This window comes from Ochotona princeps, chromosome 7 (genome assembly GCF_030435755.1).
Source record: "Ochotona princeps isolate mOchPri1 chromosome 7, mOchPri1.hap1, whole genome shotgun sequence".
In the NCBI taxonomy this organism is placed as follows: domain Eukaryota; kingdom Metazoa; phylum Chordata; class Mammalia; order Lagomorpha; family Ochotonidae; genus Ochotona; species Ochotona princeps.
Genome location: NC_080838.1, coordinates 22,117,487 through 22,261,665, shown reverse-complemented (window position 1 = coordinate 22,261,665; position 144,179 = coordinate 22,117,487).

The following is a 144,179-nucleotide window of genomic DNA, read 5'->3' as shown; positions in this document are numbered from 1 at the left end:
ATACAAATTGCCCAGTAGAATCAACAAAAAGTCACAGAATCAGAAAAGTGTCAAATTCTCAGCACCCAAAAAGTGAGAATGAGCAATGATTTTGAATTAAATTACACTGAAAAAGTCACTTTGAAAATAAGAAACCAATTGGGCTTCTCAAAGCCATCAATCCTGGCTTGTTTGTATCACTTCCTACTATTGGTCAACTTTTCCAAACTAATAGAAAAATAAATATGTGAACCCAAGGCCTATGGACAGTTATTTGGTTCAGCAGTTAATGTGCTCCTTTGAATGTCCAGATTCCATATCCGAGTGCTTGTCCTCAGTCCTGGCTCCTCTTCTCATCTGGCCTCCTGGCAATGTGCAACCAGGATGTAGCAGTTAAACACTTGGGACCCTAGCACACATTTGGTAGACCAAACTTGAACGCTGTGCTACATGATTTATCCTAGTTTACTATTCAGTAAAGTTCCAGTGGAAATACCGTCATATAGGTATTATAGAATAAAATGACCAGTTCTCAATTATCATTACAACTCAGTCATTTCATCTCTCTTTCCTTTCTTAATTCTGAGAAAACTGAAGAGTAATTGGAGATTTTGCATGAGACTGTGTGTATATAAAATTTTGCATTCCAGTAGAAAATAATTTGATAAATTATTGGACATTTATTTTGTTTAAAATGAAGCATTTAAGCATGCATTTTCAGCATTGGGTAACCATCTATCTGGTGTATTACTTATATTTATGGGGTATTTTATATTTTGTTCATACCACAGCCTTTAAAAGAAGCTGTAAGAGATATTTTTGAAAATAAGAGACATAATTTATGTTTATCTGACAGCGAAGGGAAATTTTGAATAATATATATTCAGTTACATGGATAAAGTGCACAATTTTTAATCTGACCACATTGAGCAGAGAATTTTACTGGGTTCATTGTATTATAGTTTTAATTTATTGGAATAATAGAAATAAAAATAAATCCATACATTTTTAGTTTAGGAGTTACTGAAATGAAACTTTTGGCCATTTAATTATATCTTTCAAAGAACTTTAATCTCTTAATCGCCATGAGCTTCTCTTTTATCCCAATAATTGGCATTCATGCACACGGCATTCATATTACACTTTTCATGTCAGAAAGTAAGCCTGACTAGTGAATTAGAGGCTTTTCAAAAGTAAAGCTTCTGCTCTTTTAGTTGATGATATTTAAGTCACATTGAATATCCCATCACATATCCTCCTTTGATGGGGTTAATCTATATGCTAATGGCTTCCCCATTTGGTGTGTGATTTCCTGGTCTTTTCATTTATTGAACACATTGTATTTGTGCAATTTATATTATTTAAAAAAAGAGAGAGAAGCTGCAAGTCAGTGAAGAGAGCAGCATGTACTTTAATGACAAGAAAATTACAACCTAAAACTTGTGTTTAAATGATATATTCAAATTGGGTCAAAAAATCTTTTAAAGAGAATTTATTTGTAATAGAAATACTTGCAGAGATTGTAAACATACCCTTATGAGGACAGAAGAGTATGTACAATTCTATGGAATTCTGCATAAGGACAGCTCCAAGTATTTTTTTTTTATTTTATTCTTACTATTTGGAGAAAGAAATAAACCTAGGTTTGTTTGTTTTAGAAATAAACAAGCTCAGACATTTTAGGACGAGTGTCCTGAGTATAGACTGACTGATCTGAAATACACTTCTATCTCCAGAATATTGAGGCAATTGTTCCAAATTGTGCCACAACTGGACTGATACAGAAAAAAATAATAAGAAATAAAGCAGGAGCGAGTGTGTAGTGTTTTGGATGCAATGTTACCTGGAAACATCAAACTGCCTGGATTAGAGTCTTAGCTCTTGACTGCAGCTTCTTTTTTTTGAAGTGCACCTTGGAAGGTTCAAGTCCTAGCGTCTCTGCCATTCACGTGGGAGAACCAATCTGAGCCACAGGTTCCTAGTTTCTGTTCCTGATAATTGCATGCATCTGGGCATCACCCCACCTATCTCTGGATCTACTTCTCTAATAAGATGAAAAATAATTTTTAAATGATGCAAAAATACAACTTTTGAGGAGTCTACTCTTTACAGAAGTTGGTGTCATAATACTGGCAAAGAATTAATAAGTGGTGGGGCATAAAATTTCACCTTGCTAGCACAGGAAGTTTTTTAGTAATTGCAGTTCAGATACTTTTTTATTGTAGATATCAAAAAATTGAAAGTATACAACAGGTTATCATATAAGGTATATTCATTTTTCTGAGGTTGTGTTCTCCTGGTTGAGCTACTTTCAGATTCTTTTTGCCTCAGTTTGATCGTCTCTAAAATGAGGTTAATGAATGCTTATCTAATAAATTTTTGATGTGTATGAAGATTGACATAATGCATACAGATTCTTGCACAATTTTTAGGACAATAAATGCCAGTCTATTAGATCACTATTAAGATCATTTTGCAGAGATCTATGAGCTTTACACCACTGCAAATGTATCAGGTATTAATACCTATGTTTAATTTTTACCTATCTGCTCTCAAATTTACAAACACAGATTGAGTAAACAGGGTTCCATCTGCCAATATCATATATACACAATTGCAGGTACTTGATTTTTACTTTGAATATAATCTATAGTGAATTAATACCGAATTAACTTTTTATATAATCATGGTCATCATGTAATTCCAAATAGATTGACTCTCAATTTTATGTACTGTATTTTTAAAAAAGAATTATACAGTAAACATGCTTTCTTCTTTTAAATTAAAACACAGGAATTGAGGATAATGCCATTCAGCTTTTTTCACTTCATCTCTCAGAGCATTAATCACTAACAATATTACTTCCTTTCTTCCAGTACTATGTATTTTATTTCATATATATGGTGGCATATTTCCCTACCTAAATAGTACAATATTGCTTAAGTCAGATTTTTCGTCACATATTAGTATGTCCCGGAATATTTATTTGTGCATATAGATCTGCATTATTTGACAATTGTTGCAAGCCTCTTAACTCTCAACATAACTGATTTGTGAGCAAATGCATTAGCTTTCCTTCTGGTCCATGCACTGCCTAATCCTGATTAGGGGTTGATCCTAAACTCATTATAAATTAAGAAGGCCTTTCAAACAGTGTAACCTTTGGTTTTATAAAGTTGATATCTTGGATCTTTTTCCAATTCTTGTGTAACCAAAAGGAGTGGATTAAAAAGGTGTGTGGTTGCGAACATACGTGATAGGAAAGAATGTCCATGAGAATAACTTTCTATGTTTGGCTTGGTCTCTGGTGCAATATTGTATGCTGACACAACTGCTGGGAAACACTCAAAATAAAATCCAATAAGATGTTGGCAAATGACCAGGCAATTTAGGCAGGTATTTTTCCCCTTGCGTTTTCACCCATAATCAACTCAGAAAAGCAAAAAAAAAAAAAAAAAAAAAAAAAAAAAAAAAAAAAAAAAAATTGAGAAATCCACTTATTTCTTAATGCATATTAATTTCTTAATGCATATTATCTCAGAGGTATATTGCCTGCTTTATTTAAAACAGTTCTGATTGCAGTTAGTAAATATTAACTCACTTAGTTTAACAGTAAGAATTGCATCACATGTGAAAGGATTTTCATACAGTGTGGCCCCACGCCTGGTATGACCAAAGCTGCTGCTGCAGTCCTCTGCATTTCACTCTGTTCCTCCTGGCTTGCTGTGCTTGCTCTGTCCTGAGGCAAGAACGTACCTGGTCATTTAATGACAGCACCAATTTGAATTCTCACATAGAAATATAGAAGTGTCCAGAGGCACAAAAGAGGCCATTTCTCCCTCATGTGCTTGTTAGAAGAAAAACAAATCAGAAAACTTTCCTGATCCTTCAAATTTCCCAGTAAACATTGGCAAAATAGTGTCACTCCTAAATCTGTCACTGGAAAGGAATCAGTTTGTGCTTCACCATTATAAGGTGGGTTTCCACCCAAGATAAACCAGTTCCTTTGGTTGAGGAAGCAAACCTTTCTTGAGGTTTATTGCTCTGAGAAAGAGTGAAAGTTGAATTCTTGAGGAGTTTCTGTTTTTTTCAAGATGCCAGGGTACAGGGATGGATGCTGTTTAGGCCAGCAATGGTTTCTATTATGTATTGGGAGAATAAAAGGGAAAATAAACTTCCCTTCTAAAGAGATCCCAGATAAGGAGTATAGAGGACTCCAATACAGAAATCTTCGGCATATGTAAGAAGAGCTAACCACTCATAAGGAAGAAATTAATGAAATATCCTAACCTAGAAATTTAATACATAAAGTGAGACTGTGTTTCTAAAAAGAAAAGTCATGTGATCACCAATATGTTCTAGAACACATGCATTATTAATCTGGAACGGTTGAAAACACGAAGACAAAATTTCACTTGTCCATTTTTCAGGTAATAAATGAAATATTTAGTTCATTACAAGGAAAATTTAAACACTAACATAGTCAGTGTCAATATTTTCCTACTGAGGAGAGAGCAGGTCGTTGCTTCAAGTTACTCTTTTTGTCACTAAGAGTGTATTGGAAAATAGCAAACATATATTGCACAGAACTTTAATTTTTAGTAGCAATAAAAGTGAACCCAAATCCAAATAAATGTATAATGAGCTGATGATATAACTATAATAAAGAGCAAAAATAAATCAAGGAGAACACAGAATGTTAGAGCAATGTCATTACTTAAGGCTTCCCTTAGAGACATTTGATCAGAGATTTGTCAAAAATGAGGGATGGAGTAATGAAGATATAAGGACAGTTCATGATTCTGGCAAGAAGATTGGAAAAAAAAGCAAAACAATATTAAGTGGCAATTTTAAGATAGGGTAGGAAAAAAAAGCTACGCACAGTGCAAAAATTTTTCCTTTTTCAAATTACTTCTTTTTTTAAGATTTTTTTTTTTTAAATTGGAAAGTCAAATTACAGAGAGAAGAGCCAAGAAAGGTCTTCCATCTCCTGATTCATGCCTCAAGTGACAGAAGCGACCAGAACTGAGCCCATCCGAAGCCAGGAGCCAGGAACTTCTTCCAGGTCTCTCATGCGAGTCCAGGGTCCCAAGGCCCTGGGCCATCCTGTCTGCTTTCCCAGGCCACAAGCAGAGACCTGGAAGGGAAGTGGAGCAGCCACGTTATAAACCGGAGTCCATATGGCATCCCAACTCAAGGAAAGCAAGTACTTTAGCCACTAGACTACTGTGCCAGGCCCTTCTCAAAAGTTTTGTACTGAATACTCAGTTATAGGAACATGAAATAATATAAATTTTTTACTACTGTGGAAACTTCCAGCTATAGTCCTACTTATTTCCCCATGGATACTGTAGCAAAGGAAAAGTAATGGATACATCTGGGTACAGGTTTTTATTAAACAAGATCTCTTTCTGTATTATGATCACCACCTCTGGTACTTTCTACAAATCTTCAGCCTTGTTACAAACTATATCATTTTTCAGTGACAGTTTATGAACATTCAGATAAAGAGATATGGATAAAAATGTGTCAGAACTTATAAAACATTGTCTGAGGAAAGACATAGCTTGTCTGATATAATTGAGTCATCAGAAACAGAGATTCTATAATGGGCAGAGATAATTGTCCAAGTTCCAGTGTAATATCTTTTGTGTAGCTCTTCATATGACAGCATTTGTCATTGAATTATTCATGAGGCCAGCTCAATAAGATAAAGTGCATAAAACTTTTGATATATGATATCTGCTCAATCAATGATTGTAAAAATTATAGTATCTCTTGTTTCACACTCAATGCATGTTTTTAGACTTTGACATTATTTCCTTTGCAAACTTGCAGTTTCAAATAGTTATATGAGCCTTCATCATATGAAATCTAGACTTTTTTTAAAGTATTAAAGGCAACATAGAGAAGGCTGAATTACTCACAATCTTAGATTCCTAGAACAGCAATTCATAGACTCAAAACAGTTTTTCAGTATGTAATTCCCAGTATTCTTCCCACTTGCCTAGATGTCACCTGCAGTGTACCTGACTATGTTTCCTGGGAAATACGTATCATGGTATGAATGTCTGTTTGCAGAGGTAGAAATTGCATTCAGCATTAGCTCATATAACAAAAAGCTGGAAATATTTTCCCCTATTGGATCATAGCGTTTTAAGTTTCAGCCTTCTCCTTCATTTATGCCCACAGACAGACAAACAAGAGTGTCTAATAAGGCTGGCTTTGTGCTGTAGTGAGTACAGTGAAGGTTGCATTGCCAACACCCTTCAGGGGTGTTGATTTAAATCCTGGCTGCTCCAGTTCTGATCCAACTCTCTGCTAATGACCTGGGAAGGCTGGAAGGATAGCACCACTGCCTGAGCTACTGCACCTGTGGGAGAGTTTTGGAGTCATCTCCAGGCTCCAGGTCCTGTTGCTTGTAACCACTTGGGAATTGGACTAGTGAGTAGAGGATCTGTCTGCCTCTGTCCCTGTGTGTCTCTCTGCAACTGCCTTTCAAATAAATAAATCAATCTTAAAAAGAAAAATAGAAAACAAAAGGAATACCTGAGGGCTCTCTGCTTTGCTGTTGATGAGAGCTGCAAAGCATCAAGGGCCATTCCTAAGTCAGGAAACACTCAATGCATTCCTACCAACTAAGTTCCATAAAATTCCAAATGTAACTCTTTTTCCTGGGTTTAAACATTTATTTATTTTTATTAGAAAGTCAGGTATATAGAGAGGAATCCCTTCCATCCACTGGTTCTGGCAACAGCCAGAACTGAGCCAATCAGAAGCCAGGAGCCTTGAGCCTCATCTTGGTCCCCCATGTGCATGCAAGGTTCCAAGGCTTTGGGCCGTCCTCGACTGGCTCCCAGGCCACAAGCAGGGAGCTGAATGGGAAGTGGAGCAAGTCGAGGACTTGAACCACTGAGATACCATGTCGGGCCCTATCAGCCGTTTTTGTTTGATTAGCTAGTTTGAGTTCATTTTGCTGTAGCCAGAAGGATACATTAAAATAGCATTTTAGTTTTGACATTAAAAAAATTCTGAGTGGGAAGTATCTTGATACTGTAATCAAAACACATCTCTCTCTGTTAAAACAATTTTCATGAGTGCTATATATCATATATAAACATAATGTATTTTAAATTATACACTTAATAAATATATCACTTATATAACATAATAACATGTGCCATATTCATAACATATGTAACATACATATAATTTTCATATTTTCATGTTGCACATTGCATATAACAAATTATCTTCAAATTTCATATCATGCATTATGTATTGATATTTTATGTTATGTATTTACATATAAATACATATATAAGTAAGCTTTTTATTGTAGCTGGTATCGTGTTGGTCAAATTTTATTTTTCTGTATCTGTATTAAAGGACACTGGGTTGTGCCTAGTTCTCTATCTTGGCATATCGTATTGGCATCAATATTAGTCTTGTTTTTCTCATAAATGTAATTAATGCTTTCTTAGATACATGTCCAGGACCTGTTCTGACTGTTTATAATGTTGGCACATTTTTAAGATGTTTTGCATTTTAAATAGAACAGCCTTCTTTGCTGTGTTCATATGTCTTCACATATGCAATTAGCTATCGGTTATTCTGATCCTGCTCATCTGTGTTGCAAAGGCCTGAATTTTAATTTAAACAAACACACAATATTGTAACCACTTGAACTAAATGGGACTTGTTTCAGAAGTACTTTTTCATGATTAATTAGATGTGACAGATTCAATAATTTCCCTCCATTTGGAATCCATAATTTTATTTAATGTAATCTAGGTATTTCAGATCACCAAGTGGTGATGTGTTTTCTACAGTTCTGTAGATCTTGTGTAACCCTTTTTATCTCCATGGCCTGCAAGCATGTGTTCATTTTAATGTTTCTATACCAACAAATACTTTGCATTTTGTGACTTCTTACAATATGGTGAGAAATACTTGGGTCAGATGATGATGTATTTAAAACACTACTCTTCTATTTAAGGATCTTTTTTTAAATAAAGGTTTGAGTTAACTAATATTTGGCTGGTAGGTTAAGTTGAAGACAGATGTAAATGATTAACATGTTGAATTGGTAATTTAAGTTTTCATTGTTATTTTATTAAAAAGGCACTTACAGACACAGAAGGACACACACATCTGGCTTCCATTGGTTCATCTCCCAAATGGTGGCCATGACCAGGGCTTAGCTGGTGGAAGCCAAGAGTCTGGTATCCTATCTGGGCTTCCCACACAGGTAGCATGAACCCATGCACCTGGATTATCTTTTCTTTTATTTCAGGAACATGATTACAGAGCTGAATCAAAAATGATAAGGCTGGGACTCAAACTGCTGCTTGATCCTGTGGGATTCTGGCATTATTATTGGTGGCTTAACCCACTGTATCACAATGCTCTCTCTATATAAATTGTTTTTTGTTCTACTGCATCATGTTATTTTTAGATAGAATTATTCTAATTGTCTCTGATGATCTCAACTATTTATTAAGACCTGAAAGCATTCATTACTCTTATGTCATGTATGTATATATTATATATTATTATATATGTATATATTATATTGTATTCTGTGTCAGAGATCTGAGATATTAGACACGTGAGTTTTATTCTATCAATCCACCTTCACACATGGGATTGGAGAAACATATTCGTATTTATTTTTGTTACAGGGGACAGAGAAAGAAAATGATGGAATGTCTTTAGAGAAATTTTAGGTATATCCATGGAGCTTCAAGTGCCTTTCCAATTTCCCTGAAATTTTTTCCTGAATTTGTATAAATGTGGATATTCCTTGAATTGTTGTTGTTCCTTTTAGAAGGTCTGCCTACTCTTTTACCAGAAATTATTCTTAACTAATCTGAAGGTAGAATACACACTTTCTACTGCTCACAGTTGATGTGAGTTATTTCACACAAGGCAGTGGAATCCCGCAATCCTGGTAGTCTGTCTGCCGAACTGTCAGCCATGCAGCATCACCTGATATGTGATTCCTTTTCACTTGTCACTTGCAGCACTTTGGCAGGTGTTTGCTATATTATACACTTGTTATTGACATTGCAAAAATAAAATTTTTCATGTATTTGGACAAATACTACCATGATTTCTCAATCATTTGAAGATCTTACCAGTTTTGTGAGTTTTCATTGTGATAATTAGATTTCTAAATAATGGGATCTTCATATACTCTTTATCTCTCTCTCTCTCTCTCTCTCTCTCTCTCTCTCTCTCTCTCTCTCTCTCTCTCGCCCAGTATTATAGCATTATCCATTATTGTGCCAAATAATCACAGTGGGATGAAAAAATCATGTTATCCTGATTTGATAATATGGTATTTTTTCCATTAAGTATGTTTGCTGAATTTTTTTCATATGCACTTACGTTTAAACTGTGAACAGACTTTGTAAGGTCTTTCTCTCTCATAGATAATGTTGGGTATTACGATATCCTTCTCTGTATTAATATCTTAACAATTCTTCCATAAATTTTCTTCTGAGATAGGTTCTTCATTTTCATACTCCTGAATTCAAGTATCAACAAGTCATATTTCTAAAATGTCTTAGTTTAAGAAACTTTAAATCATAATATTCAGAGATGAGCAATGCATACTGAAAATCAGTAGATTTATTCTTTTTTTAAAAGATTTATTTATTTTTATTGGAAAGGCAGATATGCAGAGAGGAGGAGAGACAGAGAGGAAGTTCTCCCCTCTGATGATTCACTCCCCAAGTGGCTGCAACGGCTGGAGCTGAGCCAATCCGAAGCCAGGAGCCAGGAACTCTTCCAGGTCTCCCATGTGGGTGCAGGGTTCCCAAGGCTTTAGGCCGTTCTGGACTGCTTTCCAAGACCACAAGCAGGGAGTTGGATGGGAAGTGGAGCTGCAGGGATTAGAACTGGAGCTCATATGGAATCCCAGCGAATTCAAGGTGAGTACTGAAACCACTATGCTATTGCGTTGGGCCCAGTAGATTTATTCTTAACCTAGCTATAACAGGTAAATTCAAATTGCTCCAGGATGTACAACTACATGTTTCATTTTGACTGTACCTCTAAGAATGTCTTCTGAAAAGACATACAGTAATTTTTTTCACTTTAAAGTCAAACTTTAATGTGAAATAAAACTAGTTTATATTGTTTTTCTATGCCTTGTGATTACACACATATCTGTGGTCAGTTACACACATAAAAGCGTAACAGAATTACTTGATAAAAAGAGAACATGTTTGTCCTTAAATTTGTATTTAATTGTAAATACTGCTAGAATATACTTTTAAGTTTAAGTAAAATTTTATATGGAAGCTAAGTATCAATGCAATTGTGACAGTCAATTTCTGAAGTTCATAAAAATAGATCTTGCAATGTTCTTACAAATATCCCTGTAATTCTTATGTGATTGGAATAGAAATGATTGAATTGTATCTCATTATTCTTTAGCAAACTGAGTTACTTAACTGAGAAAGAAATCAGTAACTCATGATATAGAAAAGTGTGTGTATGTGTGTGAGATGTGCTTAGAATGTCCCTGGGAAAAAGACATAATTAAATAATATATATATAATTCAGAATAATGTATTAGTTTGTATTCTTGTTTGATTTACTTAAGGAAGAGAAATTGTATATATATATTTGAGAAAAGATCTAGAGATTGGGCTGACATTCAAGAATGTACAAATTTAATGAAGCAGATGGTTCCCATGCCTTCTCATTGTATTGAACTAATAATATCTTATTAGATTATTAATATAATTAATTGTTTTTGCTATGGTAATATTGTAAATAGTACTACTGTAAACCTTTTTTTTTATCTATAACATGAACACATCCACACACAAATGTAGCAGTAAAATCATCCATTTCTAGCATTCTTAAATGCACCAAACATTTAATAAATATTGGGATTTATGTTATTTCCAAAGTGATTTCTAGGGCCCGGCAGCGTGGCCTAGCGGCTAAAGTCCTCACGTTGAACGCCCCGGGATCCCATATGGGCGCCGGTTCTAATCTCGGCAGCTCCACTTCCCATCCAGCTCCCTGCTTGTGGCCTGGGAAAGCAGACGAGGACGGCCCAGTGCTTTGCGTGCCTGCACCCGCATGGGAGACCTGGAGGAAGAGGTTCCTGGTTCCCGGCATCGGATCGGCGCGCACTGGCTGTTGCGGCTCACTTGGGGAGTGAATCATCGGACAGAAGATCATCCTCTCTGTCTTTCCTACTTTCTGTATATCTGACTTTGTAAATAAAATAAATAAATCTTTTAAAAAAATGTGATTTCTAAAAATAGTCAAATGCAACACAAACACAACTAAAATACTGCAAAAAACTTTATTTGTATAAAACCATATTAGTATTATGTCTTTATATTGATCATAAGTATAAATTTGTCTATGTGATTTATGTTGACCTCATATTTTTGATATTTTTAGTTAATTGTACCTTGGCGACTACAGCAATAATAACAAAAGAAATAACAAACAACATACCTAGCAACTAACTCCAAGTGTGTACCTACTAACTAGACTGTCAAACAATTATGAAAACTATGTTATCCCAATTCTCAAAATTCTACCACTCAATTTAAGTAATAATATTTTATTGTCACAGAAATGTTGTAGTCACTAAAAAACAAAAATGGAAAAGAAAAAAAGTGACATTGTTAATTCTCCCTAAAATTATTGGAAATATCTTTAACTGCTTGTATTTTAATGCAGTTACGTATAGTAACCTTAATACTGGGACATCCAGTCTTTAAGCAGGCATGTCATAGTAAGACATAGTTAGCAAGGCCAATCATCTTTCACATTTCAAGAATGTAAAGCATTAACTGTTTTGGTGGTATTCACTTTGCCTGTACCTGTATACAGCACAGTTATCAGTAGGTGTAGGCCCATTGTTCTTTAATCAAAATTTTCATACCATTTCTATTCTAAGAAGTCAGTAAAACAAAGTATTGAAATGCATATTGCATTGATTTGCTCCACATTTTTGCAAGGTAAGAGGAAACAGTTATGTTAGGGTAAATCAATATAATCTACATTAAAGTACATTGTCTTTCAGAGTGCCAGGAAATATTCAATGATCTCTATTATAAAACTGGTCTAATGACCACCTTATGTTGTTGTCCATTAAACTTATGTCCTTACCACCTCATGGTAGCATAATTTCAAACATTCTCAATGCCTAAATTTAATTTGCACTGAATTTTTCCCAGGGTGTTTAGGTTTTACTTAGGAAGAAAGTTTATACTTAGTTCCATCATAAAAATTCATAAAAATTTAAAAAAATGTCGTCTCAATAAATTTATGTCTTCATATCCAAAAACTTATAACTGCTTTTTTAATGTTGATATTTATGAAACTATGACTTTATTACATATTTAACATTCAAAAACAAACATTTGGAATGTCTTCTGATATTCCTTTCAAAAGGTTTTTGTGAGAGGAGTGTCTTCTTTGATTGTTTGCTTGTTTTCACATTCTCTTTTTTCCTTGCTGTATTTGGGGGGAGGGGGGAAGAGATAGGAGAGAATACACACCCAACCTCCGAACCTGGGTCCTGCTCAAGTATTTTGTTTTTGTTTTTTAAGATATATTTATTTTTATTACAAAGTCAGATATACAGAGAGAAGGACAGACAGAGAAGAAAATCTTTCGTCTGATGATTCACTCCTCAATTGGCCTAAATGGCCAGAGCTGTGACCATCTGAAAGCCAGGAGCCCAGAACCTATTCCAAGTCTCCCACATGGGTGCAGGGTGTTCGGCCTCCCAAGAGGGAGGTGCCCAATGTTTCCCTACTGGACTCACTCCCACTCCCGAATCTTGCACTCTCCAGGTAGCACTGCAGCTTAGCTCAACATAGTTTTCCTCCATGCTAGCATCTGCTAGCTGATGCTGTAGCAAAATCTAATCCACACTGGCTTATGCGTCTACCAGTAAGGGCAATACGCTCAGCCTGGCTTGTCTCTGATCCACTTTACATGCAGGTCAGCAAGTCTTGTAGCCCTGCCTGACCTGGTCTTCCCCCAATCCCAGCTCTCATACTCACTAGTAGGAATAGCAGCCCAGTAGGAGAGCTCCCTGTAACCCCCTACAGGATTCAACCATTCTCCCCTTGGTCTCACATATGCTGGCTGGGTGCTGTGGCCCAGTATAGCATGGTCCATCTCATCGTGGCATTTACCAGTGATTGCTTTATCCTGGCCTGGCCAGGCCCCAGTACCAACTCATACTGGTGCGAACAGCCTAGCCAGTCAAGCCAGCCCCTGGTCCAGATCCTAATGTGAATTGGCTGGTATTGTGTCCTGGTTTGGCATGATGCACAACATCATTCTGGCTCTGATTTGACAGCAGGTAATATGAACTGGCACTGCCTGGCTTGCCCCAGAACTGAATCAAAGTTAAGATTTGTGAGTACCATAACCCGGCCTGCTCCCTTTCTTGGTTCCTGTGTTCATTTGCAGGGACTGTATCCTGACAGAGGATTTCCCCAAGCTCCTCTATCAGAGCCTCTTCCAATGGCAGATTTAACACATACTGGTGGGTCCATGGGCCAACAACAGCCCAGCCAAGCCCAGTCCACACCGAGACAAAGCTAACACATGGCTCAGCATTCGGAAAACACATTGCATTCACTGACAGAGCAGGTGGGATTAGTCTCTGAGAGCATAGCATAAGTAACAAGGTAAAGAAGGAAGAATTTTGTCTTAGAGCAAAATGAATGAAGTGGGAGACCATTATGTTTCATGAACTAATCCAATGCCCAAACACAAATATATCGCATTTTCCTTGATCTGTGTAGTTAATACACAGAGCACAAGATTATAATGTCTATGAGTGAAATTAACTTTTAAAGATCTGATAATTGTCTACAGATCTTGTCCACACTTTTGAGGAACAGTGTTTTATTTACTTACTATTTGTTGGATTAGTGATTTTTGTGGAGGATTAAGTTTGTGATTATATAATAAACTGGACGTATGTCACTGTAAATATTACAAACGAGGAGTGAAGAGGAAAGGTAGAAACAAGGGTCAGAGAGGGAAGGGCTGGAAGTATCATTAAGCCATTGAATATGTGTATCCAGAACATACGAGATTTGCCCACCTTACATAAACTTACAACCTTGATAAACTTAATAAAAATGAATAAAACATACACTTTTTTACTCTGCAAGCAGGGGACCCTGACTATTCAAGCTGCCTTGCTCACCCCTTTTGAAATGCTATAAAAATACTTAACACAAAGAAACCTAAATATGGGATACTTCAATTCCATAGGAGATGCAATAGAAACAAAATAAAATAGATTTCTTGATCTATTGGCTCATCTCATTTACCCAAAATAAGAATAACTAAAAACACAAACAGAAACAAAAAAACTAGACGGACTTGGAATATAACCCAGCAATCCAACTACTGGGAATATATCACAAAAAATCAAACATAATATATCAAAACTATATCTGACCCACCATATTTATACCAGCACTGCGCACAAGAGTCAAAATTTGGAACCAGTCAAGTTGTAAATCTTCAGAAGAACAGATAAAAAAATATAATAGGGCTTTCTTCAAATAAAGTTTCTTCAAAACACAATAGAAGTAATTATGATGTAAGATTTGCTTCTGAGTTTAATATTTGGGATATTTCAATTCAGTCTATCTCAATTTGGAATCAAAGGCTGATTAAGTTCACCAGCAGGATACTGTGAACATCTCCAGTGATTTTAAAACATCTTCCTTTAAGTTGTATCCACCAGCCCAGCAACATTTGTTTATGCATCAAATATGCTAAATTGTGTTATCTCCCATAATGAAACAGAAAGAAACACAAAAACAAAACATAGCTAAATTGCATTCATCCTTTTAATTTTATCCTGTTTTTTTCTATTTTAATGAAGGAGAGCATTTATTTAAGTTTACATTATTTTTGATTGTTTGTAACCTTTATACTTCTCCCTGCTTTAATCCTGCCCAGCCTGTCTATAGTTCTAATAGTCTTTACATATGAAAGAGCAGTTTGTTCCATATCTTAAACTATAATATCTTTTACTGATCTCTTATTTGTTCCATCAACAATATTCCACGCATATGCAACTGCTCTTCATAGATAATTCCTTGCTGAGTTCATGGGAGCCATGTCAACCATGCCTATTTTTTCCTTGTTTAGGTCTGCCTGGTTTTCATATGTCTGCTCTTCAACTTGACTATTACTATATATACAAATATGTAATTTTTTTGCCTAGACTTTCTCCATATATTCTCTAAATGTTGTTCCATCAACTTTTTGTGTCATATTATGGTTTTTAAAAGTGAAGTTCTATTCTTATTCCAGACTGAACTCTCACATGATCTTAAATGTGCCTTGCTATCTTTGTAACATGACTTGTTTCTTGCATAGTTTTTTTTTATTTATTTAAACCAGGCACGAGTTCATCCAAGTAGTTAAGACATGTTCTGGACTCCAGATCCTGCTACTTCACACTCAGAGAAGCAGTTGTGGTACCTCAGCTGCTAGGGTGCGGCCACATGCAGGGTTCAGTTGTTAGGTCCTGGCTTTAGCCACAGCTTAACTTGGCATTGTGGACATTCAAGAAATGAACTAGTAGGTGAGACTGTTTCACTCCATCTCAAACTGAAATAATTATAAAAACAAAACCTTCAGCATACAACTACAACTTGCCTCACTAGAAACTTTAATTTTTCAGTTAGTAATTATTATTTTACTATCTTATTTTCTGATTGATATCTAGCAGTAGTATGATTCAGATCACACTTCTACTCAATACAATAATTTCCTCTTCTTGAATAATTCTAAAACTACAGATAGGTGGATTGTAACCCTTTGGAGCAACACATCCTTGATCTCAAGCAGGAATAGCAAGAATTCTGGCTGATATTTTTGGAGGGACATTATTTAAGTAGAGTTCATGCTATGTTTAAAAATGCTAGAAATACAAGTAGCATCATGGTGGAATCAGAGTTCAAGTTCAATAAAAAATGCTAGTGACTCTTACAGCTTGGTTCAAAAAAGTTGAATGAAGGGGCTGAATATCAATCCAGATATGAGGGGAAAAAATGTTTCTGTGCTGATAGGTAAATTAGAACAAATGAGTAAATTATGACTGAGTAGATATAATTCTGTTGGCAGTGATGCAATAAAGTAATTATGAAACACTAATAAAAATCATGGAATGTAAAGCAATCAGAATAAAAATGAATAGAAATGAAAGGGAGATTTTGTGATTATTGCAGTTTTTAGCCTTTTTGTGCTCCTGTGGAACAATGCTCTTCCAGCATTTTCCTTTTAAATATTATGCTTAAGGTTGAAATAAGACTATGAACAAAGACTAAGTTAAAACAATGTCTTAGCAAGAATGATGAAAATAAGAGGGAGAGAGGGAAGGAAAGGAAGGAAATATGGTTGTCTTGGAATTATACCTACGCAATGCAGGAAGTTTGCTTTCTTATAATAATTTTTAAAAAGCTGGACATTTCATTTTAGTGAAGATTTAGCCATGTGTTTCAAATATTCATGACTAAGTCAAATGTCTCTAAGAATAATATGATTGCACTATTCAAAACTTCAGGTTTAACCATTCTCAATGATCATGTTGACTACAGAAACCCAAAGCCTACCCTTTCATTCTGTTTTGAAGATAGAAAGAATGTAACACAAACACATGAAAGATATCAATGATTACTGCAAAGAACATGAGAAATCACATCCTGAACAAAGCACATTATTTAGTGGTAAATTTACAAAGTGGCTTAATTTCTAGATTCTTCTCAAAAGGGAAACACTTCTTCAGTTAGTGAAATTATATGTCTCTTGAAGCCTAACTAGGATTCAAAAGAGAAAATATATGATCCAATTTGGTAGTTTCTCAAAAATTCAAATATCTTTATATTTTGTATTTTCATTTTTCTCTGAGTTCCATGAATTTTATTGTTGTTCCAGGCTGGACCATATGGTAGATAAGTGCTTCACTTTTTGAAAGAAAACTGTGAAAAAAATTTTACAATTGATTGTTATCATCTTTCATTCTTCTAATAGCATAAGTAAGTTCCATTTCTATAATTTCTTCAGTAACCCTTGAGATGATCAATCTTTTTCATTATAGTCAACTGAATGATTATATGGGAATATTTTCTTATGATTTTAATTAGCATTTTACGATGAATAGTAACATGAGGTATCTTTTTATTTGCTTCTTGCTCATAATTTTCTTCAGTATATTGTTTGCTAAACTTGCTGTCTCCTTTTATAGTGTTATGTTTTATTATTGATTTTAAGATATATTTAGTACAAATCTTTTGTCAGATGTGCACGCAGTAAATGCATTCTCCCAATCTATAATTTAGGGTTCATTGTCATATTGGAAATACATGAACACTGGAAGTATTCTCTTTTTAAAAAGATGTATTTAATTTTGGGCTCAGCACAGCAGCCTAGTGGCTAAAGTCCTCACTTTGCATGCATCAGCACCCAGTTTGGGTCCCTGTTCATATCCCGGCTGCTCCACTTCTCTTCCAGCACTCTGCTTGTGACCCGGAAATGCAGTGGATGACGGCTCAAAGCCTTTGGATCCTGCACCGTGTGGTAGACTCAGAAGAAATTCTTAATCCCTGCATTAATCTGACTTTTTCCAGGCTGTTTTGGCCACTTGAGGAGTGAACAAGCAGGTGCATGACCGTTCTTACCAAAAAAAATATATATATATATTATTTTTATGGGAAAGGCAGATTTACAGAGAGAATGAGAGACACTAAATATTTTCTTCACTGATTCACTTTGCAAGCAGCTGCAACAGCTGGAGCTGAGCCTACTGCGAGCCAGACACCAGGAGTTTCCTTCAGGTCTCCCACACTGGTGCAGAGCCCCAAAACTTCAGGCCACTCTGCTGCTTTCCAAAGTCATAGGCAAGAACACAGGCCAGGACACTAACATGGGATGCCGGAACTCGCACATAAAGGATGGCAATTGAACCATGCTCGCTCTAGAAGTATTTTATTTTGAAATGAAATTCAACTTATCAAATTTTTTTTTGTATTTATGCTTTTTCATACCATTTAAGAAATTTACAGACTTGAACTTCACAAAGATTATTTGTATTTTCTCTTAGGATTTTTTATCTTTAAAATATTTTTATATTATAAGTGATTTTTGCTTTCATAATACAAATTCTTCCATGAAAAGCTGTATTTTCCTCAAAGTTTATCTTTCATTATTGTGGGGCTCAGGGGCAAAGAGGTCACTAAATCAATAAGATGGCGATTAATAGCCAAGGTCACTGGCAGGCAAGATGGCAGCCAAGGATAGAGTCCTGGGCATGAACCAGGGCAGGGGTCACATCGCTTCAAAGAAAACCTGATTAGCCAGGGCCATTTTACTCACCTACCCCTGGCCTATGGGTGTGGCTTCCGCAGTCATGCTCCTATTAATTGGCTCCTAGTTTCTCCCCTCCTGGAATTCCTGAAATTCCTGAGATTTCTGGTCTGAGACCTTACCCTATATAAGAATCTGAATTTCCCCAATAAATTGGAACTGCTTAGAGAGAACCCCTGTCTGTCTGTCTGTCTCTCACAGGCTGGGAGGCTGGGTGGCGGGCAGCAGGTTCATCCCCTCAGCCAACGGTGTACTAGAGAAATCTGTGGGGGAGACCCCGCAATTATTTTTTCAGAGGTGATAATAACGATGCAAAAAGCTAATTAGTGCAATCTTTTCCTAGTTAGAGAAGAAAAGAGAGATTACACTAAATTTCATATCTTTCCTAGAAGTCCAATTTTATCAGAAACTTTCGTTTTTCTACATCTATATTATCTTTCAAAACTCTTGTTTGCTTTGTGTAAACCTCCACTAACTTACAGGAAAAGCACTAACTTAGAAGATTTACAAGCCAGTATGCTTAGAGTTATGCAAATTCCGTGTTATGTGATTTCTCCACTAAGTTATTTATTCCAAAAATAGCTGTATTGTATATTTGTTTTATATATGTATTTGTTACACTGCAGTGTGTCAGGCTCTGGTTACTTCCATATTGAGTTATTTCCACACTGAGTTGCTCTTCTGCAATGGGTACTGAATAAGTGTTTAACTATCCAAGTAACTAACTTTATAAAAAGTTCGCAGAAATTCCCCAAAGACATATTTAATGTGTTTAAAACAGTTCACTTGTCTCTGTCTTTATTTGTGGGACAAATGTCACATGTGTATTTGTGAATGCTCACTATCAGCAGAATTATATATACTCAGTCATTATTCATTCAAGTCCATCTAATTCACTTGACAGTTGACATTGGTTAGGGGTTTTTTCACTCATTTAACTGAATGTACTTTTTTCTATTATTTGTGGACATATTTTTATACATCTAAGACAAAGATGGATGGAAGTACAGTAAATGGCTAGCTTATCTGTGAAATAAATCTGAAATAATTTCTGTAATGACATTTTCTCAGGAAAAGTCTTTAAAACTTCTCTACAGATTTAGACGGACTCTTGGAAGTATTAATAACCATTTACTAAACAAAAAACATGTAACAGTGGATATACCTTCATCAGCTTAACACTACTCAAAAAATAAGATAAAGTTACAAAAATACAATAGTATATCATATTGATCAACATTAAATTTTTTTGTATATGCAATTGCATCACTTTCTGATAATTTTTTTTAACACGTTACCTAGGTTCTCACGTTCAGTTGGTTCTTCCATACAATTGAGATGGTAATAATATTTAGTACATTCTATTTCTGTAGTTTTTAAAAGTTTTATTTATTTTTATTGGAAAGGCAGATTTAGTGAGAGAAGGAAAGAGAGAAAAATGTCTTCCATCCACTGGTTCACTCTCCAAGCGGCCGCAACGGCTGGAGCTGAGTGCATCCAAGGCCTAAAACCAGGAGCCAGGAGCTTCTTCTGGGTCTCCCGAATGGATGCAGCATCCCAAGGCTTTGAGCTGTCCTCGACTGCTTTACCAGGCCACAAGCAGGAAACTGGATGGGAAGTGGATCAGCAGGGACATAAACTGGTGTCCATTTGGAATTCCAGAACTTAGGAGGCAAGGATTCAGTCACTGAGTCATTGTGCCAAGCCCTGTCTCTATGATATTGAATAATACACTGGTGAAGAATTCTGAACAGTGTCTGACAGATATAAAGGCTAATTTGATGTAAGTTATTCTTGTTATTAGTGTAGCTTTCTATATCTTGAGAAAGCATTAGAAAGTTTGTTACCTTTTTTTTACTTAATGATTATCGTTATACCGAAAATTGCATGATTGTTACTATTAAACTTGAAATATATTGTCTTGCAAATCCATATAGTTGAATATTTAAAGACTCTCATACACATCTGCGTTTGAAATCAGTGACATTTATTTATCATTTATTTTTATTTTGTTTAATCATTTATCTATATAATATCTCTCATTATAGCTATATATTTTCACATTCTTCCAAGCTAGTTTCTCAAAATATAGTCTTTATATTATCTATATAAAAATATTGCATATTGCTTATTAAGAAAATTGTGTCAAGTTCTTATTCCCACAGACACTACTGAGTTTAACTTTGAGAAGTATGATTTATTAGCATCTTTAACACTTGTTTTATGTATCTAAAACTCATAAAGGTTTAATATCCAGTTTCCGAAAACTTTTTCAAATGCTCATTCTATATTAGATGATAAGCATCCTTGCTATGTCTAAATGCCTGTTTCAGGAATTTTATTCAATTTTTAGCAATACTATAACTACTCTTTTACATAGGAGGAAACTTCAAGAAAACACTAATTTACTTTTGAGGAAAAAGCACAAAACCAAAGTAAACTAAAAAAGAAACCAAGAAATATTGTGATTCAGGTGTGCCATTTGCCTTGCTAGCATCTTATATAAAAGCATTAATTTGAATCCTGGTTGCTCAGCCTTTCATTCAGCTCCCGACCATTGTGCCTGGGAAAGCAACAGAAGATGGCTCAAGATCTTGGTTTTCTGCCACCTACATTGGAATCTCAGAATTTGGTCTTCTGGCTACACATTGGCCCAACCCAGCTGTCCTATTCATTGTGGGAATACACTAGCAAATGGATGTCTGGTATTTTGTTTTGTTTTATTTTGGCCTCTTCTTCCCTCTCTGTTGTTCAAACACATAAATATTGTTTTTATATGAAGTACATTGTTAGACTTTTCATAATACACACTTATTGCAAACCTTTTGAATACTACCAGTATATTATATCAAATTATATTTATGTATCAAATTATACTCATTTATTAAATTATAGTTAGCACCCTATCCTTTTCCTACCAAACATATCATTTTTGGAAATTTATTTATTTATCTATTTATTTATTTGAAAGGCAGAGTGACACAGAGAAAGAGAAGATGAGAAAGTGAGAGACAGAGAGAGACATAACTACTACTGGATTATGCCAAAGCCAGGAGCCCAGAACTCCATTCCATTCTTTCACACTGATATCAGGGGCCCAAACATTTCAGCTGCTTTCCCAGTACCATTAGCAGGAAACTGGATTGGGAGAAAATTCTTCTAGAGTCAAACCTGCACTCATATAGGATACGGGCAGCAGAGGTGGCACCATATACCACCATAAATGTATTTTTCTGTAGTGGGTGTATAGACTAAATATGAGAAGCTAATGTCCCAAATTACAATTTGTAGGGTCACTCCCAGGATTTGGATGCTAGCTCCACGTTCCTGAAAACAAATCCAGGAAACTGTAGAGATGCACCAAGTAATCAAGTTCTCACAGACCAACAGGATTCCTAGCCTGTGTTCCCAGATCTCAGTTCTTACTTCACCTCGCTTTGAATGCCATGAATATTTGGTGAACAAACAAAAAGATGGGAGCTTCTTCACTTGTTCCTTTTCTCTTTTCCTTCTGCCTCACAAATAAATAAATGAGGATTTGTCTCTCTCTATATATAAATTATATGTAAAAATTAATATGTAAAATTATATATATAAATGTGTAGAAATATTTGTATATAGAAAATGTGATTAATAATATGGATCTGGGACCATGTGCAGTGGTCTAGCGCCTAAATTCTTCACCTTGAACACACGAGGATCGCATTTGGACACCTGTTCTAATCCCAGCAGCTCCACTTCCCATCCATCTCCCTTCTTGTGGCCTGGGAAAGCAGTTAAGGATGACCCAAAGCCTTGGGAACCTGCACCCACATGGGAGACCTGGAAGAAGGTCCAGGCTCCTGGCTTCGGATTAACTCAGCTTTGGACTTTGGGGCCACTTGGGGAGTGAATCATAGGACAGAAGATCTTCCTCTCTGTCTGTCCTCCTCTCTCTATACCTGACTTTGCAATAAAGACAAATAAATCTGCATGAAAGAAGAATCTAAGTAATATGAATTAACAATAATGAGTTCATTGAAATTTCTCTGAATTTTTATCAGCTTGCCAGAAATATGACATTGATAAAATGTTGCTTACTGCAATTCAGAACTCTTGAGTTCTGTTTTGTGTGATTATGCAGAAGATGTTCAATGCAAATACAAATAATAGTGATGACTGAATATAGTGATGGAATTTTCCATGTCCTTTTGGTCTACTCTGGGAATAATACTAGTGATGGAAAAAGTAAAGATCATAGTGACTATTGATGAATGAATTTCTATTGTTAGGCTACAATTCGTTAAATAGTTTTATTTCTTTAACATTTATTTTTATTGCTTTAACATTTATTTCTTTGTTTGAAAGGAAGAATCAAAAACAAAACGAGGGACACTCAGAGAGAGACCTTCCATTTGCTAGTTCACTCCCCAAACGGCTATAAGGGCTAGAGGTGAGACAATCCAAAGCTAGAAGTGAAGAGGTCATTCTTGGTCTCGCGCATGGATGCAGGGGCCAAGGACCTGAGTCACCCTCTGCTGCTTTCCCAGTTGATAAGCACGAAGCTGATTCAGAAGTGGAGCAAGCAGAACACTAACTGGTCCCCTAATGCCATATCAGCACCACGAGTGGAGGCTTGACATACTGCAATCCACTGCAAGAAAAAGTGGCATTGCATTTGTTTAACCAATGTGAATCCCAATACATTTTTAGAATCTTGGTGTGATATACACGTCTATCATATTAGGACTCATCTCTTGCAAGTGTGTTCTACATCTTGAAACTTCTCATCATGAAAGAACTTGAAGTGCTACTTTCTCAATATTAAACTATTACTAGCTCAGAATGAGCATTTTCTTATTATTTCTTTTCAAATAAAATATTTCATACTTGAGGACAAGGACAAGAATGCTATGTTCTTTGAAATCTGGATACTTTTAAAATAGTGTAGCAGGGCCTGGCACTGTACCCTTCGTCTAAAGTCCTCTTCTTGAATCTGTCAGGATCCCATATGGGACCGTTCTAATCCTGGCAGCCCCACTTTCCATCCAGCTTCCTGCTTGTGGTCTGGGAGAGCAGTGGAGGATGGCCCAAAGTCTTGGGACCCAGCACCCACGTGGAAGACCCGAAGGAAGTTCCTGGCTCCTGGCTCCTGGCTTCGGATTGACACAGCACCGGCTGTTGTGGTCACTTGGGGAGTGAATCCCTGGAAGGAATAATTTCCTCTCTGTCTCTCCTCCTCTTTATATATATCTGACTTTCCAATGAAAATAAAAATAAATCTTTAAAAAATAGGTGTAGCATAAATATCCTTTAAAAAATTATCTATTTACTATTTGAACAAGCTTTTACAGAAAGAGAGAGAGAGAGAGAGAGAGAAAGAGAAGGAGACTCACCATAAGAGAGAGACAGATATATTTCATCTGCTGATTTACTCCTTACATTGTCAAAATAGGCAGAGCTAACCTGACCTAAAACCAGGATCCAGGTGCTTACAGATTCTTACATGGGTGTAGGGTCCAAGGACTTGAATCACCCTCCACTGTTTTCTCAGGCCAAAAGCAGTGAGCTGTATTAGAAGTGGAGCAGCAGGGACAAAAATCAGAATCCATACAGGATGTTGGCACCTGAAGGTAAGGATTAGCTTGCTACACCATCACACTAGCCCAAGCACAAATATTCTGTAAATGTTGTACCTTTTCCCAGGTAATAACATTTACAACACTGCTAGTGAAGCAAAAATTTCCTAAACTACGTGCAAGCTAGTAAGAGGAATAATTTTTCTATGGCACTCGAGGACAATTTTATTTTTTACATTTGTATTTGAAACACTAAAACTTTTATGAATATATTTTTCCATATAAATTCTATGTTGTTCTGCTCTTTAATCTTTGAAAAAATTCACAAAGCTAATTATTTAAAGTTCTTAAATGTGTTAAAATGCAATATTTCTAAATATCCTTAGTTTTTACATAATGTTGAAGAGTGCAAGAGAGATCACACAGGATACAGGTTAAAATGTTAGGAGGAATTTTTTTTTTTTGACCCAGCTTTGTAACAGGAATTTCCACTGCACTCTAGGAGCCAGTGCATGCTAGGAGCCTTTGCACTGAGATACTGAAGTCAAGGGTTTTTTTTAAGCTCTCATCCTCCAATCAGTTTGAGAGTTGTACAGTACAAAGTTTCCGTGCATTTAATTAACTAAGTGGCAGGAGGTAGGAATGAAGCTGCTGGAGCCCAAAGTTGCCCTGTAGTTAATTAACCTAAAGTCGCACAGTAGAAGGCAGGAGGGGCTGCCTGCCCAGAGTCTCTGAAGGCATTTTCTCACTGCCAATTAGCTTGAATGGCTCCAGATGTAGGAAGGGTAGAGTGTGGAAACAGAGATATGTAGGCTTTCAATTAACCCTGCAAGCAGGTGCCAACTAATTGACCGGCTGCACACCATCACAATAAGGCAGATCTGAGAGAAGAGCTGATATTACAAATCTAATTTGTAGTTCTGTTTTCTTTCAATATTCAGTAAGAGGAATAAAATCCTTCCTCTAAGTATTTGGAACATCTACAAGACAGATAATTTCAGATTTTACACTTGTTTTTGAGGAGCTTAGAAGGAAATACCTTATTTGGTTATAAAATAATTAACAATCAAAAATTAAATAAATTACCACACACATATTCATTGAATATGTTAATTTCCTATTGTCTGCAAAGTATATTGATTAAAGCATCTGTAAAAAGAGAATCCTCTGAATAATGGAAGATCCCAACACTAATCTAGAAATAATTTTGTTTCTCAAAGTTCATACTTATGGACATGAAGGACCTGGCGCGGTAGCCTAACCTGGTGTGTTCCTCCTTGAATGCACCAGGATTCTATATGAGTGCTGATTATAACCCTGGCAGCCCCGCTTCCCATCCACCTCACTGCTTGTGATCTGGAAATCCGTCGAGGAAGGCCCAGAGTCTTGGGACCCTGCACCAGCTTGGAAAACCTGGAAGAAGTTCCTGGTTCCTGGCTTCAGATTGACTCAGCTCCGGCTGTTGCAGTACTTGGGGGATGAATCATTGGAGAGAAGACCTTTGCTGCCTCTCCTCCTCTCTGTATATCTGATTTTCTGATAATGATAATAATAATAATAATAATAAGCAGCCACTCCTCTGTAAGTTTGCACAAATGTCTCAAATGGAAACTCGTCCTGATGAATTCATGCTCAAGAACCCATCCACTGTGGAAACTTTCCTTAGCTCCAATAAAACTTTGCTTTCTCTTCTTGCTTATCATAAATTCCTTTCTGTTCACTGCCTGACCTTCCTACTTATTCTTCTTGGTCATGGCACATGAACCTGAATGGCTAGAACCAGATTCCTGCACCATTTAAACACATGTCTCTTCTGCTCTGTTTCATTGCTGAAATGAAAACAGAATTACGTGCAATGTTCTTTCGGTTGCTATACTAGCTATTTTTTTTGGGGGGGTGATGTTAAAGAGTGACTGCTATCATATTCAAAGTAAATCCAGAATTGTGCATTTTAAAATAAGCAGTAAAAATGACATGAATGTAGTTAGATGATGGTACAAAAATGTTTGCATTATTTAAAGTGACAAATGTGAATCCATTGGATAAGCAATCCACCTGCTTGGGACACACTTTCACAGATGTGGGAATCAAACAGAGGCATGACTTACTGAAAGTCATTTTCAAAGCACCTGTTCCAGGCAAAAGGATAAATTACTTTTATTCTCAGCTTCTGAGTTTATTATTTGAAATATGTGATCGTTTGCCACAGATTTAGCATTCTTAGGAAGGCTTATGCATTTTGCAAATGTCATGCTCATGAACTATCAGAAGGAATTAGGCTTGAGGAAGAGCACTTCAGCATTAAATAATGAAGGTAAAAGGCACTCCCCCCTTTTTTTAGACAATTTGCATTTTATAGTAACTGAAAAACTAAATTGCTAAAAAATCAATAACAAACATAAATGACAGTATTTATATACCACTCAGAAGAAGCATGACAAGACATATGCTGAACCATAAGTCGAAAGTACAATCTTTGGTGTCAGTGTGATGGTAGATTGACTAATCTTGCACCTGTGGCGTAAGCCTCCCATATGAGAATTTGATGATGTCACCACCTAAGATTTTTATTCTGAGTCCCTGTCATTCCAGATTGACATTATTCTGATTATCAATGTCTACTTTTTCATCTGAGTTACCAAATACAGTTGACCTTGCCCATCATCTTTATATTATCCAAGTTTTGGATTTTCCACAATTCCTTGGATGATTTCTTAAAATTGTCTCCCAGGGGTATTCCATACTTCTAATTATTTCCATCTTCAATGGAGCAGATCAAAATTATATTTGAAAAGTAAAAAGCTGCTAGGTGGCTATTTGCATGGGTGACATGCCAAGCATATGAGGGCTTCTGCCTTCTTAAATACTCATTTTTACCCTGACTTTTGACTCTAATATTTCTATGCAAAAATCTCTTGTCCGTTGTTTCTTTGAAGATGTTATTTTTCTCAGCCTGTATTGTTAATCACTTCATCTTTAGCTGAATACTTTTTTTTTATTTTTATCCCTGAGGTCTCAGTATAAATTTTGAACTAATTTTGGTGATTCCAAAATATGTAGGTCTGGCCAGGCATTGTGGCCTAGCTGCTTAAGTCCTCGCCTTGAAAATACCAGGATCCCATGTGGGCGCCAGTTCTAGTCCCGGCAACTCCACTTCCCATCCAGCTCCCTGCTTGTGGCCTGGGAGAGAAGTCGAAGATGGCCCAAAGCCTTGGGAACCTGCACCCGAGTGGGAAACCTGGAGGAAGTTCCTGGCTCCTGGCTCCAGATCGGCTCAGCACCGGCTGTTGTGCTCACTTGGGGAGTGAAACATCTGATGGAAGATCTTCCTTTCTGTTTCTCCTCCTCTCCGTATATCTGACATTGTAATGAAAGTAAAGAAATCTTAAAAAAAAATATGGATTGCTTACCTTTTTCATATGTTTTACTTTTAAGCCTGAATTATAAAAGCAGAAAAGTTTTACATATTAAATAATATCCTCTTTGTATTTTTGGAACCATTGACTGTTAGTTATCAAAAAAAAATGGCTGTCAGTAATTATTTATCAGAAATATTTATGAATTGGGCCCGGCGGCGTGGCCTAGCGGCTAAAGTCCTCGCCTTGAACGCCCCAGGATCCCATATGGGCGCCGGTTCTAATCCCAGCAGCTCCACTTCCATCCAGCTCCCTGCTTGTGGCCTGGGAAAGCAGTGGAGGACGGCCCAATGCATTGGGACCCTGCACCCGTGTGGGAGACCCAGAAGAGGTTCCTGGTTCCCGGCATTGGATCTGCACGCACCGGCCCGTTGCGGCTCACTTGGGGAGTGAAAACATCAGATGGAAGATCTTCCTGTCTGTCTCTCCTCCTCTCTGTATATCTGGCTTTCCAATAATAATAAATCTTTAAAAAAAGAGAAATATTTATGAATTGTTAACCTCATTTAGAGCACTTTGCACATGACAACATATTCTACAAATTTTCTATCTGGTTACCATAATACAGCATATATTTCAATCTACAGCATTTTGGGAATATGGAACAGCATAACCTTTAAATGACTTGATTCAGTTTCAAGAAATAACAAAAAAAAGGTCTAACTCGTTTTGCACTGTCATGTAGATTCTATGCCAACTCTCTAAAATAATACATAGATGTTATGCTAGTTGAGCTGTGACAGATGTGTACAGACCATGTGTCCTTCTAACACTCCAAAACTCTTTAAAGCTCTTCAAGTCAGTCATCATTTCCATGATCTTTAGTCCAGGAAACTGACACAAAGTCTGGTTATATTGCCTAGTGCCATTGAATAGGTTTTAAAAACAAATGGCAAATGAAATTCTTTGGAACTATAGTCCACACTGTCATCCTGCCTCCTATTATCATTGTAGAACATTCTCAAATAGTAGCATTACATTGTTAGACCAAGCGTTCTTTATGTGTCTCATAAATATCAGCAAAACTCACTAAGAAAACATCAAATTTCTAATCAATATGATACTTTAAAATTAAGAGACGTCAAGGGAGGGATTGCTTTATTTCCAATTTATGAATCCATAGTACTACTTTTTATTTTTTTAAAGATTGAAAGATGAGTAGGTGGGACTTGAACAGCAAATCCAAGATGGAATGCTGATGTTGGAAACAATAATATTGGTTTCTGTAATGCTGATAACATAATTACCCTTTGTAGGGATGTAATGTTTAGTTTTGTAACTAATAATAATGACACATACATAGTTATAATCAGAAATAATATGGCTATGATATTAAGAAAATAAAGTGTTTCCATGGATGAATTTTTTTGTGTGTGTCTTACAGATTTAAAGAGTGATTGGGTCTGTGTAATGACAACATTGATGCAGAAGAGAAAAATGATTGAAAAAGATTTCCAGTAACTTCTAACTAATTGAAAAGGTCTGGCTAAACCAGTAATTTTATTCTTAGTTCACATAGATATCCTTTACAGTATATGAATCATCAATCTTTTAGAAATAAGCAGTTAAATAGTGCTGTTATTGATAAGAAAATACTAACCCTTCCAGGGTAAAGCATTTTGTGTTTTTAAATATTTGGTAATGTGTATGCCCCGACAGCTTAAATCGCTATTTAGCAGGAAGACATCCTGTATCAGTGGATGCTGGGATTCAGTCTCACCTCCTGTTTGAATCCAGCTCCCTGTAATGCATAAGCTGGGATGCATGAGATAATGGCTCGTGCACGCAATTCCTGCCACCCACAAGGAGTCCTGTACAGAATTCCCAACCTTTTTGTCTGTTCTAGGCTTAGACAGGAGCGGTATGTAGAAGACCCTACTCTCCCTTTTGCTCAACCTTTCAAATAAATAAAAATAAATTTAAAAATACAATAGATAATGCAAGAGGAGCAGTGTCTTATTCTTGAAAACATTCCCAAATATTAATTTCCATATTTAAAATTGATTTTGTCTGTCCTTTGGTCCTATTTTTAGTCCTCCTGGATTTCTATAGAAAACTCACAATTGTCTTTGCCTTTCTTGTTCTACGATTTTCTTTATTTTGCCTTTTGATTTATAATTAAACAAAATCAGGTATGATTCATTTTTATTAAATTTAGCTAGGACTCGTGAATAAATTATTTGTCAGATTTGCTCTGTTTTCTATGTACTCATGCTAGTAGGAATTTCACAATTCTTCTTAGGCTCTTTACTTAGAAATAAATATATACATATTACCTGCTAATTTTGGGAATATCTATCTTTTGTTCCTTTTATTGTCATAATTATTTCCTATTGGGATGCATTTTTTGTTAAAATAAATTACTAAAATTTGTTAAAGCACAGCATGGTAAAATAAGCAGCAGTATCATGTCACCAAGGTTGCTTTACCGAAAATGAGATGACTTCTGCAGTTTGTTTTTGTGTTCCTCTCTATTCTGAATAATTGCAAAGCATCAAGTCATTAAGTGGGAAGGAAGAACAATGGCTTTTCTGAAAAGTGAATATGGAAAAGCAGCAAATATATGCCTTTGAGCTAAGTGATTAAAATAAACTTGCCAATGCCATATGATTTGGGCATATTTCAGCCAACCTCTGTGACTAGAAATGCAGGTTCACTATTTTTTTAGATTGACGAGAACATTCAATACCAAGCATAAATAAAATTATGTACATAATCTCTATAATAGAATTTGCTACATTAATGCTAACAGATGTGACTTAATATTTTATTTGCATACATCCTCAAGTCTGTCTTCTTCTTTGCTTAGATTTATCACAAGTCTGCAGACATGGCTTGCTGCTGGAAATGGACATGAACGATTAAATTTGCAGTCTGGATTGGGTGAAAGATTCCACTCCAGCTGTATTTGCTAAGCCTTTTAGTAGCTGCATTGATAAAGCAAAGAAGTTCAAGAGTGAGAAATCTGAAATGGAGATGCAAATCTCATGCTTTGTTGCTGGAGTGTTATCAGAGTATGCTGGTACCTACTAACCTCAAACCAGCTTTTACCAATGGAGATAAAAGAGAAACAGAAAAGCTCTTCATTTTTAAACCACACTACATCAATTTTTATTACATCTCCCATAGAGTGGAAAACAATACACATAAGTAATGTATATTTAAAGTAGTTTTCTTCCACAAATTTTTGAAAACATAAAATAAAAATATACTCCAATTTGTTTCTAATAGTTTTTTTTTTTTAATACAGCGCATGGTTACATATATATGACTTGCATATTTACTAAATGGTGTTGGGTTATATAGAATAAATTTTATCAAATAAATTGATTGAGTAGCATTAAGTTCTATTGTAAAACAAGGCAGGGCTTTATAAAAATAGTTCTGTGATATTTAAATATAAAAACTTATTTTTAATTTACATGCTCTAAGGATGTTTTGCTTAACTAGACTTTATCAAAATTATAAGATGTACAGATGCCAAAAATAGTGCAACCATTGTGCCACTTTAACTGTTTGTGCTCCAATACATTTTTTTTTTCAAATAACTTTTCATGTGTTTTAACATGGCTACACAGATCTTTCCTGAGTAAAAATGAGTCTAGTAATAGTGTCACTGGGTAAAATGTTGGTTGTTACACTACAAAACAAACCCAATCTTCCATTTTTTTAAACGTAAGCTCTCTGATCAATAGGTACATAAAGAAAAAGAAAAACTTGAACATTTATATGACTGAATTCAGAAATGCTTGTGTTTTTTTTCCCATTGGGTTTAGCTTCATCCTTCAGTGGCACAAACATAAAAGCACAGACAAGTGAATACAAGAGTCAAGAATTTATACTTAAGAACAGAACACAGAGCTTACCCTAAATCTGTATTTGTCCAAATGGAGCATGATTTCATTGTAACTTGGTTACAACCTCATGATTTCTGTGTCATTTTTAATTTCCTTCTAAATGTGTTTACCAAACTGCAAATACATAATGGATGTGCAGAATGGCAAGCAATGCTGTATTATCCTCCAAAAGATTATCAAAAGAAAGCCATAAAATCCACAGATGACAGTTTGAAGTTTGCACCCAAAATTTGTTCACAATATTGTTTATATATCATTTATAAATTCAATAATATTCAGTTTTATATATCATCTGAACATGCAGTTATTTAAAATTCAACTCAAAGTCAAGTTCATTAAAGCTTTTGTTCTAAAATTCATTATTTCTTTGCTTTGCTTTCATATAGTAAGTATTCTGCTGAAACTATTGATACAACCAGCTACTTTTCTGCAAGTTTTCCCTGTGAGCATTTCTGTTTTACTTTATGGATCATATGCATCAAAGGGGGATTTCTTCAAATAACAGACATTTGATAGATATCCTTTGAATTAATAGCAAACCTTTTATACAAAATATATTGGCTGGAATATTTTGTTATAATATGTAAATGGGAAGAAACTTAAATGGGGAATAGTTGCGTGGCTTTGATTTTGGAGTGCATAGATTTCTGTGATTTTAGAGACCATGGGTTTCTGATAAAGAACACTAATAATAAACAAGGCACAGAGATCATGCAAGTCCCTGCAAAAAGAGCAGAATAGAGTGAAAATAATTATCCAAAACATATACTGGGCCACAAACATGTGTCAAGTTTTCATGGATATTGATTTCTTAACATAGGTAGTATCCTTATTTTACAAAAGAAAAAAGTGACTCAGAGGTTTCAAGGAATCGACAGACCGCATCAGTTATACAGAGCACAGCTAGAATTTCAAAAATTAGGTCAGCCCGGCCTCAAAACCTGAGTCTTGCCTCCTTTACCACCAGTATATTTGTCCTGGATGTAACACTCCATTTATGCTTCCTCTAACTCCCTGCAGTTAATCTTTTCAGAGAGCTCCTCCTTGCTTTCATCTGTGTATTATAACTGTACCTGATATTTGTGACAGATGAGCATGTATTTATTATATTTATTTATTAAAGTATGCAAGGATTTTAAGTGAATTTTAACTCTCTAAACTTATATTTAGATTTCATTTGTAAGAGCAATATATTAGGATTCTTCAGTACAATATAAATCTAGTCTGTTACATATGAAGACCTTGAGACTTAGTAGATATAATTTCATGACAAAAGAGTAAATCACCTTTTTTTAAACAGAGTAAATGTTCACAATAAAAGTTAACCTCTGCTTGGAATGACAAAATACTTTCAAAAATGTCTTATAACCATTACTCTCGGTCAATAAATTGCTGAATTTTCTTCCTATACATTTTTGTTCATTATTTCAAACTATTTTTCAAGATAATTCTGTGGGGAACAAGAAAGAAACAATAGTTCAATTTAATTTAATATTGAAATAGTGATTAGAGCGGAAATGCTATATGAGCAAGGTCTATTATCTACTTGACTTTTAATTACCTTTTTAAAATATATATGTCCTGGGATTTTATTTTCTTTCATTACACCTAGTAGACCTTAAACTTTTAATTTCAGACTACTAATTATCATGATATCCCCAGGTCATTTTCTACCCTCTGTTTCTGCACGATTAATATCATCCTAAACATTTACTTTGCCTCTCTTTTTCTGTCTCCCTAGATGACTTCACTTTATACACACTGAAAATCACATCTTTTTGCTGCTGCCATAACAAATCTCACTTCTTTTTCTTTTTAACAATATCCATCGTAGTACTAACAATGTTTCCTACTTCATCACCAAATTTTATTGTCAGGAGATTCTGATGTAGCAATTCAATTGTCTGTAAATCTAAGTACCAGTAAAGCTGCTAAAATCATTGCGAGTCTTATTTAACTGTCTGGCACATAAATCAGGTAGATTTTATTTGATTCCAGTGGTGTGCTTTTCTAGACCTTAGCCATCTAACACATACTGATATCAACTAACCACACATTCAAGCACATATTATTGCCTCAAAGAAGGGTAATTCATCTAGTAAGCACAGTCTATCCTTCTAAAAGGCAATTGTTAGGAAGCTTGTCCAGAGTAATGCCATCCTTGGTCAGTGCTATAATAAAAGCTTGGAAATTCAAAGTGTTTCAATGCCGCTGTTACTTCATTCAATGGCAGTGCACTAGAAAGGGAGCATGGACATTTTAAAAATATATGCATTTATGAGTTTGTAGAGATATATGTGCATATTCATATAAAACATCAATAAATACATATACACATTCACAATACACAAAGTCAAAACTTTACTTAAATCTTAGAGAAATGCCAGCTGGATGTACATATTAAAGTGTTTTTTTTTAAGATTTATCCATTTTATTACAGCCAGATATACACAGAGGAGGAGAGACAGAGAGGAAGATCTTCCGTCCGATGATTCACTCCCCAAGTGAGCCACAACAGGCCGATGTGCGCCGATCAGATGCCAGGATCCTGGAACCTCTTCCAGGGTCTCCCACACAGGTGCAGGGTCCCAAAGCTTTGGGCCGTCCTTGACTGCTTTCCCAGGCCACAAGCAGGGAGCTGGATGGGAAGTGGAGCTGCCGGGACTAGAACTGGCGCCCATATGGGATCCTGGGGCTTTCAAGGCGAGGACTTTTAGCTGCTACGCCACGCCGCCGGGCCTCATATTAAAGTTTTTTTACAAGAATGTAATTACAGACAGAGACAATAAGGCAAAATAAGAGATCAGCACAATCAAATTCAGTTCATCAGGAAAAGGAAATCTAATATCACAAATGAGATGGTTATTGTTTATTATCTAAGAATCTCTTTTTAGATGGCATTTTCCAAGATTCTGCAAATCACTTTTTATCTAGTGCTCTTGATTTCATATGTAGCAGTCTCTCCTGATAGTAACATTTTGTGTTCACTAACCACAGTTAGTCCTCTCAGACACACAGGAACTTATAAATCAGCCTCTAGATTGCAGTGAAACCAACTAAGCCAAAAAATAGAACTGAATTCATTTCTTTTTAAAATTATTTTATTTTTTTTAAATAATCTTACTTAGTTGACTAGAGCACAAAGGGTCCAAGGCTACAGAAAAGTGGGTAATACCATTGTTTCCATACTAATATCATTTTCCCCTGTGTCTGGGGTCAGGGGATAAACAAAGGGAAAAGCCCCACCCAGCCTCCCACCCATCCCACATTCCCAATGTGAGGCATGCTCTGAGGGTCTTGCTCAAGCAGTTTTGATAGTTCAACAGTTGCGATTTGCTGCCAATCTCGCTGCCCCAATCATGCTGAAACCTATTCAGAATTCAAAGGCTGACATAGTCTCTTCATGGTTGGGGTTCAGAGGTCAGCAGTTCACTTGGAGGGATCCCCCAAGAAACTTCATCTGAGATGATCCCAAACCTGATCCTTGTGTGAGTTTGCCACTACAGGATCTGGCACAGTCCATCAGCCCAATCAGCTTATGCACATGCTGGTTGTTGCAATTGCTGAGTCAGTTCTGTTTCCAGCCCTGTCTTCCACATGAACCAATGGGTGTTGTAGTCCAGCTCGATCCTACCCACTTCATACTCGGTCCTCACACAAACCAGTGGGATCTGCAGCCTAGTTGGGCGATTCCTCATAACCCCCACCAGGCCTGCTCCCTACCCTGGTTCCCATGCATGTCAGTATGTACCGCAGGCTTGTTCATTCTGTCCCACATCCCATTTAGCTTTTACTTGTCAATGGACATTGAAGCTTAGTTCAATTCAACCAATCTACTATCCAGCCCACACACATACTGGCAAGTGCCTTTCTGTCTAGCCATCGCTGCCCCTGTCCTGTTTTCATGCTCTCAGGTGGGAGTGGTTACCCACAAGGGAGGTGCCCACTCTCTCTACTAGGTCACTCCAACTTCCAGATTATGCACTCTGCAAGTGGTTCTGGCATCTACCTTTACAGAATTAGCCCCCCAGTGCCAGCCTCTGCCAGCTGATGCTGCAGCAAAGCGCAATCAACCCTCATCCACTCTAATTTTTGCTTGCACCAGTGGGAACAGTCAGCCCAATTTGGCCCTTCCCCAGTTTAGTTTACATGAGGCCTACAGGTGTTGTAGCCCTGCATGGTCTGGCTTGCCCCCATCCCAACTCAGGCTCTCCAGTGGGAGTGGTTTTCCAGCAGGGGAGCCCACCTTCCCCTACCAGGTTTGCCTCATCACCCCGGTTTTCAAGTTTGCTGTCTGGGCACTGCAACCACATTTGATCGAGCTCACCTCACCTTGGCATTCCTTAGTGTCCACTGGTATTTGTTGCGACCGAAACTGGCCTGACCCAAACTCTATGCTGGTGCTCGGAATCGCCAGCGGGTGATGTGAACGGGTTCAGCCTGATCTGCCCCCCACCTATGCCATATGTATGACGGTGGGCCTGGTCTGGGTTGCTCCATTTCATGGTTGTTGCACTCTCCTGTAGGGGCTGTGTTCCGACAGAGGAGATTTCCAAGCTCCTCCATCAGAACCTCTCCCTATGCCAGGTCTTATGCATACTGGTGGTTCCATGGGCTGGACTTCAATCTATTCCAGTTCTTGATATTGGCTGTTTCACCCTAGCCAAGGCTTGTCCATATCCAGACACTACTCACACATGGCTCAATTGGGGCCGAGGCCCTTCCTAGGCCATCCTACATCTATCCAGGTTCTCCAGAGCGCCAGATGGTGCTGGCTTCTAGCCCAGTTTAGTGCTCCCATCTCCAGTCCACATTTGTGCCTAGGGAGATTGCAGTCATATCCAGACCAGAATGCAGCCACCACTCCAGCCCCCACACCCTTCTGTGGGAATCCCAACCCAGCTGGATTGTACTCCCACAGCTCCCCAACTGAGTCTATTCCCAACCCTAGACTGCGTGCATGCCAGTGGGTGCTCTGACCCAACTGGTTTACCCCCTCACCTGTCTCAGCCTTTGCCTTCGATTTGTGCTGTACTATGCTGCCTCATGAAGACCCCTTGAGGTAAAAGTCTACGTCAAAATGACATGTGCTTCATCCTGATTTCTTATTTGTGAGGTGAAGTTTGCTTGGCCCTGCCCGGCCCACCCCACATCCTATTTTAGGATGCTCCTTTGGGTGGTGTTGCCTTGACCTGCCCAGATTGCCATTGGTTCCTTTACCTGTGAATGACGGCAGGTGCCATGGTCACTCCTAGCTTATCCCCTCACCACCCCAGCTTGCGAGCTAACCTGTAGGACTTGTAATTCCACAGGGTTGGGCCCACACTTCCCCCATAGACTTTACCCCCGGACCAAGTTCTCTCGCGTGCTGGTTAGTGTCTTGACCCTGCCAAATGTGACCAGTCTATATTCCACCACCCAGTCAAGTAATGGTACCTAGCCCTTTCAGACAGACCCCATCCACAGCTTTGGTGTGGACAGGTGTGTGACAATCAGTGATGTTCTATGCTAACAGCCCATCTCAGGATTCGTAATTTGGCTGGTGAATCAGTCTGACCCAAATAGATCTTATGGATACTCCCTTCTAAACCATTAGGTTTCAGTCCCCATGCCTGCTGGAAAGTTTCATGACCCTGTTACTGGGAATCACCCAGAATTAATCTCTCACCTACACTAAAACTGGCCTTATTCATGGGTGTCCCTAGGCAGCAATTTCATATCCTAAAAAACCCAGAGTCCACCAAGATCTCTTTTGGGCCTGAAGAAAGCCAAGGGACTCAGTCACTGTCTTTTGGCAGTGACTTTGGCCTGAGTCCACAGTATTGGATCCAGCCTGGCAGGGACACCCCCCACAGCCACCACACTGCAGGAGATGCAAGCTGCCCCCAACCCAAGGCCGAGACGCCTCCCAGACTCATCCTGCTGCAAGGTGTTAGTGGCAGGGTGGCCCTAAGACTTTAATCCAGTTCCCAAGTTCCCTTCATGGTGTACTCTTCTTATGTTCATTTTTTAAAGAAAAGTTTATAATGCCAGATTTGATTTCTATTTTTATATGTATACACACATTAACCAAAAAAGAAAGTGAAGCGTAAGTAGAAAGGAAAAAATAAAGGTTTGATGAATGACATCATCTAAATCATTATAAGGTTAGAATGTCAACACTATTGTGGAGTCTTAGTGTATAAATAAACAAAAGAAAAGAAATGGACAATCACGTTCTTCTGAAGCCTAAGTCAAGATTTAGCTAGTTTAGAAAAAAAATCATATTTATAAAATATCAATCTGTGAAATTGTAAAGAAACAGCAGAAATCACACATATGTATATAAGTAAGCTTGTATACTATATTTAATTATAATTTGAAGCTTTCAAATGGGGACTAACGTTGTTATATTGTCGTTAAAAGTTTAAGGCTGACTGTTCTGTTTTGGGTCAATATCCCTGTTAATGTGTATGGAAAGTAAGAACACAACCCAAAGACTATGCCACCCATACGCAGAATCACATGGTTTCCAATTTTAGCCTAGCCCATGTTTGGTTGTTATAGTCAATCATGGATGACATCTTCCTTTCTCTAAATATGTACAACTAATGAACTAACTAATTAGCTAAGATAATGGATTATGTACATGCATGCATAAAATATCTTAATAGAGTAAAATGATAAACAACTACATATCACATTATGGTAATGCATGAATTATGATAACTAGTTCATTAATGAATTGTGCATAAAATGGAGTTTTGTAAAGCATTGGAAAAGTTAATTCAACTTAACAGTGTTCCATGAATGAACCCAAACTATTTTAAAGAAAAATATGCATAGATTGCATCAAATATACAAGTGAATACAATGCTAGCACAATTTCAAGAATGTAATGTCTTTTATAGAATATCTAATTGGAGAGAACATATAGAGGTAAAAAATTCTCTGATGTTGCTTTCAAAGAGTATAACATGTCAATTCTTTTATGGGTAGACAAAGTAGTTTTGACTCAACTATATTAAATTCAAGTCACACTGGAGCTGGTGTTTGAGAATTGGCTTTATTACCCTTTAGATAGTTGGGATAGTTTCTGCATTTTATAAAAACTTAAGACAAAGCTACTTATAAAACATGATGAATTTTGGGCCGAGCGGCGTGGCCTAGCGGCTAAAGTCCTCACCTTGAAAGCCCCGGGATCCCATATGGGCGCCGGTTCTAATCCCGGCAGCTCCACTTCCCATCCAGCTCCCTGCTTGTGGCCTGGGAAAGCAGTCAAGGACGGCCCAATGCATTGGGACACTGCACCTGCGTGGGAGACCTGGAAGAGGTTCCAGGATCCTGGCATCTGATCGGCGCGCACTGGCCCGTTGCGGCTCACTTCGGGCGTGAATCATCGGACGGAAGATTTTCCTCTCTGTCTCTCCTCCTCTGTGTATATCTGGCTGTAATAAAATGAATAAATCTTTAAATAAAAAAAAAACATGATGAATTTCTGCTTATCTTCCAACAGCTTTTACTCAATGTTCTTATGACTTTTTTCTTGTTTCATACATATATCTTTTTTGTATGGGTATACTTTATTTTTTCATTTGAAAGGTAGAGTTACAAAGTGAAAAAGGAGAAAGAGCGAGAAAGTTGTTAAGTGAGTGAAAGGGCCAGAGCTGAGCATATTTGAAGCCAGGAGCCAAGAGCTTTGCCTCTGTCTCCCATTGGGCTGCTGCAGCCCAAGGACTTGAGTCCTCTCCTGCTTTCCCAGGCTATTGGCAAGGAGACAGATTAGAAATAGAGCCACCAGGAGTTAAATTTATGGCAATGTAGGTTGCTATACAACAGACAGAAGCTTGACCTCCCAATCCAAGGTGCTGCCCCCTCCTTATTTGCTTCTTCATTGTTGATTTTTCTGTATAATATACATTATTTTATTTGATTCCAAACTATTCGTACTTGATTTTGCTTATACAGATAGCATTTGTGTATCTATTTTCTTCTGAGTTTTCATATAAATATCTAAAAGTGCCTACTTAGAGATGTAGGAATGTTTTATGTCAGATGCTGGATTCCACACTTTCGACTTATCAATTGTAATATGCCGCTCAGGGTGGTCAGTTTGTTTATGTAAGCACCTATATGACTGGTCAACCTGGACTACTGCAGGGCTTGCTTGCCTAAACCTCCACATCAATCCTCTCACATGAATGTCTAACCTTATCTTCACATCATCAACACATTTCTGTTGTTCCTAACAGAGACAAGAACACATTTTATAACACTAGCTAAAAAATGGTGTGCCCTTATTCTTCAGCTACATGGTAACAGGTGTGTGACTCCTTTAGACATGGAGTAGGTTGTTGCAGTGTTAACTCTTATTATGGCTCAACTGAAACTTTTTGGTAACATCTTGAAATGTAATAACAAAGCAGACATACATGGAGAAATACAAGATGGATCTTTCAAAAACTGTGATTAATGAAGTGACAGATGGAACAGATGTTTCAAGAAAGCTAAGCTCCTGAGAAAACAATAAAGAAACTGCTATTGTAGCAAAAACTTCATATTCTAATTTTAAAAAGTTCGATAAACTAAAAAAAAATTGTCAATGACAGTAAATATATAGGAATATATACATAGAATAGCTTTACACTGGTATAGGAGCAAACAAAAATCAAACCAAAGTTGAGAAAAGAGATTTTTTTTTTCATAGCAGCAGTTACAAGACTGGGGATTAACTGTGCAAAATAAATAGTCAATGACATTTCTTCAAAATTCTGAAAGAAAACTAAATCTGTCTTAATATTTAATTATATTAAAGATGGAAAGCTAAAGTGAAATTATAAAGTGTGGATTCAGTTTTTAACACTCAGATGTATCAATCTCAGTCAAGACTGAAGTTGAATGGTGTAAGGAGGAGGCATTAACTACAAGCTTGGGCTAGAAACTGGTGAGCACACTGTAGTCACACACAGCATTGCTATTCTGTTAGAAGCACATGATGCTGGGTGTGTTGGGGGGGAAGCAGTAAGAGGAGGGAGAGATAAAAAGAAATCATTATGTCTAAGAAAAGGGTACCTACCTCCTGTAAATAAGTTAATTAATATTATGCCTTTACTAGGAATGAAAAATCACAGTTTCCTTTACCTAATCCAAATAAACTTTAATTCTGAGCCCTGTTGTAATTCTTTGACAAGAGATTGGGTGGAAAAAAAATGCCGGGGGTTTGTTACAGAGACATATGAGTCTAATCCTCCACCTGTGGCATCAGGATCTCATATGGGTACACACTGTAGTGTTGGCTGATCCACTGCTTCACCAGCTGCCTGGTGATGACGTAGGAAAGCACTGGAAAATGACTCAAGTCCTTAGGCTCTTCCACCCAAGTAGGAGACCATGAAGAAACGCCTAGCTCCCACCCGGCTTCAGATCAACTCATTTATGGCAATGGAAGCCATTTGGAGAATCAGTGGATGGTGGTTCTCTTTCACTCTCTCTCACTCTGTGATTCTTTCAAGTGAAATAAATAAGTCTTAAAAAGAAGAAAACAAGAAAAAAATTAGATAGTTACTTCTGTTTGTCACCTTGACTTTGGCAAAGGGTGTCTGAATTGTCAATAAAACCTCATCTCAAGATATTTTTGAGAGTTGTTTTTCAAAGTCGTTAATATTTGAATCGGTAGTCTCTATTAGTGAAGATCACTTCTCTAACATGATTGAGCATCATCTAATCCTTTAATGACCTAAATAAAACAAGAAAAGGAACGATGGTGGCCTTCAACCTTGATGTTCCTCGTCCTTGGGCCTTCATGTTCAGATGGGATTATACCACCAGCTTTTCTGAGTTGTTTCAATGGCAGATGATGTATTGTTCTTCATAACCACCAAGTCCAATTCCCCAAATCCTTTTTTTTTCTTCTTTTCTTAGTTATTTATTTTTTATCTTAAATACTCCAGTTCACTGTATACTACTAATTCTGTGTCTCTGGAGACAAATGACAACTATTTCCCCAGAAACCTTCATGCAGCCTGGAGCTCATAAGATTCTGAGTGATTGATTTCTATTGGAGGTGCAGATTTCAAAGACTGGAGAGGCAAAGTTAGCTCGGAGAAGGTGTGTGAAATCGCTGATGAAGATGTGCTGGAGGCACAGTGGTACAACTTTCTGAGAGTGGTGACGACCTACACATTATCTCTAACACTTGGGAATTACGTATGCATGTTAGAAAAATGATGAGAAACCTTGCTTCGGAGTCTCAACAGTTTGGCTTTAAAGCTAGAGTAAAAGTTTGTACACGTATTGTATGCATTTGACTATCGGCATTTAACAGCAAATACAATGACCTGAAGTTCATGCACTCTGCAGAGTTGCACCATGATCCAACATGATTCGGACAAAGACCTTGGAATGCAATCTGAGCCTTCTGATAGTGGTTTATTGACCCTTTGCCATGCATTCGCTATTACACACGCGGAATAATTTTCCTACATGAAGGTGTTAATTTATTGGGAACAGAGTTTGCCTTGGACAACGCAAACTGTGCTAATACGTTTCCTGAATCTGAGCTGAACTTTCTTCCCTGTGTTCTTCCTTTTCTCCCACCATATTTCATCTTTGATTTTGTTCTGTGTTGATGGATTGGAATTTTACCATAAATGAAAGGAAATTGGCTCTTTAATCTATTGTGCACATGTACAGCAAGCAACAAAAACATCGTGTAACCTGCAAAATACCTATTTCTGTATCAGGAATAGAAATTTTAACCAAGCCAAATGAGCTGCTGGGAAAAGGAATAGAAAGAAAACAATCTTTAAAAGATTTATATCCTGAACTTCAAAAATTTTAGTCAGGCTTGATCTCTGGCATGGAGGGTAATGCCCTTGCCTGGGACCCCAATGTCCCAACTGTTGTGTTTCATCTGTTACGATTATTATCCAGCTCCCTGTTAGTTGCCTGGGAAAAGCACTTAAGATGGGCCTGAGTTTTGGACCTCAGCCTCTAGGACACCCAGGTGATGCTGCTCGTTTCTGCTTTAGGATTGGCTAGCCCTGGAAGCCATCTCGGGAGTGAAAGCGTGGATGAAAGCTCTCTCAATTTCCCTCTGGCTACAATTCTGATTTCCAAATAGATAAAATTGGGTCTTTAAAAACTAAAAAAAATTAGAGTGGGAGGGAGGCATTGTGGCATAATAAGCTAAGCTTCCTCCTATAACATTGGCATTCCATGCTATAGAGGCTATTGGAGTCCTGGCTGCTCCACCTTCCATGCAGCTCCCTGCTAATGCACTTTACAAAGCAACAGACCACGACCCAAGTGCTTGCATTCCTGTCACCGCAGCAGAGAACCAGGTGGAACTCCAGGCTCCTGGGCTCAGCATCGACAAACTGGTCATTGGGACCATTTGTGAAGTGAACTGGCAGTTTGAAATTTTCTCTCTCTCTCTTTCTCTCTTTCGCACTTTGCCACTCAAATAAGTAAGCGTATCTTCAGAAAAATATTTATTGTTGAAGAACAGAATAAAGTATGTTTAAAAGTTGGTGTATGTAATCTAAATATGGCTATATATTTTATTTTTTAATTTCTAACATATAAAAGAAATGACAAAAGAAGAGAATGAGTGATAATTTCAAAGTGACATGCAGTAGAAAAACAGCTCTGCATTATTTGCTTAATTTCATTAAAACAAGTTAAACCATGTCATTTAGAACATAGCCAGATTACAAAGATTTAATTACAGCTGACTTATTCAGGGGATGTTTTTCAACGATAAAAGGTTAGTAAATATTGTTTTGAAAAATGGATTGCGATCGTATTATCTCTGATCTATTCTCTGATGATATCTCAAAGCCAGCTTGATATTGTGTAGATTTTGATTGCTTACCAAAAAAAAAAAATTTTTGTCGTATAGCATATAAAATCTGTTTAAAGAAAATCTATAAAGGCAGTAAAATTCTGTTCAATATTGATGTTAATATGATTTTAATAAAATTATAAAATATTCCACTTACTTAGCAATACTATTAAATATTTTAGTAGTGTTTGTGTGTCTGTGTAATATAAATTTCTTTACAACAAATCAAGAAATTAAAAGATTTCACCAATGTCTTTGATTCTTTCCCACTTACTGGGTGGTTCATTAGTTTCAAGAAAAAGAAACAAAATCACAAATATACAATATATATAATATATACAATGTATATATATATATATCATATCATATATATTTAATCAAACAGTGGAGGGTCCATTATTTTCAAGAAAAAGAACCAAACAAAATCAAGCAGTAGAGAGTTCATTTGAATCACAAAATTTATAGATGAAGGATAAATTAGATATACTGCCATATATGTGTGTGTGTATATATATATGTATATATGTATATAGTTTTCAAATGTCACAGTAAAAAATGTTATTAAAATCCAGTGAATACCTAAGGACATCTAGATTTTTACTGAAACTGTTCAAAAAGTCTAATATTATTTATTTATTTATTTATTTATTTATGTGAAAGACAAAGTAACAGAGATGGGGAGAGGATATAATTATCCATCCTCTGGTTCACTCTCCAAAAAACCACAGCAGACTAATCAAGCCCAGCCTAGGACCAATATCCAGAAAGTTCTTCTGATTTTCCGCATGGTAACAGGAAACCAAGTATTTGGCATATGTTCTGTTAATTTCCCAAGTGCATTGGTAAGATTTTGGATGAGAAACTGGGCAGTTAGAGAACCATTTGGAAAACTTTTTAAATTCTGTCTTTTGAGCTAAATATTTTAATTATTATTTTTAAGAAAAAAACTTAAAAATATTATTTATTTTTATTGCAAAGTCAGATATATAAAGAATAAGAGAAACAGAGAGGAAGATCTCCTGTCCTATGATCCACTCCGCAATTGGCCGTGGCCAGAGCTAAGCTGATACAAAGCCAGTAGCCAGGAACATCTTCTGCGTCTCCCATTCAGGTTCAGGATCCCAAGCTTTGGATCATCCTGGACTGCTTTCCAGCAGGGACTAGAATTGGCGCTGATACGGTATCCCTGCATGTGCGAGGCAAGGACTTTAGAGGCTACTCTACTGCGCCAGCCCAAGATAAAACATTTTCAGTTTACATGGCACTAAAAGATTTAATGATTCACATTAAAAAAAAAAGTAAGCAGCAGCAACAATAGGGGAAGGGGCTTTCAGCAATGAAATGAAAAGCTGTTTCTTACTCAGATGGTGTTCCCTACTCCGGACTACTCTAGGTGCTTGATGAATGAAACAACACATGGAAGAAATTTGTATCTTTCTCTCTTTCTATTGGTTTGCCTTTCAAATAATCCATTAGTACTCAATTAATTTATTAAGTCTTAAAAGCTTGTCAATTTTATATCTAGTTTAATGGAAAAGGTTAACACAAATGAAGAGCTATGTAACTATGTCTACTAAAGGTGAAGTATAAATCCTTAGTCACTGGTACTACTGATGTTGGAGATATAACAACAGATATGCACATGGAATCCAATTCAGATTGCAATCTCATTAACAATGTATGTGAAAATATAATACAACAATAGGATATCCTGGATAATTTTAAGCAATAAATCTAATTAATTGCATGGTTATCATTGTTGTAAAGAAGCCAGACATACAAATAAAACATGTTCTCTGTAATTCCACTTATATAAATATTAAAATTGGTATAGTGGAAAAGTCAAAACGGTGGTTAATTTGCCAAACATGTTAATAGGTGGCATCTATTAATAACTCACATTTTCTGCCTAGATTATTGACAGTGTTTTCGATATCATGTGGGTGTGTTCAGTTTGTAAATTTTTATTGGACTGTGCAAGTATGTTATACACATTCTTCTCTGCCTAGGTTGTACTTAACCTTTATTGAGAGAATTCAAGAGATATGCTTAAACTAAATGCTTGAGAGACTTGCAAAATTAGTCAAGATTCTTTTTTTTTCCTAAACAATAAAAGCCAGATTTGTCTAGTTGGTCTCTCACCAGATTCTCCAAAGCAGCAATTATAATAATTCCGATCATGCAGATTTGCATGAAATCTTTCAGTATCGGTGTGTAATTAACTCCCTAGTTAGTTCATTTATGTTCTTATAGCTCTAATAGAAAGGTAACTCTTAAGTAAAACAAGGCCCTTTCTGCCTTCAATTACATTGAAATATTAGCTCTTTCCATCTGGAATTACACAAATTAAGAAATCCCCTCTAACAGAGACATGCCTCTAAAGTTAGGAAACATGCCACCATTCCACTCAGTGTCATATAATTTCTTAACTAAATAGAACCTGGTTCTGCAACGTTAGAAGTTGTGGTTGTAGAAGACTTCTCCATTCTGATTATTCTTGTGTGTCAAACAGCTAATACTAATTTAAAGTAGGGTCTGAACTTAATTTAAAATTCAACAGTTGCAATATGAGTATACACATATGAATTGAAATACACCTGACTTGACAAAAATATTGGCAGGGATTCATTTTTCAACTGCTGATTCCATTGTTTTATGGGCAATTATGTCACCCTAATATCACTTCCAAAGCGAAAACAGAATTTTTTCTTTGCTTTTCTGGGCTTTTTCTTTCCCTTTCCTTTCCTTTCTTTCTTTTTTTTTTTTTTTAAAGATTTATAGAGCTTTTCTATATGGAAATTTTCTCATCTGCTAAAAAAAAGCTCCTGAGAGATTTCTGTTATATGGGTTCCTTTCTGCTTTTCCTCCACTGAAACTCATATATATATATATATATGTATATATGCATCTGTATACATATATATGTATATGGCACAGTAGCCTAGCTGCTAAAGTCCTCATCTAGGACATACCAGGATCCCACATGGGCACCTGTTCTAATCCCGACAGCTCCACTTCCCATCCAGCTCCCTGCTTGTGGCTTGTGAAAGCAGTCGAGGATGGCCCAAAGCCTTGGGACCCTGCACCCCTGTGGGAGACATGGAAGAGCTCCTGGCTTAGGACTGACATAGCTCTGGCCGTCTGTCATTGGGGGAATGAATTATCAGATGGGAAATCTTCCTCTCTGTCCCTCCACCTCTCTGTATATCTGATTTTCCAATAAAAATAAATATTTTAAAATATATTTTACTTCTCAATTTTTCTTACTGCTAGCAATGTTGCACAGAATCTTGAAGATAGACAGTTACTCCTAAATATCACTTCTTACCAAAAGAAGAAATAGATTACAGCTGCAAAGCAGGAATTTGCATTTTGAACATTTTGTGATGTAAGAAAGGAAATTATCAGTGACTAATTGACTATCACTAATAAACTAAAGTTAAAAATTAAGCACCAATATGTATAACAAAATGCATTTAAAGATAATAACTGCCTAAAAGCATGATTTCAAATGCCAAAGCCCAATTGTTTGGCAACAGATGTCTTAGATGAATATGGAGGCTTGGAAACCCAAAATTGAACTGCTAACCTAGGTGTCTAGTAAGAGATATTGTTCCCAGGATGGTACCTTGTTACTGTGTCCTGACATGAGAGAAGACAGAAGTGTAACCTAAAGTAACTCACTCTCAGAGGAGCTTTCATCAGAGAACCCATTCCCATTGACAGTCATCTGATAAAGGTCCCATGAACTAAGGACTACTTCGCACTTTGGAGAAACACATATATTCATAAAATAGCAGCATAATAATACAATGAATAACACTACATGTGAATAATGCTCACAAACCAAGTCATCATTAAAATCTGCAAGGGCAAAACCAGGAGACAAGAGCCTCCTCTATATTTTTCCAAGTAAGTGTCAGGAACCCAGACTCACATGGGTAACCTTCTGATGTTTTTTCAGGTGCATTAGCAGGAAGCTAAAGCAGAAGCAGAGAAGCCAGGATTTAAGCTAGTGACAACACGAAATGTCAGTGCTTCAGGCAGTGGCTGAACCCAATACTCCACAAGGCTAGCACCTCAAAGCATACACCTTTTAATTCCATTATTTTCATTAAGTTTTTGAAGCACCCTCATATAAATTAACAGTGAATGCTAAAGGTGAGTTTTAAAGTTGAAAATTCACCATAAAATTGCAGAACTGTTCTCTCTCTCTCTTTTTTTGGTAAATTTATTTTTTATGTATGTAAATTAAAATAATGGCAGAGAAAATAAAAGCAAACTAAGCAAACTGGGTTATGTCAAGCCAAGAAGCTTCTACCCTGCAAATGTACCCCTCAGCAAAGTGAAGGGGCAACCAAAAGGATGGGAAAAAATCTGCAAACTGAAACCGATAGGGTACTGATACGCAGGATCTATAAAGAGTCCAAGAAACTCAACAATATTGAGACATTTTTCAAAATATGAAATTCCAGTGACCAACACACATAGCAAACAATGAACAGGTTCACTAGCCATCAGGAAAGTGCAAATCAGAAGTGCAATGGAGGTGACTGGCTCCGTGGTGTAGTATACTGAGGATCTGCCTGTGGTGCCAGCACCCCTTCAGGGTGTCTGCTTGATCCAGCACCCTGCTCATGGCTGGGAAAGCAATGGATGGTGACCTTATGGGTGGCCAGGCAAAGGAAGAATTACAGCAGGATAATAATGCAACACATACATAGTTCATGGCTGTTTGTAATAATTATTAAGGAAACTATAATTCTCCTTTGAAAGGCAAGCTATTTCTCACTTTTTGTTAGAATTAGAGTCATCATCATAAGGGAGGTACAGCAGTCCCTTGTTATCCAAGGATTCATTTTCTGTAGTTTCAGCTACCTATGATCAATTACAACCCCAAACATTAATATTTTATTAAGCAAAAAGTCACATTTTAATACATTTTATCATGGCATGTTACAACACATTTTTAAATATTAGTTATTAATAGCCATCTCTTACTGCATTTGATGCATAAAGTTTATTATAAATATGTGTGTATAAAAATAAGCACAATCACAATAGTAGAAAAGCATTATACAGATATGATTTGGCACTACTTGACATTTCAAACACCACGGGAAGTCTTAGGGTACATTCCCTGTGAAGAGTGCAAGGCCATAGTCACAAAAATCTGATCAGGCATTCATGTTACATATTCAGTCATCTTACTGGAAATGAAAGTATAATGGATCTGGAATGACATCAGCCAAATCTAGGCCGCAGGGAATTCTAGAAATCAAGCAATGCAGTTTCTGCTATGGCAGTTAGAGTGGAAAGGAGATGAGCGAAAGAACCATATAGTCAGAAAGATGTAAAAATACAAAATCCAATACAGTGTGCAGGACATGTTTAGATCACAATTCAAACATAAAACAATCTGTACATTTTTTAAAATTTTATTTTATTGGAAAGGTAGATTTACATATAAAAGGAGAGGCAGAGAAAGTCTGCTGGTTCACTCCCAAAATTGGGGCAATGGCTGGAACTGAACCCATCAAATACAGGAGCCAGATGCTTCTCCTGGGTCTCCCATGCAGGTGCATGAGCCACAGAACATGAGCTGGTGCTTTCACAGACCAGAAGCAGAGAGCTGGATGGAAAATGGAGTAGCTATTACACGAGACCTTACCAATATAAAATGCAAGCAATTGTAAATGGAACATTTGCCTGTTGGGCTACAGCATTGACTTAAGATAAAACATAATTTTTTTTTAAAAATAAGCATTTTTAACATGAATGCTTAAAGGATATTAGACAACATTAAAGTATAATGAAATGTTTTCACAGATATTTTATATATACCTACAGGTTAGAAAAAATGTACTATGTATGGGTGAAATTGACCTTTCGTTATTTGATTATTATTGGTAATCTTTGTCCCCACTTTTGAGCAACAGTAATCTTTCTACTTAGCACTCATTAAATTTTTTCTTTAATGGAGGATAAAACTTGCAAGTAGAAAGGAATTTGAAAATATGTTATTTTAAAATTAAAAAAAAAAAGGAAAGCTTGGGAGAGCAAAACACCAAAACCGGAGACATATAAGGATAATGATGCTGTTGAGGTCTGTAGAAAACACAGATACAAACAAAACAAACAAAAACAAAAAACAAAGAATGAAGCTAACTACATTCATTTTGAAAGTTAGTATGTACCAGATCTAACAAGTTAGCTATGAGATTCCAAAGCTTCATAAATATAGAGAATATCACCTGCTGCTTGGTTAGTGATATAAATATTTTGCATATTAATAATGCTGTTTGGGGCCTAATGGCTGAAATCCTCACCATGTAAGTGCTGGAATCCTGCACGAACACCGGTTCCTGTCATGGCTGTTCCAGTTCCCATCCAGCTCCCTGCCTGTAGCCTGGGAAAGCAGTCGAGGCACCCATGTGGGAGACCCCGAAGGAACTTCTAGTCCTTGGCTTTAGGTCAGCACAGCTCTGGCTGTTGTGGCCACTGGAGAGTCAACTAGCAGATGGAAGATCTTTCTCTCAGTATCTCCTTATTTCTGCACATCTGCCTTTCCAATAAAAATAAATAAATCTTTCAACAAAAAAAGAAAATATGTTATTTTAAAAACTAAAAGAAAAATATAAAAAGATGATGGAGGAAGAGGGGGTCAGAAACAGATAGGAACTATTATTATGTTCTTAAAACTGAACACATGAAATCTGTTCTTTATATAAATACATAAACTCATAAAATAAATACATACATTTATAAAGGTATGAAAGCAAACAGCATTCAAAGATACAAGGATGCTACTAAATTTTTAGAGTTCCTACTTTATAGATATATTGAAACAGATTAAGTGAGATCCTCTCTGGAATCTACATTAAGGGAGTTACATATCTGGGCAGGAGAGGTTTTAAAAGTAGATGATTCGTACAGAGTGCTTCATGATGTTATCCTTTTCGATTGTATGTGTGTCGGAAATTTTCCTTTCATTGCATTTGAAGATAATTAGAATTAATGTGCCCAGAATTCCACAAGATGGAGGTTAAAGGTTCAGAGTGAGTATGTGACATCATTTATCATAAGGTTATACAAGTGCTACATGTCCATCAAAATATTTGGGAAATGGTACAGTAATATTTTAGTATAAAAATAGCAAATAGCAGTATATACTTATGAAAAGCTATGTGCCAAGATATTTAACGCTAGTATCAAAATAACACATTGCTGACCAGCGAAGAAAAAATAGTTAAGGCAAAAAAAAGGTATATAAAAAAATAAAACTGCATGGTAAATTTACATGAATAAAACAGAAATGAGCAGGAGCGTCAAAACGAGAGCAAGTATAAGATTTTCAGGTGTATGTCATTTGTCTTTTAGAGTGCTAAAACGTATCTGTTCAATCCACCTTTCACAACATTTCTGTGTGGCAATCAGTGTTATCTGCCAATGAAGATGGGTGAATTGATAGTCACAATAGTTAACTAAGTCGTAAGAATGCTCTGAGCACTAAGTGATGGAGGCAGAATTGGAGCACAGATCTAATTTTTTTTTTGGTTGCTGTCTACCAAATTTAGAATAGACTTAAGGAATATTCCATATATAAAAGTATAAAGAACTGCCAGAGAGATTTTGCTGAAGTATGATTGACTAGTGAAAAGTAATTTGGTTTTTTACTCCACACTCTGGAAATGAGTGTCCTGAATTTTTCTTCTGACCCCAGGGGAATCAGAACTAGATGGAAATTGGAGAGGAAAACAGGCATTTTTCAGTTTTCCAGATATTCGATGCCAAACCATTGAAATATTTTTTTCTTCAGTAAAAATCATTAAACATGACTAGTTACAATCAATAGATAGGCAGTTGGGACAATAAGTTTAAAATAAATTGAATGCCCTTGCATTATCTGTATCATCAGAAGGTGTAAAGATATTTCTCACAGAATTTTTTTTTAAATATTTTATTATTATTGGAAAGCTGGATATACAGAGAGGAGGAGAGACAGAGAGGAAAATCTTCCATCAGATGTTTCACTCTCCAAGCGAGCTGCAACGGGCCGATGCACACCAATCCGATGCCGGGATCCTGGAACCTCTTCTGGGTCTCCCACACGGGTGCAGGGTCCCAAGGCTTTGGGCTGTCCTCGACTGCTTTCCCAGGCCACAGGCAGGGAGCTGGATGGGAAGTGGAGCTGCCGGGATTAGAACCGGCGCCCATATGGGATCCCGGGGCTTTCAAGGCGAGGACTTTAGCCGCTGGGCCACACCGCCGGGCCCATCTCACAGAAATTTTAAAATGAACAAAAGGGAAAATTTTTCTATCTTCTTTTAAGTAGTTCTTTTTTGATATTATAATCTTTAAGTGGAAAATTACCATTTTTGAATCCATACATTCTCAAGATTCAGATTATATTGATTTTATTAGCCACCATAATTGGATGTATCATGGAACTATTAGCTGTGAAATGCATTTGACAATTTAACACTTATATTAAAAAGAGTTATTGCACTTTTTTACTTTATAAAGAATGAAATGCGCCTTATCTTTTTCCTTGTGTTAAATAATAAAGAAAATTGGTCTTAGTGATAGAAGTAAAAGCATAATGGTACTTTACAGTCATTCATCATCTGTGAGTTCATACTTTGACATCATTAATTATTTCACTTTGATAATGAAACATTTTTTTAAAAGAAGTTGGGGGAACAAAAATACGAAGAACTTTTTCAAGGACACAACACTCCATGACTATATTCCTGTGGTCATGTTTTTTATTTTATTTTATTTTAAATTTTGCATTTTATGGTGCAATTCTGTAGTCTGAGTGGTCATTAATTTTGGAAGTTTAATTTTTAATGGAACAACTCAAATGTGTATTTACTTGTTTATTTATTTCACAGGCACAGTTTCAGGGATGGAGAGAGAGAAAGAGCGAGAGAGTGAAAGAGACAGAGGTATTTCATCCCTTCTTCACTCCGTACGTGGTTACAGTGACTTGGGTCTGAGTGGGGGTAAAATCATAAGTGCAAAACTGCATTTGGCTCTCCCAGGTGAGTGGCAACTGCCCAGGTACGTGGCCAGTCTTCTGCTACTCTCTCAGGTGTATCAGACAAGTGGAGCACTGAGGAGTTACAAATGCATCAGGTGATTGATCAATGATAATTATTTGAAGTTTTTGATTGTTGAATGATGAACTATTGAATGATAACTTGAACTTACCAGTAAATTTGGAATAAGGAGTAATATCCCCTTGCCTCTTATTTGTAAGTCTTAAGTTATTTCATGTAAATTAAATTCAAGTAAGAAATTTTTCTAAATTTTAATCATGTTTAAATATTTTAAAATCACATGCCATATTTTAAATGGAACATTAATTTTATTGGTTTTCAAATAGTCAAAATCTTTACAAAAATATTTGTAGAACAGCAGACAAGAGCCACTTGTTGGGTTACATCCCAAATATTCATGAAGTTGAGAGCTGAACTGTGAACAATGAACAATGACAAGAGCCAGGAACTCAACCCAGGTCTCCAGGGTGGACTGCAGTGACCTGAAACATCCTTGGTCCCTCTCAATGTGTGGCATTGGCAATGAGGTAAGATGAATCACAATTTGGAAAGGCATAACTACTAGAGCAGACTCTTACCTCTTAAGATGTTTTGTGTAAGGCTGATACTTAAGAAAAAGTCCCAGACTAATGTTTCTTTGGATAAATGTGTATCACTTTTTTTTAGTGTTAGCAAAATTCTTAGGTGATTGTGACTCCACGGTATGCTGCACAGATAATCATTTAAAAACAAAGGCTCCAAAAGCCCAGATGAAAAGGTGGCCTGAAGCTATCAAGCTCAGGAATGATTACTTTGGCTGATGAGAATGACCTCAGATGAAATCAAACCCTCTTCCCCAAAGACTAATCAACAACAGTGTATTGCAGATGTACCTCTCTTGGCTCAGCCACAGACCACTCTGAAGTTCCATCTCAATAGAGCTCCAGCACCAAGGGTCAATTGAGGCGTCGGGCGGCTGATTGGACTTCTCATCCTCCCATCCTGTTTTTTTCCACGGCCCTCTGCAGGAATGGGTTTTGCAAGAACCTTCCTTATCCAATTCCCTCCACACCCAAACATCTACTTTTGAGGGTGCCTGACCCTTGCCAATAAATAGACACGTTTCTCCACCTTGTGTCTCAGGGCAAAAATGAAGATGACATTTCTGGACAAAATATGGTGGATTAAAATCTGTATCTCTTCATTTCCATCTTACATCAGTTGTAGCTCAAAGTGAGTTTCAACAAAGAAGCTACTTTCCTAGTATTTAAGTAAAGAAGAGAAAATTACAAAATATATTTTATCGGAAATTGATGAGTCGGACCTGGCGCGGTGGTCTAGTGGCTAAAGTCCTCACCTTGAACACATCAGGATCCCATATGGGTGCAGGTTCTAGTTTCGGAAGCCCCGCTTGCCATCCAGCTCCCTGGTTCTAGCCTAGGAAAGCAGTTGAGGACAGTGCAATACCTTGGGACCCAAAAGAAGCTCCTGGCCTGTCGCATTGGATCGGCTCAACTCTGGCCATTGCAGTCACTTGGGGAATGAATCATTAGATGGAAGATCTTCCTCTCTGTCTCTGCTCCTCTCTGTATATCTGACTTTGCAATAAAAATAAATTGTTAAAAAAAGAAATTGATGTCATTTTATAATTTGTTCAATATTTACAACCATGCTGTAATAGTCCCTCACAAAGGCTGTGTTATTAAATAAAGTCAATGTTCCTGTAGCTAAAAAATGCTAATGTATAAAACCAGGTGCAGAGATAAATGTTGACCTCTGATTGTATAGAAGTAGAAGAAATTAGGAACTGTTGTAACAGTGGAGAAGAGAAGTCGAAGTCCCCACACAGTCATTCTTGACAAGTGGTCAGGCCCTGTAGTGTTGAGCTTGCAGTGCAGTGCTAGGGTTTTGGTTTTTACAGACAGAGCTATAGTTCATGAGGGAGAGAGACCAACGTTTTAGAATATCTGAAGACACTGAATATATTCTCAAGCTTCAGAAAGCTACTTACAAATTAGTGATTCTCCTTTGCAGAAATTCGCATGTATATAACACAGGGAAAAACAGCTGGAGGGAAGGCAAGATTTCAGTTCAATTGCATTCTGCCTGGAAATAGTGTTGATGCCATTTTCTTCAAAGTGTTCATTTCCTATATTATAAAATATTTCAGTATTTCTAGATCAGATAACACAATTTGATGACAAAAATGGCTTCAATTTTCTTCCCTTGCTCTAAGGCTGAAATCAGCTCAACCATTTCCAGGGCACATGTTTCAATTAGTTATCTTTTTCCTTGACAGATGTCTACTTGGTCTTATCTGTTACAGGTTATTAATAAACCATCAAATTTTGAACATTTTTACTTATTTTACTTAAATAAAAGGTAAATATTTAGATGAAAAACCATCAGATTTCCCTGGCATTTTGCCTTTTCTTACCTTTTTCCTTCACTTCAGTCTCTTACGATTTGGTTCATTGAAATGATGCAAATGTTCCTGATTACAGGAGCTATTAAAAGTACACTTCAAAAATTAGTATAGTGATTTGAGTTTAGTTTGATAGGAGGTTTATTTTTAGTTTTTTAAAATTGGTTCATTTTTTTCCTATAACTTGAACCGTCATGTCATCTAAAGTCATAGAAAACATCATCATCAGAATATCATATTTTGACATATTATTTTTATATTCTCAAATATGTGCTCCATCAAAGCATGAGAAAATGCAAAATACATCCTAAATATATTAGAACACTTGTATCTAAATATACAGATAACATGAGTTTTAATTTTATTGTAATTCAATTTAATTTTCTACTTGTTCAATTTATCAGTGCCATCTTAAAACACTGTTAGTAATATGCTGCTTATCTTCTAAAAAGTATTTTTAGACATTTATAATGAACCCAAGAAAGGAACATTTATTGCTATTAACAGCAATAATACTATTATTTGAAACTTTATTATTGCAAATATTCACGTATTAACAGAAACTATGTTTAGTCAGCTACATTTTAAACTTTACATAGTAGCAAGTGTTTATTAATCATTAATTATTAAAATGGATAACTTTTGCTTTTACCTGTTCAATTTTCTTTTCTAGCACTAGAGACCTTTAGTTTCAAATTTTCTTCAAACAATAGAGAGTAGAAAAAAAAAAAAAAAGAGCCAGAAGTCAGGTTCTTAGCGTACTGATAATGATGCCAGGCTCCAAAATCTGATTTCAGTTTCCTGAAAATGCAGACGTGGAAGGTTGTAATTGTCACTCAAGTAGTTGGGTTTCTACCATCCTTGAAATATTTGAGTGGCCAGCCTGGCTGCCAGCTTCAGTCTGCCAGCTGGTATGGGCATTTTGGGGGTTTTGTTCTTTCTGTATCTCTCTGCTTTGTGGGTTGATAGAATTTGAAAGCCTGGAAATGATTTTCTGCCTAGCCATATGTTTGCTCTTAGCATACTTGTGTCTCGCATTGGAATTCCCAGGTTTGTTTGTAATCTGTGGCTCCCAGCACCAGTCTTTTGATAATGGAACATGGGAAACAATGGTGGTGTGCAACTTGTATTTCTACCACCTGTAATGGATACTTGTTCTGAGTATACTTGGCTTCCACATTTGCTCCCCACCACGCCAGTTCAGCCATTGTGGCATCAGAGTAGTGAATCAACGCACATTAGGTTTCCCTTAAAATGATCTAGAAAAAAATATTCCAGTGAAAATAAATCCTGCTAATCATTAACTATCTAGATAACCAAGTATTTTTTTAGAATTGTGCATCCTGCAAAATAAATTAGTAATATCATTGAGGCATGGTAATTAGAATTGATTATCTCCTAATTATAATCATATATGTTTTTGCACTATTTAATAAATATAGGAAGTATATTTTTAAATCCTCAGAATACATATAAAATATGCTCAAAACTCCATAGAGAAAAAAAATATTTTTTGGCACATAAACATATTTTTTCAGTCTGGCTCAAATAACAGTAACTTGTACAAAGATCAGCAAGGGAAATATTTTCAATTAAGAGTGAGCTCCACATATTGCTGTTAGATGTGTAAATTGGTACATGTTTTGACAAGCAATTTTTCAATCTATAATGAGAACCTTGAAAATCATTATATTTTGATCCCACGATTCTAATATATATTCCGAAGAAATCATGACCTATAAAACCCAAAAATTGCTTATACCATGGAATGCTAACTTCACTTCAGATGTGAGGGGTCCTGATTTGAGTTCTTGTAACAACATGACCTAAGACACTGCAGCTAGTTGAATTGCAAGGTAGCTTGAAGAAACAGGAAATAGGAGCTGGGAAGAAAACACTATTAAGACAGGAGTTGCAAATCTGGTTACTACTTTGAGAAACTGGATTTAGACCTTGGCATGATCTATTTGCGGAATCACACCGAGTATACATCTATTGTACCTTACAAAGGATGTTAGATTGGTACATTTATGAAGATATTTACTGACTTCATCCCCAGTAGACGTTGGCAGTTTTGTAAATACATACATACATACATAAATAAATAAATAAATAAATAAATAAATAAATAAAGGCAGGATTTCTGTTGGATCCTAATGACACTCAGTTCCACAGAAAATATTCACCCCAAGTCTATCAGAATTAGTAATATGCTTAAAGTATGTGCACTACAGTGTGAAAGGGACCTGACTCAAAGAACCCCTTGGTTTACCCAGGAGTCAGGGGCACAAATATTGCCCCAGCTGTATAGGATGTCTTGTCATCGTCCTTCTGTACCCCAATATTCTAAGTATGTCAACCCCAAGCATATCCTCAGCTTCTTATAGCCTGCTTGGTTGGCCACCCAGATTTCAGTTTCTGGAGGTACAGAGCCCCTGTTCTCACATTCTGCTCTGAAAAATTGCCAGTTCAATGCTTTGCTGGTCATGGAAGTCATCAGGACAACTCCAGTAAATCCCCTAATTCTTATATATTCATTCATATTTGCCAGCCAGATAGGTGATGATTAGGATAAACCATTTTCTCCAGGGAAGAAATGACATATATTGCTACTGGCAATGTTAACCAGTGTCATGCATCCACTGATGTTTCATTTCCTGGGCAGCATTTTGCTGCTTATAACCCCAACTCCCTAGGGTCTCATTTTAAACTGGTACTCAACTAAATAGTTGATGGTCATTTGTTCAAAATGATATAATAATAATTTTTATTGTTGTAAATCAGAAATTCTGTATGATTTCATGATCTTTGATTACTACACCGTGAGTTTTTTATAGTGTCAGAGATAACAAATTATTTTGCATGCAAATCTAAGCATCTTTTAATACATTTCAGTGAAATGTAAAACAAGAGTTTGCAATCAACAAATACATTGAGGTTTATAGAATGCAAATTCTACATAGAAACCTATTGCAATTTTATATATTAGCTATGAGAAATCACACATTAAATTAGGATTTCACTTATTTATATGCTATTTTGCGACTGAAAATTAAGGAAGCATGACTGGGATAACTGAAAGCAAACCTGAGGAAATGGTATAATGTACATTATTTATGCAGGACGAGATTCAATATTGTGAATTGCATGCAAATTTATCAATTAATTTGATAAAGTTGCATAAAACTCCCTGACTTTTTCCAGAAATTGACATGATGGCCCAGATTTCTTTCAAAAATTCAGAACACTCAGATTTAACAAGGAAAAAAAAATAAGGGTATGATTGTGATAGAAATATGCCACTGATAGGGACTCACACTTTATATTATAGTGTCTGATTCAATTCCTACCTATAATGATTTCCATCTCTTCTTGCTCTGGCACTTTCTGGGAGGCACCAGATCTTACTTCCTCACCACATCAGGAGCCTCAGATCGAGTTCTTTGGTCACGATTTAGATATGGTAGCATTCTGATTGTCATAGCTATGCATTTGGGAAATAAACCAGCAGATCGAAGATCTCTATATTTCTGTCTCTGACCCTCTGTTATGGTGCCTTTCAAATAAATAAGCAAATGAATAAGTCTTTATCCTCAAGAAAACGTTGAAAGACTATCACTATTTCAGAACTCATTGTGATCAAATTACAATGGCGCTAATATAAAGATGGACAACCAGACTAATGGAACTGAAGAATTCAAAAATTAACACAGATTTACATGGCAATTACTTATGACTTTTTTAAAAAGATGTATTATTTTCATTGGAAATTCAGATCTACAGAGAGTAGGAGAGAGAGAGAGGAAGATCTTCCATCCACTGATTCACTCCCCCATGTGGCCACAGCTCCAGAACTGGGCCCATCTGAAGCCATGAGTCAGGTACTTCTTCCCAGTATTCCACATGGGTGCAGAGTGTTAAGGCTTTGGGCCGTCCTCTACTGCTCCCTCAGGCCACAAGCATGGACCTGGAAGGGATGTGGAACATCCAGGATATGAACTGGCACCCGTATGGGATCCTGGCGGATGCAAGGAAAGGAATTCAACAAAAACTTCCTAAATGTGTTCCATATGGGCAAACTGTAGCCTACGTGGCACAGAGTCTCGCACATGGACACAAGGCCCTAATGGCCTGGGCCATACTCTGCTACTTTTCCAGGCCATAAAAAAGGACCTGGCTTAAAACTGGAGTAGCATAGAGACGAATTGCAACACATGAGATGCTAGGGCGGTAGAGGTGGTTTAAAGAAGTTACGCCTCTGTGTGTCCCTGAAAATATATTTATCATCAAATAGTAGTGCTACAATAGAGTATGCATTATAAAAAAATGAACTGTGGCCCAGCATAACATCCTAGTGGCTACATTTGCACCTTGGATGTCCCATAATCAACACCACTTCCTCTCCTGGCTGCTCCAATTCCCATCCAACTCCCTGCTTGTGGCCTGGGAAAGCAGGAGAGAGGATGGCCTTGGGACCCTGCACCTGTGCAAGAAACCCGAAAGAAGCTCCTGACAGCTCTGGCCATTGGGGCCACTTGGGAAGTGAAGCAGCAGATGGAAGATCTTTCTCTGATTGTTCTTCTCTCTTTAAATCTTCCTTTCCAAGGAAAATAAATAAATCTTTAAAAACTATAAACTTTGAAGAATTTATCTCAGTAAATTCAAACATTACTTTACAAAATAGATTGTAAAGTATGACAGCTAAAACTACAAATAATTAGAAACATACAAAACATGTAGCCTTGAGTTAGAAAAGAATTATTAAACACAATCCTGATAGCAAATTAATAAAATAATGAGTTCATTAGCTGGATTTTAACTAAAGTCAAAGTTTTTCAAATGTTTAACTTCTATTCCTATTAGTTGACCTGCAGTGGCAGTGCAAAGTGCCTCAAGTATATGGACCCCTGCTATTCATGTGGAACCTCAGGTTGGAGGCCTCTACCCCCTGGCTGTGGCTGGCCCAGATCTTCCTTTTACAGCTATCTGAAGAATGATTCAGTAAAAGAGAAATTCTCTCATTCCTTTTCATGTGAATCATCTAAAAAATGATTTAAATTTACATCAAATATATTTCAATATTCTTCACTTAAATATTTGCTTTTAAAGGATATGTCAAATAAAAAAAACAAAATTATTGAAAATATTGCTAAGTCATTTCTAAGTTTATATTTCTATATTCAGAATGTCTAAAATCTCACAAAACTAAACTTTCACCATTATATTTTTGAGTAAAAACTTCTGGCAAACATCAAAGAAACTGCACATTTCAATTTATTTATTTTTTGTTTAGTTTATTTTTTTTTTTTAAGATTTAGTCATTTTATTACAGCCAGATATACACAGAGGAGGAGAGACAGAGAGGAAGATCTTCCACCCGATGATTCACTCCCCAAGTGAGCCGCAACGGGCCAGTGCGGCCCGATCCGATGCCGGGAACCAGGAACCTCCTCCGGGTCTCCCACGTGGGTGCAGTGTCCCAATGCATTGGGCCGTCCTCAACTGCTTTTCCAGGCCACAAGCAGGGAGCTGGATGGGAAGTGGAGCTGCCGGGAATAGAACCGGCACCCATATGGGATCCCGGGGCTTTCAAGGCGAGGACTTTAGCCACTAGGCCACGCCGCCGGGCCCCACATTTCAATTTAAAGAAGGGCCTAATTGCATCGATATGCTCATTGCCCAAACTGATAAATCTATAATTCAATATGAAACCTTAAAGAAACATTTCTGTTGTTTCCTTTACATTTCACTTAAAATACCTCAAAAATGGTCTCAGTTAATATTATTTAAATACCGTAGAATTGCGTTTTTCTCCTTGGGTTGGGTTTTTCCCTGTATCTTATTAATTATACCCATTCTGTATTTAACCTAATTTGTACATGCAAAAGAATTGAATGATGATTATTGCAAATTTGGACCTAATCTTTACAGTAATTTCTTGACTTAGATATCATTATAGCTTTTTCTGAAGATGTTTTTCCACTATGTATAAACTTACGAATTTCAATAATAGATGTGCACTGTTAATGTAAATTTTCTGTGCAATGAATGACTTTTTGTATAGGACCAATGGGAAACGACAAAAGTAGGGAATGTCCAAGCTGCAGAATGTTTTAAAGCTGTAATGGTACGTAATAAATTATGCCTCAGAGACAAAAATGAAAAAAAAATATTAAGACACTTAATACAAATATTGTTATTGTAACATGCTAACTCATTCACTTCCTGGATGACATCTGAAACAGTGTGCTCAACTTATCACATTGTGTGCCTATTTCCAAGCAAGCTGTCTGGAAAGTATAGCTTCCTGAATGTCAAATCCGAATCCTCAGGAAAGTCTAACTCTAGCTGTAATTATAGGAAAATAGAGGTAGAAAGTGGCCTGGGATCAACAGTACTATGTTGTTTGCAACTGTTTAGACATAATTGCCTAGGAGGCACCCACACTTCACCTACAACCTGGAGATTCTTGACACCAACCTTGGCAGCTGCCTCAAGCAGCCTCAGCGTGATATTCCTCAAAGACTAGAAGTGTTGCTGCAGTAAATTCAAGTATGACAATTTAGAAGTTTCCTAATACAAAATTATTTAATATATATAAGGTTTGTCAAACAATATAAATTCACTTAAAGGCTTGTAAAGCTTTCTTTGTTTAGGACTATAATCATATAAGTGATTATAGAATCACACATTTATGAACATATGCACATATGCATTGGTTTGTGAAAATTACACATAGAAAAATTAATGTATTATCTCTTTTTAAAACAATTGTATATATTTGTTTTGCATATGTATATTCAATATATATATGTATTCAATTGGAAAAGCAAATTTATAGAAAAAAGAGAGAGGAAAATCTTACATCCACTGCTTGAATCCCCAAGTGGCCGCAATGGCCAGAGTTGAACTGATCCAAAGCCATGATCCAGGAGCTTCTTTCAGGTCTCTCACTCAGGCACAAAGCCCCAAGACTCTGGGCCATCCTTGACTGCTTTCCCAGACCACAAACAGGGAGCAGGATGGGAAGTGGAGCAGCTGGGACTTGTAACGGTGGAGAGGTTCCAAGGTGAGGATTCAACCATTAGGCCACCACACTGGGTCCAATATATTATCTCTGCTATCAGACTAGATATCAATTGGAATCATGCTGATTATTACAACATTTTAATATTAATTATAAATTTTACTGGCATGTACTGTGTCTTGTGATGTCTATGCAAATCATGTGTAAACTTAAACTTAGAAATAAATATCCTTTTCATGTGCCCTAAATATCTTTGAAAATTATTTAGACATTGATTGATGATAATATTATCAACACAATAGTAATGGTTATGTTGATTTTAGACATATCTACTGTATTTATAGCACAGAATGATTACAAACAAATAAAACTTAGTCTCTGCTTTGTATGTGGAAATTAAAGGAACTGAATAATCTAAGTCCTTGTGAAAAATTATACAACTTGTTTTCTGTTTAGATAGTATGTTGTTTTATCAAATAATTAATCCTTTGTGATACATCATTTGAAAGTTGATACATCTTCAAATTACCTGGATATATCTTTTCGGTTTTTTACTTACGGTAATTTAGTGCAATTTCTGCCTTTTATCTCTGATGTTTATGAAAGGAAAAGGGATGAACTGTGCCTCAGCATGGTGGTTATTCCCAAAATAAATACTTGTAACTCAGGTAGGTAACACATCTTTCATGGATGTGATGAAAATCATGCCTGATTGAAGATATTCCTTTGAAAAGTACATAACCTCTATATAATCACTAGGAAAATATATTAAAAAGTTCATTTTAAGGAAGTATTCTCCAAGTATCTAGACAATGCTCTTCAAAACTCTAACATTGATCAAAGGAAAAAATATGGCCAGCCTAAAAAATTGCTGCAGCCAAGAGACTGGACAGTGCTATAATAGAGAAGCACAGTATTATTGCTAAAACCTGAGTAAATTTGAATAAATATTGGCTTTAATTAATAATCATTCTATGCTACCATTTTAACAAATGTACTACATTATGATAAGACAAATCAAGTTTTGGGTATCTGAAAATTGCTTATAATATCTGTAATATTTCTGACAAAAATGGGATAAAATTTACATCTAAATGATACTAACTTGGGCCTTGCGTGGTAGCCTAGAAGCTAAAGTCCTCGCCTTGCACTCACCGGGATCCCAACTGGGTGCCAGTTCTAATCCCAGCAGCCCTGTTTCCCATCCAGCTCCCTGCTTGTGGCCTGTGAAAACAGTGGAGGACGGCCCACAGCCTTGGGACCCTGAACCGGCATAGTACACATGGAAGTGGCTTCTGGCTGATTGCTTTGGATTGGCTCAGCTCCAGCCATTGTAGCAGCTTGGGGAATGAATCATCGGACGGAAGATCTTCCTCTCTGTATTTTCTCATCTGTATATATCTGCCTTTCCAATACTAAAAAATAAATCTTAAAAAAATTAAAAGATATTAACTGGATAGTAAAGACCGACTATATTTGTAGCTTACCCCAATGATGATAGAAGTGAAAGAGACATCAAAATCATGAAAGCATAAAATCATTTTCTGAAAGTTTGAAATATATATGCATATGTAATATATTCTATTTATTTTTTGTATATTATATTCCTGTAACATGTATTATTATTTATATTATATATATGACTAGCTAGTTATTTAGTTAATTATTTGGTAATCAGATTGATGAAGAGGTTTGCATTCTACCTGCTGGTTCATTTCTCAGTCCCATTGACTGCATTATGCTGAAGCCAAGATCCTGGAACCCCATCCATGCCTCTGATGAGAATGGCTACTTGGGCCATTAACAACTGTTTTCCTAGGCACATTATCAGAAAACCAGATAGGAAATACCATATCTGTGACTTAAACTGTCCATTTACTAGGGCAAGCCTGTGTTGCAACAACAGCTTAGTATGTTGTAACACAATAGCAGTCTCTTCGGTAGTTTATTTCATTAGCTTAGATCTCTTCCTTTTGTGCTTTGGAAACATATTCATACTCCAACTTGATAGAATGACAAAATACAAAGATAATGCTTTTATACCCATACTCTAAAAATGTGATTATGTTTTTATGACACTTGCATTGTTAACTATAAATATGTGCTGACAATTTTATATCTGCCATAATGTGGTAGCAATTTGAAAAATCATATTTCCCCTTCTTATACTAAATGTCAACAATACATTACTGAATTCCGTAAGCCCCTAATTATATAATTCTATTGGGGGGACAATACATTTTTATAACCACATGTTTCCATTAGATTTGTCCTAAACCACAAAGATCATTCTGTCCTTATCATTTACAAGCTAGAAAAATTGATAATAATCAACCTCTTAAGACAAATACCGTTTTGATTTTTCCATGTCATCTCTTTGCCGAGCACCACACATTAGAAATGAGTGCTATCACAGAACTTTTGTGTCAACATATAATAACAACAATCATGTCTTTGAACTTAAATGGTCAGTTCCTTGTGATCTAGGCATTGATCAGGTGTATCAGTAAGCCATCAAAATGCATTACATATTTTTAAAGGATGTATTTATTTATTTGGAAAGCTGAGTTACAAAGCAAGGGTGGAGAAAGATACAGAGAGATCTTCCTTTCACTGGTTCATTCCCCAGATGCTTTATAAGGGTCATTGCTGGATCAGTCCAAAGCCAGGAGTCAAGAGCTTGTTCTGGATTTCCCATGTTGGTGCAGCAGCTGACACACTGCAGCAATCTTCCATTGCCTTCCTACATGCACTAGCAGGGAACTGGATTTGGACTGGAGCAATCAAGGCTGGAATTGATACCTGGATGGAATGAAGGTATCATGGCACCTTTACCTGCAACACGACCAACATGGTCCTTTCTTAGACTTTGTAAAAATTAACATACTAGAAATGGTGATCATTGTAAGACCCAAAACAAACTCTTTGTGTGTGTGAATCCTAGCAATTCAATGAATATTTTTATGCCTTCGTGGATGAAAGAAAAGAGAAAAAATGTTACAAATGTGCAAAATCTAGATAATTTCCATGTAACTGGAAAGCAGCTATTCAATGTTTGAAATAAAGCTGTATTGAGAGAGGATTAATTGAGACTTAGTTTAAGTTTAATTACGAGTCATGTATAGCTGGTGGCTACTGCAGGAAGCAGTATTGCAGTAATGGACTACATGATTGCTTATTTTTCTTGAACATGTTGAAAAGGGTGCTAAATTGTATGATATGAGGTACATTGCTAATATTAGAAATTTAAAAATAGTTTTTTAGGAGGCCTCCACTCTCAAAAATTGAGATGCAATTTTTACTTATAAATAGAGAAAATCTGAAGAGTAACTGGTTTACTTTCAAAAGTTTTACAATTAAATTTAATAATTTTTATGAAATAAATGCAAAAATAATTTGTTCAAATATTTTAAATCTATAAAGAGAGCAAGAGAGAGAGATTAAGAGATGGATCTGTGCCAAGCTAAAGGCAAAAGTCCAAAATTCCATAACTCCATCACAATCTACCAATGGAATGAGAGGGGCCCAACATATAAATCATATGCTGCTTTATTTGCGGGGGTAGGTGGGTATATTTTTATTGGAAAGGTAGAACAGACTTACAGAGAGATGGAAGGACAGAAAGATCTTCCATCTGCTGGTTCACTAATCAAATGGCTGCAATGGCTGGAATCGAACTGATTCAGAAGCCAAGAGCCAGGAGCATCTTCCAGGTCTCCCACGTGGGTAAAGGGTCCTGAGGCTTTGGGCCATCCTGTACTGCTTCAGGCCACAAGTAGGGAGCTGGAAGGGAAGTAGAGCAGCCTGACATGAACTGCGCTTGAACAGGATCTGGGCAATTGGAAGAAAAGGATTTAGTCACTCAGCCATTGTTCCCTATCTTCTGCTTTTCTAGGTCATTAACAGGGAGCTGGATTAGAAATGGAACATCATTGACTCAGCAAGTGCTTATATGGGATGCATGCATTACAGGTAATGTCTTAATATTCTGTGCCACATCACCACCCTTTTCTTTAAATTTGTGATAATATACATTTCACTATTGAACAAAAATATAATTTTAAATACTAATGCATTTTATAATTATGTTCGTTATGTTTATTGTCATGCATACTTTAAAATGTATTCAATTTCAAAATATTTTCCTTTCTCATTGATCATTTTTTTCTTATCATTGGTTTATTCTACTTACAGATGGAACATTACTGATTAAAACTCATTTTGACTCTAGTTCAACATGTGGAGTAAATATTATTAAAAGTGAAATACAATCAGTGGGCATTTGGCCTAGCAGTTCAGATACCAGTTAATGTATCATGCATCATAGTGACTAATTTTTCTTCAAGTTCTCCAAATTACTTTTCAAAGATTATAATTATGCTTATTATTTAGGGAAAGTACTGACACATTAGATTCTCATGGTCATAGCAAATGCATAATTAACATGAACTCAATTCTATATTAATCTGACATCCATACAGAGAGCAAATAAAATCTACTTAATATAAATAATTCTTACAATATAGTGATACTTCTAATTTTGATACCAGGGTTAGGGTCTGATTACAGCTCCCTACTAATGTGTAACTTTGGAGGCAGTGATAATGCTTGAAATATTTAAATCCCTGCCATGCACATGGGAAACCTAGATTGATTTCCTTGCTTTTGGCATCAGCTTGACCGAATGCTAGGCACTAAAGATATGTGAGAAGAAAAAAGTGAATTATTTGTTCTCTTTCTTTCTCTCTCCCACATTCTCAATCTCTTTCTGTCTGCCTCTCAAATAAATGTTTTATATATAAAATGAATATATATGTATATATGATTTAAACATGAAATATTTGGTAGATATTATTTATTACTGGGCTGAGAAAAAAATCAACAATTTATTTTTCTGTTTACCTAAGTAATATGTGCAATTATATTTTATTGTAAATGTTACAGTTCAAAATATGTAAACTCCATTATAGTAATGTCATCAATAAGTTATAGTTATTTTTTAACAAAATACATAATAGTAACACATAATAATTAATAAGTCACTGGAAAACTCAATCATCTTTTGCCCTGTTATTTTCTGAAATTGCTTTGACAATCTTTGCATCGTTGATTAGGGCACAAAGAATCAAGGGCTACAGGAAAGTGCGTAAGGCTATTGTTTTCACATTATTGCTTGTTTTTTTCTGTGTCTGGGGTAAAGGGGGAGATAAAGGGAGAAGCCCCACCACACCTGCCACCCATCCCAGGTCCCTGATGTGGGGCATGATTCGAGGGTCCTGATCAAATACTTTTGATAATTCAACAGTTCTGAACTGCTGCCAATCTCGCCATTTCAAGCATGATGAAACTGCTTAAGAATCCACTGACTGGGCCCGGCGGCGTGGCCTAGCGGCTAAAGTCCTCGCCTTGAAAGCCCCGGGATCCCATATGGGTGCCGGTTCTAATCCCGGCAGCTCCACTTCCCATCCAGCTCCCTGCTTGTGGCCTGGGAAAGCAGTTGAGGACGGCCCAATGCATTGGGACCCTGCACCCGCGTGGGAGACCCGGAAGAGGTTCCAGGTTCCTGGCATCGGATCGGCACGCACTGGCCCGTTGCGGCTCACTTGGGGAGTGAAACATCGGATGGAAGATCTTCCTCTCTGTCTCTCCTCCTCTGTGTATATCTGGCTGTAATAAAATGAATAAAATCTTTAAAAATAAAAAAAAAAAAGAATCCACTGACTGACAGAGTCCACCTTAGAGTCACTGTCCAGATTTTCACTGTCAACACATTTCTGGTGTAGTTGATTGATTTGTTCTGTCCTCCGTCCTCTGTTGTGATACCAGGTATCCTCTGAAGGTTCCGATGGACTGCCATATCCTCCATGTGCACCTATGTGTGTGTGCTGTCCACTGCTCTGAAAGCTTCTGCGGAGGCTAGGCTTTGACACTTGCACTCCATGGTTAGACCATGGAACCTGCACTTCTTTTCATGGTTGGGGTGTTGAGTCCTGAGTTCAGTTGGGGAGATCTCCAAATAAACTTTGTCTGAGGTGATCCCAGACCATATTCTTGTGTGTGCTTGCCAGTACAGGGCCCAGCACAGTCTGTTGCCCCAATCAGCTGGTGGCTGCAATTGCTTGGTCAGCTCTGTTTCCAGCCCTGTCTTCCACGTGAACCAATGGATGTTACGGTACAGCCCGATTCTGCCCAGTACACACTCAGCTCTCACACAAACCAGTGGGAGCTGCAGCCTAGTCGGAGTGACCTGCAATAACCCCCACCAGGCCCGCCCCCTGCCCTGGTTCCCATGCTTGCCTGTATGTACTGCAGACGTGTCCAATCTGTCCCACATCCTATTCAGCTCTCCTGGGCAACATCAATGGACATTGAAGCCTAGCATTAGTCAGAATAGGTGAGGGTTGGTTGGGCTTTGCCGCAGCATCAGCTGGCAGATGCTGGCACTGGGGGCTGATTCTGTCAGGTTAAACTCCAGAACCACCTGGAAGTTGCATAATCTGGGAGCACAAGTGGCCTAGGAGGGAAATAGTGGGAGCCTCTGTCTTGGGTTTTCACTCCCATGGGAGAGCATGAAAACCAGGACTGGGGCATTCATGGTTAGACAGAACGGCACCCACAAGCACGTGCATGGGCTGGATAGTGGGCCTGGTGGGTGAATCAATATTTATAATGAAAATCTGAATCACAAATTATTAAATATTATTCATGATGTTTCCAGTACAACTGAGCTCCTAGTCAAATAAATTACAGGAAAGAGTTCGCATAGATACAGAGGTTCTACAAAGCAATATACTGGAGGTTATATTCATGTGGCCCTTAGAGAAAACTTATTGTGTCATGGGAAGTTTGTGTGGAAGTAGGACTCATTCTTTTCTTTGATGCTGAGAAAAAAGAAAAGTTTGTTTATTTTTCCAAATTAATAAAATCATGACTTTTTGTTCCTAAAGAACTTCTAAGAGATTAGGAAAGTTGCATTAATATATACTACACATTGTAAGAAGTTTTCAATTGATTAAATAATTGTACAGATTAATTAGGTACATAGTGGCAATTTGATCTATGTATACATGGTTTAAAGCAAATGAGTATGATAAGCTCTTCCACTTTACTAAGCATTTACCATTTCTTCATCGTGGAAACCTTCAAACATTTCTCATTCCTGATACCACACACAGTAGAGTTTGCTGATGATCAGCACATACTGTTGCATTACAGGAAACAGTAGATTAAAAATCATTGTCAATCACTACACCTGAAGTAGCCAAAAGCATAAAATCTGTTTCTACAGTTCAGATATAAATTAAAAAGATGCCTTGCTTTTCCCATCATAGCATTTCAATAGAAGTATATGCCTAGAGATTTCCTTCAGCTACAGTGGTTACTACAGTAGGAACATAACTGATATTTTCTAAATGCATATTTAAGAGTACATGATGATAATTTTGCTAACCCCCTTTTCTTAGTTTCATCATAATATTCAAGCAAATTTCTTTTCATCAGTGAAAATATAAAATGATTTAGCTATATTCTTCTAACTGGAAAGTCATTTAGAGACTGAGAGAGACAGAGAGAAAGGTCTTCCATTCGCTGGTTCACTCCACAAGTAGCAATTATGGCCATAGATGAACCTATCTGAATCTAGGAGCCAGGAGCCTCTTCCAGGTCTCCCACACAGGTGCAGGTTCCCAAGGCTTTGGGCTGTCCTCCACTGCTTTGCCAGGCCACAAGCAGGGAGCTGGATGGGAAGTGGAGTAGCTGGGATACAAACCAGTATTCGTGTGGAATCCAGGTGTGTGCAAGATGAGGACTTTTGCCACTAGTATACTGCACCAGGCCTGTAACATCCTTCTGTGTTTCTTTATCTCTAAAATGCATTTGTAGAAATGATTTGAGAATTTGTATTCCTGATGTGCAGCATATTATACTACACATGTTTTTCAATGTTGTTCTTTATGAAATAGCTGATTTGATACTCATGTCAAAGGGGAGCAGGCCAGTGTTTCAATACAGGAAATAATTCAATTCTAAACATAGCTCTGTGAGATTTCCATACTGAAAAGCCATTGTAGTACTTCAGCAAACCACTGAAGTGATTTTAGTGGCTGGGAAAATCGCCAGACAACCAGAATTACAAACCAAATTCCTCTAAGTCTCAGAATTGCAACCTCAAAATTAGCAGCGTTTCACTCTCCTTTCCTGTTCCACTGGCCACTCCAGCTCAAGCCAAAAAGACTTGATATATGCAAATTAAATGTCCTTTATATAATGCAACATTTATGGAATTAAAACTACTATTCTTAAATGTCACCAGATATCTTTATCTCAAGCATATGCATATAAATATGTCAAGTTAATAATAAGATTAAATACAGCAGTATACTTTCTGGTGAAAACCTAAAGACAATGAAATTAAAATTAGTGTAGAAATGCAAACAAGAACAATTGTCAATATTTTAGCATATAAATCAGAAATTTAATATATAAAATTTGTTGAATGACATGAAGGTAGAATTGTTTTGCTCAACCTTAAAATAATATGTTCAACTTAAAAAGTGATTAAATGTATTAAAATTAAGTTCTTGATCACATTATAAAAGTCAATAATTTTAATGTAAATTAAAAACATTTGAGTAAATTCAAAATGTTTTCCATTTGCATTAATTCATGTCTGGCAGTTTTCTTTTTAGCCACTTTGGTATAATTTCCACGAGTGAAATGCACATGATGCATAAGAGTAATTGGATGTATAGTACATGTATGTAGGAATATATGCATGAAGAAAACAATATAAGAATATATTCATGAGGGACTGCCCACTGTAATACTAGAGAGGAAATCAGTAGTGAGTGAGAGGGGATTTGAGGAGGGAGCTGGGAATCTCCAGAGCATATGGAACTGTACCGTAAAATGATAATAAAAAATTACTATAAAAAATATCTAAATAAGACTGTTTACATACAAGACAGGTGATACATTGTAATAACTGATTTTGTAAAAACATTAGCCATCATTTAAGTAAGAATTCTGCATTAGGTAATCAAAACAATAACATTCTAAACATTTTAGGGAAATTTGTGTCAATGCATATTACTATCAAAATTTTCGTTTGGGGAGCTTGGAAGGGCGTTCCTGGATTCCAGCTCCAGATCAACTCATTTCTAGCAATGGGGCCATTTGGAGCGTGAATCACGGAATACAAGGTCTCTCTCCCCCCTCTCTAACCCTGCTTTTCAAATAAAAATAAATATATATTAGAAAAAACAATGTGGTGCAGGCATTTGCCTCAGTGGTTAAGCCACAGATTGGGGTGTTTGCATCAGAGTGTGTGGGCTTATGTTCGGTTCTATTTCTGATTTTAGCTTCCTGTTGATGCACATTTCAGGAAGGACCACATGGTGGTTGGGCTTCTGCTACACCTGTAAGAGATTCATATTGAGTCCCAGCTTGTAGGTTCCTCTTGGCCCAGCCAGGTATTATAGTCATCTAGGGAGTGAAATTGTCTATCACCTCTCTGTCTCTTCCCTTCCCTCCCTCATTTACCTGCTATCAACTTCTCTCCCCTTCCCTCTCCTATTTTTACCCCTATGCATCTCAAATAAGTTAAATATACAATACAAATTATTGAAATTTTAGTTTGTAAAAAAATATGTTATTTGCAACAGGCAAAAGAATTTTCAAATTCTATGCAGTGGATTCCACGCAGTTTCCACATGTCCTAGAATCCACCTGAGTTTAATTTGGTTCTTTATGTTTTTGTTGATTTTTACTTCGTTAAACCTTAAAACAATAATCTTCATGAACATTTAGGCCAGAAAGGATTATTGTAAAATGAAAAAGTGCCTTCAAAGCGATTGACAATCAGAAGATTAGATTCAGTGTTGATTTGTATGTTTATATTTGCATCTCTCAGGTCAACAAAAATAACAGTCTTTTAAGTCATTGAGGAATTCAGATGATTTGAAAATTGAAAGTTATAAAGGAACAAAGTTTCTACTTATAAAAAACATTTTAAGAGTAAATGGATCATTAAAACAATTCTATGCCACTTTACGTGTCAAATTGGCTAATACTCAAGTGTCAGAATACTGCATCTTTGGAAGTAGCTAAAGTGCCGTAAGCGTATTGAACTATAAATTGTACAAAGACAGAATTGCAGTTTTTAAAATTACTTGCAGTTCTGATCAAAAATCCCTATGCTTGCTGCTCCTCTGTGTTTTGCTGTTTAGCAGAATTTGACCTTTCTTTTGGTCTCTTACATTTCTGTTTTATTAAAATCTCAAGAATGTCTTTGTGATTATATTGGTAATCATATCTGAATCATATTTCCCCAAAATACTTTATTCCTTTTACAATAAGCAAGTAGAAATGAATCTCCAAAAAGCAGTGACTATTCAGTTTAATTTTTTGTTGTATTTCATTTAAGATGTAATTATCTTGGCAAAGTTACATTCTGTACTGCATAAATCTATATTAAAATATTTGGATCCTTTTCTATGAATATAAAAATATAATTGACATTGGAATAACTAAGTTGTTAGTTCTTAAAGGTTTTAATCCAACTGAATTTATCTGAGAAAGAGAATGAGACAGAAAATGTGACTCTACTTGATTGTTTAATCCTCAAATACCAACAAGCGATATTGGAACCCGGAGCTCAATCCATGTCTACCACAGGATGCTCAGAACCAAATTATCTGAACTGTAGCTAGTGCCTTTCCAGGTTTTCATTAGTAGGCAGCTGGATCAGAAGTCAACATTGTGTGTGGAATCAAGCACTTCGATATGGAATGCAGGCAATCAGTGGCCTAACTCCTACTTACTGTTCGATTTATCTTCAGAAAATTTGTCATACATACATATATATATATATGGCTATATATATAATATATATAATTGTATATAACAATATATCATTTTATTAAACTAACATATTAGTGTAATAAAGTTTTAGCTTAATAAAATGATAATTGTAAGCATTTTAAGCACAGTGTTGTTCCCTATGATTTCATTGTTCTTCTACTGGGAAAACATCATTTTACCATATGGTTATATGGTTATATAACATGTTCTAAAAATTCCCACACTGTATTTCTCAAAATTATTTCAACGGTAATGTGCTTAGGATTTCTTAAACTATGTTTTCTTTTCATTTCAACATAGTATTTTTTTTGAGAAGTATGTTCACTTTTATTTTCTTCAAGGCTAAAAGATAGAATAAAATTGTATGTATCCACATCGAAAGCAAAATCAGATTTTAAAATGTGATTTTAGAGTTTGACAAATAAGATATGCCTTCTGAATGAAAAATGCAGTAAATGTATTGTACAAGACACATTTGAATAATTACAATTTCTGCAAAATATGTCATTGGAGTTAAAGAATAAGTATTAGCTTTTTGAAACAAACTCAATGCTATAACATCTGTAACTGTACAGGTACGCATAAAGCTACATTGTAATCCACATCAAAAACTGATTGCATTCACCAACATCCCTTGGTTCTTGTGCAATAGATGACTTATGGTCTGGTGTCAACAGCTTCACTATTTCGCAATGACTATCAGGATTGCTCCAAAAACCCCTCAAAACAAACAAACAAATAAGCAAATCTAGAATAGAGAACAACAAAGAAAGCTTAGAATCAGACAGGAAACGGTCAGCGGGGATGCACTTATACCTCACTGGGTGGGACACAAATATTAGTTACTCGTCACTAGGGTATTTAAGATTTCTCTGCACACCCCTCCTAAAACTGTTCACCTAAACTGTTGACATATGTCTTGTTATAGAGTTAGACTACCCGAAAAACAGCCAGGTTCAGCAAAATCATGCTTCAATGCTACAAACTGCTAAATACTAAAATTAAAATAGACATGAGACAGCTGAATAGTAATTTATAGCCATTTTAAGGTGTGTAGAACCCGGTTGTATATAAACTAAAATTGAAATGTCAATGAAGAAGTCACAGGACTTGGTTAAGAACTTGCAATTTTTTTTTTTAACATATTGGTTACTCAATATCATGTCAATTAATTGCATAATGTTATAAATTGCTACCGATGTTATGTCGGGGCTTTTAATGGATCAGGATGATACTCTGCTGGCTCTACCTTCAGACCAGAGATGGTCTCCCCAACAAACTGTTGAACTTATCTGGACAATAAGATGCTGGACTTTATGCTTGGTAAATGCCTGCAATGAAAGAATCTTGACTGAATTTGAACTGTGGTAATGCAACAAGGTGGAGGAATCCACCATGGGGGGAGGGTTTGGGGAGTGGGGGGAGGTGTTTCAGGGGAAACACAATGGCAAGTAACACTGAAGCTCTTTGTCACTTCTCAAGTCCAGAACATCATGACTCTGTAAATCAGATTTGTTTTTTTAAATAATGATAATAAAATTTATTGCATGATCATTACTATTTCAAAATTGATACCAATTTGGAGGATCACTTAATTCATTAATGACTACAAGTCTAGAAAGCATTTTCCATAATTAAGCATTTACAATAAGAGGTTTACACTGATTGACTACGGTAACAGAATCAGATGTGGCTAAATTCATACTTGGATCCAAGAAATTTTTGGTTTGATTACCTTTATGATAAAGTTCTTCCGAAACATTTTAAAAAGACTTTGTGGTTCTCCATGTGTTACTTTGTTTTCACGGATCACTGAATGTCATAGCTTATTTGCAAAAGATGGCGAGAACTGCTATTAAAATAAGCATCATACTTTCACACAGAGCTGGCATTCAGCAATACCATTTAATGTTTCTACCAATCTGGTAAGTGAGATTTTATCCTCTAATTAAATAAATAAATGTTCCTTTCAGAGAAACGATTTAATTAAAATCATCGTGTTAGAAAACAATAAATGATGTTATCTCGATGCCCAAACATTTGCATGCCTCTGTAATAACACTATTCTACATAATGCTGTATACAATTGGAGCCTTTCCTTTCCGCAGTAATTACTTAAATTTCTTGTTAGCCTCGGAAATTCTTTAATTACATAGGCTAATATCAAACCATTTGCTTCAGAAAGATTCATATTTTGTGATGCTGACATGCTGTTAATTGATATTTTATGTACATTTTCAACTGTATAAACTGGTGGATTTCCATCTGCTTCAAACTTCTGAACTCTGAAGGGCTCACTTGGGAACCCGTTGAAGAGATGCATGTGAACCTATTCTCTTACACGATTATTTGGAATAAAATGCTGATACCAGTCAAGACTCATAATATTTGAAGCACTTATCGTTTCCCATTTCTATTTTTTTTCTGAAGGAATTCAATGTGGCTCAGACACAAGAACTTCTTAAAAACATGTTCCTTTAAATGAAAGTATGTGTAAAGGCTTTTTGAACTCACTTGTATGGGAGCACAAACGGAAAATGTCTGTGATCAAAATTAATTCAGTTGCATAACAGCCAAGTAGCCAGGACAATAAATAACTGCTGACAGTGAGTTTGGATGGGACATAATTTATCAGATAAAAATCAGAGGTCACGATGTATTTAAGACAGCTATTTGCAGAGCTGAATTCTCTTGCAAAAAATTTAGCTAGGACTTTTAAAGCAATTAATTCATTAAAGGCTGTCATTTATCAGCCTGAACAAGACACTTCTTTTCCCTTCAAATAAGAAATATACTATACCCAACCTATTAGATTCTCCAAATATTTCACAGTTTATAGTTTAAAAATTGAGCAAGACAGATAAAGCTACTAATATCAAAGACATGTCTAAATTTTTTTCAGTGAATATTCAGTGCTTGTGAAAAATTTTGAATATGTTGCAGAAACTTGAACTAACCACAATACTTATAAAATGAGCAGATATCAATCAAGAAAGCACATTCAATGAAGGTAAAGTTTTAAGTTAAGTATATGTACCCTTCTGGCTCCTGGTAAATCTATTTTTGAAAAGTTAGGAGTTAATGCCACATGAACTGGACATCTATACTAAATTTACATGTTTTTACATAAAATATTTGCTGTATGAATCATTTGTCTACGGGTAATTTCTAAAATGTTATCAGTAACTATATTTATGAGAAGGTCATTTATGAATCCTGCCTCTGTGTGTAGGTAGTAAAAACTGTTGCATTATAGAATGTCTTCTAAATTTTGATGTCATAAAATTGAATAATTTAGCTAATTGCAGCCAATTCCTAGTCAATGTTTCCTTCAGATTGGAAAGATTTTAATGGCATTAGTAAGCAACATAAATTCTATTATACAAAAAGTATGCTAGTCTTAATGACATTTAAAACTATGAAAATGTCTTAGAAAAATACAACACAAAGGCAATCATGTCTAAACTTCTGCCATCAAAGAGTTTGATCTTATTTTGATAGTAAAACTTGATTTACAAAGGTATTGATTTAATTGAATTATTTCAAGGCTCTTTTACTGTGGAACTCATCTTTTAACTGGGAAATCATGTCTTATGGAGTGACCGAAAAAGGAGACACAGCCAGTTCTTAATCTGGTTGGCTGGTGCTGTTGTTAATTTTTGTTGTGCCTTTTGAGTTTCATATATATATATATATATATATATATATATATATATATATATATATATATATATAACTGTCCCCTTTTTTGCTAGAGAGCTTGCAAGTATTTTCATAAATTTCATTGAATTTTGGGTCTCTGCCCCTTTGTGGGAAACCTGAAAGAAGCTCCTGGTTCCTGGCTTCAACATGACCCTGGATACTCTTTCCCATTTGGAAAGTGAACGTGGATGGAAGATCTTTGTGTTTAACTCTGTCTACCACTCTTTCATTCTGTAACTCTGATTTTCAAGTAAATAAAAATCTTTAAATACAGTCAAAATGCATGCACTTGCCTACAGAGGTATATTTTCTCATATAAAATTCATCTAAAGATGTAGAGTCTGGAAGAGGAACAATAATTCCAGTATCATTATCTCTGTCATAGTGAATTAGAAATAGGGACTATGGAAGAATCTATTATTTGGTATGGCTCAAAAACACAATTTTTTAAATATATTTCTTAATGTACTCTTAAGAACAGTTGCAGCCACATAAAATTTTAAGTACATGTATATGTATATATATATGTATGTATATATATATATATATATATCAAAGAATGTTAACATATGAAACTAAAATTTCACTTTCCTGCATAGACACAACATTGTACTTCTAATCACAATAAGTAGTTCATATTTAAAACATTGACCTGCTACTAGGTGCTCAGTGTAAAATAAGTCAAAATAGTTACATAAAGGAATCTTGATTAGCCAGTATATTTGATTTCTTGCAATGTTTGACAGAAAACGTTCCAAGGATTTTTCATAATATGTATGTTTTTCCTAGTGCAAAAGAATACTAATTAAAAAATCGTTACCAACTGTAAAATGCTATTTAAAATACAAATTCAAGAGGTCATAATGAAACATTGTGGAAATATGGTGCTTTTGACTATTATAATGAGAGGCAAAATTTTCTTGTTTTAGAACGCTACATTAAGTATGTTACAATAATAGGCAATAATCCGAGTGTCAGTTGCATATTGAAAGGGAAATTTCGTCAAGGTTTCTGAATACAGATACCTTGCTAGGGTTTGGAAAAGTCTGTGTGTGCAAACTAAAAGCACCTTTAAATGACACCAAAACAGTACAAAATGCTGAGTCATGAACATGTAATTTCAGAGTGTCAGTGTTGAAAAGATGCATACAGAGATTTAATCAAAACGGTTGAGGTAATTTCAAGCAGAATAGTGTACTTCGTTTATCAACTTGTAACATACGGTTTCCAGAACACAAAACTTTTTGCTTGGTATTTCCTTTCCCAGCGTTTGACTGAATGCAATCATTTAAATATTTCATCCCTGAAATTCTCTGTCTTTGATTTGATTTAACTGAATGTTCCTCTTAAACTCATTTGTTATTTTTTCAATAGTATTTTTTTTGGCGTTTATTTTCCTTGTGCTCCTGAAATATTTTGCTGCCTAGCACCACCCTGGGAAGTCCATGCTCTGAAGAGATGCCCTTTTGCCTTCTGCAGAATCCTGTCTCCCCTTTCATCTCAGAAGCTCTTCATCTACTCTAAAAATGGAGCGAAAAGATTGTGCTCTCATTTTAAATACAAAACTACTGCTCTTCAGAAACCTCTGCCTCCCTTATTTCCTGATCATTTTAGGTATACTTATGACAGTTTCCTTAATATTTTCTTTTTCTATATTCCTCTGAAAAGTGGAAGCAAGAGAAAATTCCTGTATTTCCTTTCTGCAGATCTCTTATTTTCAGAAAGTAAAAATGCATCTTCTTATTGTGTTAAATAAATTAATCGATCACGCATTATTGAAAAGACTAGGGATGGATCATTTTAATTTTAAAGTAGTGATGGCTTTAAGTTTTAGTGTACTTTAATAATTTCTTATTGTTCTGTTCTTTTTCTGTAGAGAAAACATAAAACACCCAGTTTCCAAACTAGATGACTGCTAATGTTTCTGGAAGACAACAGACTTTAGTGAAGTGATTGGGAAGATTTTGGGTTCTGTTTCTGGACCCTGGCTTTTGCTTCGTCTAGTCCTGTATCTTGTAGCCATTTGGGAAGTAAACCAGTAAGATTTTCCTCTCTCTCTGATACTCTGCTTTTCAAGTAAATATTTTTATATGAGGGATTATGTATTTTTTCATCCAGGCATAGCATTTCATTTTGTAGCCAGCCAGAAGAAAACACTCATATGAAAAGACTAGCATTAGAACAAGTTCTGAAATTGTATTGGGATGGTATTGCATTGTGACTTGGAAGCCCTAACCCCAAGTGGACTATCTGGCTTTTATTCTGTCCTCTTCTACCTTCCTAGCTTCCTGCCAATGAACATGGATGGTAACAGCTGATGGCTGAAGTATTTGAATTCCAGCAATCCAGATAGTGTTCTTGGATTCTGAATTTGGCCTAGCCCAGTCCTGACTGCCAAGAGCATTTGGTAAATGTATTAGCATATGAAGATCTGTTCTCTCTCTCTCTTTCCTGTTCTGTCGTTTTCTATGTGTGTCTGTCATTCCATTTCAAAGAAAGTTAAAACTCTAAAAAATTGATCTAGACCAGTTTTTGAGCAGTGCAGTATTTAGGTTAGAAGTAAGTCATGACTTCCTGGGTCTGTTCCTTCATCTGTAATGTAATAATGACAATAATAGTTCACCTCAACAGCTATTTGTGAGTGGTTACAGAATTAGCTATGCTAAGGCATTTCAAATAAAGTCAAGCATGTAAGAGTATTTTAACAATGCTTCGACATTATTATCTTCTGAAAGCCTGTGATTGTAAAAGTAAAGTATATTATTGCAAAAATTTACAGTAAAACGGGGGGATTTGAGGAAGGGAAAGGGAGTGTGGTGATATATTATTTTGTTACAATTTATCTCTGAAATACTTTAAATTTGTTGTCTTTACATTATTAAATATTTTGAAAAGACTATCAAAAATTGTTATGATGGTCTTATTTAAAGCAAAAATAATGAATCACACTGGACACAGAATTATCAAGACAAACTCTTTTCCATGTACGAACTTGTTTGTAAATACTTTGGAACAAGAAAAGGTTGTTGTAAGTAGGATTTGTCATTGATTATTCTCTGCTCTTATTTAGATTTAATGTGAGTTCATTTGGAATATTTCAAAAGTGAGAAATAGAAAACATAAAAAAACAGGGCATTTGATTGAGTTATAGAAAAATAAATCATATTCTTTAGGTTTAATGAAAAAAAAATGCTGTAGTTTCTGCAGAAAGGCAGCCTTTCCATTTAACCCCAGGATTGCTTTTGCGTAAGATGGTCAATGCCATTAGAGTGATTTTTATATTCCTATTTCAATGAAATGAGATGAGCCTAAAAATGCACATCCTTCCTGATTACCACAGCAAGCATAAAGCAATTAAAAAATGTGGATTGAATTAATTACAGAGATTCATGTTGGGGACCTTATAATTATATTTGCTTTAAAATCACTCTTTCTGCTTAAATGCTACATATGTTTAGCTTTTAGTAGAGACTAGGAGGTGTTAGAGAGGCAGAATAGCATTAGGGCAGATAAAGGGTACCAAAATGCTGTCATATAGAAGTGGTAATGCTGAGGTTCACAACATAGAGGGCAGACTGTAGTTCGCAATAACAAATTACATATTTTATAAGGAATTGGAAGAGAGAAGCTCCTGGACTCCAAGCCCAGGACAAGATATGTTATGGGTAGCACATATAGTACTGATATACGTGACAAAAAACTATTCACAATCTATGCTGGGCAGGGTGGAATGGTGTGAGGCTTCACTGTACTATTCAGAAATGTGGAATTTAAGTCCTATGCATTATTCTTTCTAGATTTTTCCACTTAAATTCAAACTGTAGTTGACCACAGGTTAGTGAAACCACAGAAAGTAAAACCACAGATAAAGGACTACTGTACTCAAAGCAAAGCATAGCAGAAATCCTTTTCCATTTTAAACTTTGCTAAGAAATAAACAATAATTTGTTATTTTGCTGTAACATGCACGTGCCACCTGGGAAAGAACAGAATTTATTCTTTCCAGGAAAATAAACTAAGTACTTTCCTTTTAAATGATCAACTAGAATTGGTTCACCTGTGCACCAAGATTAATGGCTGCACATCTAAGTGATGACTGGCAAAAATTCAGAATAGAGCAATATGACTGAAAGAATCATTCCCCAGATAGCAAGAATATGACTAAAACCTATCTCAAAATGAACCGGAGAAAACAGAGGTGGAGGAAAACCCTGGGATGGAAGAAGTACTCAGGAGGGGAAGTTCAGACCTTTGAATTGGTAGCCATTTGTCCTTTGAGACCTAAAATAAATGATTACGGCCATCATTGTGCTGTAGTGCAGAAAAACTATGCCTGAGATGCTGACGTCTTTATGGACACTGGTTTGTGTTCCAGAGGCTGCATCTTCAACACAACATCCAGGTAAAGCATCTAAGAAAAGCAACTGATGAGGACCCATATGTCTAGGACCACACCTACCACAAGGTTGAAACTCCTGGCTCTTGGCTTCTGCTCAATCCAGCCTTCATGATTGCTTCCAGCTGGAGAGCACAATAGCAGTTTGAAGATTTCTCTCTGTGTGCATGTCTCTCCCTCTGTTTTATCTCTTTGTAACTCTTTCAAAATATAAGTAAACGTTTCTTAAAACAAACAAAAGAAAAAAACAAAGTGAAAGAGAGAGAGAAAAATCAGCATAACCTACAAGGAACAAACCCCACCGTGTAAGAACAAGAGGGATCAGCAAAAGACTATAAGAAACCTATTTCGGCCTGGCACAATGCCCAGGATCCCTTACAGGAGCCGGTTTGTGTCTCAGCTGCTCTGTTTCCCATCCAGCTCCCTGCTTGTGGCCTGGGGAGGCAGTGGAAGGTGGCCCAAGGCCTTGGGACCCTGCACCCACAAGGGAGATCTGGAAGAAGCTCCTGACACCTGGCTTGCTATGTTTCTCCCTCTCCCTTTCCCTTTCCATCTTCCTAATTCTTTCTGTAACTCTAATTATACCTCTTAAATGAATAAGTAAGTCTCAAGAAAAAATATTTTTAAAAATACCTTGTAAGTATTTTTGTGACTTTAGAAATACTCCCACTGACCTTCCCATGCCTCATGAGTAAATTTCAAATACTGTTTTATTAGTCATAGTAAAAAATGAGAAATAATAAGAATACACATAAACAGGTTAGTATATCATTGGATTGTAGCTGCTGAAAACAAAATTCTATTCTGAAATGAACAGAAATTAGCAATGACAAAGCAAAACTGCTGAATTTTGAAAATATCTTGTTATGTTACAGAATTGAGTCACAAAAGATGATATACCATGTGATTTCTCTTTTATGTAATTTTAGGAAAGGCAAAATGAATGCTATGTACGTGAGCAGGTGGCAGTGGGGGCTGTCGGAAGAGGGAGCAACTTACAAAGGTGCATGGGGTAAAAGGAAATGTTCCACATATTGATAGCAAGTATCGTTAGAAATGTATTGCACATCATTTGTACAATTAGAGAAACAGTAACACACAATATCACAGTATATTTCCTAGTGTTTAAAAATAAATATGAATGCAGTTTTGTAACGGCTTCATTGAATTAAAACATTATTTTTGTTCTGTCATTAAATAATTTCTACACCACAGTTGTTTAGCAATTGCATAGAATCTTCCAGAAAGGATGTGTAATAATTTGTGAAAGTGTCTTCTGGTAGCAATAAACAAAAGAAGAAACAACATAGGTAAGAGATTTTTTAAAAAGTTTGTATCCAATGATTTGTAAGGGTTTGAGGGGTAAATTTCTAGAAGTTCCTAAACTGGCATGTGAGAATTTTAACTATTTTGATAATTAGTTACAATTTGCCTGCAGAAAAATTATACCCCAGTAGTGCTTAAGAGCACTGATGGCACCATATGCTCTTTATTACAGGGTGTTAACAATTAAATTTATAGATTTTATTGGTGACATCGTATTGTGTTTGTTTTATTTTGCATATTAATGGCCACGCATGATGTCCAAATTTTTAGTGTTTGTTGTCATTTAGAATTCTTTCATGATTTTTTTATCCACTAATTCATTCATGTATATATGTCTAGTTTTTCATCAATTCAGGCATCTATCTATATATCTTGATGTAGTTCTGAATTTAAATCAGGCATTCTGTATTTTCTTAATGAGTTACACTAGCTAGTTATATATAGGTTCCTTGTCAGGGTTATAGCATTCAATCACAACAGGGGGTTATTTCCTAAACCAACTATTACTTTCTGAGAAATCTTAAGAGAAGGCATAATTTACTAAGAAAAGGAACTGGTTGTTACACAACCTCCAATGAAGTATTGCACAGCAGGAAACATTTGATTTATATTTGAAGAAATATAAAAGAAAAAATTATTTCAATAAATTGTTAGGGATCCAAAATAGATGACATAGGAAAAAGTGAAATGCAGAGAAAAGAGGAGGAGAAAGACTGAATAGGAAGTTAAAAAATAAATAAATAAAAAACAACAAAACTAAGATCCTAGCAATTTATCCTCTTTCACGGAGAATCTAGAAACAACAAAGGTTGAACATCACAAAATCCATAATAAGCCAATAAGTCTGAAAAAAATTGGGAATTTATAAGATCTAACAAAGAAAGTTTACGTATTGATAATGGCAGATGCAAGTAGATAAACCGAGCACACAGCCAAAAGCCAACACTTTGTGGGATATATCAGGGTCTGGGACTGCGACTTCTAAACGACAAGCCAGGTATTCTGGAGTTAAGGCATACCAATACGTCTGGCTATCATTTTCACATAACACTTTGTGTATCTGGATAGTTTATCTGATATAATTTTGAAAGTGACGCTGTATGGTTTATCTGCTTGCCTTGCTACAAACAGGATAATTACAGTTATATTTCCCATTATATGAACAGACGTTTCTCATTCATTATTTTATGTGTAGTAACTAAAACAAAATAACTTCTCTTTTGAGTGGTTTGCTTTTCTAAGATTTTTACTTTCCTTAAAAACAAAAATCCATTTGGGGCTTCGTGTTGGCAACGTTGGCTAAACCTTCTTACCGAGCCCCAAGTTCCCATGTAAGTTCTAGTTCATATTCTGCCTGCTCAACTTCCAAATCAGTTCTCTGTTGATGTCCTGAGAGAGCAGTGAGGATGACAGAAATCCCTGAGCCTCTGTACCACATGGAAGTCCTGACTGCAGCCTCTGGTTCCTGGATTCAGATTCGTTCAACTCTGACAATTGTGAACATTTGAGAGTACTCCAGCAGATGCAGGGTGCCTATCTCCCTGTCTCTCCTCTATCTGTAAATCTGCATTTCAAATAAAAACTAAAAATGATTAGAAACATTTAATGATTATTTCATGCAATTATTCACAAAAAATTTGGTCTGAAAAGCACATTAATTTTAGGGTTTTTTTAGGGATTAAAGCATAATCGTTATGACTATTATATAGTAGTACAGATAGAATTTTTGGAAAACCAAAACCAAAAATGCATATTACAATTACTGTTATAAAATATTGCAATGTTTTTATCTTAGCAAAGCAAATAAATCTTCCCTGAAATGTCTGTCCAAGATAAATTTTATTAACAATGCATTTTCCATCGTTTTATTTATTCATGTGAACTTAAATTTCACTGACATGTAAATTACTTCATCTTGATTGACAGCATTAGTTTTGTTTTGCATCACATAAAAAAATTCAGTGATTTCAAAGTGTTTTCCCTTCAATTATGTTTAGATTTTCAATTTAACATAGAAATCATATTCAAGTTCATATGTTCAGATGTAGGTGGGTCTATATTTTTGGGAAAAATTCAATTGTGTAGTGGTAGATACCATTGACTCTGGAGTTAAATAACTTATTAAAATTGGGTTATCTCTTTACTATCTGGAAACATTATTTGAATTTAAGATTTATTTTTATTACAGAGTCAGATATACAGAGAGGAGGAGAGATAGAGAACATCTTCCATCCGATGATTCACTCCCCAAGTGACCGCAATGGCCAGTGCTGTGACGATCCAAAGCTAGGAGCCAGGCACCTCCTCCTGGTCTCCCACATGGGTGCAGGATCTCAAAGCATTGGGCCATCCTCAATTGCTTTCCCAGGCCACAAGCAGGACGCTGGATGGGAAGTGGAGCTGCCAGGATTAGAACCGGCGCCCATATAGGATCCCAGGCACATTCAAGGCAAGGACTTTAGCCGCTAGGCCACGCTGCCGGGCCCCATTATTTGAATTCTTAAATTTAAGTTTCCTTTTCCATATAAAGCATACAATAATAAGTCTTATAAGGGACTTTGAAACATAAATGAGTTTTATGCTAAACAAGAAATCTCACATATAAGATTATATTTCATTACTTCCTAAAAGAAGACATTACCCATTTCCCAGATGTACCCAAGAATGAAGGGAGGTAAAGGTTAATGAATCCCGCACATGATAAACAGCAAGCTCAAGTGTCTGGAATGATTTCCTATGGTTTAGTGTTGTTCCCAGAATCCTTATTCATTCCACAATTTATAAACTGAGCAATGCTGTTCATGTTTAAAACTGATTTCTGATTTTGAAACATGAAATATCAATACATAGAAAAACACTTTAAAGAATCATTTATTGATCTGAAAAGCAAAGAAACAAATAGCAAATTTGTGGTTAACATCCAGAATGGGCGTTAACAGGACAGGTTGAGGCCAAAACCAGGAGTCTAGAAACATCACAACATCTCCACCCTGTGTTGCAGTGACCCAAGCACTATACCATCATCCACTGCTTTCCCAGGCAAAGCATTAGGGATCCAGGCTGGAAGTGGATGGGTCAAGATTCGAATCAGTGATCCAATAAAAGATGACATTTTGGAAAGCAGTGGTGTCACACTGTGTACATCTCTACTTGAAGAGAAATATTGTTCTTTCTAAATGTGATGCAGGTGATTTATGTTATACATTTTAAAGGATCAAAATTGCTCTTTATCTGTATGTTAGTAACTCTAATAGCAAAAGCAGTGATAGACTAAATGATCGTAGTATTTATGAACTTATATGGAAACCCCACAAAAACGATGAAAATAAAGTTAGTATATTGGGTATCAATTATCTTTATCATCTGCCCATATTCAAACACCTTCGCTCACAGACCTTAGAATGAAATAGATTCAGAAAATGAAAAAAATGCACAAAGGGAGACTTCATTAACGGCTTGAGCATCCCAAACACTGATGCTTAATTCTGTTGAATTTCAGAGCACAAGACAGACACTTCTGTGTAAATCAGGCAGAACTAAGAAATCTCGATTTAAATGAGGTCACAGATATTTTTCTCACTTCTACACCACACCCAAGAAAAAGAAAAATGAAATGTTTAATTAGTAAAAGAAACTGTTTTTATAAGATGGAACAGAAGCTGGAAATGCAAAGTAAGAGTGTCTGCATGAGTTCAGCACAAGCATGACAAACGGTATGCAATGCATTCAGATTTTAAATATACCCTTGAATATAAACAAAGAGCATATATGATTTGTGCATGTTAGATACTAATTTCAGCATTGGTTTCTTCATTTCACAAAACAGGAATGCCAATTGGTATTTACACACAAACTTTGTTTTTAATTTTAAAGATTTTATTTGTTTTTATTTGAAAGACAAAAGTAGAAAAAGAGAGAGAGAGAGACAGAGAGAGAGAGAGAGAGAGAGAGAGAGAATATCTTTCATTCACTGGTTTGCTTCACACATGGCCTCAAGAGCTAGAGATCAGCTAATTCAAATCCAGGAGCCAGAACCTTCTTTCAGGACTTTCATGTATTTCGGAGCCCAAGAAGTTGGGCTGTCCTCCACTGCTTTCCCAGAAAAACAGGGAACTGGAAACAAACCCCAGCAATAATGGATTCCAGTGTCACAGGCCGGGGATGAGTATGCTGCAGTACATAAGTACAGTCCCACAACAATATCATCATGTACTTTGGCGTTAAGATTTATTTTTCTTGGAAAAGCAGATGCAGAGAGAGAAAGATGCAGAAAGATCTGTCTACTGATTCACTCCCTGCTGGTCCACTCCTCCAATGGCCACAATAGCTGGAGCTGATCTGATCTGAACACAGGAGCTTCTTCCAGATCTCCTATGCAGGTTCAAGGCCCCAAAGATTTGGGCCATCCTACACTGCCTTCACTAGGCCACAAGCAGAGAGATGGATGGCAAGTGGAGCAGCTAGAATACGAATTGGAGCCCATATGGGACTCTGGCACATGCAAGGCAAGTATTTAGCCACTGGGCCATTGCACCAGGCCTCTCTTAATATATTTCATATAATGTGGTTACACACCTGCTTGCCACGTAATAATTTCTCAGTAAGCATGGTGTTCTATTGCTTTCCAGTTCATCGGAAATAATACAAAGGCATGATTATTTCCTCCACAGAGGTTTGAGTTCTTCTCCTTGTTTGCCTTTGTAGAGTTACAAAAGGAAGACAGAAAAGAAGAATAATGAAAGCCAAGGGAAATGTTGAAGAAAGAGAACATTTATTCATTTGTGCTCCAACTACTTATCAAATGTTGTCTCTTTATGCATTGGAATGTATCTGGGAAATAAAGATCCCTATCTTTGGGGAGCTTAGATTCCAGTGCAGTGATAATAATTTTTAATAATGAAATAAAGTGCAACATGCTGATGTGATCATAGAACTAACAATGCTGACCAATATAGTTGCTGGGAAATTTCTCACTGAAAGACATGTTTGAAGAAGTTACAAAGAAAAATATAGGATTGATCAAATGATAGAGTCAGTTTGACAGCCATTAGAATGTAGGATATGCTCTTCATATGTGGAGAATCTGAGAAAATATGAGAATGGAAATGCTTTGGTTGAAAAGCTACCGTTCCATTTGGTGTGTTTGGGTTGATTCATTTAGGGTAAACAGAGTAATCAGAACATGCGGAGGACTTGCACATCAACAGTCTACGTGAGAGACAATGTTGATTCCCATCAAAGGATAACGATAAAAAATAAAAATCATAATTAAGTTGGAGAATTACCACTGCATCTTTTAGAGATAGTTGATATATCTCAGAGAAACTAAAGAGGGTTTAGAAAAACATGTATTAGCACAGATACACCATTTGTTGAATGGGGGACATCTAAGGAAAACTGGAATGAGCATGTGTGTTAAAGAGTGGATTAAAATAAAGATGAGAAATGAAGAAACTGGGATTTTTATGCAGGAGATCTTTTTTTTCTAGTTCCCTTTTGTAAACTGTGTAAACTCTGGAAGCAATGCTCAGCTTTTTTTTTTTTTTTAATGGCTTGGAATTCAGCAGCTTCATGAAAGTAAAGCTTTATTTAAAAAGTCTCAAACAAGCAATCATGTCCCTCATGATCTAGTCTTATTTCTTAATTGGACCATTCATCTCTTGCCTTTTCAACAAATAAATTCAGAATTATTTCTTTATTCTAGGAAATGGGAAAATGGTACTCATGTAGTGATGAACAAACCAACAATATATGTCCTTATTGGTATTATCACAGATAATTTGCTATATTTTAGTGCATCTCTATGTTTGTGTAAGTCACTTAAATGACATTAAGTAAAGGAATTTTTAATCCTATTGTGTTACTGTATATCAATATGTCACCAGGTTAAATGATGAGCAATAGTTATTAAAATGAGTGATTGTCTATATAGATATTTGCAATAGAGACATTTTAAAAATAGATTTTGAAAGTGCAGTGGAAAAATTATTTTTCTTAGAAAGCATATTGTTACATTTACTAGCTTTACATTATAGTATGCACTGTTAATCTCAAGATTTATGAAAACACTTCAAAGGTTCAACCACAAAATAGTAGCTTAGGACCACTTAAGGATGAGCTCATATAAAAAATACTGACATAGCAGCAATAATTTCTGAAAAATATTTTATTGGGTCATGATAAAAAAAAAACCCTCAATTGAGGAAGCTGTATTGTTTCTCAGACCTTTTTTTAAACAATGATAGACTTATTGTGGTTAGAAACATATGTATTAATAACATTATTGAAAAATAATGACTTACTCAGCTGAACTTGTATTTACAGCAGGCCACTGGGAAAATTAAAGGAATTAGCTACTTGTATTACTATATGTGCTACTGCACATAACATTTTATTTGCACATGTCTTCTAGATATCTTAATAAGAATCTTTATTTCAAACGTTGTTAAAATATTCTAAAATATTTGTAAAATTGTAAAACTATTCAAAATTTTTATAGACAAGCATTTATGTGTTCATGTCTGTATAATGTAATTAGGAAAAATGGAAAAAACAGTAGTTTTGCTTCACATTTAAATATGTTTTGTATGGATAACACACCTGTCCCTCACTACTTCCTGGGTTGCTATGGTATCGTAACTACACAGGTTCTGCAACTGCCAGCCTCCACTAGATGCCTTGCTAATTGGCTGAGTAATTTTGAGCTGCAAGAAGTGAGCTGAAGTAAACTTTCTGTATTAAATGGCTCTTCTTGTACAATTTGATGAAAGTAATGAAGTAGTGTCTAATAAAGGTTATTTGTTTTAAAAAATTTAAAATCATGTGAAATTTCTTTAAATACACATTTCTCGTGAACTCATTGAAGATTACTGGTACACACCAATTATTCACTGAAGCACTGTTTACAACAATGAAAGCATGGAATAACAGTTGCCAACTGAGCCACTGCTTGGGACATCTGCATCCCATATCATGTGTCAGTTCATGTCGCATCATTCTGATTTCTTCTAAGGCGCCTGTGAAATAAAGTATTTGAGTCCTTGCCACCTATGTGGGAGATCCGGGATGAGTTCCCAGCTCCTATCTTAGTCTGGGCATTTGGCATGCAACTCAGTGAGGCCATATCCAATTCTCTCTCTTTCTGTCTCTCTACCCGCTTCTTTTACTTCTATGTTTCTCTGCCTTTCAAATAAATGTATAAATCATTTAAAAACTATGGCAAAGGACCGAAAACAACCTACATGAGTGATAGTAGAGGACTAGTTAAAATTTTATGTTCGTAGGATATAATGCAATGTAATATTTTAATCCATACATTAAGTATGCAATTTATACAAATAGAAAATTAATATGAAATGATCTCTAGTATGTATTATTAACTTAAAAAAGAAAATACAAGTTGCTCTTCTGGAAAGGTGACATAGATACCCTTTCCTCATTCCCCTGCTAAGGACAGCAAATGTTAGAAGATACTTAATGACAAAGAAGACAGAAAAATTAGGGACCTGAGGACCTGAGCAATGGCCTGGTGGGCATTTGTGTGGGTTTTGTCCTCAATCCACATCTCTCACCCTTCAGACTGAAGAAGCCAGTGACCCATAAACTTAAATGGGCACAGAAAGAGAAAGCCTCAACCAAAGTCCATTTTCCATAGCCCAAGTGTATCCATTTTCCCCAAAGTATTCTACAGGCTTCACGAGATTCCTACTAGAACTCAAAAAAGCTTTTACAGATACCCACCCAATTATTTTGATATGAATATGGAAAAGCAAAAGGTTCAGAGTAAGTGAAAATCATTTTGCAAAAGATTAAAGGAGAAAAATAACATCTTTTTGTACAAGTAATTTAGAGAAATCGATTAACTGTGGTAATAGTAGGGAACCCATCTCTGTTTTCTTTAACCCCATTAAATCATTTTGATAATCTAGAAATACCCCATAGTCAATCTTCTTAAATTTCATGTTAAAATAATGACATTGCATGTATCATGCTCACATCTACCTTATGAAGTATTACAATTGAACTTTGATAGGCCTTTGATGGATTTGTGCACTCTTTCTGGTTTCAGGCTTACTTACTATAGCACTAAAACTATTTTGCAATGTTAGTGAATATAGTACAAATTTTCTGTCTGAAAATCACCAATTAAACACCAACCATTTTGTAAATTGTCAACTTTATACTGTGAGAGTTATAAATCACCCTGTTCCATTGGAAGTCAAAGACAGTATGCTCTCTTATTTGGCCTTTCTCACATTGTTATGTAAATACTGAGAATAAAAAAGATGACCTTTATCCAATCTAAGTTTGTTTCGGTAAAAAGACATGCAGGTGACGATGGAGACATGATTTTGTGGTGATCAGGAATCAACATACAATTCACAAAATGCTAGTGACAAAAATGCCCCTACTAAACATTCACATCCATATTTAACTCTTTGTTTCTATACATGTATAGATTATGCTAGTAATTTAGATCTGTAAAATATCTATTTAACACTATATTTTTTTCATTTGCTTATATGGCATATTTTCCAAATATAATCATAACAGTATCTCTCTCCCCTATGTTCACATATTCTTCCAGAATATGACTTAATCCTTTTTCAAAGGAAGCTGCCAGCTAAGCCATTAACCAATAGAATGTGTGGAAGAGATACTGTGTGAACTCAGAGGTTATACCATGAGAGCCAAGTTGTTTCTCCCACAGAAAGTCATTATCATTTTACGAGCCTTCAGTCATCCTGTAAGTAGTCCCACTCTTCTGAAGCCACCACACTCTTAGGAACCTAGAATAATCTCACATGAAGAGATCACATGAAAAAGACCACATAGCACTTGAGACTATTACTCACCATTTTTCAAGAAAATAGCTCCCAGGATCCATGTCGATGTCTGAGATAACTGAACTCTACTTGACTACTGTACACTTCTTATGGTGATGTGGCATGATGAACCCAACAGCTGTGCGAGGAGATGAAAGGAGATGAGTAATGAAGACGCAGGTATGTATCATTTGGCTACTAAGGAGATTTATCTGCATATTGCTGTGGCTGTTGATCTGATAACCTTGAGGGTACAAAGTGTCTAATGTGCCCTAAGTGTGCATAGCATAGATCCTTGAAAAAGAGATACATTCATTTTTCCATGTGGGATGGAAAAGAATGCTCTGTGAACATATAATTTTGTACAATTTAAAAACAATAAATTATCAAATACTGGAATTTTCTATTTAATGTTTTTGCATAATGGTTAACAATAACTGAAACTGAGGACTTTGAAATCGTGTACAAGAAGGGTTCACTGTACATAATGAGGAATTGCTGCCTGGCTCTCATTAAAGCTTGCTGCAGTTCAAGCTTTGGTTACATGCTAACAGATTGAGAAACACTAAGTTACAACAATTTTGGTGAAGAGATTCTCTGTTTTTTGCTTTCTGTTAAAAGAGTTGTCCTATGCCTAAACAAAGGAATAGATATACTCAACTGAGGAGACTGTTCTATATTGGAAAATGATCTGTGGCTGCTATTAGCTAGACAATCCCATAATGCATTTAGTGCCTTTAGATCATCTCCTTATGGGGCCAATCATCTTTTGGGTTTTGACATTTTCCTTGGGTATGCATCTCTTTTTAATTCTGTTATCTTCTTTATCCACATATAATTACACTCTGTTTTGTGTAAACCACCTGTGAAACTTCTGTCAAGGAAAGATTGTCATTAAATTAGGATGCTTTTCCATGGTCCAACCAAGATAAAGGACACTTCATCCTGGCATGTGTCATGGCTTAACTGGTTAATCCTCTCTCTGTATGTGCTAGCAACTCACATAGACACTGGTTTGTATCCCTGCTGCTCCACTTCTGATCCACTTCCCTGCTTGTGGCCTGGAGAGCAGCAGACAATGACCATTTAGGGAATGAACCAGCAGCTCATTGGCTGATCTTTCTGTCCTCTTGGTAAAATTTGCCTTGCAAAGAAAAATAAATTCCTCAAAATGATTTGTTCTTACATTCAGATGTGAAATTAAAATTGGGTTTTAAATATTTTGAACCTTAAGTGTAGCTAGTAGGGAAATCTGCACCAAAAGTGTAGCCTCTTCATAATATGGCAACTGAACTGGAATACACATTTATGCGAAAAAAGATGCAGGAATGTGAAAAATCACAGGGTGCTTGTTCCAGGAAACAGAACACAGTAAATCTTTGTCTTGTGCTTCAAAGAATGTGGACTGCCACGTCAAGCTGGAGCCCAGAGTGTGTCAATAGGTCACTGAGAACACATTACCCAACCACTGGACTGAATCTTTTCTGCCTTCTCAGTTCTGCAGCTCCACAGCTCCCAAGTGGGTCTTGACAAAAGATGTGTGTAATCGTCACATCAAAAGCATCTCGGTGGAACCCACAACCCGGGGAGCTTGACACTGTGTCCACAGAATGGGCAGCATGCAGAGAACCTCTCAGATGGCTAAGTGCCCTTTGAAGTCCAATGAGAAGAAAGCACATTCTTCATATTGGGCTCAGAAATGTATTAGTTATGGCCTTAAACAAAAGTGAAGCAGCCAAAACATTTGTGTTGAATTTCAGGTTCAATATTACTGTTTGTTATGCTCTGCAGGTTACCTCAAACATTTTCAAACACTTTTGTTATCTCTAACATCCAGTTATTGCTTTTTTCTTGTCTGAAAAAAAAACCATGAGTTTACTTTAAATAAAAACATCATGAATTAATATTTTCATGAACAAAATAAACATTTATAATTTAAACTCAAGTTGGGGATTCCTGAGGATAAAATAAAGCTTGCTTGGTGATCACCATGTGCCAATACTTAGATTGAGATGTAATCTTAGGAATCGTGAGAATAGCCCAAATATTTTCCCATCATATCCCTTAGAGGAATAAGCTAAATGATTACACTCAGTAATACTTAAACACATCTGAGGTATGAAGTTATGAATTTGATCAAAATTCATCTTATGTTGTAGAGTTTGACAGAATAACATTTGCTTTTAGATTAATAATTTTTAAGTAATAAAGTATGACAAATGTTTTTAAATATGCGATTGACTTAAATAATTCCACACCTGGAAAAACCGAACAGGAGACATGTTTTTATTATTTGTGTTACATTAATAACAAATGTCATGGATAAAAGACTAACAAAAATGAGGTGAACATTGGAGGAATATTCACAGCAATGAGTGCCTTGAAAAGTTGATCTGAATTGCTTACATCAAAGAGAAAATAGACTCTTTAATGATCACTCCCCTGACAACGAACAGTAACATCATTTTTAGCTATGACTGCTAAAATTAGATACCTTCCGCATGGAAACATACATTCGGTGACAGCAGCCCAGGATGACAGGCTTCACTTCATGATAAGAGGGAGAGGAATAATTCATCTTTAAGTGAGCAATTTCTGTGATGAAGGAAAAAAGTGCTACTTAGCAAGGATTTGATGTCAGAATAGCAAAAAACAGTGCCATGCTAATTACTTGAGGAATATTTAGTGAAATGTTTGCTTTGATTTCAAATGAAGTGGTACAATTTTCAAAATAGTCTCTTCTTATTAGGACTGTTCATACCAGGAAAAGGCAATTTTACTGGTGACAAAAGGGCTTTTAACAACTTGTTATAAAATTATGCTTACTTGAATAAACTACATTATAGAATGTACTTGTTAGAAGTGCAAACAAACAACTTTTAAACTGCTGCCTTAAGGCTGTTAGCTGTAGATAAGTAAGCTGGCAGGCCTATGCCACGATCATTTCCCTGGTAGTGCAAAGCCAGACTGTGGGACCTTGTCAGACCATCCATCAAAACTTGTCACCTGAAGACAAATAAAAATTCAGCATTTCTGCAGATCTATTAGAAGCTGGGTAGGTCTATTTGGAGTCCCTAAGCCAAATTTATAGCTTACACCCAGGTCTTTAAAATGAATATTAATGCAAACATAGATTCAACATTCATTTTGCTAAAGTGAAACAAAATGTACTAGGGGAATTGAGCCCAAACTGAAAGAAACAAATAGTAACAGCCTCTGATTTTATTGATCATTGCATCATGGTCATTTTATTAATGAAGATATTAATGGGACATATATATACCATTTATGGCTACATACTGTTGCCAAAATGTCAGAATGTTAAAATATTTTCTTGAAATAGACTCTAAGTGGAAGTGTGTGTCAGATGTATCCTAGAATTGGATTCTAAATTTTGTTCTACAGTGGTCCAGACAACATATATACTATACCTTAACAGACCATCTGGGTCTCTGTTACAAGTTTTCCATGGTATTAGGTCAAGACTGCTAAATATTCATTAATGTTTTTGAAATAATATTTCCAAATACTTTAACTAATTGATGCTTATTTATGTTTGAAAGGGAGAGAGCAAAAGATAAAAGACATACTGAGAGATCTTCCATCCACTGATTCACTCCTCAGATGCCTAAAATAACCAAGGCAACCCCAGGCTGAAGTTCAGGTCTAGAACTCAATCCACGTCTCCCACATGAGTTGTAAGGTCCCGTTAATTGTCAACTGCTGCTTCCTCAGCTACATGTTATAGGTTCATAAGATTTCAGTCTTTGTTGCAAAATTGGCACTGTATCCCAGACAATGAATAGGAATAAGCGATGCAAAATGAATAAATCTTAAAAATAAATTTAAGAAGATAGGCAAGATATTGTCTTCCTTTGACTTTTATAAAGTATAAATTCCAGGAGTCCTGTGAATTCGGTCTTTGTGTGCCATGTTCAAGGCAGGCTGCCTGCTTGTAGTCAGGAGCTGAATTCCAGTACTGAGCCTAAGTACTCTGATAGGGGCAGGGATATCCTAACTGATATCCTAACCACATGGTCAGAACACATTTAGAATTTTTTAAAGCAATTATGCATTTTTATTGGAAATTCAGATATACCAAGAGAAGGAGATCAGAAAAAAACATCTTCCATCTGATGATTTGCTCCCTAAGTGTCCGCAAATCCTGGAGCTGAACCAATCCAACTCCAGGACCCAAGAGCTTCTTTCTGGTCTCTCACGGGAATACATTGTCTCAGGGCTTTGGGCCATCCCTTCCTGGTTTCCCAGGTCACAGGCAAGGAGCTGAAAAGGAAGTGAAGCAGCTGGAAAGGAAATCAACCAGCATCCATAGGAGCTCCCTCTGCGTGCAAGGGGAGGATTTCAGCCACTAGGCTACTGCTCTAGGTCCTTTTGCTATAATTTTTATAACAAAAAAAAAGGAACAAAGATTTTTTAAGCAAAACATGACTATAATTAAGATCTACTAAAATTATACTTACGTTATATGCTTGTTCTAACTTCCTGATTACATTTTTTTGGTTCTGTCAGTTCATCTATGCCCTATTTCAGAAATCCAATTTTATTTAACTCAAGCTCTCATCTTTATGATTCCCATGTGTATCAATATTTCTATTGAAATTGATAAATTGTCCTATGGTTCATATTAGCCTCATCATATTTAATTCTCATGGCATATGATTTTGTTTCCTTGTGATTTGTAAACCTACTGCTTGCTGTGTTCAGCCAGTCTTTCTTCCTTCTCCATAAACAGTTAAAGTTTATTTTCCAAATGGAGATTTTTTAAAGTGCTAATAAGTAAATGACAAAATGTGAGAAGTCCACCCCCCCCCCCAAAAAAAAACACCTGCCTTTTAGAAAGCTTCAGCAGACACCCAGCAAAAGGGGACTCAGTGGGGCTCTGTGGCCTGGGTCATCTTTCTTTGTGTCTAGATTGATCTACGAGGTTGTGCACTGCTGTTGCTTTCCCTGCTGGCAGAGAGGAAGGCCAGAGCATGCTGTGTATTGGAAAGGTTTTATGGTGCATCACACAGCAGGCAGCTCTCTCCACTTGACCTTTGGGCTTCCAGATGAACATTCCTACCTTCTGCTTCCTTTATGGTTATGTGGCATGGGTGTGTTTCACACATTTAAGCCAAGAACATGTATTCTATTCAATACGATAGTGAGTTTGACAAAACTACATTCTGGGTTATTAATTTTCCCTAGTACAAGTGCAACTAGCAGCATACCTAAAGACTGCTTGTTAAATAGTGAGTAAAATGGTGCTAGAGAGATTTTAAAAAGAACAAATTGTTTTTTCTTGACAATTTTAATTAAGCATTTAAGATTATTTAATAGCAGAAGACACATAACAATGATGTTATGGGAAATGTGAGCCTTTTAATATGTGCTAGAACATGGAGTTTGAAAAATGCTTGCAATTTAGCTTTAGGTGTGGCAGTCCTTTAATGGTACTGTGACATTGTGGGAAATCTTACAGTGAGGCAGAACACCTTAGAATAGAATAAATTACATTGCACTTAGCAGAGTGTCTTACGATGAAACATAGTTTGAGATATCAAAGCAATTTCGCTTCTATGACACAACACTGGGAACTTTTCCATTATAGTCAGAATTTTTAAAACTGTGTACATTTGCTTGATGCTACAATGTCCTTTGTTAAAACCAGAGCCACACGGTTCCTATTTCTTAGGGCTGTAACATCATAAGAATTTGTTGTCTGTTTTGGGGGAGATGGAGGAGTCAGGGATATGGAATTAATCACTGGTTTCTCACAGGAGAATCATTTTTAGCTCATGCGCTGTTGAAGACTGTGTTACGTTGTTGAATCTCAAATCCTTGCAAGCGTAGGGATCGTGCGTGTGTGCAATCATGCTCAGGGTGCAACTTTCACAAAAGCAGTGTGATCCGCCTAGCACACCTGAGACCTTAGCCAAGTATGATGCAACTGGACTTGAAGCAGCCCAGGAACACATCAGCATGATTATGCAAAGCAACCACGCAGTCCAAATGCTGTCCTACAGTGACTTGAGTTTGATTTATATTGCTGGTGATGCTTTGATGAAAGTTGACATTTGTAATACATATATAATCCACGCTTACAGAATTGCTATTTTATGTAATTTTTTTCATCCAATATTCTCAGAATATCAACTGTACTAAATGGACCCATAATTCCTAGAACTATCATATTCCTTTATGTTCTCTTTTAGATTCTATTCTAGTGAAGTCAAAGCTTTTTTATGTAACAAAATGTCTCTATAATCTGTCACAAATTTTCTAGTTTTACATTCATGTAGGTTTTAATTCTTGAAACAGGAAGCATGTTCTACATTTCTCTACTCCAACATTCAATTGAATTAGAATTCCCTTCCTTGTGAACAAGAACATTTCAACACCTAATTTTCTGTTCCATTTTCCTTGCACTGACTTTCCTTTAGAAATATGCCAAGAAAATGCTATGTGGTCTTCAAGGTAACATATGTAGCATGATTGTGACATAATAGTTGTTTTGGTTCCTCAATACAAAATCCATATGCAAGAACTCACTCTTGCCTCGTGGTTGATTTTTAAGATCACCACACAAATGAGATGCACAATACCATTTGCGCTGTGCAAGGTGTTATAACGTCAACCAAATAAATGCAGCTGCAGAAAGAGGAGCGAAAAGATGAAGCAGGAGGTAGAGAGATGTATAGGAAAGCAAGCAGAGCAGAAGAGTAGGTGGACAAATAGAAGGAAAATGGGGAGGAGGAAGGGAGAAATTGGGGAGAAATTTGGTGAAGACTACTGATGAATAGAAACACACACACACACACACACACACACACACAACTTTGAGGATGCAGACTCAGTGCTGTTAGTGTTGTCAAGCAGGAAAGAAAACCTTCAAATGTAGGATAATCTGTCCCAGCTGCACAATATATCTTCACTGAGCGCATCTCCCCTGTGATGCGAGGTGTTGTTCCCAATGGAACTACTGTCATTATTTTTCCCTGAAAGAATCACTTTCATAAGAGTGCTCAATTTCAATAGGCTCTGTAATCATCTCTGACTTCCTTTAAGAGGCTATAATGGGAATCATTTCCACTGAAGTTCCATGTTTTTGAACTGGAATTAAGAATATCAAACCACTTTCTGAGGGAGAATCTATAAATAGTGTAATTTTATTTGTTTCCCCTATGGATTGCCTTTCAAATTGTCACCATTCTTGAGGCCTATTTGACTTTTAGATCTTTTGATGGCCATCACAAAAGGCTATTACATTCTCTAAAGGGCCCAACTAATTAACTATGCCAGTTGTATTCACAAAACTATTCCTAGTGTTATTCAATCACTAATTTATCAATTTTTTAAGGTGTACTTTATAACACTTCCTCAATGCCAGGAGTTGTTCTGGAATCTAGGAACACAGGGAAAACATGAAACTGACCCATTAAAGCTGAGATTCTGGAAGAAATAAAATTTCAAGCAAAGAAGAATTAGATGTGTCATCAATCAGGACTGCCACTGCACAATAATTTTTGGAGAGGTGAAATGTAAGAAAAGTACAAAAGATAATGAGTAAAATAGAAATAGCTGTAAAAGATGAATGTTCCAGCAGTAAGGAAAAGGAGAGAGCAAACAGGGTGTGGGATGTGAGACACAGAGAATGCGTGCACACACACAGATATCCCTTTACTATGAATGGTTTGGCATCCAAGACCTAAGTAAACGTTAACTGTGATGTGAGCTGAGTAAATTCTGAGATCAGTAGCAGTTGAGTAAGGAAAAGAAATTAGGATGGTGAGATTACTCAGTATTATTTTAAATCATTTAAACTGTATTTACCTACTTACACATGTGTGAGATGGAAAGCTAGTGCTAACATTTGCTGATTTACTCCCCAAATGCCAATAGCAGCTGGGCTTGAGTGAATCCAAGACCAGGGACTGAGCACTTAATTGAAGTCTCCTGAAAGAAGACTAGGGACCTGACTCTTTCAGCTATCACTGCTGCCCCCAGGATGCACATTACCAGACAACTGAAGTTAGAGTTTGAGCCGGGATTTGAACACATGGGCTCCCAAATGGGAGGCATTTTTTTATAGTTATCTTTGATGATTTTTACATAGTGATAAAGGTCAAAGGCTAGAGGAAAGTGGACGAGACTATTACCTTCAAATTCCATTTTTTTCCCTTAGTGTATCTGGGGAATCAGGGCAGATAAGAAAAGCCACACCCAGCCACCCAAGCACCTCTGTCACCTGGAATGGAGGACAGCCACCCAACACCATCCCAGGGTCCCTGATGTGGGGCATACTACAAAGGTCCTTCAAGAGGTTTTGATAGTGCAACAGTTCTGAATTATGTTGATCTCACCACTCTAAGCATGATGAAATCTCTCCAGAATTCACTGGTTGACATAGTCCACCTTAGAGTCTCTGCTCAGATTTTCACTGCCAACACTAGACTGGGGTAGTTGATCAATTTGTTCTGTCCTCTGCCCTCTGTTATGGTACCAGGCATCCTCTGCAGACTCTAATGTACTGCCAAATCCATCATGTGCAACTGGATACAGTGCCCACTGTCCCATCTAAGAAATTGAGAAGACCCAGATCTGCTACATGCACTCCATGATCAGACCATGGAAGCTGCAATTCTCTCCATAGTGGGGTTCTGAGCCCAGCAACTAAGTTATGGGGAATCCTTAAAGAAATTTCATCTGAGGCGATCCCGATTCTGATTCTTGTGTTTCCATGCCATACAGGGTCCAGCACAGTCTGTCAACCCAGTCAGCTTATGCACATGCTGGTGGCTGCAATTGCTTGGTCAGTTCTGTCTCCAGCCCTAGAGAGACAGGTATCTTAGGCGGCATGTTAATACTATACTGAGTGCTGTCTCCCATGGCTTTAAATTTTGAAAAATCTCACATGCCCGATCTCATCTGATCTTGGAAATTTTGAAAAATCTCAAATTGAACAATTCATATAAATGTTTCTAATAGATTGGTCAGTTTTGGGGCAGCTGTGTTGGTTCAGAGTGATGGTATTGAGCTGTGAGAATCATGCGATAGAAACCGAAGGCTTAACCTATGAAAAGCAGAAGGTCAACAGTGGTCAGATTAGAGAATATGCAGGACAATTTGTGTAGAATATGGGAAAATAAGAAAAGGCAGTTATACAGGTTTCTCTGAGAAAAAGAGGAGATGTTCTCAGTATTAAACAAGGTAAATGTTGTGAGTTAGTGATGACACTTGGGGAAAAAAGAATGTTTTTTTTTTTCTTTAGGACTGAATCACTTCTAAATACTCATCAATTAAACAAGTGTGTTATTCAGTGGGTGACTGCATATTAGAATAAGAATATTGTTGCAATATCAGGATGGGAAACCTCAAAGTCACCAATAAATTATGACATTAAAGCTACCTAGTAAACAAAGTTGGGGTGAGTTTCCATACAAAAAAATAGATGCATAGATGTTTTAGTAATGAATCCTACATTACTTCTATTTAAAATAGAAAGGGAAGCTAGTATAGGAGAATAAGAACAGTACACAGGAAGTAAAAACAAAGCCCAGCACTATAGCCAAGTGTGTAAACACTTAAAGAAATAAGGAATTTCTGTTTCCAGGAGACAGGACCCTTAATGTGTAAGGGAAAATTCTCCAGCAAAGAATCTTATAAATGATGGACACCTTGTTTTAAACAAAGTTGCTTTCAAGGCCAAAATGATCAGGCGGTAATATTAGGAATACAGCCATATGCCAGAATTGACAAGGGAGCTGTATTTCAAAACACAAGCCAGCACTGGGGCTTATATTTCCTCAATAACTTTTATAACAATTAGTTACTTAGTCTAGCAGTTAATACTACAGTTAAGATGCTTGCATTTCACAATGGAGTTCCTGGGTTCAGAACCTGGCAAGGGATTTCTGACAATGTAGTTCCCAATGTTACTAGCGATTGTTCGTGTGTTGGCTTCCTGTCACCATTAAGAGACATGGGTCATTTCCAGCATAGGGCTTTGATGTGAGCTTAGTCTGAGGTTTCAAGAATTTGAAGTGAACCAAATGATAGGAGATAGTCTCTCTCTCTCTCTCTCTTTCTCACACACACACACACACACACACACACTCACTCACATTGAAAAAAAAAATTACTCCCTGCCTGCCTGGAGTCTGGTCTGGTCTGGGAGAGCCATTTTTGTGCATAGTAGAAAAAGCAAAGTGTGGATTCATTATCAAGGCAGAAAAAGGATCAGTGTAACTGACAATGTGGGAGGTGAACCAACATATAGTCGTGAATTCTGGTGATCTTTTCAATCCTATTACAAGCCAAAACAGAGCAACAGAGTTGTTGAGGATGGGTGTGGAAACAGGGTGAATTCCACAGCCAGCCTCCACAAAAGAACCACAAATACCACATTATGCTTCATTTTCAGTACTGTGACAAAACCCAGGGGGTGGGATGGGGGTAGAAAACAGTATTGCATGCTCCAAGCCTATGGAGAACTAATTTCAGCTCAAAATATTTCAGTGGTCCCACAAGGAAAATTTTAATGACCTGATATCACAAGGGTTCTATCCAAAAAGTGTATATATGTATATATACATATATATACACACACATATGCACACACACAGGTTCCAGCAAGAGAAAGAAAGAAAGAAAAGGAAAGAAAAAAGAAAAGAAAAGAAAAAGGGAAAAGAAAAGAAAAAAATTGTGCACTTCAATGGGAGAGATGCAACTGACAGCTCTGTGATCCAGTTTAAAAATCCCAAGTACTGCTAGAACCATGAATGGAGAATGGATGAGAGGACAGAGGTGCAGCCAAGACATGTAATTACAGGGGGTAGAGTAAGACTACTTGGGTGCTCTGGTTATGGCAGGAGTGCAGCACAGGAGCCCAGACATGAAGCTACATGGAGGGAGTGGTATGAGTGACTCAAAGAAAAAGCTGGCAATGAGGAGCAATAAGAGGAAAGATTTTTTTTTGAAGTCATTATGTAACTCCTTAAAGAAATCAGTGGCAGATGAAGAAGTTCAACGAGGGCATTACATAAGAATTGAAATACTGAGACAGAATCAATGAATTACTAGTTCAATAGAGTAAATTAAAAATTCAATGGCAAGACTCAGTAATAAAATTAATGAGGCAGAAGAAGCATATTCAGAACTGTAAAACTCCAAGTGCCAAAAAAAAAAAACAAAAAAAAAAAAAAACTGAGGGCTGGAAGTGGTAAAAGCTGAGAAATTCATTCAGGAATTAAGAGATGCCATCATGGCCAAACATATGGATTATGGTTGTTCCTGAAAATTGAGAAAGAAAAACTGGATTGAATGATGCACTCAATAAAGTTGTAAATGAATAGTCACCCACAATGGAAAAAGATAAATTAATACAAGACTATCGAAGAACCCCAAATAAACTTGACCACAAGCAATCCCTACCACAACACACCATAACCAAATTCTCTTCTGTTGAATATAAAGGAAAAAAAATTAAATATGCATATGAAAAAATTCAATTAACTTATACAGGAATATCATTGAGACACACAGATGACTTCTTAAAGAAACCCTAAAGGCCAGAAAGGAATAGAGTGACATATTCCAGATCCTAAAAAACAAAAATAAAGTCAGCCCAGAATGGCATACTCAGCAAAGCTTTACTTTGTATTTGAAAATGTAAAAACAAAAAACAGTATTTCCAAAGCAAATAAAGCCTGAAAGACTTCATTTATACCTGCCCCATATGTCAAATTGCTTTAAGATGTATTACAGAGAAAAAGAGTAACACCTACCAAAACCAAAGACAAATGTGGTTAACATATCAATAAAATCACAGACGAAACTTAAGTCAAGCAATAAGAAACTCAATGCTCAAATAACAGGACCAAGTCACTCCCTGTCAATATTAACCCTGAATGAAGATGGCTTAATCTCAAACACCATAGATTAGAGGAGAACAAGAACTGAATGAAGGAACTATTGGAACTTGAAAAAGTTTGACAGGGTAGCTGTATTCAAATATAATTAAGTTGATGAATCTAGCATACAAAAATAACCATGCTGGGAGAGAACCTGTGAGTACAGCCCCAAATAGCAAAGAAGAACCTAAAATAACTTGGAGTAAACCTAACCGAAGAAGTGGAAGCCTTTTCTAATGAAGACTACCAGCTATTTAAAAAGAAAGGAATAGAAGAAAACATTCACAGATGGAGAAATTGACCTATTTCCTGGATTGGTAGAGTTGACATTATCAAAATATCCATAGTAGTGAAAGTAATGTACAGATTTAATGGGATCAATTAAACTTCCAACATTTTTTTTTCTAATAGAAAAAAAAGGTGGTACAAAACTTCAGCTGGAAGCACAAGAGGCCATGAACAGCCAAAGCTACATCAAGAATAAAAGTAAAGCCAGTGATATCACAATTCCAGATCTAACTTAATATTACAGGGCAATAGTAATCAAAATTATATGTTACTCATACAGAACCAGAGAAGAAGCTCAATGGAATAGAACCCAGAATTGAGTCCACACAATCAACTGATCTTAGACAAAGGAAGCAGAAACAAACCGGGAAAGAAAGTTCGGTCTTTTCAACAAATGCTGTTGGCATAACTGGGTATCAGCTTGCAGAAGGAGGCCACAAGATGCCCAATTTGCACATTATTGAAAAATGAACCCTAAGCAGATCAAGCCACCACATATGCACCCATAAACCATTTAGCTAGTAGAAGAAAATGCAAGCAGCATCCTGCCAGATAAAGACCCCAGGGAAGATTGCTTAAAACATTCTCCAAAAATACAGGCAGGCAAAATTAAGGTGAACACATGGGAATATATTAAACAAAGAAGCTTCTGTACATCAAAGGAAACCATCAATAAAGCAAATAGACAACTGACAGAATGCCCATTACACAACAAATAACATCAGAAAATTGAAAAATAGCAAAACTAGCAACCCTTTTAAGACGTACTCATAGGGAACAATCCAGCATTTTTCAAAAGAACAAATTCAAATTGATAATAGAAATTTTAAAAATACTCAGGTTCCCCAGTTTTAGGGAAAATAATAAAAACTGCATTGAAGTCAACCTAGTTTCAGTGATAATAGCCTGTACTAGGGATTCTATTAGCAGAATCTTCTGTCGTGATGTGGCAAAAATGTTACCCTACTCCATTGGTGGGGGTATCTTAGGCTGAGGCAACCACAGCAGAGATCTTTACAGAGTGCTCCGACAACTGATAATGTGCCCACTGTAGGACCTAGTTGTCGCATTTCTGGCAATGTTTCTAAATGAAGTGAAATCTACGTAGAGAAAATGACATGCAGCCATGTATTTACAGCAGCATAATCCATAATAGTGAAGACATGGAAAAAACACAGATGCCTGTCAAAAGACGAATGGATACAGAAACCAATGTATCTATTCCGTGGAATACTACTCAGCCATTAAAAGGAATAAAATTTTCCCATTCAACAAAATATTCCCTACTAGATAAGCCAATCTAAGATGGATAAATCATATTTCTGATACAAGGCAACATTCATGAAAAATGCAAAACAAATACATGTTTAGATAAACCTATGTACACATATACTCTCATAGATGGGCTATATAATGAAGATTAGCATACTATAAAGTGAAGTTATGTTGTTGTAGGCATCTCTACCCCTGAGTAACTGGTGGACTCACGGTGAAACAATATATTTTGCCAACATTAGTATTTTTTGTATCATTGTAGTTACAGTTTGATGACACACATAAATAGCATAGTGTAAAATTTTTAGCTGTTACTAAAGCATTGTACTTACTATAATATGGAAGGAAATGGCAAGAGGTGAATGAAGAGGAACAAAAAGGAGGGCAAGAGAGGAATTCCCAAACTTAAAAACTATATCATGGAAAATTAAAAATGTTAATAGTTAATATTTTCTTTAAGAGAAAACACAAAGCTATTGTGCTCTTGCAATCGAGAGGATTTTGGTATACACAGCATGCTATCCCAAATGATCGAGTGTGATGATTATACATTAGTTACAGTGAAGGCGGGGCCAGCCTTAACTGATCTCTTTCTAACTGAACTCTGTCAAAATCAAAATATTTTGCCCTGTGGTGAATATTATGTTTTGCACAGAGATTCCATCATGGTTTGTTCAGTGTGGCTGTGCTGGAAAGATGCAACAGCGTATATCCTGGCAAGGAGATGTGGGATGGTGTTAGTACGGCATTCATGACTAGAAGCCCACTCCGTCTGTGCTCTGGCCAGCAGAGCCAGTAACTTGGACATAGCAAGGGTCTGGGGATGAGCACCGACAGGAGACCAGTGATGGAAGTTTCTCTTGCCCTTTCACCTCTCCTTGTATACTCTTTGCCCCACACCCTCATTAGCGGACTATTGGGTACAGATGAGTCCAATTAGACCAGGTGCTTTTTGCCTCAAGCCCATTCCCTGTAGTGCTCAGCTTAACAAGTGCTAATCAACTCCTTAGCCCACAACAGGTCCCCATTTTTTGTTTTAAAGCAGACTTGAATGCGCCTGTCTTAGGTTGTGGACTCAGGTTATCAGCCTTACCCGTAATCGGGAATCTCCGTAGCGTGACAGAGCCCATCTTAGGTTGGTCAGTGCCTGGTCCATTTTACCCGTCACTGGCTGCCATTCAACGTGTTGTCTGCTGCAGCTGCACAAACCATACTTGGGGAGGCTGGTAACCCTGTTCCATGACTAGAAGTATCTTTAATGTGGTAGCAATAAGCAGACAGCAGTTCCCGGGCTTGGGAAACAGCATGACACAGGTGAAACATACATAAAGGCATAAAGGGGAACGAGAGGCCCTGACCATAGGAGTATATTTAGCTTGGTAGCAATGAACAGACAGCAGTTCCCGGGCTTGGGAAACATTTTGCACTTGCATAGGTGTTACACACAAAAAGGCATAAGATGGGGAACAAGAGGTCTAGACCAAGTCTCACAGCATCTGCTGTTCCTTTGCCAACAAATCAACCCACAGTTACAGCCCAAGCATGCCCATCCGCTTATATTCATCAATAAAGTCCTGTTGTTCCTTAACTCTGGCAGTCAGTTTTGAAAGCTTGTTCATTGTCACCATGGTAGCTGGTGGTGGCGGCTGCTGACATACTGGCTATGATGGTTGCCGTTATGCCAAAGTCTCTTTTATGCCTATAAGGCCAACAAGGTTCTCTCCATCAGTCCCAACAGGCACAGGCAGGATTCAGGGCAGCTGCAGGATAACAGCAGTATCACAATAGCCATTCCAGCATGCTGTCAAGAATGCACTGGAACTTGGTATCATTCACTTCAGTCATTTCTTGCTTGCCCCTTCCATCTTCTAACTCCAACGCCATCATCTTGGCCAGTACCAGAGCCTTCACAAGGCTCAGCAGCAGGAGCTTGCTGGACAAGCCTCTCAGGAATCCACAGTGGACCATTTTCATTTTCTGGTAAAACAAACTGATCCTCGCCCCCATATGAGGATGGGATCTGGGCCTTGCCACTGACCAGTCAAGGGATGCTTCCACATCATGTAACACTTATGCTACGGAGACAAATTCCAATGATGATTTGCAGCTGACCGTCCTTCAGCATCCAATGTTAGAAAATTTAAGATAAATAATACAAGGTTCAAATGATCTTAGGGAGTGCTTTACTCCTCCTTTTTATTTAAAAAGGTAATCCTTAGTATGGTTGGCACGTTCCATAATACCTTGTCCTTGAGGATCTTAAGCAGGGGAGCCTTAGATCTGAGCTACAAGGTTGCTTACTCTTATAGGGACAATATAAAGTAAAAACTGTGAAATAACAGCTTTACAAGACATTTATCTCAAAGGCCTATTAACTGTTATAAATGAGACAGGAGTATAGGATAATAATAAACTTAAATATAAATGTATCAATGATGTAATATATTTTGAAAACAGTCTATTAGTAATTTTAATTACATAAAGAAATCCGCGTTAACTAGTAATCTTATGCAAAACAAATGAGGTTGTAGCAAAAGTTTAAAATCATTTAGATACTTTTACAATCCTATCAGAAAGCTCTGGGAGTGTCTGCAGAATTCAGAACTCAAGGCAACCTGCTTTTGCTGTTGATAGGCAAAGTATGTGTCCTGCATTTGCAGCTGAGGATCCAGATAGCTGATGACACAGATGCATAAACTTACCTGCTTTTTAAAATGTTTCCTACAGGAAGTTTAAACTTAATTCACAAAAGCTAGAACATTTTCTGACTAATAAAGAGACAGTAATTCATTATAACAATTTTAAACTTGTACTAAAGACAAACATTAAAACACACATGTGCGTGCACACACACACATACACACACACTTTTGGAGACTTAAAAAAATGTTTTCAATCAAGCTTAGTAGTAGTGTTCACCACAAACCAGTAGCTGAAAAGCCATCAAGTAAATAGTCTTGAGCCAAGACCTTGAGAGAGAAAAGTCACCCCTATGAAATCCCTCCATCAGTACAAGAATGCGAATTTCAGTCTTCTCAGTAATATAGCTATCCTGAGAATATGTAGTGAACAGATACAATCTGTAAAGCTAAATCATTAAAAGCATGCAAACTAAAATTTAAACCTTCGCAACTCCATGGACGTATGCAACACAACTCCATGGACGTATACAACATTTTGACAGGACAAAATTTTACTACATTTGGCCATAATTTTAATCCAAGCAACCTGATTAACTGTCTCCACAAAACGGAAGGTAAATCCGTTGGCATTCTTGAGGCCTCATAAGAATAACAAGGGAAGCCCTAGAATTGGAAACTTTTGGATTCTTGGATGCCTTTTTAAGGATGGCTAAAAATATCTGAAAGGTTTTTGTTGTTAGTATAACACATTATAGGACACACTCCGTTATTGACATGAAATCACTCAGATACCTTTAAAACAAATACAAAGCCTTTACTAATTTAAAGCACTGAGAAATTTGATAACCAGCCAAAAACACAAGACTTTTTTTTTTTTAAAGATTTATTCATTTTATTACAGCCAGATATACACAGAGGAGGAGAGACAGAGAGGAAGATCTTCCATCCGATGATTCACTCCCCAAGTGAGCCGCAACGGGCCGATGCGCGCCGATCCGATGCCGGGAACCTGGAACCTCTTCCGGGTCTCCCACACGGGTGCAGGGTCCCAATGTATTGGGCCGTCCTCGACTGCTTTCCCAGGCCACAAGCAGGGAGCTGGATGGGAAGTGGAGCTGCCGGGATTAGAACCGGCGCCCATATGGGATCCCGGGGCTTTCAAGGCGAGGACTTTAGCCGCTAGACCACGCCGCCGGGCCCAAGACTTATTTTAAACTATAGAAATGCTTTGTATACGATGAATACCACATTAATTTAACTTATACCTTGAAATAATTTAATAGTGTGTTAGAGTTTAGTTCTACAACACATTATTTATGATAAAATTTCACATTTTTGAAAACATCGCAAATGAAACCTTAAGAATTAGAAGAGATTTGTCTTGTATTACTTGTTGAATTCTAAATTCCCAAAAGTTGCTATGGGCCATGGCTATGCAGATGAAGTTAGCTTGCCAAATATTTATCACAACAAAATACCTTCCAAAATACAATTTGCAAGTCTAGAGGACAAATTCTGTATTTTTCCGACTTTTTCTTCCTGATCATATTAAAAAGATATTTAAAAGGTGGACAACCAGGCAACAGAAAACTTAGGGTCAGGTAGTGGAGGTCTGGATGAATCAAAAAGCAGCCAACTGTCAGCAATAGAAGGCCTGACTAACAATCAGCATCCCAACAACTGCTCAACTGCTTTCAGAACACAGCATTCAGCCAAGCTTCCAATGCGTGGGGGATCCTCGGAAGACTCACTTCCATCCTCTTCCCCTTCCTCCTCCTCAGAAGCGGACTCTGAATCTACTTTGCGCAGTTGCTCCAGACTTTGTCTGTTCTGCTGTTTCTTCTCCCTTTTACCCTGCTTTGGGGTCCCAGGTCGGGGTTCCTTCTGTCTACTTACTCTGGTTTGTGGCTCCCTCCCCCTTCTTACAGATAATTTTTGAAGGAAGGGATGCACCACCGCTCGACAGTATGACAAAGCAATATTTACCAAGCACCAGAGGAAAAGGGTGGCTACAAAGGAGAGCAAACCATAGGAATACATTGCAGACAATTTCAATGAACTTCTGCAAGGCCTTAAGCTTAATGTCGGCGCCTTGTGAGTGGAGATGTTGGATTCCCTTAATTACCTGCACTTGAGCAAGTTCTTGCTCCATGATAAATTTTATTTATGCCCCTGCAAAAATTTTCAAAGTTGCCTCTAGATTTCCAGAGTCCCTCAGATTGTCCCCCATGCCCCAGAATGGGGAGAAGGTCTGGGGATGAAATTAATTATGCCCCTCCAGAGTTAAATCCTAAACTTGCCTCCGGATTTCCAGGGTCCCTTGAATTGTCCTTCGTGCCCCAGAATGGGAGAAGTTCTGGGAATGAAATTAATTATGTCCCTCCAGAATTCCAGGGGTCCCTCAGATTGTCCCTCATGCCCTAGAACAGGGAGAGCGTCTGGGGATGAAATCAGTTATGCCCCTTCAAAACTCCTAAATTCTAAACTTACCTTCGTAGGTCCAGGAGTCCCTCTGATAGTCCTTCGTGCCATGCCCCACGTTAGGCGCCATTTTCTCTGGCCAGCAGAGCCAGTAACGTGGACACGGTGAGGGTCTGGGGATGAGCACCGACAGGAGACCAGTGATGGTGGAAGCCTCTCTTTATTGCCCTTTCACCTCTCCTTATATACTCTTTCCCCCACACCCTCACTAGCAGACTATTGGGCACAGATGAGTCCAATTAGACCAGGTGCTTATAGCCTCAAGCCCATTCCCTGTAGTGCTCAGCTTAACGAGTGCTAATCAACTCCTTAGCCCACAACACCTCTGCACGCAGCTGTTCTCAAAATACATTTTTTTTTAAAAGACCTGAATTCGTGACCAGTATGGTAGCCTAGTTGCTGAAGTTCTTGCCTTGCACAGCCAGGATCCTATATGGGTGTTGGTTTGTGTCCTTGCTGTATTGCTTCCTGTTTGTGGCAGGGAAATCAGTAGAGGATGGCTCAAAGCCTTGGGGTTCTGCACTTGTTTGGGAGACTCAGAAGAAGCTCCCAGCTCCTGGCTTAGGATCAGCTGAGTTCCAGCTTTTGCGACCACCTGAGGAGTTTGCCAGAGGACAAAGGATCTGTGTTTCTGCCTTTCCTCCTTTCTGTAAATCTAATTTTTACATTAAAAAAAATCTTAAAAAGACCTGAATTTACTAAAACAAACAAAATCCTTCCAGAAATAATAAATAAACATTGAAATATATAAAATCAAGCCATGATAATCAAGACAACTGCTTTTGGCCAAGCGATGCTTATTGTCTCCTTTCAGCCATATCTGTTTAGCTGTGGATGAGAAACTCTGACAGATACAGGTTCAAACATTTTAAGGCTGTGCTTAATGATACTTCTACTACATGTTATCACAAAATCAGTGGTTTCAGACAATTCCTAGTTCTTGATTTAGAGGTTCAGAAATCAGAAGTCCAAAGCAGATTTCAGCAGACTAAGCCAAACTGTTGATTGGGGATGCTTCCATCCTGGAGGCCTTTGGATCTCCAGAAGCTGCCACATTCTTTCTCTCACAGCTTCTGCCTACATCTGCAAATCCTGTGATTACATGACTGTTTTTTTCTGCTACATCTTCATTAACCCTTTTGCCTAATATTTCCCACACTCCACTCTTAGGTTCCATCAGTCCAGATAATCCAGGATAGTTAGACTATATCAACATCCTTAATTGCATTTGTGAGATTCTGCTTTGTAATATAAAGTAACACATTCACCGAAGCCAAGGGTGGGAGCATAAACATTTTGGGGGCCAGTAATCTACACTCTCCAAAATATAAGTACATGAAATGAATTGCAACTGATTAAGCCACTGGATGTGCTCATATCCCACAAATAATGAGAATGTCAGGTCAAGTTTGGCTGTTCTGCTGCCGTGAAAGAATTATATGGAGTTTCTAGCTCTTGTCTTTAGTCTGGAACAGCTCTGATTGTGGCACTTTAGGAGCTGGAGTTGTCCGCAGACAGATGCTGCTTTGTCTGTTTCTTTCTTCTCTCTCTCTTTGTTTACTTCTGTATGTGTTTGTGTGCTCTTTTATCACTCTCTCAGGTAAAGTAAAACTTTTTAAGGTAAAATAGGGCCTTCTATTTTCTTTTAAAATGTATTTTATCTTTATTTTTAAATAGAAGAGAAACATATGAAGGAGTTCAATGCTCATAGATGGACTGTATAATAGAAACTACATACTGGGAAGTGCAGATGCATTGCACTATGCAAATCTACTTTTGAATAAAAGGAGAAGTTTCACTCCAACTATTAAAATACCATGACAATACGACGTTAGGTTTTCCACTGTTGTTTACACCGACAATGTCGTGATAGACTTAAGCAGAAGAATGTTGGCCTTGTGTCTGTTGCTGAAGGACTACACTATTATAATAATATGAGGGAAAATGGGAGTGAAAAAGAGAAGTTGGAGGGGGGAATCCATATACCTACAAGACCATGTCATGGAAAATAACAGCAACAATTAAAAAGAAAACATGGAAATTTAAGCAATTGATAGCATTTTGTCAAGCTATTAACAAGTAAATAGTATATTTGTGTTCAATATTTATATTATATAAGAAGATGCATGCCATATTGAAAAAGAGAAAAGATAGCTGTTGCTGTATTCAGGGTATAATTCAGTGAAGGAAATATTTTTAATTCCTATATACAAAACAATAGTGCTATCTACAGTTTTAAAGACTGCATATGTATATATATATATATATGTATATGTATATGTTTCCACATATATAGGAAAATGTGATGTTTGTCTACTTTCATCTGATTTATTTTACTTGACATGGTGATCTTGAATTCCACCTGTTTTGCTGCAAATGTCAGGTTTTCATTATGTTTAGTGGCTGAATAATATTCCATTTTGTATATACCAAGTTCTCTTGAATGAGTCACCTAGTAGACATTGTATCTTTTCTATTGTGAACAGTACTGCAGTAAACTTGAGAGTGCAGGTATATTCTTCACAGAGTGACTTAATCTCTTTAAGATACAGACCTAGATTAGGATACCTGGTTTGTATGCTATATCTAGCTTTACTTTGTTGAGTCATTGGGGAGTTCATTTTTGTTTATTTTTATTAATGGTTTATTTATTTTAATTGGAATGTCATATTTACAGAGAGAAGGAATGACAGAGAGAAAGATCTTCCATGTGTTGGTTCACTTATCAAGTAGCTGCAGTGTATGAGCTGAGCTGATCCAAAGCCAGAAGCCAGGAGCCTCTTAAGCAGCTCCTACACAGGTGCAGAGTCCCGAGCTGTTGGGTCATCCTCTACTGATTTCCCAGGCCACAATCAGGTAGCTGGGAGGGAAGTGATGCAGCCAGAACATGGACTGGCAGCCATATGGGATCCTAGCATCCATATGGAATTCTGGCACATGCAAAGAAAGGACTTGAGCCACTATGCTATTGCGCTGGACCCTGGAATACATTTTGAATTTTAAAATTAATTTTTTTGTTTTGTTTTTCTTCTTCAGTACTGATTGGGATTATTATTTACCAAGGAGAAAATGGCAATGAAGACAATATACATATATTTTCAAAAATACATAAACTCTCTAAGTGTTTGAAGTGAAGGCGTAAAAATCTGGAAAAAGAAAGAAGTAGCAAAATTTGGTTATGGACAATTCATCATGTGTAAGTTTACTATGTGCAAACTTTATAGGGCAGATTTGGTGAAAAGAAGATGAAAGCAGGATCTGGTTGTTTCTATGAATTCAATAGAATAGAGAAGTAAACTTGCAAGTAGAATTTTAACCAAGAATGAAAAGATCCAACAGCATCACACAAAGTAGTTATTCTGTCAGAAATTCAAAAATGGGAGAAAAATTGAGATGTTAAACTTTTCAGGTATCATTTTAGAGGCAAAATGTGGAGTACATAGTCATAAATTAGTGAGAATTGATATCAAAGAACAAGGAGAATGGAAGCCAGTCAACAGATTCTATCATGGTTCCAAGGATTATATTTGGCCTAGATTAAAAAGACACAAAGTTATGAAACAAGTGAAATGGAAAAAGCGATTGATGTTTCAACAGTTGTAGTCTTCAATATCACTAACTTCCTGACTTCTTACAAAAAGACCCTAGTACAATGGAATGCATATTCTAAAATATTAAACTCTTCTTAATGCTTTGTCTCATATTTATTTAAAATATATCTTACTAGAGTGTATTCTTGGTGTAAAATACTTAAGGTAAGAATATCAAAACTATAAATGTTAATATTTAGCACACTTCAAAACACCTATAACATTATTATGAAAATAAAAACAGTTACCCGTGATATTGTGGTTTACATAATAGCAAAACAACAAACTTCTTTTATTGTTTATATAGATATATATTTTCCTAAAAAACTTGGCCAAAATTTTTCAACAAAAAAAGGATAAAAATAGTAAAAACACTGAGTTCTAAAATACTCTACACATTAAAAGAATGTTACCATGTCTAATAAAAGTTTCAACTTTCTCACTATTTCTCAATGATTCAACCATGTCATCAATAAAAATATTATTCATAATATAAATAAGACAATTCACCAAATACATTCATTTTCATAACTGTTATAAGGATACTCCATATTATCTTTAAATCTGTGGTTCACTTATCCATATATTCATTATCTAAAATTCTAAATGTTTAAATTATGTAAGCTACTTACTTTTATTATTTTTTGTTAAGGCTACTGTAACTGTCATAAAATCTACAAGTCATGGTGCTAAAAATATTTGGAGCAAATTCAAGGATCACTGATGTTGACATCCTAAATGATGATTTAATGTCGTTTATGCAAGACAGTTAAAGACTATGAATCGATAGGGAGAACAGATAAATGAATGTATATATGATTAATTAAACTTTAATTTGTTAGTGTTTTCAGGAATTGATGCAGGTAATATAATTATTTATCACCTTGTCTATCAAATGGAACAACTGAATATAATGTAAATTTATAAAATATACAATATTTATAAATATCAATTACTTCGATCTATATTTTTTCTTTTGGAACTCATATCAGGTTTAAGTGCAACAATTTGATGAGCCACCAAATTCTTCACAAATGTTTTATTCTCACTGTCTTTGTTTCCTCTCTGTCCTTTCTTTCTACCACCAGATTTAATGTTGGATAAAGCTCCACCCACTCAAAAAGAAAAAGGTTTTTAGATTATGTTGTAAATTGCCTACATATCATTAAAATTAATGGACATTTTAATACGCTATCATATTGAACTATCAACACCATTTGATGTTTTTCTACTTCTTGATACATTTTCCATTTTATTGTCCAAATAAACAACAATCATCCAGTCTCTCTTGTGTTTTTCTGGATTATATATAAGGACACATATTTTAAAAACATTTTATATAATAAGTATTATTGATCAGACTGTATTTTAAGAAATTTAAAAATGTGTGCTTACTGAATTTTCAGAAGACATTCATCATTATCCCCAGTCTTTAAGAGATGAAGAAACCAGGGCACAGAGAGGCAATAGAACTTGTTGAAGGTCATCACACTACACAGATAATATCTGAACAAGAAACTGGAGAGCTCTTATCAGTTTGGAACATCGTGGGCCTATTTATCAATGGAGAGTACGCTTACTTAATAATATTTCTTAAATTTTCAAAAAATCACCTCCAAATTCCACCCCACAGAGTTTTAGCATTTTATTCACCCATATCAAAAATTATAATTAAAGTGCTGTCTTCACATTTTTTTCAGATAAAGCTCAACATTGTAAGCAGTATCTATGTAACTTTAACCATTTAGCTAAAAAACGATTTTTCTCATTGTCAGGACACATTTTCAAATATACAATAGGTTGTATACCACTATTTGCAAGAATTGTTTTTTATTTTTCAATATCTACTTAGTTGAAATATTAATCTGAAGTATTTTTTAAACATTTTTCAGGGTTTTTTTTTAAGTATATTGATGATCAGCTTGGTGACACAAGCAGTATAACAAGTTTAACTATTAATCTATTTCATTTCTCATCTTTGGATGAATAAGAATAGAATTCTTGCCTCTCAACTTCTAGAGCATTTCTTAATTAACCGTTTGCTTACTGACTGTTCAATATACAATAAAATGATTGAAATCTGCATCTGAACAACCACCAAATTATTATACAACCAAATCAATTTTTTAAGCAAAAAAGTTCCCCACACAAGAAGAGAGTAATAGTATTTGAACCAGCATACTTAAAGATGGATAAATATTTTCTCTAAGGTTGCAATCATCGAACACAATATTCTTGGAAATTACTATATTAACTACTGTTTGGGATAATGAGTTGACACATGCACAGCTCAGTGCAATGTAATGACTGGTGAACAGCTTCGGCACTATTACAGAGACTTTGAAACATCCATGGGAAAGTAATAAAAGACTTGAGATTGAAATGGACTCTATAGGCCCTTTGCAGTTAACCTTTAAAAATACCAGTTGAAGCTGTGGAAAAGAACCAATACAGTAATTTAAGAAAAATGTGTCATTATGAAATGTTATTCTAAAAGTTATTTCTGATTGAGCTAGTATTCTTTCTAGGATACAAAGGCATCTTGCACAAGAAGGTAGAGTATTACTTTTCTGAAACTAAAATAAATGCATTAATTAAAAAATAAACAAATCAAGAAATATAGATAGATAAATTTTAAATAGAAGTGATATAGCATAGATCACCCATACTTTTAGTTTTATCTTAAATATCTTTTATTGCAAATATTTTGCTAAATCATGTACTTACTGACTTGTACAAAAATAAAAATTCACTTAATCAAAGATGCCAAATTTAATGTCAGCTTGACTTGAAATTTTAGCTGAATTTTGATGAATTACAATGTTTTGTTTTTATTTTTAAAAATGAATTGATTTTATGAAATCTTGTACCAGAGATTATCAGTATAATTTTTGTGCTCAAAAATGGTTGGCAAAAAATGGTTCAGAGTAGTTCAAGGCTTTGGAAGTTCTCAGTCATCTTTACTTTCGAAAGCATTTGCCTCGCAGTGCTGCAGTGATCTGAAAGAAGGCCAGAATCTAAAGGATAAGACTAGAAAAATGGTGAATAGCACTTTTTCTTGAAACTTTAGAATTCTTGTATTTGCTAAACATTTTGTAGTAAAGAAAACATGTCTTATTCTTTGCTTGTATAACCCTTTATTATCTATGTGAAGAACAAGAAACTTTGAGGCAATGGTTACCTATCAGAGCCTTGTTTTCATCCTTGAATTCTGCTGACCTCCTCCTATACCACAGGTATTGCCTTATCATGTAAAGCACTAAAGCTGTATGAAAAACACAAAGAACACAGAAAGGTTTCCTAGCAACTCCTTTTTAAGTAAGTCAGTTAAAGCCATACAGTACGTGCAATGGGTGTAAACTGGCACATGGTTCTCAAATGTAGATTTTTGATGCCCACTATAAAACACAATAACCTGGAAAAGGAGTTGAACTGCTCAAGTGAGGAAGCACATCAGAGCCTTGAGGGCCTAACCTTTGTTTAAATTATCTCATTTACCTTCCACTGAAAATGCATAGATCTAAGCACCAGAACCAAAGGAGCAGGGTGTAAAATCATGCTTAATAATAGTTGGTGGACTGTAAAGCAGTATATCTGGACGTATTTCTACCTTCTACTCAACATACAACCTAATTATCCTTACAAGAAAATGTGGGAAAAAAATGCTCTGAGGATATTAATGTTGATTTTCTGATGAATAAATTATGTTTTCACACCATATTTTTGTTATGATGCAAAATAAGGTTAAGCAAACTATTGTTATCCAGAGAACCCATACCCTCAAGCTGCTTAAAGCACCATAATGATAAGCAATATCTATACAGCTTTTATTTTATATTTACGCAAACTCTTTTTAGGATGTAACTATTATCAGCTCCATTTCACAGACCTGAAAATCGAGCTTAAGAAACAATTTAACAGTTCATTAGAAAGCAGCATAGATAATATGTGGTTGAAACACGAGATAGTTTCTGTACAAAGAATTTGTGCTCATCTTCACATGAATATGTCACCAATTTCCAAAAGCCTTTTAAATGAGATGTTGAAAATGTCATGTCTGCTTTTTGGTGTGAGATAAATGAAAGAAAATTGCAAGAGGAAGAACTATTACAGGCTGCTTTAATAACATTAGAAAAATACTTGCTCTGGAGGCACTGAAGAAAGATCCTTAGCTAGTAATTGTAAGTAAATTTCATTCTTTTATATTTCTCTGTTCTCATCTGCTTGTGAATAGATACAGAGTATTTGGAATCTCTATAAGCAGTTTGCTGAAATGACAAACACTTTCATACAAAACCTCAGTACCCTAAATATTTTTACACCTGTAAAATTCCTCATTAGGACTTTTTGAACTCAATTGCTTTCCCTCTGTCTGATTCATAAAAGCACAATGTCCCAGTTACATTCCTTGCATTTGCCTGCCGGTTTTCTTAGGGTTTATGCCTCTTTCCTGAAAGCATAAGGACACTCATACATTGTAAGTCTACTTTCTTTGTTTTTTCCGGGAGGAATGAACTAAATCATAGTTTAATTTGTGAGGGTTGGTGCATTTAAGTAATTTGGAAGAAGGCTCACCTATAGTAATACAGGAATTAGTCATATGTGTTATTATTCATGACACTAAGATGTTATTGCATAACATCATCTGTGCTTTGCATAAGGGAAAAGTGAATCAGATTATGTATCTTAGGTATCATTGTTAGCACAGGCAGAAACAAAATCTGTATCTGTGCCTGTCTTTCCTCAGAAACATCATCTGAGCAAAGAATTGGAAAATAATATAGAGGAGGGTTACAGAACTCCCAACAGAGTTGACCAAAAATGAACTTTACCACGACACATGATAACCAAGCTCTCTTCAATTGAACAAAAAGAAAAAAAATTCTTTAAATGTGCACATGAAAAAAAATCAAGTGACATACAGAGGAATCCCAATCAAACTCACAGTTGACCTTTCAGAGGAAACACTACAGGCCAGGAGAGAATGGAGTAACATATTACAGATTCTAAAAGAGAAAAAAATTCAGCCCAGAATAACTTATCCTGGAAAAATCTTCTTCGTCTTTGAAAATGAAATAAAATTCTTCCACAATAAAAAAAACCTTCATGATTTTGTCTCATCTAAACTTGCCCTACAAATGATACTCAAGGATGTTCCCATGAAAGAAAAAAGAAATAACAACCACTGAAAACAAAGGCAAATGTGTAGAACATCCCACTAAAAGGCTAACAGAAGACTCAATCATAGAAGAACACATTGCCAAAATGACAGGACCAAACTGTCCCCTTATCCATAATAATGCTGAATGCAAACAGCTTAAACTTATCCGTCAAACACCATAGATTAGAGGACCAGATCAAAAAACAAAACCCACCTATTTGCTGCTAACAGGAGACATATCTTACAAACAAAGATCAGAGAAAATTGAAAGTGAAAGGATAGAAAAAGATATTCCAAGCAAATGGTAAGGAAAGATGTGCAGGTGTAGCTGATCTTATATCAGATGACATAGACTTTGATGTAAAGAACATCAAAAGAGATGAAGAAGGTTACCACATAATGATCAAATGATGCATTCAGCAAGAAGAGATCAGCATAATAAATGCTTATGTGCCAAACACCAAAGCATCTAGCTACATGAAACAAATACTAATGGATTTAAAGGGAGAAATAGACTCAAATACAATCATAGTGGGAGACCTTAATACTCCATTAACACAAATGGACAGATCAAAAAACCAGAAAATCAGCAAAGAAACAACAGAACTCACCCAAACTATAGAGCAAATGGACTTAGTTGACATCTATCGAACTTTTCATCCCACAGGCAGAGAATACAGTTTTTTAAAATCAGTACATGGAACTTTCACCAGAATTGATCATGTTATAGGTCACAAAATAAGCCTCAGCAAATTTTAAAAAGTTGAAATCAAACCATGCATCTTCTCAGACCATCAAGGAGTGAAGCTAGAGACCAAGAAGTTGAAACCTCAAAGAAGACTTGCAAGTATATGGAGACTGAATAATATGTTACTGAATGAGCAATGGGTTAGAGAGGAAATCAAAGGGGTTTTGATGTTTTTATGTCAGTTTGTTTGTTTCCAAATAATCTCTTTTCTCTAGTAGAATTCATCAAGTGCTCATGAAGTATACGATGGCATCATTTTCCCAAAACACTTCTGTGTTTCCTCTTAGTTAAGAATGTGTTGCTTACTCAGTGGCACATTATTTTAGCAGGGTGCTACAATTTGTTGTTGATGCTGCTGTTGTTGTTGTTGTTGTGATCAATGTGGCTGTTATGAAATGATATCAATTCAAAAAACAGTAATATTATCTGAACCCCAAACAGCCTGTATCTCATGCAATAAGATATTGTGAAGGAACCAATGATATGAGGCAGATTGCTTATGATCTACATCAAAGAATTGTAAAACCTAATGTACTTGTAAGGCCCCATGATACCTGGAAATGGGGAGGGAGAGCAGAGAAATCTTACATCACCTTAGAAGGTGTGAGGAAGACAGCAAATATAACCTATCAGGATCATAACTGGTAACTCATAAACAACAGACTCAAATTAGCATTAGACAATAGCAAAATACAAAGGCATATGGGGGAATCAGGAGTAATCCTAACAACCTCTTAACAGGAGGTCATACGCATAGAGCAGGAAGGGAACCCCAGAGTGTAGCAGGCGGACAGGAGGAGGCTTTTATCCCAACCCTGAAGACTCCTAGATCCTCACCAAGGACTATCAGTATGAGCACCGAGGACTACATCCCTACTGCCAAGGAGACCACAGGGAATTGGAGTGCCTTCGGAGACCAAGAACACTGAGGTCACCCACCTCCCTTTGGATCTACCACATGGAATGGAAGAAGCCCAAATCCTGCCTTGCAGGATCCAAGGTCATCATAACAACAACCAGGATCCATGAGCAGTCCGCAGAAACAGAAGAACAGTAAACTTCCTTCGGGACTAGAGAGAGGAGATTTCTCTAGCTCTTGCCTGCTTCCAATTTTGGGTCCCCACCCCCTCTTGTAATAACCATCAGGATCACTCCAGAAACCCCTCAAAACAAACAAACAAACAGACAAACAAAACTAGAATAGATAGACAGAACAACAAGGAAAGCTTAGAAACAGACAGGAAACGGTCAGCGGGGATGCACTTATAACTCACTGGATGGGACACAAAAATTAGTTATTCCTCACTGGGGTATAGAAGATTTCTCTGCACACCCCTCCTAAACATGCTCACCTAAACTGTTGACATATATTCTGTTAGAATTATACAGTTAGACCACCCCCAAAAAAAAAGCCAGGTTCAGCGAAAACATGCTTCAATGCTATAAACTGCTAAATACTAAAATTAAAATAGGCATGAGACAGCTGAATAGCAATCTAATCCATTTTAAGGTGTATAGAACATGGTTGAATATAAACCAAAATTGAAATGTTTATGAAGAAGTCACAGGTTGTGGTTGAGAACCTGCATTTTACTATTAACATATTGGTAAATCAATACCATGTTAATAGTAAAATGCAGCAAAATAGACTCCCCGCTAACCCAAGTAATCAAAAAAAAAAAAAAAAGCAGGGAGAAAATATACATAAATAGTATCAGAGATGAGAAAGGAGATATAACAACAGCTACCTCAGAAATACAAAGAATCAGCATTAACTATTACAAGCAACTATATGCAAACAAATTAGAAGACCTAGAAGAGATGGATAGATTTTTGGACACACGCAATCCACCAAAATTGAATCAAGAAGCAATTAACAATCTAAATAGCCCAATAACATGCACTGAGATTGAATCAGTAATCAAAGTCTTCCCAACCAAGAAAAGTCCTGGACCAGAAGGCTTCACTGCTGAATTCTACCAAACGTCTCACGAGGAATTTACACCAATCCTACACAAGCTTTTTCAAACAATAAAAAGAGAGGCAAGCTTTTTCTATGAAACTAATATCACCTTAATACCAACGCCAGATAGAGAAAAAACAGAAAAAGAGAACTACAGACCGATATCCTTGATGAATATAGATGCAAAGATCCTCAATAAAATACTAGCCAACAGGATCCAACAACACATTAGGCAGATCATTCACCCGGACCAAGTGGATTCATCCCAGGCATGCAGGGATGGTTCAACATCTGCAAAAAATAAATGTGATATATCACATCAACAAATTAAAAAATAAAAACCTTATGATCCTCTCAGTAGATGCAGAGAAGGCAGTTGATAAAATCCACCACCACTTTATGCTGAAAACCCTAAATAAGATAGGCATAGACGGAACATTCTACAACACAATCAAAGCAATTTACGAAAAACACAATGCCAGCATCATACTACATGGGGAAAGATTGGAAGCCTTCCACTAAAATCTGGAACTAGACAGGGATGTACATTTTCATCATTACTCTTCAATATTGTTTTGGAGATCTTTGCCAGAGCTATTAAGCAAGAAAAAGCAATTAAAAGAATACAAATTGGAAATGAGGAATTAAAATTATAGCTATTTGCAGATGACATGATTCTCTACATAGGTGAACCAAAAGACTCAGTCAAAGGACCATTGAAACTCATAAGAGACTTCGGCAGAGTAGCAGGATACAAAATTAATGAACACACATCAATGGAACTAATATATGCAAATAATTCCATGGCGGAGAAAGAAATTGTATGTACAGTCTACTTTAAAATAGAGAAGAGAGGGACCAACTGCATGGCCTAGCGGCTAAAGTCCTCACCTTGAACATGCCGGGATCCCATATGGGTGCTGGTTCTAATCTCGGCAGCTCCACTTCCCATCCAGCTCCCTGCTTTTGGCCTAGGAAAGCAGTCTAGGACAGCCCAATGCATTTGGGACCCTGCACCCATGTGGGAGAACTTCAGGAGGTTCCTGGTTCCCGGTTTCGGATTCGGCGCAGAACCGGCTGTTGTGCTCACTTGGGGAGTGAATCATCAGATGGAAGATTTTCCTTTCTGTCTCTCCTCCTTTCCTCCTCTCCTCCTCTGTCTCTCAAGTATATCTGACTTTGTAATGAAATAAATAAATAAATAAATCTTTAAAATAAAAAGATGCAATATCAGTATTTCATAAACTTTGCCAGAATATGGATAAGAAACACTTTTCAGTTAGTTCTGACAGATTAATAATCTTGGTATTAAATGATCAAAATTATAGAGGAAAATGCAGATTGGTTTTATTTATATTTTTTTTCCCAAAGTTCTTTACAGGCACTCTATGAGCTTTGCGGTTTAGATGCCCACATGACACTTTGTCATAGATGGCATTTGATTTTTGGCACTGGCTCCTGACTCCAGTTTTTTTTCTCCCATGGACTCTGGGAGGAAGCAGCCTTGTTGAACTGGATTGGCTACACTGCTTATATGGGAGAACTTAGTTAAGACTTACATTCCTGGTTCTGGCTCTGACTTAGTTTGGGTCATTGTGGGAAACTGGAGAGCAAATCAGAAAATCAGAATGTTTTCCCTCTGCTTCTCAATTAAATTAGCACAATTTTAAAACATTACTTTACAATATATGAAAATGAAATTTAATGTATAATGAATAATAATAAATACATGACAACTATTTGAGTTACACTAAGAAAACAAAATTAGCTTACACTTAAAATTTAATAAACTATTTGCTACATATATGTAAATCAAGGTTAAATATATGAATCATATGCACACATATCTGAAAAACATTTAAACATAATAACTGATAAATACTTTGGAAAAACTAAAAGTAATCATAATACTTATAAAAAGAATAGGTATAAATAAAATATCAAAACATTATATTCATTAAAAATTAAAAGTATCACATCTAAATCAGAAAGAAGCCTCTCATCATTGCTTATTTTCTAAACTTTACTGGAATTTATAGTGTATAGAACACAATGCATTTGAGATATATGAAATAATTATAATGAAGGAACTATTATTATTTTAGACACAAAATTATAAACAACGTTAATACAGCACAATTTTTAAAATTATCTAATTGAAAGCTGAATCAAATGATTCTCACATAATAGTGATCTTGGCCAGTGTTGTGGCATAAAGCTGATGCCTGGGATGGTGGCATCCCATGTGGGTGCAGGTTCTAGTCCTGGCTGCTCTATTCTAATCCACCAGTCTGTTGATGTACTTGGGCTTCTGCACCCGTGTGGGAGACCTGGAAGTAGTTCCTGGTTCTTGGCTTTAGCTTGCCCAAGCTCTGGTCATTGCCATTGTTTGGAGAATAGGAGACCTCTCTCTCTCTCTCTCTCTCTCTCTCTCTCCCTGATTCTCTCTCTTTGTGATTCTTTCAAACACATGAAATAACTATTTAAATTAAGAAGAGGGTGATAAATTGTGTATTATATATACCAAACTGAATCAAAATATAGAATATTGTGAGAACAAAACATTCTTATGGTGTTACCAAGCTTATAAGTATTTTTTCAGATAGATCAATGGATGATTAATCATTTGAAGAAATATAGGAATTCCATGAACTTCAAAAGTTGATAGTAAGATGCTAATTCAAATGACTCATCATTTCCATCTAATAGAGTTGATTTTTTAAAAGACTTATTTGTTTTATTGGAAAGTCAGATATACAGAGAGGAAGAGATACAGATAGGAAGCTCTTCCTTTCAATGAACCAGTCCCCAAATGGCCGCAATGGCTGCCCCTGAGCCAATCCAAAGCCAGGAGTCTAGAGCTTCTTCCAATCTCCCATGCAGGTGCAGGAGTCCAAGGCTTTGGGCCATTCTCAACTGCTTTCCTAGGACATCAGCCAGAAACTGTATGGGAAGTGGACCTGCTGGGATTAGAACCAGTGCCCATATAGGATCCAGGCATGTGCAAGGCAAGGACTTTAGCCACTAGGCTACTGCATCGGCCAGGTTCAGCCGATCTTAAGTTTATGTGGGCATACAAAGAGAACCAGTACACTCTTGCAGATGAATAAAATTGAATAAATTTTATGAATCATTAAGCAACATTTATTATTATGCTATAGAAAATAAATATGGTGATATTGATTCAAAGATGTACAAGCACAATTTGTAATATTATAGAAGCAGAAATCTACACATAGAAATTAGTGTGTTTAGTTGACAGCAAATGAAACATACTGGTGATAGAGTAGGTAAAGGACAACCTATTCAGTCATTTCTGTGGTGTATATTCAATATGCCTCCAACAAAATACAAAAATTGACTTATGCTATTTATCATAAACAAAAATGAATTCCATTTGGATTGGCGATATAAATAACAAATGACAAAAAGAAAATGTGAAATATCAAAGACAAAATAATAAAGTACGTATTACAAGAGAATATGTTCATTATCTATAGAAAATGTTCTGAATAAGAAGAAAAAAATGGTGACATTTAAATTGCAACATTGCAATCAAGAACCTATGTCATCAAATTATGGATTAAGGGTGATAAAAGGTACACCATAGAGAGAAATATATTTGTAATGTACATGACCAGCAGGGTAGAACATCTTTGTTTATATCAAAATATATCCAAAAGGAAGTTGAAGTTTTACAAGTCAAAAAGAAAAAGCAAAAACATCAAGCAAAGCAAAAGTGGACTGACTAGAAATGTCAGTGTGAAAGAGAATGTCTAAATAACCAATAAACATATATGATGATTTCAAATGTACCGTTGAAAGGAAAAATATAAATAAAAACTGCAACAGACACTATTTTCAGGATCAGCAAAGTGGATAAAAATGTTGGAAAACAACCAAATGTTGCTGAGCATATAAAAGAAAGAAAATTGGCATAAGATACTAACACTGTATTACTGCAAATGTTATGGAAAAACTAAAAGCATCTATAAACAAGGAAAAATACATATATCTATTACTCACACAGTGTACCCTCAAGTTAGTGTTAAAATTTGCACAAAAGATGTTTTGGCATATTATTCATAGCATCTAAATCTTGAGTCATCCCAAATTTTCCATTTATACTATAAGTAGATAAACTGTATACACATTGCAGTAATCAAACTTCACAGTAAATTATATATGACAATATGAACAATTCCTTTAAATTTTATAAAAGGAGGTGCCTACAAAAGATTGTCTAATGCTGGATTCTTTTTAAAGATTAAAAAACACACAATGAGCTATGTGTAATTAAAAATGTATTTTTCTTTTTTTTTTTAAGATTTGCTTATTTTTATTACAAAGTAAGATATACAGAGAGGAGGAGAGACAGAGAGGAAGATCTTCCATCTGATGATTCACTCCCTAAGTGACCACAACAGCTGGTTCTGCGCCGATCCGAACCCGTGAACCTGGAACTTCTTCCAGGTCTTCCACACGGGTGCAGGGTCCCAAGGCTTTTGGGCCGTCCTTGACTGCTTTCCCAGGCCACAAGCAGGGAGCTGGATGGGAAGTGGAACTGCTGGGATTAGAACCGGCGCCCATATGGGATCCTGGGGCATTCAAGGCGAGGACTTTAGCCACTAGGCCATGCCTCCAGGCCCCCCCAAAATGTATTTTTCTATTTGTTAGAATGGGAACATAATTAAGAGACAAAGAGGGCTCTAACCTGCTGACACAGTGGTATTCTTGACTTGGGTCATTCTTATTTATCCATTGGTGGAAATTAACACAAATGTACTTTCTCATTTTAAATCTATGAAATGTAGATTTTTTTATTAATTACATTGAATTATGTGACATAGTTTCATAGGAACTGGGATTTTCCACACCCCTCTCCAAACCCTCCCCCCATGGTGGGTCCTTCCACTTTGTTGCATAACCACAGTTTTTAAAATATTTTTTTTAAGTTGTAAATTCATTTATTTCAAAAACAGAGTGACATAGAGAGAAGTGGGCAAATTTGGATAGGGGTTAACAAACAAAGAGATAGATAAGAGAGAGAGAGCTACCTTCGATCTGATATTTCACTATCTAAATGACCCAAACAACCAATTTGGATCAAGCTAGCAATACGAGCCAGCAATTCCATCTTAGTCTCCTATATTGGTGTCTGGGCACCAAATATTTGGGCCATCTCCCATGCCTTCAAAAGAACATTAGAAGGAAGCTGAACAGGAAGCAGTGTTGCCAGGACTCGAACTGATATTATATGAAATGCTAGCATACAACTTTTTAGAATTAATTAATTCAAAAAGTAGAAACATAGATAGTAGAAGGGGTGGGGAGATTTTAAAACCATTGGTTCATTTCCCAAATGATTGCCATAGTATTGTCTGAGCCATTCAGAATTTAGGAAACAGAAAGTCCAATAATCTCTCATGAGAAGAGGCCTGAGAGCTAGGACCCTTTGTTATGCTTTGTCGAATTCACAAGCTGAGTGTGAATCAAAACTTCAAGGACTCAACCCAGGACTTCTCTTTGGGGTGTTGCTTACCTGTACTAAAACACCAGCCCATGAAAATGCTTAAAAAGGAATATGATGGCTGAGTAGTATTCCATAGAGTAGATGAACCATAGATTTCTTATCCAGTCTTCTATTGATGGGCATTTTGGTTGCTTCCAGGTTTTTGCAATCGTAGATTGTGCTGCTATGAACATAGGCGTGCATGTTGGTTTCTTGTGTACGAGATGTTTTGGATATATCCCTAGGAGTGCTATTGCTGGATCATACGGTATGTTGATTTTCAGTTGTTTGAGTTTCGCCAAACAAATTCCCATAGAGGCTGTACAAGTCTGCAGTCCCACCAGCAGTGGAGAAGGGTTCCCTTTTCCCCACATCCTTGCCAGCAAGTGTTGGTGGTATTATGTATGTGTGCCATCCTTACTGGAGTTAGGCGGTACCTCATTGTTGTCTTCATTTGGATTTCCCTTATTGCCAGGCAACTTGAGCATTTTTTCATATGCTTGTTTGCCATTTGTGTTTGTTCTTTTGTGAAATGTCTGCCCATTTCCCGTGCCCATTTCTTGAGCAGTTTGTTTGTTCTGGTGTTTTGGTTTCTCTGGAGATCTTTATATATTCTGGAGATCATCCCTCTATCTCCTATGCAGTGTGCAAAGATCTTCTCCCATTCTGTAGGTTGTTTTTTTACTTTGTTGATTGTTTCTCTAGCTGTACAGAAGCTTCTTAGTTTGATGAGGTCCCAATTGTTTATTTTGGTCTCGATTTCTACTGCTTGGTCTCCCCAAGACACTGTTCAACCCATCTGGACAATAAGTAGCTGGACTCTATGCTTGGTATACGTTTGCAAGGAAAGAATCTTGATTGAATTTGAACTGTAATACTGCATCAAGGTGGAGGAATCCACCAGGGGGGAGGGGCGTGGGAAGGGGTGGGGGGATTTCCAGAGCCTATGAAACTGTCACATAATGCAAAATAATTAATAATAAAAAAGGAATACGATGTAAATATTGAAGTTTCAAAACTCAACAAGAAGATAGACATGTCCTGGCCATCAAATCTTGTGATATTTTTCCCTTTTGTTCCCATGCCACAGATGAAAAAGAAGAGTAAACAGAAGAAGGAATCAACATTACACTGCCTTTTTAAGTTATTTGGTTGGTTAGTTTAGTTTTTATCACTTAAACAGAAGGAGAGTAATCCTTATCTTTTCTCAACCTTGTTTAGGTCTATCCACTCTTATGTTCTGACGTTGGAATTACCTGTCATTTGTGACTTATTCAAGTAACTTGATTCATATGTACTTCATTTTAATTGATGAGATAGGAACAGCAATGCTTATTTTTATTATAATGGCTGCGTGATGTGATGAATGAATATTTTGCATAATGTTTAGTTAACAGGATGGTCTTGAAGCTTAGTTTTTATTATATTTGGGGATGGCACTACTTTCTGGATGTCTGGCCTATCAGCAGACCTAAATTCATGAGATATTTGGCAACAATTTGCTTTGACATTCTGACACTGATCCAAATCGTCTCATTTCCATTAATGTTATATATGGAAATAAGTTCTAAAGACATGCTGCAAAGAGCACCAACATTGTGAATGCTTTGGGAGACTTGTGACTGTCTATTACCAACTTGTTTAGGCAACATCCCCTCATTTGCAAGTTGCTGATGGTAATATAACAATCTTCATATTTCTGTAATTGTAAGTTATACATTTAAAACAAAAAAAAAATCCTTTTAGATATATTGAATATATTAGCTTCCAATAGTTGGCATTCAAAGTTTATTTTGACTAATGTTTTGTAATAAACATTGTGATCTATTTGTATTGTGCAGATTAATATCTTGAAATAAGCCCAAACCTCAGATTACATATTACCTATAAATTATCTCAGATTATGTCACATTACCTATATTTGGTGCCCAAATCAAATCATATTACTTATAAAATAACTGATATGAATTTTTATTGACATTTATGTATCTGAAAGTCAGAGTGGCAGAAAAAAAAGGAGTAGGCTGAAAGAGAAAAAGAGACACCGCCGATATGGAGAAACAGAGACACTGTTTATTGTTGATTCACTGTGTAGATGGGTGCAATGTCCAGAATTGATCAGGCTGAAGCTGGGAGTTAGGAACTCCCACCATTTTTCCACAAGAAAAGCAATGGCTCAAGTGTTTGGTCTATATTTTCTTGTGTTCCATGCTTATTACTTGAAAGCCAGCTGTTAAATGGAGCAGCTGGTCTTGAACTGATACTGCAGTAAGGGGTTCAGTCTTCCCATATACTGGGATAGCAAACTGAGCCATGATGCCTATCCTGTATCTCCTTTTATGCATTGAAAATTGTTCTAATTTCAACTGAAGAAAATAATATTCAAACTAAAGAAATTGGATTATGCAGCACAGTGCAGTGGCCTAGTGGTTAAATCCTTGCCTTGCATTCACCAGAATCCCACATAGGTATTGAGACTTGTCCTGGCTGCTCCACTTCCCATACAGCTCTGACTGTGGCGAGGGAAGCAGTCAAGGACGGCACAAAGTCTTAGGACCCTGCAACCACGTGGTAGACCCAGAAGAGGCTCCTGGCTTCTGGCTTCAGATCAGCTTAGCTTTGGCATTGCACGCACATGGAGAGTGAACCAGCAGATAGAAGATCTTTCTGTATCTCCTTCTCTGTATGTCTGACTTTCCAAAAAAAAAAAAAACAGATAAATAAATATTTAAGGTAATTGGATTATGCTTAAAAATTTTTTATTATATATATTTTTTTTCTGCATTCCCTCCCCATTACAGGGTAACATAGGGTATTAAGGGTGTTTTAGGTTTTACAGTTTTTCGAAATTTTTATTATATTTTTAAAGATATTTTTTATTAGAAAGGCAGATTTACAGAGAGGACAGATGGAAAGAACTTCTGTCTGCTGGTTCACTCCCCAAGTGGCTGCACAGCCAGCACTCAGCCTATCCAAAGCCAGGAGCCAGAAGCTTCTTCTGAGCCTCAATAGGAATGCAGGGCCCCTAGACTTTGGACCACACTCTACTGATTTCTCAGTAGAGGATCCAGCAGGAAGCTAGGCTGGAAGTGGCACAACAGGGAACCAAATATAAACCCCTGGCATGTACAGGGCAAGAATTTAGCCACTTAGCCATGCATTGGGCCATAAACTTGTTTTCCCTATATTATGTTGCTAGAACTGCTGTAACAAAAAGCTATAATGAAATTATTTAAAAACAGAAAATCATCATTTCCCAGTTTTGGATGTGTAAGTGGCTGATGCCAAGGTCTTGGCAGCTTTAGTATCTTCTAAAAACTATTAGGGAACAGGCAGTCTATGCCTCTTCATTAGGGACTTCATCCACTTTAGAAGCCATAATTAGGACCTGAGATTGAATAATTTACAGCCGATAAAAATGCACTGCTCATAACCTGCAGGATAGGAAGCACATTACCCAGGTGCTAACAGATCTGATTTCCACAGTCTGCTCTCCAGGAAGTGTTGAATACTGCGTCCTCCATGACAGAAGGAATATAGAAGCCAATGGAGATCTAATGAATTACTTCCAACTCTTTCATGTATCCACTGAACCCAATTAGGTGGACTCTTTCTTGTGATCTGATCACCTTCTGAACACCTTACATTCTAATACTTTCAGTGTGGTGAATAATTTCAGTGAAAAATGCTGAGTAATCGATCATATCACCCAGCTTCTAGTGGCTTATAGTTCCTTGGTTTGAAGAAGCATCACCTCATTTCTGTCTGTGCCTTCCTGGTAACCTATTTCCAATCACAATTATTTGTACTTGTAAATGTCTTCTACAATCAAGGATAACCCAAAGACTTCTTCACTACTTAGACCTGTGATGTTATTATTACCAAACATACCAAATGATGAAGAACTAGCAGAAATTTAAACATATTGATTTTATGAGGATACAATTCAACTTACAATGCTACCCTCTTCAATTTCTTAGTTTTTTATTCATTTTGTATTAAGCTTATTAGTCCATATTTGTGGGAGATCACCTAGGTCCCTGCCCAGCTGCCTGGAGGGTGTGGCTTAAGCCTTCAGGCCTATACATGGAGTGTGACCTCCAACATAGCTAGAAGGTCAAGGGAAGAATGCCTGAACATGACCTTTGACATCACCAAAAGATCTATGGAGATAGACATGTCATACAGCCAATTACACCGTCTTTGGTGGGCATGGGGTCTGCGGGAGGCTCCCTCCCAGCCTCCTTTTTCTTACCCTTTAAAACCTGTAACCTGTGTGTAATAAAGCAGACATTCCTCACCAGCTTGTCTCTGGTGGTTCTTGAGGCCGAAGGCCACTGTTTACCTCACCCTCAGTGACATCGGGGTGTGCTGGCAGGCTAAAACCCGAAGAACTGGCACCTGAACAGCTCAAATCTAAGGATCCTGCTTAATATCCTCAAGGCAAGGGCATAGTTGAAACCAGACACTAAGATCTTAAGAACATGCTTGGGAAGAAGAGGGGGGAATATACTACACCTCGTGAACATCTTAACTTGGCCTTATTCACCCTAAATTTTCATATTTCGCGTTCCAGTCAGCTGGCAGCTGAACATCACTGGAGGCTGCTTGCAGGCCCGATGCAGATGCCTTTGGTTCAATGGAGGGACCCAACCACCCAAAAGTCGAGAAGTCCTGACCCCTTGCTAACTGTGGATAAAGGGTTTGCTTGTGTTTTCCCAGAAACTGAGCCACAGCCTGTGTGGGTGCCTGCCTGTAATGTCAAGCCCTGGGCTCCATCCACTAGAGGATGACAACTTTGCAACCTCATCCTGAAAGATCCACCACCATCGAGAGACAATGGAGGAGGAGGCCAGGCCCCCTCAACACTGGGTGATATGGGGGAATTTAAGAGATTGGCAGATTAAGCACAACTGTCCCTGTTCAGGCGCCTCAGAGGCGGGATCCCCCATGGGCAAAAGTTACTAGTCCAGATGCTCCATTTCTGAGCCAGGTTCTTGTTTTATGGCCTTGGAAAGTAGGTGATGATTATCCACATACATGGGATCATGCACCCACGTGGGGGACCCTGAACCCTGGTTCCCAGCTTCAGATGAGCCCAGATCCAGCCACTGCAGACAATGGGGGGGTGGGGTAACAGCAGGTGGAATCTCTCTCTCTCTCTCTCTCTCTCTCTCACACACACACACACACACACACACACTGTTATTTCAGCCTTTCAAATAAAAATAAAATCTTTAAAATGTCAGAGAATAAAAATTTCGTGGTAGATTTTATTTAGGGTATAGAAATGGAATGATATATTTTAAAAGTGGCTTGAAAAGCAAAGTTGCCTATCAAGAAATGTTTACCATTAGTATAATAATAAAAAAATAGAAGTTGGAAATAATCATTTCCACTTTTATGCAAATTAAAGCAATAACATTTTTTGTAATTAATAAGGTTCTTTGTAAAAGTAATGAGTATATAATGATAGAGCCTCGTAGACTTTAACAGGTTTATTAGAACTCATTAGAAGTTCATGGTGGTAAGTACCCAAGAGGTCACATCATTACAGATAGTTCTAACAAGATGTCCATAATGCTTTTGCCATATATTTTGTTTTCTACCTTAAATTTTATAACATTTACCCAAATGTTGTCTTATCAGAATGAACTTTTGAATCTAAGCTAGTACATATTTATTATATTTAATAGCCTTATTTTTCCTGTATTTTGGAAATAAAGTTCCACGTGTGTGGATTATGTTCATATCTCAATGTCAGTCATCTAATAGAATTTTTAAAAAGTACTGAGTGGCCATGGTATTTGTTGGGGGAGGGGGAGACGCTTTTGTTTCACAGCATTGTCCAATTTATACAGCGATGAGAAGAAATCCATGGTTTGCCTTATTTCTTTCTTACTAATTACATTTTATTGTTCCATTGTTTCTCACTTTTTCATTTTTATTCTGAATTCTTTGTTTCCTGACACTTCCTGTAGTTATGAATCTACTCTCTCTGTGTTGATATATATTTTACAGTGTGTTAATTTTCTTTTCTGGACCTTTCGAAACTCTTGGATTTCATGAACATTTTAAGACACATAACATATTTATAACTTGCCTTTTTTAATGAAGGTCATATTGAAAATTAAAGATCAGGTTTAGAACAAGAAGAAGTATGCTTAGCAGTTAACAGCAGAAAAGTCAATTTCGTATTTTGGCTTCAAGTTTTTAACTTGAAACAACATCTTGTTCCATTGAACAGAAATCACCTCAAAAGTATATAGCAGAGGAGACTCGCAAGATGGCCGACATAGGAGGAAGACTGTGAGAGAGCTCACAGACAGAGAGGGCTAGAACGCGACAAAAGCGTAAGTGGAGCAGCATAGAACTACAGGGAGAAGAACGTGAAGTTCCCTGGACAGTGTGGAGCCAAAAAAATCCACACAACTCGGAAGAGCAACCAGGGAAAAACAAAGCAAAGGACAGGGAAGACGACTTTCCGCTCCTGACCTGCTGAGTCACCTCTGAGTGCAGACGCTGAAAGCCGCCGAACCCACCCAAAGACCGACCTGAAGACGCTGTGGCCGTGAGGACCGGAGGTGATTGGGACCCGCTGGCATCTGCTCACCCTGATCACCAGGACTCGCCAGGACCTGCCCCGCTGCGGACACCAGGACCCTGAATCACCGGGACCCGCCGGCATCTGCCCACCCTGGTCGCCAACCCCCAGGACCTGCACCAGCCGCAGCCTCCAGGCTCCATCGCGACCTGTGCGGAGACCAGCAACGGACGCAGCAGTCGGGAGACGCACTGGCGGCCAGGATTCCCACCAGAGGAAGAGGCAGACTGCAAGAACCTGAGGTTTGAGTGAGTTGGGTGGGGACAGTGGTGGGTTGGAGGCTTCGGGAGTTGGCCCCCCAGGGGCACGGACAGAGCCTGAACACAATTGGCCTCCCCGCCCTTCCCCCCCCCCCAGGCTCCAGCCTCTAGAGACACAGGGCGAGTGCCTTGAGACTGCCAAAACTGTGTCTGGGAGAAAGGCAAAAGGCACACGGGATACTCCCCTGTGCCTTTGCGGTGTGGCACTCAGCTGGGCGGTGCTATCCCACAGGAACCCAAGCACGCCTCTGGGCTGGGCAGTTCCCTGCTAGCGCAGGGGCGGTCGGTCCCCTGCAAGTGCTGGGGTGGGCGGACCTGCGCAGGAGGCGTTTCCAGAGAGCACCTGGAACACGCCCTATAGTCCCTTGCTCCGAGCCCTGTGATCCAGTAAACAGGGTGCGCGCACAGAGAGTGCCTTCACTCCCCCACGCCCTGTGGTAGCATACCTGTAGGGCACGAGCTGAGAGTGCGCTTTGAATCCTCTGGGCCCTGGAAGAGGCGCCCTGAGGTCCAGTGTTCTGGAGACGCACCAAAAGTGCCTTGAAAATTCCCACACCCTGCTACTCCACGCCTGCAGACTCCGATCTCTACAGGATAGTGCTTGGAGACCCCTCAGCACACTGGTGCCTAGGTCTCTCAAAAAAGAAACACTAACACAATGGGAAGAAATACCAGAAAAGGTAATGATCCAGATGAGAGTGCCAACACCCTACCAATAAAGGATCGAAAGCCAATGTCTATTTCGGAGATGCGAGATGAAGACATAGAAGATCTACCAGACAAGGAATTCAAAAAAATAATGTTAAAATATGTCAGAGACAATGAGAAGAATTGGGAGGACTTCAAGGAATTCAAGAACCACATAGCCTCAGAAATACAACAAATGAAAAGTAAAATCCTTGACTTAGAGCACAAAATTGAGAGCCTAACCAACAGAACAAATACAGCAGAAGAGAGGATCTCTGAAACGGAAGACACACAAAACGAACACACCCAGTTCATGAAACAGCTGGAGACAAGTCTAAACAAAGCCAATAAGACCATACAAGAAATGAAAGACAACCTCAGAAAATCAAATATTAGGATTATTGGCCTTCCTGAAGGAGCGGAAAAAGAATCAGGAATGCAAATGGTGCTCGACGAAATTATACAGGAAAACTTTCAAAACACTTGGAACATGAATCCAGCTCAAATCCAGGACGGTCAGAGGACTCCCAGCAGATATGACCCAAAGCGATCTTCACCCAGACATATGGTGCTCAAGTTCCACTCCAACGAAGACAAAGAAAGAATCCTGAGACAAGTACGAAGCAGAGAAAAGATCACATACCGGGGAAAACCAATCAGGATCACGGCTGACTTTTCTGAAGAGACCTTACAAGCAAGAAGAGAATGGACAAAGATCTTCCAAATCCTGAATCAGAACAACTGTCAACCAAGAATATTGTACCCAGCAAAGATCTCATTCGTATTTGAGAACGAAATCAAATACTTCCACAGCAAAGAGAAATTAGAAGAATATGCCAGCACAAAACCAGCTCTACAAAATCTCCTTAGAAATGCACTAATTCCAGAAAAAAAGGAGGTGAATCATAAGCAAAGATGGCAAACAGGAAGGTCTCCCCACTAAAGTCCACACAAGGAAGGGCAATAACACAGATATCAACACCCACAAAAACAAGTATGGCAGGGCAAAATCACAACCTCTCAATTTTAACTCTCAACACAAATGGCCTGAACTCACCAATCAAAAGGCATAGATTAACAGAATGGATTATCAAACAGCACCCAACTATCTGTTGCCTACAAGAGACACATCTAACCAGAAGAGATTCAAAGAAGCTGAAAGTGAAAGGTTGGAAACAGATATTTCATGCCAATGGACGAGAAAAAAAGGCTGGGGTAGCTGTCTTAATTTCAGATGATGTGGACTTCAATCTGACACACATCAAAAAGGACAGGGAAGGACATTATATATTGGTGAAGGGACTGATCCATCAGGAAGTAATTACCATTGTGAACATATATGCACCAAATTCAAACGCACCTAGCTACGTGAAGCAATTACTCACGGACTTAAGGGGAGACATAGATATGCACACAATAATAGTGGGTGATCTTAACACCCCACTAACAACTATAGACAGATCAACAAAACAAAAACTCAACAAAGAAACAACAGAACTCATACAAACAATAGAACAACTGGACTTGGTTGACATTTATAGAATTTTTTACCCTAAGGCCACAGATTATACATTTTTTTCAGCAGTACATGGCACCTTCTCCAGGATCGACCACATGATAGGACACAAAGCAAACCTAAATAACTTCAAAAAGATAGGAATCATACCATGTACCCTCTCAGACCACCACGGAATGAAGCTGGAAATCAGCAATTCAAAATGCCCCAGGAAATACAGAAACTCTTGGAGGCTGAACAATATGCTACTAAACGAACAATGGATCAGAGAAGAAATTAAAGATGAGATCAAAAAATTTATGGAAACCAATGAAAACTCTGACACAACATTCCAAAATTTGTGGGACACTGCCAAAGCAGTGCTACGGGGTAAACTCATCGCAATTGGAGCTCATGTCAAGGCCCAAGAGAGGCGCCAAATACAGGAACTAAACACACACCTCCAGGAACTGGAAAAACAACAGCAGAAGAGCCCCACACACAATAGGAAACAAGAAATCATCAAAACAAGGGAGGAAATCAACCAGATAGAAATAAAAAAAACCATACACAAAATCAATGAATCAAAAAGCTGGTTTTTTGAGAAGATAAACAAGATAGACACTCCACTGGCCCGACTGACAAAGAAAAAACAAGAGAAGGCAAGAATTAACAGCATCAAAGATGAAAAAGGCAACATAACAACAGACACCGCATCCATTAAGGCCATAATCAGAAATTACTACAAAGCACTGTACTCCAACAAATCAGAAGATCACCAAGAAATGGAAAAGTTCTTAGACTTCTACCACTTGCCAAAACTTAGCCCAGAGGCAACAAACGACCTGAACAAACCCATAACTGAAGTAGAGATTGAATCAGTGATTAAAGACCTCCCAACAAGGAAAAGCCCAGGCCCAGACGGCTTCACTCCAGAATTCTATAAAACATTCCGAACAGAGCTGACCCCAATCCTCTACAAACTCTTCAAAACAATAGAAAAAGAGGCAACCCTTCCAAACTCATTCTATGAAGCCAACATTACCTTAATCCCAAAACCAGACAGAGAACTAACAGAGAAGGAAAACTACAGACCTATCTCTTTGATGAACATTGATGCTAAGATTCTCAACAAAATCCTAGCCAACAGAATTCAAAAACACATCAGACAGATCATTCATCCAGATCAAGTAGGATTCATCCCTGGAATGCAGGGATGGTTCAACATTCGAAAATCTATAAATGTGATACACCACATCCAAAAACTGAAAAACAAGAATCACATGATAGTATCAATAGATGCGGAAAAAGCTTTCGACAAAATCCAACATCACTTCCTACTAAAAACCCTAACCAAGGTAGGCATAGATGGAAAAATCCACAACATAATTAAAGCAATATATGAAAAACCCAACGCCAGCATCATACTGAATGGAGAAAAGCTGGAACCCTTCCCACTGAGATCTGGAACAAGACAGGGATGTCCACTTTCTCCACTACTATTCAACATAGTCCTAGAGGTACTCGCTGAGGCCATAAGACAAGAAAAAGAAATCAGAGGAATCCAAATGGGAAACGAAGAAGTCAAGCTCTCACTATACGCAGATGATATGATTCTTTATGTAGAAGAGCCAAGAGACTCAATACAGAGACTGCTAGAACTTGTACGAGAGTTTGGTAGAGTGGCAGGGTACAAAATTAATGAACAAAAATCAACAGCCATAGTGTATGCGAACAGCCCCAAGATGGAAAAAGACTTAACCAGCAAGATACCATTCAAAATAACAGAGAAAAGTATGAAATATCTGGGAATAAATCTAACCAAAAATGTAGAAGACTTATTTGAAGAAAACTACAATCTGCTTAAAAAAGAAATTGAACAAGACCTCAAAAGATGGAGTAATATCCCATGCTCCTGGATAGGTAAAATCAATATCATTAAAATGTCTATACTGCCAAAAGCAATATATACATTCAACGCAATCCCAATCAAATTGCCCAAAATATTCTTCATGGAACTGGAAACAATGATCCAAAGGTTCATCTGGAAGCACAAAAAACCACGGATAGCTAGAACTATCCTGAAGAACAGGAAGTTAGCAGGGGGAATCACAGTTCCGGACCTCTGGACATACTATAGGGCAGTGGTTATCAAAACAGCGTGGTACTGGCACAAAGATAGAGAGGAAGATCAATGGAGCAGAATAGAAACGCCAGAAGGAAACCCACACAGATACAGCCAAATAATCTTTGACAAAAAGACAAACGACAACCCAGGCAAATGGGAAGGTCTGTTCAATAAATGCTGCTGGGACAACTGGTTGATAGCCTGCAGAAACAAAAAAATAGATCCACATCTCTCACCATACACTAAGATCAGATCTAAATGGATAACAGATCTAAACCTACATCCAGAAACCTTCAAACTTTTGGAAGAAAATGTTGGAAACACACTGCAACACTTAGGGGTAGGCCCTCACTTCCTAAAAAAGACTCCAGATGCAGTAGAAATCAAGACCAAAATAAACAATTGGGACCTCATCAAACTAAGAAGCTTCTGTACAGCTAGAGAAACAATCAACAAAGTAAAAAGGCAACCCACAGAATGGGAGAAGATCTTCGCACACGACATAGGTGATAGAGGGCTAATATCCAGAATATACAAAGAGCTACAAAACAACCAAAATGTCAAAACAAACAAGCCACTCAAGAAATGGGCACGGGAAATGGGCAGACACTTCACAAAGGAACAAACCCAAATGGCAAATAAACATATGAAAAAATGCTCAAGTTCCCTGGCAATAAGGGAAATCCAAATTAAAACATCAATGAGGTACCACCTAACGCCAGTAAGACTGGCCCACATGAATAAAAGCACCAACGACACTTGTTGGCGAGGTTGCGGGGAAAAGGGAACCCTACTCCACTGCTGGTGGGGCTGCAGGCTGGTACAGCCTCTATGGAAATCAGTATGGAGAATATTCAAACAACTCAAATTCAACATACCGTATGATCCAGCAATAGCACTCCTAGGAATATATCCAGAACACTTGTTCTATGAGAAACCAACATGTACTCCTATGTTCATAGCAGCACAATCAGTAATTGCAAAAACATGGAAACAACCAAAATGCCCATCAAAAGAGGATTGGATAAGAAAGCTATGGTTCATCTACTCCATGGAATACTACTCAGCTATTAAAAAAAACAAAATGCAGTTCTTTGTGGCCAAATGGGCCAAACTGGAAACCATAATGCTAAGGGAAATGAGCCAATCCCAAAAGGTTAAATACCACATGTTTGCCTTAATTTAAGATGATATGATGTTATGTATAACATGTTATGTTTTGAATGTTATATGTTGTGTATAAACTAAAATTGAAGTATAGGTGAGGTGGTCACAGAAGGTGGCTGGGAACCCGCATTTACTTTTAACATATTGGTTACTCATTACTATGTCAATTAATTCCATAATGATGTAAATTTTTGCTGATGGTATGTTGGAGCTTTCAATTGACTGGGATGATACTCTGCTGGCTCTGTCATCAGACCAGAGAGGGTATACCTAAGAAACCGTTGAACTTGACGGGACAATAAGATGCTGGACTCTATGTTTGGTATACGCTTGCAATGGGGAAATCTCAACTGAACTTGAGCTGTGGTTATGCAATAAGGTGGAGGAATCCACCATGGTGGGAGGGTTTGGGGAGGGGTGGGGAGAACCCAAGTATCTATGTAACTGTGTCACATAATACAATGTAATTACTGAAGTTAAATAATAAATAATTAAAAAAAAAAAAAGTATATAGCAAATAAATGTGCCTTTTATGTGGAGTTATAGTCAAAATTGTAGGCTAATGAATGTGTTCTATGACTTGGATCATTCCCAAATCACAATGAGTTTTCAAATTTTATTATCATTATTATTTTCTTTCAAAGATATAGAGAGTAACCAACTTTTTGAAGAAAATGGCATCCATAAAAAAAAAGATACTGAAATCGCCATTAATGAATTGATCGCAAGAGTATTGTGACGGTCATATTTATAGTATGAGTGTACAGTTTTTATATAAATGTTCTCTGCTCAGCTGCTAAATATAAATTGGTTAAATTTATTTTTTGGTTGTCTGGGCTTGATTCTGCCAATATTTCCATGCAATTCATAAAATTATGTAATGCATACTGACTTGGTGAAATATTATATATATTAGATATTCAATTTATGTTGACCATATTAAAGCTTCCCTATAATATTTCACACAAACACCCACCACACACACACACACAGAATAATCTAAATGAATGAAGTAGAGTTTTCACACATTTTTCAGTTGTTAAGAGTATTTCATGTTCTGCAAATAAAACCATTATTTACCATGTAAACTCATTAGAAACCTCATAAAATGTTATGAAATAAATATTCAAATGTGAAAAGCTAATAAACTAAACATGCAGATGTGAAATAAATTATTTTGCTACTATCCAACAGAAACTTATGCAATTGTGGAGATATTTAATATCTATCGCAAGCAGTTCAGTAACTGTTAGTCATATTAGACTTTAAAGCATTTAAGAAGTGAATCTTGGATTTTGTGTACTTCATTCATTTATATTTAAGTGCCTATACAAGCCTTTTGACTGCTAGGCAATAACCATTCTGAGCATCAGTTGCATATGGGAACTTCCCTTAAATATTGTGTGTAGCTACTTAGTTGTTTTATAACATGAAATATATAACTATAAACTTCTTTCTGTAATTCTCTAATATGTCTCTTAAATTATGTAAACAACCTGAGCAACAAGTATTCATTATGCGAATAATTTCAATTGAGTAAGCTACATAAATATATGATTTTTGTATTGTAATAAACCAATTTAAGTTTTCTAAATGATACTAGTGATGGCTATAAAATTAATGAAAAATTTTGGGACTGCCTGTTGACACAAGCATAGCAAATGAGTAACTGATATTTCAGCCATTACCATCTCTGCTATCCCAAATATCCTATGATTGGCCCAGAATCAAACTTTACGTATTTAGTGCTACGGAACATCAATGTACTGTGTAGACAATGCTATATACTCTTTTAAATATCAGAAAAAATTAAAGGAATTAAAATTGGAAACTAGAGATTTACCATTGTTCTGGCATAACATGATTCTATATGTAAGGTAACCAAAAGATTCAATAAAGACATTATTAGAACTCACAAGACAGTTTGATGAGATAGTAGGGTGCACAAAAAAAGCATAAATCCATGGAACTAGTGTGCACAACCAATTGCATGGCTAATAAAAAAACTTGCAATACAATCCCCTTCAGAATAGCAGAGAACTTTAAGCATCTTGTAATAAACCTTACCAAAGATATAGAAGATCTCGCTGATGAAATAACAAAGCATTATAAAAGAAACAGAAGAAGACATTAAAAGATGGAAAAATTTACTATGTCCCTGGGTTGGTGGAATCAACACCATCAATATCTCCATATTACAAAAATTGATGTACAGATTTAATGAAATCACAAACAAAATCCCAATGACATCCTTCTCAGAAATAGAAAAATGATTTTAAAAATCATCTGGAAAGACAAGAGACCATAACTAGACTACATATCCTGAAGAATAAAAACAAAATTGAAGGAATCATAATTTCAGACATCGAGACACACCACAGGCAGTAATAATCAGAACAGGCCTATACTATCACAGAAACAGAGAGGAAAAACAAAAGAACAGAACAGAAACTCAAGAAGTGAGCCCACATTTGTGCAGCCAACTAATTCTCAACAGGAGAACTGAAAATAATCCATGAAAAAAGTTTGGTCTCTTCAACAAACTCTGTTGGGAAAACTATATATGAGCTTGTAGAAGTAGGAAAAAAAAAAAACCCTCAATTTTCACCTTACTAAAAAATCAGCTTTAAATGCTTCCAGGACCTAAATCTGCACCCAGAAACCATCAAACTATTAGGGAAGGCTTAGGATGCATTCAGATTTTACCTAACTCCTGTGAGATTGACCTACATTTAGAAATGTACTAACAATATCTGCTGGCATGGGAATGGGGTGAAAAGTGTCCTGCTCCACGCTTCTTGGGAGTGTAGGATAGTGCAGCCATTAGGGGAGTGGGTGTCTAGAGTACTCAGACAACCAAAAATTTGTGTACCATATGACTCAACTATTCCTCTCCTGGAATGGCTGTCAAAGGAAGAATGGATAGAAACTTGTACATCCTTCTATGAGGTATTACTCAGCCATTAAGAAGGATGAAATTCTACCATTTACTACAAAATGGCAATTATGTTCTGTGAAAGAAGCCTTTCTCAAAATCACAACCATCATGTGTACTGTCAGATTCAAGGCAACATGCATGCAAGATACAAAGCAAAAACACAAAGCATATATATATATATATATATATATATATATATATATATATATATATATATATGAATCGTCATAGATGAAATGTGTGATGGAAACTAGCATAACGAAAAGTGAAAATAAATTTGCAGCATACATCCCTACTCTAGAATAAAAGCAGGACTCCAAAAGAAACTGGTAAATATACTATGGCAATATAATACCAGATTTCTAACCATTGTTTTTATCTGTAATGCTATGATATACTTGAATAGCAGAATGTTGGACATTTGACAGTTGGTGAAGGACTACATATGACGGGGGACAAGTGGTAGAGAGGGAAAATTAGGAAGGAAGAATGGGAGGTGGAGGGAGAAACTTCTATAGCTACAAAACCCTATCATGGAAAATAATAACAATACGAAGTATTAAGTTTGGCAAATATTTGACAATTTTAAACAGGAAATATGTGTTTTGTTTTTATCCCTCAGCGATATATTAGGCCTATGAACTAGGCAGCTCAAAACTCTTCATCCAGTTTCTTACTTGGCACCCAGAAACCAGCAAACTATTGGAGGAAGATTTACAAAGCACTCTACAAGAAACAGGAATCGGTAAAGACTTCTTGGATTGGGCAAAGGCAACATAAATAAATGGGAATATGAATGAGTCTAGAACAACTAAATTTAAATAATCACATATAGTATTTGTATTTTATAAATGCCCTTGTGTCTAAGTGTTATAAGTTACAGAATACAGCTATAACTATCATTTTCAGCAGACTAGTGAAACTCTGTTGCTTCCAAATTATTGAGCTAGCTGCTTAAATTTAGAGGGAAATAAATATAATTAGAAACATGTATTATTATTTGATTTGATATAAAATTAAGTAATAAAATCAATTGTTCTGATTATTTGGATTCTGAAGAATGAATTATACTATTGAATATTTTTTTATAATTCAAGACTGAATTCACAGTCTTGGACTAAAAACTAAATAATAATGATCACTTTTAAAATAGTAATAGGACTGAGATATTGACATAGTGGATTAGCTTAAGATGTTAGCAACCCACACTGGAGTATTGATTCTATCTTGTTACTTTAGGACCAATCTAGCTCTCCAATAATATTTCATGGAAAGCAGGGGATTATCACCCAAGTGATTGAGACCTTGCAACCCGTTTGGAGCATATAGTTGCTAACACCAGTTTTATTCTGACACAGAACTGACTACTGTGGTTATGATAGCAGCTATAGGCCGTTTGTGGAATGAACAACAGATGAAAGGCATCTTTCGCTTACTGTCTGTCTGTCTGTCTCTCTGTCACTTTGCCTTATGGAGAAATAAATTAGTAATTTAAATTTAAAAATACAAGAATAATGTCTGATGCTGTGATATACTCCTTCACCTATGGTGCTGGCATTCCACATGAATACCAGTTCATGTTCCAGCCTCTGCACTTCCAATCCAAATCCCTGTTTATGGCCTGGATTATACTCCATGATTTCACTGCTGACCGATACAAAAGAAATTAAATGTCTGGAATAATACCAGCATTAATTATGTTCTAGATATTGTATTATGTGTTATGCATATAGTAGTTTGTTAAACCCTGATACTATAAGACAAAAAGCTTATCAATCTTTGGCCCTGCAGGCGTACAGCATTAGCCTCACTAAGGAACTTGCTAAACTCTCAAAATCTCAGACCTTAACCAAATTTTACCAAATCAGAAACACTAACTGGGCTCAGAAATTCACACCATAACAAGCGCCCCTGGTGTTCCAATGTACACTAGTGTTTGAATACAACTGCCAAAATCAGCCTCTTAAGCAGAATGGTGCAGTATAGTGTTGATTCTTGTTATTTTCTAAAGCAGATACTTTTTTAAGGCATATTTTTATAGCAATGGCAGAAATACAGAGAGCAGCAAAGACGGAGAGGAAGATCTTTTGTCTATGCTTCATTCCCCAAGTGGCTGCAAAGGCCTGAGCTGAGCAGAATCCAGGAGCCAGGAGCCTCTTCCGCATCTCCCACCCTGGTGCAGGGTCTCAAGGCCTTGGCCCATCTTCTACTGCTTTTCCAGGCCACACACAGGGAGCAGGATGTTTCAGCTGGAATTTTGATATTTGGATATGTGAAGAACTTGAAAATATTCATGACAAGAGTGCATTATTAAACAACTATGCAGACATTTTGAAATTTTTCACAGTAAACTAAAATGTCATCTTAATTCCATCTTTCCAAACACTTTTTGACGTTCCTTTCTCATCCTTACTAGCAAGGCTTCACACAATCTTTTTGAAGTGGAACCACAAAGAGCAATGCATGAATCAGAAAATTATTGCATAGATGCTATATATTAGCAATGTATAAACAAAATGAATAATAATAAAAATAAGAAGAAAAATAAGAAGAATAAATGAACCCAATACGTAACACAATCATATCAACAAAAATTTTGAATCTAAAATCTCTCTAACCTCATAGGCTTTGAAATAATATCCAATTACTTAAAATCCATTTACCTTTTTCTTCATCATCCTAATTTTACTGTGCCT